The 132,500-nt window shown below is 56.6% G+C and overlaps 1 protein-coding gene and 1 long non-coding RNA gene across 3 annotated transcripts; both read right to left on the bottom strand.

Moving 5' to 3' along the window:
• Window positions 1–21,133: 21,133 nt before the first annotated feature.
• Window positions 21,134–44,310, bottom strand: LOC147110114 (uncharacterized). Its single transcript, XR_015080389.1, has 6 exons — window positions 44,222–44,310; window positions 38,327–38,422; window positions 37,857–37,901; window positions 34,443–34,517; window positions 21,417–21,462; window positions 21,134–21,328 (listed from the first exon to the last, which is right to left on the bottom strand). It is a non-coding gene; the product is annotated as an uncharacterized LOC147110114 (long non-coding RNA).
• A 1,860-nt stretch (window positions 44,311–46,170) lies between these two features.
• Window positions 46,171–81,072, bottom strand: LOC147110113 (uncharacterized). Of its 2 annotated transcripts, none has more exons than XM_086004248.1 (8): window positions 80,987–81,072; window positions 76,867–76,902; window positions 75,571–75,645; window positions 70,824–70,863; window positions 68,692–68,721; window positions 58,372–58,422; window positions 47,030–47,080; window positions 46,171–46,304 (listed from the first exon to the last, which is right to left on the bottom strand). In XM_086004248.1, exons 1-8 carry the CDS (start codon window positions 81,003–81,005, stop codon window positions 46,250–46,252), a joined length of 357 nt encoding a protein of 118 aa, XP_085860374.1. In that variant the 5' UTR covers window positions 81,006–81,072; the 3' UTR covers window positions 46,171–46,249. The 2 variants fall into 2 exon arrangements, with proteins under 2 accessions (XP_085860374.1, XP_085860373.1); XM_086004247.1 differs by lacking the exon at window positions 47,030–47,080 and adding an exon at window positions 54,762–54,812 and having other exon boundaries at window positions 46,172–46,304.
• Window positions 81,073–132,500: the final 51,428 nt, after the last annotated feature.

Below are 132,500 nucleotides of genomic sequence, written 5' to 3'. Positions count from 1 at the left end.
GGAACCCGTACCCCAGTGAGAGTCAGTGTGTGTGGAACCCGTACCCAGTGAGAGTCAGTGTGTGTGGAACCCCTACCCCAGTGAGAGTCAGTATGTGTGGAACCCGTACCCCAGTGAGAGTCAGTGTGTGTGGAACCCATACCCCAGTGAGAGTCAGTGTGTGTGGAACCCATACCCCAGTGACAGTCAGTGTGTGTGGAACCCCTACCCCAGTGAGAGTCAGTGTGTGTGGAAACTGTACCCCAGCGAGAGTCAGTGTGTGTGGAACCCGTAGCCCAGTGAGAGTCAGTGTGTGTGGAACCCGTACCCCAGTGAGAGTCAGTGTGTGTGGATCCCGTACCACAGTGAGAGTCAGTGTGTGTGGAACCCGTACCCCAGTGAGAGTCAGTGTGTGTGGAACCCGTACCCCAGTGAGACTCAGTGTGTGTGGAACCCGTACCCCAGTGAGAGTCAGTGTGTGTGGAACCCGTACCCCAGTGATACTCAGTGTGTGTGGAACCCGTACCCCAGTGAGAGTCAGTGTGTGTGGAACCCGTACCCCAGTGAGAGTCAGTGTCTGTGGAACCCGTACCCCAGTGAGAGTCAGTGTGTGTGGAACCCGTACCCCAGTGAGAGTCAGTGTCTGTGGAACCCGTACCCCAGTGAGAGTCAGTGGGTGTGGAACCCGTACCCCAGTGAGAGTCAGTGTGTGCGGTACCCGTACCCCAGTGAGAGCCAGTGTGTGTAGAACCCGTACCCCAGTGAGAGTCAGTGTGTGTGGAACCCGTACCCCAGTGAGAGTCAGTGTGTGTGGAACCCGTACCCCAGTGAGTGTCAGTGTGTGTGGAACCCGTACCCCAGTGAGAGTCAGTGTCTGTGGGACCCGTACCCCAGTGAGAGTCAGTGTGTGTGGAACCCATACCCCAGTGAGAGTCAGTGTGTGTGGAACCCGTACCCCAGTGAGAGTCAGTGTGTGTGGAACCCGTACCAAAGTGAGAGTCGGTGTGTGTGGAACCCGTACCCCAGTGAGAGTCAGTGTGTGTGGAACCCATACCCCAGTGAGAGTCAGTGTGTGTGGAACCCGTGCCCCAGTGAGAGACAGTGTGTGTGGAACCCGTACCCCAGTGAGAGTCAGTGTGTGGAACCCGTACCCCAGTGAGAGTCAGTGTGTGTGGAACCCGTACCCCAGTGAGAGTCAGTGTGTATGGAACCCGTACCCCAGTGAGAGTCAGTGTGTGTGGAACCCGTACCCCAGTGAGAGTCAGTGTGTGTGGAACCTTTACCCCAGTGAGAGTCAGTGTGTGTGGAACCCGTACCCCAGTGAGAGTCAGTGTGTGTGGAACCCGTACCCCAGTGAGAGTCAGTGTGTGTGGAACCCGTACCCCAGTGAGAGTCAGTGTGTGTGGAACCCGTACTCCAGTGAGAGTTAGTGTGTGTGGAACCTGTACCCCAGTGAGAGTCAGTGTGTTTGGAACCCATACCCCAGTAAGAGTCAGTTTGTGTGGAACCAGTACCCGGTGAGAGACAGTGTGTGTGGAACCCGTACCCCAGTGAGAGTCAGTGTGTGTGGAACCCGTACCCCAGTGAGAGTCAGTGTGTGTGGAACCCGTACCCCAGTGAGAGTCAGTGTGTGTGGAACCTGTACCCCAGTGAGAGTCAATGTGTGTGGAACCCGTACCCCAGTGAGAGTCAGTGTGTGTGGAACCCGTACCCCAGTGAGAGTCAGTGTGTGTGGAACCCGTACCCCAGTGAGAGTCAGTGTGTGTGGAACCCGTACCCCAGTGAGAGTCAGTGTGTGTGGAACCCGTACCCCAGTGAGAGTCAGTGTGTGTGGAACCCGTGCCCCAGTGAGAGTCAGTGTGCGTGGAACCCGTACCCCAGTGAGAGTCAGTGTGTGTGGAACTCGTACCCAAGTGAGAGTCAGTGTGCGTGGAACCCGTACCCCAGTGAGAGTCAGTGTATGTGGAACTCGTACCCAAGTGAGAGTCAGTGTGTGTGGAACCCGTACCCCAGTGAGAGTCAGTGTGTGTGGAACCCGTAACCCAGTGAGAGTCAGTGTCTGTGGAACCCGCACCCAGTGAGAGGCAGTGTGTGTGGCACCCGTACCCCAGTGAGAGACAGTGTGTGTGGAACCCGTACCCCAGTGAGAGTCAGTGTGTGTGGAACCCGTACCCCAGTGAGAGTCAGTGTGTGTGGAACCCGTACCCCAGTGAGAGTCAGTGTGTGTGGAACCCGTACCCCACTGAGAGTCAGTGTGTGTGCAACCCGTACCCCAGTGAGAGTCAGTGTGTATGGAACCCGTACCCCAGTGAGAGTTAGTGTGTGTGGAACCCGTACCCCAGTGAGAGTCAGTGTGTGTGGAACCTGTACCCCAGTGAGAGTCAGTGTGTGTGGAACCCGTACCCCAGTGAGAGTCAGTGTGTGTGGAACCCGTACCCCAGTGAGAGTAAGTGTGTGTGGAACCCGTACCCCAGTGAGAGTCAGTGTGTGTGGAACCCGTACCCCAGTGAGTGTCAGTGTGTATGGAACCCGTACCCCAGTGAGAGTCAGTGTGTGTGGAACCTGTACCCCAGTGAGAGTCAGTGTGTTTGGAACCCATACCCCAGTGAGAGTCAGTGTGTGTGGAACCAGTACCCGGTGAGAGACAGTGTGTGTGGAACCCGTACCCCAGTGAGAGTCAGTGTTTGTGGAACCTGTACCCCAGTGAGAGTCAGTGTGTGTGGAACCCGTACCCCAGTGAGAGTCAGTGTGTGTGGAACCCGTACCCCAGTGAGAGTCAGTGTGTGTGGAACCCTTACCCCAGTGAGAGACAGTGTGTGTGGAACCCGTACCCCAGTGAGAGTCAGTGTGTGTGGAACCCGTACCCCAGTGAGAGTCAGTGTGTGTGGAACCCGTACCCCAGTGAGAGTCAGTGTGTGTGGAACCCGTACCCCAGTGAGAGTCAATGTGTGTGGAACCCGTACCCCAGTGAGAGACAGTGTGTGTGGAACCCGTACCCCAGTGAGAGTCAGTGTGTGTGGAACCCGTACCCCAGTGAGAGTCAGTGTGTGTGGTACCCTTACCCCAGTGAGAGACAGTGTGTGTGGAACCCGTACCCCAGTGAGAGTCAGTGTGTGTGGAACACCTGCCCCAGTGAGAGTCAGTGTGTGTGGAACCCGTACCCCAGTGAGAGTCAATGTGTGTGGAACCCGTACCCCAGTGAGAGTCAGTGTCTGTGGAACCCGTACCCCAGTGAGAGTCAGTGTGTGTGGAACCCGTACCCCAGTGAGAGTGAGTGTGTGTGGAACCCGCACCCCAGTGAGAGTCAGTGTGTGTGGCACCCGTACCCCAGTGAGAGCCAGTGTGTGTGGAACCCGTACCCCAGTGAGAGTCAGTGTGTGTGGAACCCGTACCCCAGTGAGAGTCAGTGTGTGTGGAACCCGTACCCCAGTGAGAGTCAGTGTGTGTGGAACCCGTACCCCAGTGAGAGTCAGTGTGTGTGGAACCCGTAGCCCAGTGAGGGTCAGTGTGTGTGGAACCCGTACCCCAGTGAGAGTCAGTGTGTGTGGAACCCATGCCCCAGTGAGAGTCAGTGTGTGTGGAACCCATACCCCAGTGAGAGTCAGTGTGTGTGGAACCCGTAGCCCAGTGAGAGTCAGTGTGTGTGGAACCCGTACCCCAGTGAGAGTCAGTGTGTGTGGAACCCGTACCCCAGTGAGGGTCAGTGTGTGTGGAACCCGTACCCCAGTGAGAGTCAGTGTGTGTGGAACCCATGCCCCAGTGAGAGTCAGTGTGTGTGGAACCCATACCCCAGTGAGAGTCAGTGTGTGTGGAACCCGTACCCCAGTGAGAGTCCGTGTGTGTGTGGAACCCCTACCCCAGTGAGAGTCAGTGTGTGTGGAACCCGTACCCCAGTGAGAGTCCGTGTGTGTGGAACCCGTGCCCCAGTGAGAGTCAGTGTGTGTGGAACCCGTACCCCAGTGAGAGTCAGTGTGTGTGGAACCCGTACCACAGTGAGATTCAGTGTGTGGGACCCGTGCCCCAGTGAGAGTCAGTGTGTGTGGAACCCGTACCCCAGTGAGAGTCAGTGTGTGTGGAACCCGTACCCCAGTGAGAGTCAGTGTGTGTGGGACCCGTACCCCAGTGAGAGTCAGTGTGTGTGGAACCCGTACCCCAGTGAGAGTCAGTGTGTGTGGAACCCGTGCCCAAGTGAGAGTCAGTGTGTGTGGAACCCGTACCCCAGTGAAAGTCAGTATGTGTGGAACCCGTACCCCAGTGAGAGTTGTTGTGTGTGGAACCCGTACCCCAGTGAGAGTCAGTGTGTGTGGAACCCGTACCCCAGTGAGAGTCAGTGTGTTTGGAACCCGTACCGCAGTGAGAGTCATTGTGTGTGGAATCCGTACCCGAGTGAGAGTCAGTGTGTATGGAACCCGTACCCCAGTGAGAGTCAGTGTGTGTGGAACCCGTACCCCAGTGAGAGTCAGTGTGTGCGGAACCCGTACCCCAGTGAGAGTCAGTGTGTGTGCGTCCCGTACCCCAGTGAGAGTCGGTTTGTGTGGAGCCCGTACCCCAGTGAGAGTCAGTGTCTGTGGAACCCGTACCCCAGTGAGAGTCATTGTGTGTGGAACCCGTACCCCAGTGAGAGTCAGTGTGTGTGGAACCTGTGCACAAGTGGGTGTCAGTGTCTTTGGAACCCGTACCCCAGTGAGAGTCAGTGTGTGTGGAACCCGTACCCCAGTGAGAGCCAGTGTGTGTGGAACCCGTACCCGACTGAGAGTCAGTTTGTGTGGAACCCGTACCCCAGTGAGAGTCAGTGTGTGTGGAACCCGTACCCCAGTGAGAGTCAGTGTGTGTGGAACCCGTACCCCAGTGAGAGTCAGTATGTGTGGAACCCGTAACCCAGTGAGAGTCAGTGTGTGTGGGATCCATACCCCAGTGAGAGTCAGTGTGTGTGGAACCAGTACCCCAGTGAGAGTCAGTGTGTGTGGAACACGTACCCCAGTGAGAGTCAGTGTGTGAGGGACCCGTACCCGAGTGAGAGTCAGTGTGTGTGGAACCCGTACCCCAGTGAGAGTCAGTGTGTGTGGAACCCGTACCCCAGTGAGAGTCAGTGTGTGTGGGACCCATACCCCAGTGAGAGTCAGTGTGTGTGGAACCCGTACCCCAGTGAGAGTCAGTGTGTGTGGAACCCGTACCCCAGTGAGAGTCAGTGTGTGTGGAACCCGTACCCCAGTGAGAGTCACTGTTTGTCGAACCCATACCCCAGTGAGAGTCAGTGTGTGTGGAACCCGTACCCCAGTGAGAATCAGTGTATGTGGGACCCGTACCCCAGTGAGAGTCAGTGTTTGTGGAACCCGTAACCCATTGAGAGTCACTGTGTGTGGAACCCGTACCCCAGTGAGAGTCAGTGTGTGTGGAACCCGTACCCCAGTGAGAGTCACTGTGTGTGGAACCCGTACCCCAGTGAGAGTCAGTGTGTGTGGAACCCGTACCCCAGTGAGAGTCAGTGTGTGTGGAACCCGTACCCCAGTGAGAGTCAGTGTGTGTGGTACCCTTACCCCAGTGAGAGACAGTGTGTGTGGAACCCGTACCCCAGTGAGAGTCAGTGTGTGTGGAACACCTGCCCCAGTGAGAGTCAGTGTGTGTGGAACCCGTACCCCAGTGAGAGTCAATGTGTGTGGAACCCGTACCCCAGTGAGAGTCAGTGTCTGTGGAACCCGTACCCCAGTGAGAGTCAGTGTGTGTGGAACCCGTACCCCAGTGAGAGTGAGTGTGTGTGGAACCCGCACCCCAGTGAGAGTCAGTGTGTGTGGCACCCGTACCCCAGTGAGAGCCAGTGTGTGTGGAACCCGTACCCCAGTGAGAGTCAGTGTGTGTGGAACCCGTACCCCAGTGAGAGTCAGTGTGTGTGGAACCCGTACCCCAGTGAGAGTCAGTGTGTGTGGAACCCGTACCCCAGTGAGAGTCAGTGTGTGTGGAACCCGTAGCCCAGTGAGGGTCAGTGTGTGTGGAACCCGTACCCCAGTGAGAGTCAGTGTGTGTGGAACCCATGCCCCAGTGAGAGTCAGTGTGTGTGGAACCCATACCCCAGTGAGAGTCAGTGTGTGTGGAACCCGTAGCCCAGTGAGAGTCAGTGTGTGTGGAACCCGTACCCCAGTGAGAGTCAGTGTGTGTGGAACCCGTACCCCAGTGAGGGTCAGTGTGTGTGGAACCCGTACCCCAGTGAGAGTCAGTGTGTGTGGAACCCATGCCCCAGTGAGAGTCAGTGTGTGTGGAACCCATACCCCAGTGAGAGTCAGTGTGTGTGGAACCCGTACCCCAGTGAGAGTCCGTGTGTGTGTGGAACCCCTACCCCAGTGAGAGTCAGTGTGTGTGGAACCCGTACCCCAGTGAGAGTCCGTGTGTGTGGAACCCGTGCCCCAGTGAGAGTCAGTGTGTGTGGAACCCGTACCCCAGTGAGAGTCAGTGTGTGTGGAACCCGTACCACAGTGAGATTCAGTGTGTGGGACCCGTGCCCCAGTGAGAGTCAGTGTGTGTGGAACCCGTACCCCAGTGAGAGTCAGTGTGTGTGGAACCCGTACCCCAGTGAGAGTCAGTGTGTGTGGGACCCGTACCCCAGTGAGAGTCAGTGTGTGTGGAACCCGTACCCCAGTGAGAGTCAGTGTGTGTGGAACCCGTGCCCAAGTGAGAGTCAGTGTGTGTGGAACCCGTACCCCAGTGAAAGTCAGTATGTGTGGAACCCGTACCCCAGTGAGAGTTGTTGTGTGTGGAACCCGTACCCCAGTGAGAGTCAGTGTGTGTGGAACCCGTACCCCAGTGAGAGTCAGTGTGTTTGGAACCCGTACCGCAGTGAGAGTCATTGTGTGTGGAATCCGTACCCGAGTGAGAGTCAGTGTGTATGGAACCCGTACCCCAGTGAGAGTCAGTGTGTGTGGAACCCGTACCCCAGTGAGAGTCAGTGTGTGCGGAACCCGTACCCCAGTGAGAGTCAGTGTGTGTGCGTCCCGTACCCCAGTGAGAGTCGGTTTGTGTGGAGCCCGTACCCCAGTGAGAGTCAGTGTCTGTGGAACCCGTACCCCAGTGAGAGTCATTGTGTGTGGAACCCGTACCCCAGTGAGAGTCAGTGTGTGTGGAACCTGTGCACAAGTGGGTGTCAGTGTCTTTGGAACCCGTACCCCAGTGAGAGTCAGTGTGTGTGGAACCCGTACCCCAGTGAGAGCCAGTGTGTGTGGAACCCGTACCCGACTGAGAGTCAGTTTGTGTGGAACCCGTACCCCAGTGAGAGTCAGTGTGTGTGGAACCCGTACCCCAGTGAGAGTCAGTGTGTGTGGAACCCGTACCCCAGTGAGAGTCAGTATGTGTGGAACCCGTAACCCAGTGAGAGTCAGTGTGTGTGGGATCCATACCCCAGTGAGAGTCAGTGTGTGTGGAACCAGTACCCCAGTGAGAGTCAGTGTGTGTGGAACACGTACCCCAGTGAGAGTCAGTGTGTGAGGGACCCATACCCGAGTGAGAGTCAGTGTGTGTGGAACCCGTACCCCAGTGAGAGTCAGTGTGTGTGGAACCCGTACCCCAGTGAGAGTCAGTGTGTGTGGGACCCATACCCCAGTGAGAGTCAGTGTGTGTGGAACCCGTACCCCAGTGAGAGTCAGTGTGTGTGGAACCCGTACCCCAGTGAGAGTCAGTGTGTGTGGAACCCGTACCCCAGTGAGAGTCACTGTTTGTCGAACCCATACCCCAGTGAGAGTCAGTGTGTGTGGAACCCGTACCCCAGTGAGAATCAGTGTATGTGGGACCCGTACCCCAGTGAGAGTCAGTGTTTGTGGAACCCGTAACCCATTGAGAGTCACTGTGTGTGGAACCCGTACCCCAGTGAGAGTCAGTGTGTGTGGAACCCGTACCCCAGTGAGAGTCACTGTGTGTGGAACCCGTACCCCAGTGAGAGTCAGTGTGTGTGGAACCCGTACCCCAGTGAGAGTCAGTGTGTGTGGAACCCGTACCCCAGTGAGAGTCAGTGTGTGTGGAACCCGTACCCCAGTGAGAGTCAGTGTGTGTGGAACCCGTACCCCAGTGAGAGTCAGTGTGTGTGGAACCCGTACCCCAGTGAGAGTCAGTGTGTGTGGAACCCATACACCAGTGAGAGTCAGTGTGTGTGGTACCCGTACCCCAGTGAGAGTCAGTGTGTGTGGAACCCGTACCCCAGTGAGAGTCAGTGTGTGTGGAACCCGTACCCCAGTGAGAGTCAGTGTGTGTGGAACCTGTACCCCAGTGCGAGTCAGTGTGTGTGGAACCCGTACCCCAGTGAGTGTCAGTGTGTGTGGAACCCGTACCCCAGTGCGAGTCAGTGTGTGTGGAACCCGTACCCCAGTGAGTGTCAGTGTGTGTGGAACCCGTACCCCAGTGAGAGTCAGTGTGTGTGGAACCCGTACCCCAGTGAGAGTCAGTGTGTGTGGAACCCGTACCCCAGTGAGAGACAGTGTGTGTGGAACCCGTACCCCAGTGAGAGTCAGTGTGTGTGGAACCCGTACCCCAGTGAGAGTCAGTGTGTGTGGAACCAATACCCCAGTGAGAGTCAGTGTGTGTGGAACCCGTACACCAGTGAGAGTCAGTGTGTGTGGAACCCGTACCCCAGTGAGAGTCAGTGTGTGTGGAACCCGTACCCCAGTGAGAGTCAGTGTGTGTGGAACCTGTACCCCAGTGAGAGTCAGTGTGTGTGGAACCCATACCCCAGTGAGAGTCAGTGTGTGTGGAACCCGTACCCCAGTGAGAGTCAGTCTGTGGAACCCGTACCCCAGTGAGAGTCAGTGTGTGTGGAACCCGTACCCCAGTGAGAGTCAGTGTGTATGGAACCCGTACCCCAGTGAGAGTCAGTGTGTGTGGAACCCGTACCCCAGTGAGAGTCAGTGTGTGTGGAACCCGAACCCCAGTGAGAGTCAGTTTGTGGAACCCGTACCCCAGTGAGAGTCAGTGTGTGAGGAACCCGTACCCCAGTGAGAGTCAGTGTGTGTGGAACCCGTACCCCATTGAGAGTCAGTGTGTGTGGAACCCGTAACCCAGTGAGAGTCAGTGTGTGTGGGATCCGTACCCCAGTGAGAGTCAGTGTGTGTGGAACCAGTACCCCAGTGGGAGTCCGTGTGTGTGGAACCCGTACCCCAGTGAGAGTCAGTGTGTGAGGGACCCGTACCCGAGTGAGAGTCAGTGTGTGTGGAACCCGTACCCCAGTGAGAGTCAGTGTGTGTGGAACCCGTACCTCAATGAGAGTCAGTGTGTGGAACCCGTACCCCAGTGAGAGTCAGTGTGTGTGGAACCCGTACCCCAGTGAGAGTCAGTGTGTGTTTAGCCCGTACCCCAGTGAGAGTCAGTGTTTGTGGAACCCATACCCCAGTGAGAGTCAGTGTGTGTGGAACCCGTACCCCAGTGAGAGTCAGTGTATGTGGGACCCGTACCCCAGTGAGAGTCAGTGTGTGCGGAACCCGTACCCCAGTGAGAGTCAGTGTTTGTGGAACCCGTACCCCATTGAGAGTCAGTGTGTGTGGAACCCGTACCCCAGTGAGAGTCAGTGTGTGTGGAACCCATACCCCAGTGAGAGTTACTGTGTGTGGAACCCGTACCCCAGTGAGAGTCAGTGTGTGTGGAACCCGTACCCCAGTGAGAGTCAGTGTGTGTGGAACCCGTACCCCAGTGAAAGTCAGTGTGTGTTGAACCCGTACCCCAGTGAGAGTCAGTGTGTGTGGAACCCGTACCCGAGTGAGAGTCAGTGTGTGTGGAACCCATACCCCAGTGAGAGTCAGTGTGTGTGGAACCCATACACCAGTGAGAGTCAGTGTGTGTGGAACCCGTACCCCAGTGAGAGTCAGTGTGTGTGGAACCCGTACCCCAGTGAGAGTCAGTGTGTGTGGAACCCGTACCCCAGTGAGAGTCAGTGTGTGTGGAACCCGTACCCCAGTGAGTGTCAGTGTGTGTGGAACCCGTACCCCAGTGAGAGTCAGTGTGTGTGGAACCCGTACCCCAGTGAGAGTCAGTGTGTGTGGAACCCGTACCCCAGTGAGAGTCAGTGTCTGTGGAACCCCTACCCCAGTGAGGGTCAGTGTGTGTGGAACCCGTACCCCAGTGAGAGTCAGTGTGTGTGGAACCCGTACCCCAGTGAGAGTCAGTGTGTGTGGAACCTGTACCCCAGTGAGAGTCAGTGTGTGTGGAACCCGTACCCCAGTGAGTGTCAGTGTGTGTGGAACCCGTACCCCAGTGAGAGTCAGTGTGTGTGGAACCCGTACCCCAGTGAGAGTCAGTGTGTGTGGAACCCGTACCCCAGTGAGAGTCAGTGTGTGTGGGACCCGTACCCCAGTGAGAGTCAGTGTGTGTGGAACCCGTACCCCAGTGAGAGTCAGTGTGTGTGGAACCCGTACCCCAGTGAGAGTCAGTGTGTGTGGGACCCGCACCCCAGTGAGAGTCAGTGTTTGTGGAACCCGTACCCAGTGAGTGTCAGTGTGTGTGGAACCCGTACCCCAGTGAGAGTCAGTGTGTGTGGAACCCGAACCCCAGTGAGAGTCAGTGTGTGTGGAACCCGTACCCCAGTGAGAGTCAGTGTGTGTGGAACCCGTACCCCAGTGAGTGTCAGTGTGTGTGGAACCCGAACCACAGTGAGAGTCAGTGTGTGTGGAACCCGTACCACAGTGAGAGTCAGTGTGTGTGGAACCCGTACCCCAGTGAGAGTCAGTGTGTGTGGAACCCGTACCCCAGTGAGAGTCAGTGTGTGTGGAACCCGTACCCCAGTGAGAGTCAGTGTGTGTGGGACCCGTACCCCAGTGAGAGTCAGTGTGTGTGGGACCCGTACCCCAGTGAGAGTCAGTGTGTGTGGAACCCGTACCCCAGTGAGAGTCAGTGTGTGTGGAACCCGTACCCCAGTGAGAGTCAGTGTGTGTGGGACCCGTACCCCAGTGAGAGTCAGTGTGTGTGGAACCCGTACCCCAGTGAGAGTCAGTGTGTGTGGAACCCGTACCCCAGTGAGAGTCAGTGTGTGTGGAACCCGTACCCCAGTGAGAGTCAGTGTGTGTGGAACCCGTACCCCAGTGAGAGTCAGTGTGTGTGGAACCCGTGCCCCAGTGAGAGTCAGTCTGTGTGGAACCCGTACCCCAGTGAGAGTCAGTGTGTGTGGAACCCGTACCCCAGTGAGAGTCAGTGTGTGTGGAACCCGTACCGCAGTGAGAGTCAGTGTGTGTGGAACCCGTACCCCAGTGTGAGTCAGTGTGTGTGGGACCCGTACCCCAGTGAGAGTCAGTGTGTGTGGAACCCGTACCCCAGTGAGAGTCAGTGTGTGTGGAACCCGTACCCCAGTGTGAGTCAGTGTGTGTGGGACCCGTACCCCAGTGTGAGTCAGTGTGTGTGGGACCCGTACCCCAGTGAGAGTCAGTGTGTGTGGAACCCGTACCCCAGTGAGAGTCAGTGTGTGTGGAACCCGTACCCCAGTGAGAGTCAGTGTGTGTGGAACCCGTACCCCAGTGAGAGTCAGTGTGTGTGGAACCCATACACCAGTGAGAGTCAGTGTGTGTGGTACCCGTACCCCAGTGAGAGTCAGTGTGTGTGGAACCCGTACCCCAGTGAGAGTCAGTGTGTGTGGAACCCGTACCCCAGTGAGAGTCAGTGTGTGTGGAACCTGTACCCCAGTGCGAGTCAGTGTGTGTGGAACCCGTACCCCAGTGAGTGTCAGTGTGTGTGGAACCCGTACCCCAGTGCGAGTCAGTGTGTGTGGAACCCGTACCCCAGTGAGTGTCAGTGTGTGTGGAACCCGTACCCCAGTGAGAGTCAGTGTGTGTGGAACCCGTACCCCAGTGAGAGTCAGTGTGTGTGGAACCCGTACCCCAGTGAGAGACAGTGTGTGTGGAACCCGTACCCCAGTGAGAGTCAGTGTGTGTGGAACCCGTACCCCAGTGAGAGTCAGTGTGTGTGGAACCAATACCCCAGTGAGAGTCAGTGTGTGTGGAACCCGTACACCAGTGAGAGTCAGTGTGTGTGGAACCCGTACCCCAGTGAGAGTCAGTGTGTGTGGAACCCGTACCCCAGTGAGAGTCAGTGTGTGTGGAACCTGTACCCCAGTGAGAGTCAGTGTGTGTGGAACCCATACCCCAGTGAGAGTCAGTGTGTGTGGAACCCGTACCCCAGTGAGAGTCAGTGTGTGGAACCCGTACCCCAGTGAGAGTCAGTGTGTGTGGAACCCGTACCCCAGTGAGAGTCAGTGTGTATGGAACCCGTACCCCAGTGAGAGTCAGTGTGTGTGGAACCCGTACCCCAGTGAGAGTCAGTGTGTGTGGAACCCGAACCCCAGTGAGAGTCAGTTTGTGGAACCCGTACCCCAGTGAGAGTCAGTGTGTGAGGAACCCGTACCCCAGTGAGAGTCAGTGTGTGTGGAACCCGTACCCCATTGAGAGTCAGTGTGTGTGGAACCCGTAACCCAGTGAGAGTCAGTGTGTGTGGGATCCGTACCCCAGTGAGAGTCAGTGTGTGTGGAACCAGTACCCCAGTGGGAGTCAGTGTGTGTGGAACCCGTACCCCAGTGAGAGTCAGTGTGTGAGGGACCCGTACCCGAGTGAGAGTCAGTGTGTGTGGAACCCGTACCCCAGTGAGAGTCAGTGTGTGTGGAACCCGTACCTCAGTGAGAGTCAGTGTGTGGAACCCGTACCCCAGTGAGAGTCAGTGTGTGTGGAACCCGTACCCCAGTGAGAGTCAGTGTGTGTTTAGCCCGTACCCCAGTGAGAGTCAGTGTTTGTGGAACCCATACCCCAGTGAGAGTCAGTGTGTGTGGAACCCGTACCCCAGTGAGAGTCAGTGTATGTGGGACCCGTACCCCAGTGAGAGTCAGTGTGTGTGGAACCCGTACCCCAGTGAGAGTCAGTGTGTGTGGAACCCGTACCCCAGTGAGAGTCAGTGTGTGTGGAACCCGTACCCCAGTGAGAGTCAGTGTTTGTGGAACCCGTACCCCAGTGAGAGTCAGTGTGTGTGGAACCCGTACCCCAGTGAGAGTCAGTGTGTGTGGAACCCGTACCCCAGTGAGAGTCAGTGTTTGTGGAACCCGTACCCCAGTGAGAGTCAGTGTGTGTGGAACCCGTACCCCAGTGAGAGTCAGTGTGTGTGGAACCCGTACCCCAGTGAGAGTCAGTGTGTGTGGAACCCGTACCCCAGTGAGAGTCAGTGTGTGTGAACCCGTACCCCAGTGAGAGTCAGTGTGTGTTGAACCCGTACCCCAGTGAGAGTCAGTGTGTGTGGAACCCGTACCCGAGTGAGAGTCAGTGTGTGTGGAACCCGTACCCCAGTGAGAGTCAGTGTGTGTGGAACCCGTACCCCAGTGAGAGTCAGTGTGTGTGGGACCCGTACCCCAGTGAGAATCAGTGTGTGTGGAACCCGTACCCCAGTGAGAGTCAGTGTGTGTGGAACCCGTACCCCAGTGTGAGTCAGTGTGTGTGGGACCCGTACCCCAGTGAGAGTCAGTGTGTGTGGAACCCGTACCCCAGTGTGAGTCAGTGTGTGTGGGACCCGTACCCCAGTGAGAGTCAGTGTGTGTGGAACCCGTACCCCAGTGAGAGTCAGTGTGTGTGGAACCCGTACCCCAGTGTGAGTCAGTGTGTGTGGAAACCGTACCCCAGTGAGAGTCAGTGTGTGTGGGACCCGTACCCCAGTGAGAGTCAGTGTGTGTGGAACCCGTACCCCAGTGAGAGTCAGTGTGTGTGGAACCCGTACCCCAGTGAGATTCAGTGTGTGTGGGACCCGTACCCCAGTGAGAGTCAGTGTGTGTGGAACCCGTACCCCAGGGAGGGTCAGTGCGTGTGGAACCCATACCCCAGTGAGAGTCAGTGTGTGTGGAACCCGTACCCCAGTGAGAGTCAGTGTGTGTGGAACCCGTACCCCAGTGAGAGTCAGTGTGTGTGGAACCCGTACCCCAGTGAGAGTCAGTGTGTGTGGAACCCGTACCCCAGTGAGAGTCAGTGTGTGTGGAACCCGTACCCCAGTGAGAGTCAGTGTGTGTGGAACCCGTACCCCAGTGAGAGTCAGTGTGTGTGGAACCCGTACCCCAGTGAGAGTCAGTGTGTGTGGAACCCGTACCCCAGTGAGAGTCAGTGTGTGTGGAACCCGTACCCCAGTGAGAGTCAGTGTGTGTGGAACCCGTACCCCAGTGAGAGTCAGTGTGTGTGGAACCAGTACCCCAGTGAGAGTCGGTGTGTGTGGAACCCGTACCCCAGTGTGAGTCAGTGTGTGTGGAACCCGTACCCCAGTGAGAGTCAGTGTGTGTGGAACCCATACCCCAGTGAGAGTCAGTGTGTGTGGAACCCGTACCCCAATGAGAGTCAGTGTGTGTGGAACCCGTACCCCAGTGAGAGTCAGTGTGTGTGGAACCCGTACCCCAGTGAGAGTCAGTGTGTGTGGAACCCGTACCCCAGTGAGTGTCAGTGTGTGTGGAACCCGTACCCCAGTGAGAGTCCGTGTGTGTGGAACCCGTACCCCAGTGAGAGTCAGTGTGTGTGGAACCCGTACCCCAGTGAGAGTCAGTGTGTGTGGAACCCGTACCCCAGTGAGTGTCAGTGTGTGTGGAACCCGTACCCCAGTGAGAGTCCGTGTGTGTGGAAGTGAGCTTGTTGGAGGGTATAAGAAGCCTTATTTACTTTCCATTTCCTGCTCTCTGCTCCTTGTCCTCCACAATGTCCCAACACGGTGCATGATTATCGATTGTCCCTCAGTTGCCCCGGTGCAATCAAGCGCGCCAGGTCCCTTTAACTCCGTGTCCCGGTTTAGAAATCGTGTTTGACGGACAGGTTGGGCTTTGGGTGTGACTGCCCTTGTGTGTGCTGTGAATTGGAGGGAGGGAGCTCTTTAATATTTCAGCTTGTTAACCAAGGCCGGGGGTGTTCCGCTGGTAAATCCTACTCGGAGACAACAGAACTCAGTTGCTCCAGATCGTCCCTGGCCTGGCATTTTGTGTCTACATTTTTGGTTGTTATTCACAATAAAATAAATGTATTTACTATAAGAAGGCATTCTGCGTTTCTCACTCCTCACCCTCTCTCTCTCATAAGAACATAAGAAATAGGAGCAGGAGTAGGCCAATCGGCCCCTCGAGCCTGCTCCGCCATTCAATAAGATCATGGCTGATCTGATCCTAACCGCCAATCCACTATCACAGAACCATCTCCTGAATCTAACAGAATTAGACACACAAAATAGGAGCAGGATCAGGCTACACGGCCCCTGGGCCCGCTCCGCTACCCATAGGGCCATGACCGATCCGAACCTAGACTCATGTCCAAATTCCTGCCCGCTCCCCGTAACCCTTAATTCCCTTTACTTCTAGGAAACTGTCTATTTCTGTTTTAAATTTATGTAATGATGTAGCTTCTACAGCTTTTTGGGCAGCATATTCCATGGACCTACCACCCTCTGAGTGAAGTAGTTCCTCCTCATCTCAGTTTTGAAAGAGCAGCCCCTTATTCTAAGACTATGCCCCCTAGTTCTAGTTTCACCCATCATCGGGAACATCCTCCGCGCATCCACCCGATCCAACCCCTTCACAATCTTATATGTTTCAATAAGATCGCCTCTCATTCTTCTAAACTCCAATGAGTAGAGTCCCAATCTACTCAACCTCTCCTCATATGTCCATCCCCTCATCCCCGGGATTAACCGAGTGAACCTTCTTTGTACTGACTCGAGAGCAAGTATGTCTTTTCTTAAGTATGGACACCAAAACTGTACGCAGTATTCCAGGTGCGGTCTCTTTCACTCTCACTCTCTCTCTCTGTCGCTCTCTCTTCTTCCCTCTCTCTCTCTCCTCTCCCCTCTTTCTCACTCTCTCTCTCTCTTGCTCTCTCTCTCCTCCCCCTCTCTCTCGACCCACCCCTCTTTATCTCCATCGCTCTTTCCTCTTCCCTCTTTCCCTCTCTCTCTCTCCTCCCCTATCTCCCTCGACCCATCCCTCTTTCCCTCCATCGTTCTCTTCCCTCTCCCTCTCTCTGTCTCTCTCCTCATTCATTGTAGAAGCAATCACACCTCAGTACCATCGCTGACTCACTCACTCAAAGTCCCTCCTGATTTGGTACTCACAGAGAGACAGACTCGCATTTCTCCAGCGCCTTTCACCAACTCAGGTCGTCCCAAAGCGCTTCACAGCCAATGAAGGACTTTTTTTTGAAGTGTGGTCACTGTTGTAATGTAGGAAACGCGGCAGCCAATTTACGCACAGCAAGCTCCCACAAACAGCAGTGTGACAATGACCCAGATCACCTCTTTTTAGTGATGTTGGTTGAGGGATAAATATTGGCCCCAGGACACCGGGGAGAACTCCCCCCCGCTCTTCTTCCAATAGTGGCCATGGGATCTTTTACATCCACCCGAGAGGGCAGACGGGGCCTCGGTTTAATGTGTCGCTCCCTCAGTACTGCCCCTCCGACAGTGCGGCGCTCCCTCAGTACTGCCCCTCCGACAGTGCGGCGCTCCCTCAGTACTGCCCCTCCGACAGTGCGGCGCTCCCTCAGTACTGCCCCTCCGACAGTGCGGCGCTCCCTCAGTACTGCCCCTCCGACAGTGCGGCGCTCCCTCAGTACTGCCCCTCCGACAGTGCGGCGCTCCCTCAGTACTGCCCCTCCGACAGTGCGGCTCTCCCTCAGTACTGCCCCTCCGACAGTGCGGCGCTCCCTCAGTACTGCCCCTCCGACAGTGCGGCGCTCCCTCAGCACTGCCCCTCCAACAGTGCAGCGCTCCCTCAGTACTGCCCCTCCGACAGTGCGGCGCTCCCTCAGTACTGCCCCTCCGACAGTGCGGCGCTACCTCAGTGCTGCCCCTCCAACAGTGCGGCGCTCCCTCAGTGCTGCCCCTCCGACAGTGCGGCGCTCCCTCAGTACTGACCCTCCGACAATGTGGCGCTCCCTCAGTACTGCCCCTCCGACAGTGCGGCGCTCCCTTAGTACTGCCCCTCCAACAGTGCAGCGCTCCCTCAGTACTGCCCCTCCAATGGTGCAGCGCTCCCTCAGTACTGGCCCTCCGACAGTGCGGCGCTCCTTCAATACTGCCCCTCCGACAGTGCGGCGCTCCCTCAGTACTGCCCCTCCGACAGACCGGCTCTCCCTCAGTACTGCCTCTCCAACAGTGCGGAGCTCCCTCAGTACTGCCCCTCTGACAGTGTGGCGCTCTCTCAGTACTGCCCCTCCGACAGTGCGGTGCTCCCTCAGTACTGCCCCTCCGAGAGTGCGGCGCTCCCTCAGTACTGCCACACCGACAGTGCGGCTTTCCCTCAGTACTGCCCTGTAGTGTATGTACCTTCAAGGGGAGAACTACTTTTTACAGCTCCTGTATACTGTAGTACCGGCAGTGACCACACCTGTATATAAACCCGGAGTAGGGGTCTGTACTGTTAGTTTTAGAGTAACCCTCATCCAGTAAACACCTGTTGATTGTTCCTCTGCAGTCTCTGTCTATTTTTTGAAGGACACCATACATCAAGATTCACGGATTTAACATGCCCCTCCAACAGTGCGACGCTCCCTCAGTACTGACCCTCCGACAGTGCGGCGCTCCCTTAGTACTGCCCCTCCGACAGTGCGGCGCTCCCTCAGTACTGCCCCTCCGACAGTGCGGCGCTCCCTCAGTACTGCCACTCCGACAGTGCTGCACTCCTTCAGTACTGACCCTCCGACAGTGCGGCGCTCCCTTAGTACTGCCCCTCCGACAGTGCGGCGCTCCCTCAGTACTGACCCTCCGACAGTGCGGCGCTCCCTTAGTACTGCCCCTCCGACAGTGCGGCGCTCCCTCAGTACTGCCCATCCTACAGTGCAACGCTCCCTCAGTACCGCCCCTCCGACAGTGCTGCGCTCCCTCAGTACTGTCCGTCCTACAGTGCAACGCTTACTCAGTACTGCCCCTCCGAGAGTGCGGTGCTCCCTCAGTACTGACACGCCAAGAGGGCAGCATGGTGGCATAGTGGTTAGCACTGTTGCCTCACAGCGCCAGGGACCCAGGTTCGAATCCGGCCTCGGGTGACTGTCTGTGTGGAGTTTGCACATTCTCCCCGTGTTTGCGTGGGTTTCCTCCGGGTGCTCCGGTTTCCTCCCACAGTCCAAAGATGTGCGGGTTAGGTTGATTGGCTATGATAAAAATTGACCCTTAGTGTTAGGGAGATTAAATACGTGGGGTTACGGGGATAGGGTGGGCTATGTGTCACTGCAGGCTCGATGGGCCGAAATGGCCTCTATCTGTACTGTGAGGTTTCTGTGATTTCTGTGATCTGAGTGCGGCATTCCCTCAGTACTGTCCCTCCAACAGTGCGACGCTCCCTCAGTACTGTCCCTCCGACATAATCGCTCCCTCAGTACTGCCTCGCTGACAGTGCGGCACTCCTTCAGTACTGCCCCTCCAACAGTGCAGCGCTCCCTCAGTACTGCCCCTCCGATGGTGCAGCGCTCCCTCAGTACTGGCCCTCCGACAGTGCGGCGCTCCTTCAATACTGCCCCTCCGACAGTGCGGTGCTCCCTCAGTACTGCCCGTCCGACAGACCGGCTCTCCCTCAGTACTGCCTCTCCGACAGTGCGGAGCTCCCTCAGTACTGCCCCTCTGACAGTGCGGCGCTCTCTCAGTACTGCCCCTCCGACAGTGCGGTGCTCCCTCAGTACTGCCCCTCCGAGAGTGCGGCGCTCCCTCAGTACTGCCACACCGACAGTGCGGCTTTCCCTCAGTACTGCCCTGTAGTGTATGTACCTTTAAGGGGAGAACTACTTTTTACAGCTCCTGTATACTGTAGTACCGGCAGTGACCACACCTGTATATAAACCCGGAGTAGGGGTCTGTACTGTTAGTTTTAGAGTAACCCTCATCCAGTAAACACCTGTTGATTGTTCCTCTGCAGTCTCTGTCTATTTATTGAAGGACAAACAACATCAAGATTCACGGATTTAACATGCCCCTCCAACAGTGCGACGCTCCCTCAGTACTGCCACTCTGACAGTGCTGCACTCCTTCAGTACTGACCCTCCGACAGTGCGGCGCTCCCTTAGTACTGCCCCTCCGACAGTGCGGCGCTCCCTCAGTACTGCCCCTCCGACAGTGCTGCACGCCCTCAGTACTGACCCTCCGACAGTGCGGCGCTCCCTTAGTACTGCCCCTCCGACAGTGCGACGCTCCCTCAGTACTGTCCCTCCGACAGTGCTGCACTCCTTCAGTACTGCCCCTCCGACAGTGCGGCGCTCCCTCAGTACTGCACCTCCGACAGTGCGGCGCTCCCTTAGTAACGCCCCTCCAACAGTGCGACGCTCCCTCAGTACTGCCCCTCCGACAGTGCTGCACTCCTTCAGTACTGACCCTCCGACAGTGCGGCGCTCCCTTAGTACTGCCCCTCCAACAGTGCGGCGCTCCCTCAGTACTGCCCCTCCGACAATGCGGCGCTCCCTCAGTACCGCCCCTCCGACAGTGCGGCGCTCCCTCAGTTGTGCCCCTCCGAGAGTGTGGCGCTCCCTCAGTACTGTCCCTCCGGCAGTGCTGCACTCCTTCAGTACTGACCCTCCGACAGTGCGGCGCTCCCTCAGTACTGCCCCTCCGACAGTGCGGCGCTCCCTTAGTAACGCCCCTCCGACAGTGCGGCGCTCCCTCAGTACTGCCACACCGACAGTGCGGCGTTCCCTCAGTACTGCCCCTCCAACAGTGCAACGCTCCCTCAGTACTGCCCCTCCGACAGTGCGGCACTCCTTCAGTACTGACCCTCCGACAGTGTGGCGCTCCCTCAATACTGCCTGTCCGATAGTGCGGCGCTCCCTCAGTACAGCCCCTCCGACAATGCGGCGCTCCCTCAGTACCGCCCCTCCGACAGTACGGTGCTCCCTCAGTGCTGACCCTGCGACAGTGCGGCGCTCCCTCAGTACTGCCCCTCCGACAGTGCGGCGTTCCCTCAGTACTGCCCCTCCAACAGTGTGACGCTCCCTCAGTACTGCCCCCCCGACAGTGCAGCGCTCCCTCAGTACTGCCCCTCCGACAGTGCAGTGCTCCCTCAGCACTACCCCTCCGATGGTGCAGCGCTCCCTCGGTACTGCCCCTCCGACAGTGCGGCGCTCCCTCAGTACTGCCCCTCCAACAGTGCGGCGCTCCCTCAGTACTGCCCCTCCGACAGTGCGGCGCTCCCTCAGTACTGCCACACCGACAGTGTGGCGTTCCCTCAGTACTGCCCCTCCAACAGTGCGACGCACCCTCAGTACTGTCCCTCTGACATAATCGTTCCCTCAGTACTGCCCCTCCAACAGTGCGGCGCTCCCTCAGTACTGCCCCTCCGACAATGCGGCACTCCCTCAGTACTGCCCCTCCGACAGTGCGGCGCTCCCTCAGTACTGACCCTCCGAATGTGCAGCGCTCCCTCAGTACTGCCCCTCCGACAGTGCGGCGCTCCCTCAGTACTGCCACACCGACAGTGCGGCGTTCCCTCAGTACTGCCCCTCCGACAGTGCGGCACTCTTTCAGTATTGCTCCTCCGACAGTGCAGCACTCCCTCAGTACTGCCCCTCCGACAGTGCGGGGCTCCCTTAGTACTGCCCCTCCGACATAATCGCTGTGCACTGCTGTAATCATTTTCCATTTGGGAGGACTCGGGAAGTGGTTTAGACGGAGTCCGGGGTCAGTGGGAATCACCTTCACTCGATCAATCTTGCAAACATTCTGAGCCACAAACTCTTGCAGCCACACGAGCTGACTGAGCGTGCCTTTCTAGAGAGAGTGGGGGAGAGAGAGGGAGAGAGAGAGTGAATGAGAGAGAGAGAGAGAGAGAGAGAGACACAGAGAGAGAGAGAGACAGAGAGAGAGACAGAGAGAGAGAGAGAGAGAGACACACACAGAGAGACAGAGAGAGAGACAGAGAGAGAGAGAGACAGAGAGAGAGAGAGAGAGACAGAGAGAGAGAGAGAGAGAGAGGGGGGGAGAGAGAGAGAGACAGAGAGAGAGACAGAGAGAGAGAGAGAGAGACAGAGAGAGAGAGAGAGAGAGAGAGGGGGGAGAGAGAGAGAGACAGAGAGAGAGACAGAGAGAGAGAGAGAGAGAGAGACAGAGAGAGAGAGAGAGAGAGAGTGAGTGAGGGAGAGCAAGAGAGGGAATGAGAGAGAGCGAGAGAGAGAGTGAACGAGAGGGGGGGAGAGGAGGTGTGCAGACATAAGACCACCAGTGAAGATTCTCTTTCAGGGTTTATTGAGTTGGGACTGGGTGAGCCGCTGTTCGCTGCCCTGATTTCAGGGGTCAGAGTGAACCAGCGGCTCCAACAACTCAAGCACAAAACTCTCTTCCGAAGTTGCCAATGACGGAGCGATCATCAGTCCTTGTGCAGGCTGGGCTGGCGGGCTATGCCTCACCGTAGATGGTGTACTTTCTGTGGGAGAGAGAGAGAGCGGAGTTCAGAATGTGTCCGGGGCCCTGAAATATGGAACTTGAGTTTACAGTAACATCGTCAGACTCACCCTCCCTTCTTACACCAACAGCACCGAGGCAATCGCAGTCGGTCCGCTGCAAGAGAATCAATCGGGAGAGGTTAGGTTCAGTCACACAGTGCAGGCAAAGAGTGAGAGAGAGGGAAAGAGAGACAGAGAGAGTGACAGAGAGAGCGAGACAGAGAGACAGAGAGAGAGACAGAGACAGACAGAGACAGACAGAGAGAGAGACAGAGAGACAGAATGTTGGAAAACTGTAACTTTTTGCTATGTAAGCTTTGGCAATATGGTTCTCTGTAAACTTTCATGCCAATAAAGCATTTGAATTGAATTGGAATTGGAGAGAGAGAGAGACAGAGAGAGAGAGAGAGACAGAGAGAGAGAGACAGAGAGGGGGGGGTGGTTGTGGAGGTTGGAGGAGGTTACAGAGATAAAGAGGGTTGTAGGGGCTGGAGGAGGGTCCAGAGATAGGGAGGGTTGTAGGGGCTGGAGGAGGTTACAGATCTAGGGAGGTTTGTAGGGGCTGGAGGAGGTTACAGAGATAGGGAGTGGTGTAGGGGGCTGGAGGGGGTTACAGAGATAGGGAGGGGTGTAGGGGGCTGGAGGAGGTTACAGAGAGGGAGGGTTGTAGGGACTGGAGGAGGTTACAGAGATAGGAAGGGTTGTCAGGCCTGGAGGAGGTTACAGAGATAGGGAGGGTTGTAGGGGCTGGAGGAGGTTGCAGAGATAGGGAGGGGTGTAGGGGCTGGAGGAGGTTATAGAGATAGGGAGGGTTGTAGGGGCTGGAGGAGGTTGCAGAGATAGGGAGGGGTGTAGGGGCTGGAGGAGGTTACAGAGATAGGGAGGGTTGTAGGGGCTGGAGGAGGTTACAGAGATAGGGAGGGTTGTAGGGGGCTGGAGGAGGTTACAGAGATAGGGAGGGTTGTAGGGGCTGGAGGATGTTACAGAGATAGGGAGAGTTGTAGGGGCTGGAGGAGGTTACAGAGATAGGGCGGGTTGTAGGGGCTGGAGGAGGTTACAAAGATAGGGAGGGTTGTAGGGGGCAGGAGGAGGTTCCAGAGATGGGGGTGGGGGCGTTGTAGGAGGCTGGAAGAGGTTACAGTGATAGGGACGGTTATAGGGGCTGGAGGAGGTTACAGATAGGGAGGGTTGTAGGGGCTGGAGGAGGTTACAGAGATAGGGGTGGTTGTCGTGGGCTGGAGGAGTTTACAGAGATAGGGAGGGTTGTAAGGTCTGGTGGAGGTTACAGAGATAGGGAGGTTTGTAGGGGCTGGAGGAGGTTATAGATATAGGGAAGTTTTAGGGGCTGGAGGAGGTTGCAGAGATAGGGAGGGTTGTAGGAGGCTGGAGGAGGTTACAGAGATAGGGAGGGTTCTAGGGGCTGGAGGAGGTTACACAGGTAGGGAGGGTTGTAGGGGCTGGAGGAGGTTACAGAGATAGGGGTAGTTGTAGGGCTGGAGGAGGTTACAGCTATAGGGAGGGTTGTAGGGACTGGAGCAGCTTACAGAGATAGGGAGAGTTGTAGGGGCTGGAGGAGGTTACAGAGATAGTGAGGGTTGTAGGGCTGAAGGAGGTTACAGAGATTGGGAGGGTAGTAGGGGGCTGTAGGAAGTTACAGAGATAGGGAGAGTTGTAGGGGCTGGAGGAGGTTACAGAGATAGCGAAGGTTGTAGGGGGCTGGAGGAGGTTACAGAGGTAGGGAGGGTTGTAGGGGCTGGAGGGGACTACAGAGATAGGGATGGTTGTAGGGGCTGGAGGAGGTTACAGAGATAGGGAGGGGTGTAGGGGGCTGGAGGGGGTTACAGAGATAGGGAGGGGTGTAGGGGGCTGGAGGAGGTTACAGAGAGGGAGGGTTGTAGGGACTGGAGGAGGTTACAGAGATAGGTAGGGTTGTCAGGCCTGGAGGAGGTTACAGAGATAGGGAGGGTTGTAGGGGCTGGAGGAGGTTACAGAGATAGGGAGGGTTGTAGGGGGCTGGAGGAGGGTACAGAGATAGGGAGGGTTGTAGGGGGCTGGAGGAGGTTACCGAGATAGGGAGGGGTGTAGGGGGCTGTAGGAGGTTACAGAGATAGGGAGGGTTGTAGGGGCTGGAGGAGGTTACAGAGATAGGGAGGGTTGTAAGGGCTGAAAGAGGTTACAGAGATACGGAGTGTTGTAGGGGTGGAGGAGGTTACAGAGCTAGGGAGGGTTGTAGGGGCTGGAGGAGGTTACAGAGATAAGGAGGGTTGTAGGGGCTGGAGGAGGTTACAGAGATAGGGAGGGTTGTAGGGGGCTGGAGGAGGTTACAGAGATATGGAGGGTTGGATGGGGCTGGAGGAGGTTACAGAGATAGGGAGGGTTGTAGGGGCTGGAGGAGGTTACAGAGATAAGGAGGGTTCTAGGGGCTGGAGGAGGTTACAGAGATAGAGAGGGTTGTAGGGGCTGGAGGAGATTCCAGAGATAGGGAGGAAATAAGGGGCTGGAGGAGGTTACAGATATAGGGAGGTTTGTAGGTGCTGGAGGAGGTTACAGAGATAGGGTGGGTTGCAGGGGCTGGAGGAGGTTGCAGAGATGGGAGGGCTGTAGGGCTGAAGGAGGTTACAGAGATAAGGAGGGTTGTCGGGGGCTGGAGGAGGTTACAGAGATAGGGAGGGTTGTAGGGGCTGGAGGAGGTTACAGAGATAGGGAGGGTTGTAGGGGCTGGAGGAGGTTGCAGAGATGGGAGGGCTGTAGGGCTGAAGGAGGTTACAGAGATAAGGAGGGTTGTCGGGGGCTGGAGGAGGTTACAGAGATAGGGAGGGTTGTAGGGCTGGAGGGTGTTAAAGAGATAGGGAGGGGTGTAGGGGGCTGGAAATGATTACAGAGAGGGAGGGTTGTAGGGGCTGGAGGAGGTTACACAGATAGGTAAGTTTGTCAGGGCTGGAGGAGGTTACAGAGATAGGGAGGGTTGTAGGCCTGGAGGGGGTTACAGAGATAAGGAGGGGTGTATGGGGCTGGAGGAGGTTACAGAGAGGGAGTGTTGTAGGGGCTGGAGGAGGTTACAGAGATAGGGAGGGTTGTAGGAGGCTAGAAGAGGTTACAGAGATAGGGAGAGTTGCAGGGGCTGGAGAAGGTTACAGAGATAGGGAGGGTTGTAGGGGCTGGAGGAGGTTACAAAGATAGGGAGGGTTGTAGGGGGCAGGAGGAGGTTCCAGAGATGGGGGTGGGGGCGTTGTAGGAGGCTGGAATAGGTTACAGTGATAGGGACGGTTATAGGGGCTGGAGGAGGTTACAGATAGGGAGGGTTGTAGGGGCTGGAGGAGGTTACAGAGATAGGGGGGTTGTCGTGGGCTGGAGGAGTTTACACAGATAGGCAGGGTTGTACGGTCTGGTGGAGGTTACAGAGATAGGGAGGTTTGTAGGGGCTGGAGGAGGTTACAGATATAGGGAGGGTTGCAGGGGCTGGAGGAGGTTACAGAGATAGGGAGGGTTGTAGGAGGCTGGAGGAGGTTACAGAGATAGGGAGGGTTGTAGGGGCTGCAGGAGGTTACACAGGTAGGGAGGGTTGTAGGGGCTGGAGGAGGTTACAGAGATAGGTGTAGTTGTAGGGCTGGAGGAGGTTACAGCTATAGGGAGGGTTGTAGGGGCTGGAGCAGCTTGCAGATGTAGGGAGATTTGTAGGGGCTGGAGGATGTTACAGAGATAGTGAGGGTTGTAGGGGGCTGGAGGAGGTTACAGAGATAGGGAGGGTTGTAGGGGGCTGGAGGAGGTTACAGAGATAGGGAGGGTTGCAGGAGGCAGGAAGAGGTTACAGAGATAGGGAGGTTTGTGGGGGCTGGAGGAGGTTACAGAGAGTAGGAGGGAGGTAGGGGGCTGTAGGAGGTTCCAGAGATACGGGGGGGGGGCGTTGTCGGAGGCTGGAAATGTTACAGAGATAGAGAGGGTTATAGTGGCTGGAGGAGGTTACAGATAGGGAGAGTTGCAGGTGCTGGAGGAGGTTACAGTGATGGGGGGGCGGGGTTGTCGTGGGCTGGATGAGTTTACAGAGATAGGGAGGTTTGTAGGGACTGGAGGAGTTTATAGATATAGGGAGGGTTTTAGGGGCTGGAGGAGGTTACAGAGATAGGGAGGATTATAGGAGGCTGGAGGAGGTTACATAGATAGGGAGGGTTGTCGGGGCTGGAGGAGGTTACAGAGATAGGGAGGGTTATAGGTGCTGGAGGAGGTTACAGAGATAGGGAGGGGTGTATGGGCTGGAGGAGGTTACAGAGACAGCGAGATTTGTAGGGGCTGGAGATGGCTATAGATATAGGGAGGGTTGTAGGGGCTGGAGGAGATTACAGAGATAGGGAGGGTTGTAGGAGGCTGGAGGAGGTTACAGAGATAGGGAGGATTGTAGGGGCTGGAGGAGGTTACGGAGATAGGGGTGTTGTAGTGGCTGGAGGAGGTTACAGATCTAGGGAGGGTTGTAGGGGCTGGAGGAGGTTACAGAGATAGGGAGCGTTGTAGGGGCTGGAGGAGGTTACAGAGATAGGGAGGGGTGTAGGGGGCTGGAGGAGGTTACAGATCTAGGGAGGGTTGTAGGGGCTGGAGGAGGTTACAGAGATAGGGAGCGTTGTAGGGGCTGGAGGAGGTTACAGAGATAGCGAGGGTTGTAGGGGCTGGAGGAGGTTACAGAGATAGGGAGGGTTGTAGGGGCTGGAGGAGGTTACAGAGATAGGGAGGGTTGTAGGGGGCTGGAGGAGGTTACAGAGATAAGGATAGTTGTAGGGCTGGAGGAGGTTACAGAGATAGGGAGGGTTGTAGGGGCTGGAGGAGGTTACAGAGATAGGGAGGGTTGTAGGGGCTGGAGGAGGTTACAGAGATAGGGAGGGTTGCAGGAGCTGGAGAAGGTTACAGAGATAGGGAGGGTTGTAGGGGCTGGAGGAGGTTACAGAGATAGGGAGGGTTGTAGGGGCTGGAGGAGGTTACAGAGACAGGGAGGGTTGTAGGTGCTGGTGCAGGTTACAGAGATAGGGAGGGGTGTATGGGCTGGAGGAGGTTACAGAGATAGGGAGGGTTGTAGGGGCTGGAGGAGGTTACAGAGACAGGGAGGGTTGTAGGTGCTGGTGCAGGTTACAGAGATAGGGAGAGTTGTTGGGGCTGGAGGAGGTTACAGAGATAGTGAGGTTTGTAGGGCTGAAGGAGGTTACAGAGATAGGGAGGTTTGTAGGGGGCTGGAGGAGGTTACAGAGATAAGGAGGGTTGCAGGAGGCAGGAAGAGGTTACAGAGATAGGGAGGTTTGTGGGGGCTGGAGGAGGTTACAGAGAGTGGGAGGGAGGTAGGGGGTTGTCGGAGGTTCCAGAGATACTTGTGGGGGGGCGTTGTAGGAGGCTGGAATATGTTACAGAGATAGAGAGGGTTATAGGGGCTGGAGGAAGTTACAGATAGGGAGGGTTGAAGGGGCTGGAGGAGGTTACAGAGATAGGGGGGTTGTCGTGGGCTGGAGGAGTTTACAGAGACAGGGAGGGTTGTAAGGTCTGGTGGAGGTTACAGAGATAGGGAGGTTTGTAGGGGCTGGAGATGGTTATAGATATGGGGAGGGTTGTAGGGGCTGGAGGAGTTTACAAAGATTGGGAGAGTTGTAGGAGGCTGGAGGAGGTTACAGAGATAGGGAGGATTGTAGGTGCTGGAGGAGGTTACGGAGATAGGGGGTGTTGTAGTGGCTTGAGGAGGGTACAGAGATAGGGAGGGTTGTAGGGGCTGGAGGAGGTTACAGAGATAGGGAGGTTTGTAGGGTGCTGGAGGAGGTTACAGAGATAGGGAGTGTTGTATGAGCTGGAAGGTGTTACAGAGATAGGGAGGGTTGCAGGGACTGGAGGAGGTTACAGAGATCGGGGGCGTTGTAGGGACTGGAGTAGGTTACTGAGATATGGAGGGTTGTAGGGGGCTGGAGGATGTTACAGAGCTAGCGAGTGTTGTAGTTGCTTGAGGAAGTTACAGAAATAGGGAGGGTTGTAAGGGCTGGAGGAGGTTACAGAGATAGGAAGGGTTGTTGGGGGCTGGAAGAGGTTACAGAGATAGGGTGGTTTTTTGTGGCTGGAGGATGTTACAGAGATAGGAAGGGTTGTAGCGGCTGGAGGAGATTACAGAGATAGGGAGCGTTGTAGGGGGCTGGAGGAGGTTTCAGAGATAGGGAGGGGTGTAGGGGCTGGAGGAGGTTACAGAGATAGGGAGGATTGTAGGGGCTGGAGGAGTTTACAGAGATAGCGAGGGTTGTAGGGGCAGGAGAACGCTACAGAGATAGGGAGGGTTGTAGGGGCTGGAGGAGATTACAGAGATAGGGATAGTTGTAGGGCTGGAGGAGGTTACAGATATAGGGAGGGTTGTAGGGGCTGGAGGAGGTTACAGAGATAGGGAGAGTTGTAGGGGCTGGAGGAGGTTACAGAGATAGTGAGGATTGTATGGCTGAAGGAGATTACAGAGATTGGGAGGGTTGTAGGGGGCTGGAGGAGTTTACAGAGATAGGGAGATTTGTGAGGGCTGGAGGAGGTTACACAGATAGGGAGGGTTGTCGGGGGCTGGAGGAGGTTACAGAGATAAGGAGGGTTGTAGGGGGCTGGAGGAGGTTACAGAGATAGGGAGGGGTGTAGGGGGCTGGAGTAGGTTACAAAGATAGGGAGGATGTAGGGGGCAGGAGGAGGTTCCAGAGATGGGGGGTGGGTTGTAGGAGGCTGGAAGATGTTACAGAGATAGGGAGGGTTATAGGGGCTGAAGGAAGTTACAGATAGGGAGGGTTGAAGGGGCTGGAGGAGGTTACAGAGATAGGGGGGTTGTCGTGGGCTGGAGGAGTTTACAGAGACAGGGAGGGTTGTAAGGTCTGGTGGAGGTGACAGAGATAGGGAGGTTTGTAGGGGCTGGAGATGGTTATAGATATAGGGAGGGTTGTAGGGGCTGGAGGAGTTTACAGAGATTGGGAGAGTTGTAGGAGGCTGGAGGAGGTTACAGAGATAGGGAGGATTGTAGGTGCTGGAGGAGGTTACGGAGATAGGGGGTGTTGTAGTGGCTTGAGGAGGGTACAGAGATAGGGAGGTTTGTAGGGTGCTGGAGGAGGTTACAGAGATAGGGAGGGTTGTATGAGCTGGAAGGTGTTACAGAGATAGGGAGGGTTGCAGGGACTGGAGGAGGTTACAGAGATAGGGAGCGTTGTAGGGGCTGGAGGAGGTTACAGAGATAGCAAGGGTTGTAGGGGGCTGGAGGAGGTTACAGATCTAGGGAGGGTTGTAGGGGCTGGAGGAGGTTACAGAGATAGGGAGGGGTGTAGGGGGCTGGAGGAGGTTACAGAGAGGGAGGGTTGTAGGGACTGGAGGAGGTTACAGAGATAGGGATAGTTGTAGGGCTGGAGGAGATTACAGCTAAAGGGAGGGTTGTAGGGGCTGGAGGAGGTTACAGAGATAGGGAGGGTTGCAGGGGCTGGAGGAGGTTACAGAGATAGGGAGGGTTGTAGGGGCTGGAGGAGGTTACAGAGATAGGGAGGGTTGTAGGGGCTGGAGGAGGTTACAGAGACAGGGAGGGTTGTAGGTGCTGGAGCAGGTTACAGAGATAGGGAGAGTTGTAGGGGCTGGAGGAGGTTACAGAGAGAGTGAGGTTTGTAGGGCTGAAGGAGGTTACAGAGATTGGAAGAGTTGTAGGGGGCTGTAGGAGGTTACATTGATAGGTAGGGTTGGAGGGGCTGGAGGGGATTACAGAGATAGGGAGGGTTGTAGGGGCTGGAGGAGGTTACAGAGATAGAGAGGATCGTCGGAGTTGGAGGAGGTTACAGAGATATGGAGGGTTGTAGGGGCCTGGAGGAGGTTACAGAGATAGGGAGGGTTGTAGGGGGCTGGAGGAGGTTACAGAGATACGGATGGTTGTAGGGCTGGAGGGGGTTACGGAGATAGCGAGGTGTGTCGGGGGCTGGAGGAGGTTACAGAGAGGGACGGTTGTAGGAGCTGGAGGAGGTTACAGAGATAGGTAGGTTTGTCAGGGCTGGTGGAGGTTACAGAGATACGGAGTGTTGTACTGGCTTGAGGAGGTTACAGAGATAGGGAGGGTTGTAGGGGCTGGAGGAGGTTACAGAGATAGGGAGGGTTGTAGGGGGCTGGAAGAGGTTACAGAGATAGGGAGGTTTGTAGGGGCAGGAGGATGTTACAGAGATAGGGAGGCTTGTAGGGACTGGAGTAGGTTACTGATATATGGAGGGTTGTAGGGGGCTGGAGGAGGTTACAGAGACAGGGAGGGTTGTAGGTGCTGGAGCAGGTTACAGAGATAGGGAGAGTTGTAGGGGCTGGAGGAGGTTACAGAGATAGGGAGGGGTGTAGGGGCTGGAGGAGGTTACAGAGATAGGGACGGTTGTAGGGGCTGGAGGATGTTACAGAGATAGCGAGGTTTGTATGGGCAGGAGGAGCTTACAGCGATAGGGAGGGTTGTAGAGGCTGGAGGAGGTTACAGAGATAGGGTGGGTTGTAGGGGCTGGAGGAGGTTACAGAGATAGGGAGGGTTGTAGGGTCTGGAGGAGGTGACAGAGATAGGGAGGGTTGTAGGGGCTGGAGGAAGTTACAAAGATAGGGAGGGTTGCAGGGGCTGAAGGATGTTACAGAGACAGGGAGTGTTGTAGGGGCTGGAGGAGGTTACAGAGATAAGAAGGGTTCTAGGGACTGGAGGAGGTTACAGAGATAGAGAGGGTTGTAGGGGGCTGGAGGAGATTATCGAGATAGGGAGGATATAAAGGGCTGGAGGAGGTTACAGAGATAGGGAGGGTTGTAGGGGCTGGAGGAGGTTATAGAGATAGGGAGCGTTGTAGGGGCTGGAGAAGGTTACAGACATAGAGAGGGTTGTAGGGGCTGGAGGAGGTTACAGAGATAGGGAGGGTTGTAGGGGTTGGAGGAGGTTACAGAGATAGGGAGAGTTGTAGGGGCTGGAGGGGGTTACAGAGATAGGGAGTGTTGTAGGGGGCTGGAGGTGGTTACAGATATAGGGTGTGTTGTAGGGGCTGGAGGAGGTTACAGAGATAGGGAGAGTTGTAGGGGCTGGAGGAGGTTACCGAGAAAGTGACGGTTGTAGGGCTGAAGGAGATTATAGAGATTGGGAGGGTTGTAGGGGGCTGGAGGAGGTTACAGAGATAGGGAGGGTTGTAGAGTCTGGAGGAGATTACAGAGATAGGGAGGGTTGTAGGGGGCTGGAGGAGGTTACAGAAATTTGGAGGGTTGTAGGGGCTGGAGGGGGTTACAGAGATAGGGTGGCTTTAGGGGCTGGGGGAGGTTACAGAGATAGTGAGGGTTGTAGGGGCTGGAGGAGGTTACAGAGATAGGGAGAGTTGTAGAGTCTGGAGGAGGTTACAGAGATAGGGAGGGTTGTAGGGGGCTGGAGGAGGTTACAGAGATTTGGAGGGGCTGGAGGGGGTTACAGAGATAGGGTGGGCTTTAGGGGCTGGGGGAGGTTACAGAGATAGCGAGGGTTGTAGGGTCTGGAGGAGGTTACAGAGATAGGGAGGGTTGTAGGGGGCTGGAGGAGGTTACAGAGATAGGGAGGGTTGTAGGGGCTGGAGGAGGTTACAGTGATAGCGAGGGTTGTAGAGGCTGGAGGAGGTTACAGAGATAGGGAGAGTTGTAGGGGCTGGAGGAGGTTACAGAGATAGCGAGGGTTGTAGAGGCTGGAAGAGGTTACTGAGATAGGGAGGGTTTTAGGGGCTGGTGGAGGTTACAGAGATAGGGAGGGTTGTAGGGGCTGGAGGAGTTTACAGAGATAGGGAGGGTTGTAGGGGCTAGAGGGGGTTACAGAGATAGGGTGGGTTGTAGGGGCTGGAGGAGGTTGCAGAGATAGCGAGGGTTGTAGGGGCTGGAGGAGGTTACAGAGATAGGGAGGGTTGCAGAGGCTGGAGGAGGTTACAGAGATAGGGAGGGTTGTAGGGGCTAGAGGAGGTTACAGAGATAGGGAGGGTTGTAGGGGCTGGAGGAGCTTACAGAGATAGGGAGGGTTGTCGTGGGCTCGAGGAGGTTACAGAGATAGGGAGGGTTGTAGGGGCTGGAGGCGGTTACAGAGATAGAGAGGGTTGTAGGGGCTCGAGGAGGTTACAGTGTTATGGAGGGTTGTAGGGTGCTGGAGGAGGTTACAGAGATAGGGAGGGTTGTATGGGGCTGGAGGAGGTTACAGAGATTGGGAGGGTTGTAGGAGGCTGGAAGAGGTTACAGAGATAGGGAGGGTTGTAGGGGCTGGAGGAGTTTACAGAAACAGGGAGGGTTGTAGGGGGCTGGAGGTGTTTACAGAGATAGGGAGGGTTGTAGGGGCTGGAGGAGGTTACAGAGATAGCGAGGTTTGTAGAGGCTGGAGGAGGTTACAGAGATAGGGAGAGTTGTAGGGGCTGGAGGAGGTTACAGAGATAGCGAGGGTTGTAGATGCTGGAGGAGGTTACTGAGATAGGGAGGGTTGTAGGGGCTGGTGGAGGTTACAGAGATAGGGAGGGTTGTAGGGGCTGGAGGAGGTTACAGAGATGGGAGGGCTGTAGGGCTGAAGGTGGTTACAGAGATAGGGAGGTTTGTAGAGGCTGCTGGAGGTTACAGAGATAGGGAGGGTTGTAGGGGCTGGAGGAGGTTACAGAGATAAGGAGGGTTGTAGGGGGTTGGAGGAGGTTACAGAGGGAGGGTTGTAGGGGGCTGGAGGATGTTACAGAGATAGGGAGGGTTGTAATGGCTGGTGGAGCTTACAGAGATAGGGAGGGTTGTAGGGGCTGGTGGAGGTTACAGAGATAGGGAGGGTTGTAGGGGGCTGGAGGAGGTTACAGAGATAGCGAGGGTTGTAGGGGCTGGAGGAGGTTACAGAGATAGGGAGGGTTGCAGAGGCTGGAGGAGGTTACAGAGATATGGAGGGTTGTAATGGCTAGAGGAGGTTACAGAGATAGGGAGGGTTGTAGGGGCTGGAGGAGGTTACAGAGATAGGGAGGGTTGTAGGGGCTGGAGGAGCTTACAGAGATAGGGAGGGTTGTCGTGGGCTCGAGGAGGTTACAGAGATAGGGAGGGTTGTAGGGGCTGGAGGCGGTTACAGAGATAGAGTGGGTTGTAGGGGCTCGAGGAGGTTACAGTGTTATGGAGGGTTGTAGGGTGCTGGAGGAGGTTACAGAGATAGGGAGGGTTGTATGGTGCTGGAGGAGGTTACAGAGATTGGGAGGGTTGTTGGAGGCTGGAAGAGGTTACAGAGATAGGGAGGGTTGTAGGGGCTGGAGGAGGTTACAGAAATAGGGAGGGTTGTAGGGGCTGGAGGAGGTTACAGAGATAGGGAGGGTTGCAGAGGCTGGAGGAGGTTACAGAGATATGGAGGGTTGTAATGGCTAGAGGAGGTTACAGAGATAGGGAGGGTTGTAGGGGCTGGAGGAGGTTACAGAGATAGGGAGGGTTGTAGGGGCTGGAGGAGCTTACAGAGATAGGGAGGGTTGTCGTGGGCTCGAGGAGGTTACAGAGATAGGGAGGGTTGTAGCGGCTGGAGGCGGTTACAGAGATAGAGTGGGTTGTAGGGGCTCGAGGAGGTTACAGTGTTATGGAGGGTTGTAGGGTGCTGGAGGAGGTTACAGAGATAGGGAGGGTTGTATGGGGCTGGAGGAGGTTACAGAGATTGGGAGGGTTGTTGGAGGCTGGAAGAGGTTACAGAGATAGGGAGGGTTGTAGGGGCTGGAGGAGTTTACAGAAATAGGGAGGGTTGTAGGGACTGGAGGAGGTTACAGAGATAGTTAGCTTTGTAGGAGGCTGGAGGAAGTTACAGAGATAGGGAGGATTTAAGGGGCTGAAGGAGGTTACAGAGATAGGGAGGGTTGTCGGGGCTTGAGGATGTTACAGAGATAGGGAGGGTTGCAGGGGCTGGAGGAGGTTACAGAGATAGGGTGGGTTGTAGGGGCTGGAGGAGGTTACAGAGATAGAGAGGGTTGTAGGGGGCTGGAGGAGGTTACAGAGATAGGGAGGGTTGTAGGGGCTGGAGGAGGTTACAGAGATAGGGAGGGTTGTAGGGGCTGTAGGAGGTTACAGAGATAGGGTGAGTTGTAGGGGCTGGAGGATGTTACAGAGATAGGGAGGGGTGTAGGGGCTGGAGGAGGTTACAGAGATAGGGAGGGTTGTAGGGGCTGGAGGAGGTTACAGAGATAGGGAGGGTTATAGGGGCTGGAGGAGGTTACAGAGATAGGGTGGGTTGCAGGGGCTGGAGGAGGTTACAGAGATAGGGAGGGTTGTAGGGGCTGGAGGAGGTTACAGAGATAGGGTGAGTTGTAGGGGCTGGAGGAGGTTACAGAGATAGTGAGGGTTGCAGGGCTGAAGGAGGTTACAGAGATTGGGAGGGTTGTAGGGGGCTGGAGGAGGTTACAGAGATAGGGAGAGTTGTCGGGGCTGGAGGAGGTTACAGAGATAGGGAGGGTTGTCGGGGCTGTAGGAGGTTACAGAGATAGGGAGGGTTGTAGGGGCTGAAGGAGGTTACAGAGATAGGGAGGGTTGTAGGGGGCTGGAGGAGGTTACAGAGATAGGGAGGGTTGTAGGGGGCTGGAGGAGGTTACAGAGATAGGGAGGGTTGTTGGGGCTGGAGGAGATTACAGAGATAGGGAGGGTTGTAAGGGCTGGAGGAGGTTACAGAGATAGGGAGGGTTGTAGGGGCTGGAGGAGGTTACAGAGATAGGGAGGGTTGTTGGGGCAGGAGGAGGTTACAGAGATAGGGAGGGTTGTAGGGGGCTGGAGGAGGTTACAGAGATAGGGAGGGTTGTAGGGGCTGGAGGAGGTTACAGAGATAGGGAGGGTTGTAGGGGGCTGGAGGGGGTTACAGAGATAGGGAGGGTTGTAGGGGCTGGAGGAGGTTACAGAGATAGGGACGGTTGTTGGGGCTGGAGGAGGTTACAGAGATAGGGAGGATTGTAGGGGCTGGAGGAGGTTACAGAGATAGGGACGGTTGTTGGGGCTGGAGGAGGTTACAGAGATAGGGAAGGACAAGGAGGCCACGGAGGGATTTGAAAACAAGGATGAGAATTTTAAAATCGAGGCGTTGCTGGACCTGGAGCCCATGTAAAGGAGTTGAAAAGTTGGAGGGGGAGACTTTATAAGGATGACACTTACCAAAAAGCACCATTATTCCCATTATGAACAAGATAGCAGCCATCAGCAGACCCCATTTCCTGAGGGATAGATAGTCTAGGAGAGATTGACCAAAAACACATCATGTTAAGCAGAGAGAGATAGAGGGACTACTTCATCCAAACTCTCAAAGAAGCTTATATAATACCTTTTTCCCCCACCCTAAACTAGGCTGGCTGTTTGACTGTGCAGGGCATCACATTCTACAGCAGCAGCCACTGCCCCAATATCGTGAGCAAGTGCGCCTCCCCCGCACTTGCCCAATATAGGGGAGCTGATTTCATTTCTGCCGCCCCGTCACTGCCTCAGGACGTCCCAAAACGCTTTACAGCCAATGAAGTACTTATGAAGTGTGGTCACAGTTGTAATGTGGGAAACGCGGCAGCCAATTTGCGCGCAGCAAGCTCCCACAAACAGCAATGTGATAAACACCAGGTCATCTGTTTTTTAGTGATCTTGGTCAAGGGATCAATATTGGCCCCAGGACACCGGGGAGAACTCCCCCCACTGCTCTTCATCCAACAGTGGCCATGGGATCTTTTACGTCCACCTGAGAGATCAGACGGGGCCTCGGTTTAACGTCTCATCCGAAAGACGGCACCCTCGAAAGTGCAGCGCTCCCTCAGTGCTGCCCCTCCGACAGTGCGGCGCTCCCTCAGTGCTGCCCCTCCGACAGTGCAGCGCTCCCTCAGTACTGCCCCTCCGACAGTGCGGTGCTCCTTCAGTACTGCCCCTCCGACAGTGCGGCGCTCCCTCAGTACTGCCCCTCCAACAGTGCGGCACTCCCTCAGTACTGCCTCTCCGACAGTGCGGCGCTCCCTCAGTACTGCCCCTCCGACAGTGCAGCACTCCCTCAGTACTGCCCCTCCGACAGTGTGGCGCTCCCTCAGTACTGCCCCTCCGACAGTGCGGCGCTCCCTCAGTACTGCCCCTCCGACAGTGTGGCGCTCCCTCAGTACTGCCCCTCCGACAGTGCGGCGCTCCCTCAGTACTGCCCCTCTGACAGTGCAGCGCTCCCTCGGTACTGCCCCTCCGACAGTGCGGCGCTCCCTCAGTACTGCCCCTCCGACAGTGCGGCATTCCCTCAGTGCTGCCCCTCCGACAGTGCGGCGCTCCCTCAGTACTGCCCCTGCGACAGTGCAACGCTCCCTCAGTACTGCCGCTCCGACAGTGCGGCGCTCCCTCAATACTGCCCCTCCGACAGTGCGGCACTCCCTCAGTACTGCCCCTCTGACAGTGCGGCGCTCCCTCAGTACTGCCACTCCGACAGTGCGGTGCTCCCTCAGCACTGCCCCTCCGACAGTGCGGCGCTCCCACAGTACTGCCCCTCCGACAGTGCGGTGCTCCCTCAGTACCGCCCCTCCGACAGTGCGGCGCTCCTTCAGTACTGCCCCTCCGACAGTGCGGCGCTCCCTCAGTACTGCCCCTCCAACAGTGCGGCGCTCCCTCAGTACTGCCCCTCCGACAGTGCGGCGCTCCCTCAATACTGCCCCTCCGACAGTGCGGCGCTCCCTCAGTACTGCTCCTCCGACAGTGCGGCGCTCCCTCAGTACTGCCCCTCCGACAGTGCGGCGCTCCCTCAGTACTGCCCCTCCGACAGTGCGGCGCTCCCTCAGTACTGCCCCTCCGACAGTGCAGCACTCCCTCAGTACTGCCCCTCCGACAGTGCGGCGCTCCCTCAGTACTGCCCCTCCGAAAGTGCGACGTACCCTCAGTACTGCCCCTCTGACAGTGCGGTGCTCCCTCAGTACTGCCCCTCTGACAATGCGGCGCTCCCTCAGTACTGCACCTGTGACAGTGCGACGCTCCCTCAGTACTGCCCCTCCGACAGTGCGGTGCTCCATCAATAGTGCCCCTCGGACAGTGCGGCGCTGCCTCAGTACTGCCCCTCTGACAGTGCAGCGCTCCCTCAGTGCTGCCCCTCCGACAGTGCGGGGCTCCCTCAATACTGCCCCTCCGACAGTGCAGCGCTCCCTCAGTACCGCCCCTCCGACAGTGTGGGGCTCCCTCAGTACTGCCCCTCCGTCAGTGCGGCGCTCCCTCAGTACTGCCCCTCCGACAGTGCAGCGTTCCCTCAGTGCTGCCCCTCCGTCAGTGCGGCGCTCCCTCAGTACTGCCCCTCCGACAGTGCAGCGCTCCCTCTGTACGGCCCCTCCGACAGTGCGGCGCTCCCTCAGTACTGCCCCTGCGACAGTGCGACGCTCCCTCAGTACTGCCCCTCCGACAGTGCGGCACTCCCTCAGTACTGCCCCTCCGACAGTGCGGCGCTCCCTCAGTACTGCCCCTCCAACAGTGCGGCGCTCCCTCAGTACTGCCCCTCCGACAGTGCGGCGCTCCCTCAATACTGCCCCTCCGACAGTGCGGCGCTCCCTCAGTACTGCTCCTCCGACAGTGCGGCGCTCCCTCAGTACTGCCCCTCCGACAGTGCGGCGCTCCCTCAGTACTGCCCCTCCGACAGTGCGGCGCTCCCTCAGTACTGCCCCTCCGAAAGTGCGACGTACCCTCAGTACTGCCCCTCTGACAGTGCGGTGCTCCCTCAGTACTGCCCCTCCGACAATGCGGCGCTCCCTCTGTACGGCCCCTCCGACAGTGCGGCGCTCCCTCAGTACTGCACCTGTGACAGTGCGACGCTCCCTCAGTACTGCCCCTCCGACAGTGCGGCGCTCCATCAATAGTGCCCCTCGGACAGTGCGGCGCTGCCTCAGTACTGCCCCTCTGACAGTGCAGCGCTCCCTCAGTGCTGCCCCTCCGACAGTGCGGGGCTCCCTCAATACTGCCCCTCCGACAGTGCAGCGCTCCCTCAGTACCGCCCCTCCGACAGTGTGGGGCTCCCTCAGTACTGCCCCTCCGTCAGTGCGGCGCTCCCTCAGTACTGCCCCTCCGACAGTGCAGCGTTCCCTCAGTGCTGCCCCTCCGTCAGTGCGGCGCTCCCTCAGTACTGCCCCTCCGACAGTGCAGCGCTCCCTCTGTACGGCCCCTCCGACAGTGCGGCGCTCCCTCAGTACTGCCCCTGCGACAGTGCGACGCTCCCTCAGTACTGCCCCTCCGACAGTGCGGCACTCCCTCAGTACTGCCCCTCCGACAGTGCGGCGCTCCCTCAGTACTGCCCTCCCGACAGTGCGGCGCTCCCTCAGTACTGCCCCTCTGACAGTGCGGCGCTGCCTCAGTACTGCCCCTCCGACAGTGCGGCGCTGCCTCAGTACTGCCCCTCCGACAGTGCGGCGCTCCCTCAGTACTGCCCCTCCGACAGTGCGGCGCTGCCTCAGTACTGCCCCTCCGACAGTGCGGCGCTCACTCAGTACGGGCACCAGGAAGTGGCGGCCTGGATTATGGGCTCGAGCTTTGTTAGGAAATTTACATAATCATGCGAGGATGAAAAAGTTAACACTAACATACCGTATTCAAATTTCTCCGGCGCCTCAGGAGGACCCTCATGGTTTACTGTCAAAAGATGAAGAAATATGACATAACACAGACACTGAGAGAAGACTACCCTGTGTGTGAAGAAGTGCTTCCTGACATCACCCCTGAACGGCCTGGCTCTAATCTTAAGGTTCTGCCCCCTTGTTCTGGACTCCCCCCCACCAGAGGAAATAACCATCTACCGGTTCAGCTCCTTCAGTCATCTCAAACCCCTCGATTAGATCACCCCTTAATCTGCTAATCTCCAGGGAATACAAACCCAGTGTGGTGCAACCAGTCCTCGCGATTTAACAGTTTCAGCCGCCGGGGTGTCATTCTGGGGAAAGTTCCCTCGAGGCGGTGGGATGTGGCCAAGGGGGTCTCGGAGTCAGGGCGCTGGTGGGAACGAGGACACAGACCTCCCAAACTATTTCCTTCCCACCCACCCAGCCCAATCCCATTACCTTTGGTTGTCACAGCCTTCGTTGTCACCCGCCTCACGGGCCTTCTCGTTTCACTGACAGCTCTGGGGGTCCCTTGGGTGTCACGGTCACTCACACCTGTTCCAAGAAGAGACAACAAGTTTTATTCTCTCCCCCTTGCTTAAGACTTCTCCATGACGCGTGTGGGAATCGTCATGTGAGAGAGAATAGATCAATGCCAAGCGGGACAGTGTTACTGACGATGATAACAACTTCCCACAGACACAGAGCAATCACAACAATCCGGCATATTCAGAGCTCGTGTCAGGACACTCATGCTGTACCTGCCCTGGGAGTGTTTGATGGGGCAGTGTAGAGGGAACTTTACTCTGTTTCTAACCCTGTGCTGTACCTGCCCTGGGAGTGTTTGATTGGACAGTGTAGAGGGAGCTTTACTCTGTATCTAACCCGTGCTGTACCTGCCCTGGGAGTGTTTGATGGGACAGTGTAGAGGGAGCTTTACTCTGTATCTAACCCGTGCTGTACCTGCCCTGGGAGTGTTTGATGGGACAGTGTAGAGGGAGCTTTACTCTGTATCTAACCCGTGCTGTACCTGCCTTGGGAGTGTTTGATGGGACAGTGTAGAGGGAGCTTTACTCTGTATCTAACCCGTGCTGTACCTGCCCTGGGAGTGTTTGATGGGACAGTGTAGAGGGAACTTTACTCTGTTTCTAACCCTGTGCTGTACCTGCCCTGGGAGTGTTTGATTGGACAGTGTAGAGGGAGCTTTACTCTGTATCTAACCCGTGCTGTACCTGCCCTGGGAGTGTTTGATGGGACAGTGTAGAGGGAGCTTTACTCTGTATCTAACCCGTGCTGTACCTGCCCTGGGAGTGTTTGATGGGACAGTGTAGAGGGAGCTTTACTCTGTATCTAATCCGTGCTGTACCTGCCCTGGGAGTGTTTGATGGGACAGTGTAGAGGGAACTTTACTCTGTATCTAACCCCGTGCTGTACCTGCCCTGGGAGTGTTTGATGGGACAGTGTAGAGGGAACTTTACTTTGTATCTAACCCCGTGCTGTACCTGCCCTGGGAGTGTTTGATGGGACAGTGCAGAGGGAACTTTACTCTGTATCTAACCCTGTGCTGTACCTGCCCTGGGAGTGTTTGATGGGACAGTGTAGAGGGAGCTTTACTCTGTATCTCACCCGTGCTGTACCTGCCCTGGGAATGTTTGATGGGACAGTGTAGAGGGAGCTTTACTCTGTATCTAACCCCGTGCTGTACCTGCCCTGGGAGTGTTTGATGGGACAGTGTAGAGGGAACTTTACTCTGTATCTAACCCGTGCTGTACCTGCCCTGGGAGTGTTTGATGGGACAGTGTAGAGGGAGCTTTACTCTGTATCTAACCCATGCTGTACCTGCCCTGGGAGTGTTTGATGGGACAGTGTAGAGGGAGCTTTACTCTGTATCTAACCCGTGCTGTACCTGCCCTGGGAGTGTTTGATGGGACAGTGTAGAGGGGGCTTTACTCTGTATCTACCCCGTGCTGTACCTGCCCTGGGAGTGTTTGATGGGACAGTGTAGAGGGAGCTTTACTCTGCATCTAACCCGTGCTGTACCTGCCCTGGGAGTGTTTGATGGGGCAGTGTAGAGGGAACTTTACTCTGTATCTAACCCGTGCTGTACCTGCCCTGGGAGTGTTTGATGGGACAGTGTAGAGGGAGCTTTACTCTGTATCTAACCCGTGCTGTACCTGCCCTGGGAGTGTTTGATGGGGCAGTGTAGAGGGAACTTTACTCTGTACCTAACCCGTGCTGTACCTGCCCTGGGAGTGTTTGATGGGACAGTGTAGAGGGAGATTTACTCTGTATCTAACCCCGTGCTGTACCTGCCCTGGGAGTGTTTGATGGGACAGTGTAGAGGGAGCTTTACTCTGTATCTAACCCCATGCTGCACCTGCCCTGGGAGTGTTTGATGGGACAGTGTAGAGGGAGCTTTACTCTGTATCTAACCCATGCTGTACCTGCCCTGGGAGTGTTTGATGGGACAGTGTAGAGGGAGCTTTACTCTGTATTTAACCCGTGCTGTACCTGCCCTGGGAGTGTTTGATGGGACAGTGTAGAGGGAACTTTACTCTGTATCTAACCCCGTGCTGTACCTGCCCTGGGAGTGTTTGATGGGACAGTGTAGAGGGAGCTTTACTCTGTATCTAACCCGTGCTGTACCTGCCCTGGGAGTGTTTGATGGGACAGTGTAGAGGGAGCTTTACTCTGTATCTAACCCGTGCCGTACCTGCCCTGGGAGTGTCTGATGGGACAGTGTAGAGGGAGTTTTACTCTGTATCTAACCCGTGCTGTACCTGCCCTGGGAGTGTTTGATGGGACAGAGTAGAGGGAGCTTTACTCTGTAACTAACTCATGCTGTACCTGCCCTGGGAGTGTTTGATGGGACAGTGTAGAGGGAGATTTACTCTGTATCTAACCCGTGCTGTACCTGCCCTGGGAGCGTCTGATGGGACAGTGTAGAGGGAGTTTTACTCTGTATCTAACCCATGCTGTACCTGCCCTGGGAGTGTTTGACGGGACAGTGTCGAGGGAGCTTTACTCTGTATCTACCACCGTGCTGTACCTGCCCTGGGAGTGTTTGATGGGACAGTGTAGAGGAAGCTTTACTCTGTATCTAACCTGTGCTGTACCTGCCCTGGGAGTGTTTGATGGGACAGTGCAGAGGGAGCTTTACTCTGTATCTAACCCGTGCTGTACCTGCCCTGGGAGTGTTTGATGCGACAGTGTAGAGGGAGCTTTACTCTGTATCTAACCCATGCTGTACCTGCCCTGGGAGTGTTTGATGGGACAGTGTAGAGGGAGCTTTACTCTGTATCTAACCCGTGCTGTACCTGCCCTGGGAGTGTTTGATGGGACAGTGTAGAGGGAGCTTTACTTTGTATCTAACCCCGTGCTGTACCTGCCCTGGGAGTGTTTGATGGGACAGTGCAGAGAGAGCTTTACTCTGTATCTAATCAGTGCTGTTCCTGCCCTGGGAGTGTTTGATGGGACAGTGTAGAGGGAGCTTTACTCTGTATCTAACCCGTGCTGTACCTGCCCTGGGAGTGTTTGATGGGACAGTGTAGAGGGAGCTTTGCTCTGTATCTAACCCATGCTGTACCTGCCCTGGGAGTGTTTGATGGGACAGTGTAGAGGGAGCTTTACTCTGTATCTAACCCGTGCTGTACCTGCCCTGGGAGTGCTTGATGGGACAGTGTAGAGGGAGCTTTACTCTGTATCTAACCCGTGCTGTACCTGCCCTGGGAGTGTTTGATGGAACAGTGTAGAGGGAGCTTTACTCTGTATCTAACCTGTGCTGTACCTGCCCTGGGAGTGTTTGATGGGACAGTGTAGAGGGAGCTTTGCTCTGAATCTAACCCATGCTGTACCTGTCCTGGGAGTGTTTGATGGGACAGTGTAGAAGTAGCTTTACTCTGTATCTAACCCGTGCTGTACCTGCCCTGGGAGTGTTGATGGGACAGTGTCGACGGAGCTTTACTCTGTATCTAACCCGTGCTGTACCTGCCCTGGGAGTGTTTGATGGGACAGTGTAGAGGGAGCTTTACTCTGTATCTAACCCGTGCTGTACCTGCCCTGGGAGTGTTTGATGGGACAGTGTAGAGGGGGATTTACTCTGTATCTAACCCGTGCTGTACCTGCCCTGGGAGTGTTTGATGGGACAGTGTAGAGGGAGATTTACTCTGTATCTAACCCGTGCTGTACCTGCCCTGGGATTGTTGATGGGACAGTGTAGAGGGAGCTTTACTCTGTATCTAACCCGTGCTGTACCTGCCCTGGGAGTGTTTGACGGGACAGTGTAGAGGGAGCTTTACTCTGTATCTAACCCGTGCTGTACCTGCCCTGGGAGTGTTTGATGGGACAGTGTAGAGGGAGCTTTACTCTGTATCTAACCCCGTGCTGTACCTGCCCTGGGAGTGTTTGATGGGACAATGTAGAGAGAGCTTTACTCTGTATCTAACCCGTGCTGTACCTGCCCTGGGTGTGTTTGATGGGGCAGTGTAGAGGGAGCGTTGCTCTGTATCTAACCCGTGCTGCACCTGCCCTGGGAGTGTTTGATGGGACAGTGTAGAGGGAGCTTCACTCTGTGTCTAACCCGTGCTGTACCTGCCCTGGGAGTGATTGATGGGACAGTGTAGAGGGAGCTTTACTCTGTATCTAACCCGTGCTGTACCTGCCCTGGGAGTGTTGATGGGACAGTGTAGAGGGAGCGTTGCTCTGTATCTAACCCATGCTGTACCTGCCCTGGGAGTGTTTGATGGGACAGTGCAGAGGGAGCTTTACTCTGTATCTAACCCCGTGCTGTACCTGCCCTGGGAGTGTTTGATGGGACAGTGTAGAGGGAGCTTTACTCTGTATCTAACCCGTGCTGTACCTGCCCCGGGAGTGTTTGATGGGACAGTGTAGAGGGAGTTTTACTCTGTATCTAACCGTGCTGTACCTGCCCTGGGAGTGTTTGATGGGACAGTGTAGAGGGAGCTTTACTCTGTATCTAACCCGTGCTGTACCTGCCCTGGGAGTGTTTGATGGGACAGTGTAGAGGGAGCTCTACTCTGTATCTAACCCGTGCTGTACCTGCCCTGGGAGTGTTTGATGGGGACAGTGTAGTGGGAGCTTTACTCTGTATCTAACCCGTGCTGTACCTGCCCTGGGAGTGTTTGATGGGACAGTGTAGAGGGAGCTTTACTCTGGATCTAACCCATGCTGTACCTGCCCTGGGAGTGTTTGATGGGACAGTGTAGAGGGATCTTTACTCTGTATCTAACCCGTGCTGTACCTGCCCTGGGAGTGTTTGATGGGACAGTGTAGAGGGAGCTTTACTCTGTATCTAACCCCGTGCTGTACCTGCCCTGGGAGTGTTTGATGGGACAGTGTAGAGAGAGCTTTACTCTGTATCTAACCCGTGCTGTACCTGCCCTGGGTGTGTTTGATGGGGCAGTGTAGAGGGAGCGTTGCTCTGTATCTAACCCGTGCTGTACCTGCCCTGGGAGTGTTTGATGGGACAGTGTAGAGGGAGCTTTACTCTGTATCTAACCCGTGCTTTACCTTCCCTGGGAGTGTTTGATGGGACAGTGTAGAGGGAGCTTTACTCTGTATCTAACCCCGTGCTGTACCTGCCCTGGGAGTGTTTGATGGGACAGTGTAGACGGAGCTTTACTCTGTATCTAACCCATGCTGTACCTGCCCTGGGAGTGTTTGATGGGACAGTGTAGAGGGAGCTTTACTCTGTATCTAACCCGTGCTGTACCTGCCCTGGGAGTGTTTGATGGGACAGTGTAGAGGGAGCTTTACTCTGTATCTAACCCCGTGCTGTACCTGCCCTGGGAGTGTTTGATGGGACAGTGTAGAGGGAGCTTTACTCTGTATCTAACCCATGCTGTACCTGCCCTGGGTGTGTTTGATGGGACAGTGTAGAGGGATCTTTACTCTGTATCTAACCCGTGCTGTACCTGCCCTGGGAGTGTTTGATAGGACAGTGTAGAGGGAGAGTTACTCTGTATCTAACCCGTGCTGTACCTGCCCTGGGAGTGAGTGATGGGGATAGTGTAGAGGGAGCATTGCTCTGTATCTAACCCGTGCTGTACCTGCCCTGGGAGTGTTTGATAGGACAGTGTAGAGGGAGCGTTACTCTGTATCTAACCCGTGCTGTACCTGCCCTGGGAGTGAGTGATGGGGATAGTGTAGAGGGAGCATTGCTCTGTATCTAACCCGTGCTGTACCTGCCCTGGGAGTGTTTGATGGGACAGTGTGGAGGGAGCTTTACTCTGTATTTAACCCGTGTTGAATGGCCTCCTCCTGTTCCTGTGATACTGAGCGGAGTTGTGGTTCCCAACTCAACGAGGCCTGTTGTGAAGTGAGGATTGCAGTTACCTGTCAGTGCCGAGGTATTCTCTGTGTCAGTGATCGCGGTTGAGGTGGACGTGATGTTCTCGTCATCTGGTAAAGTAAAAATGCAGGTTAGACAGGAAGAAACAATCTTCAGAAATGTGTTCCTCCCTCACAGCTGTCTAGACCGCGTCCCATCACCGTGCGGGGGAATCGCAGACACAGACCCGCGTCCCGTCACCGTGCGGGGGAATCGCAGACACAGACCCGCGTCCCATCACCGTGCGGGGGAATCGTAGACACAGACCCGCGTCCCAACACCGTGCGGGGGAATCGCAGACACAGACCCGCGTCCCGTCACCGTGCGGGGGAATCGCAGACACAAACCCGCGTCCCATCACCGTGCGGGGGAATCGCAGACACAGACCCGCGTCCCAACACCGTGCGGGGGAATCGCAGACACAAACCCCCGTCCCATCACCGTGCGGGGGAATCGCAGACACAGACCCGCGTCCCAACACCGTGCGGAGAATCGCAGACACAGACCCGCGTCCCAACACCGTGCGGGGGAATCGCAGACACAGACCCGCGTCCCAACACCGTGTGGAGAATCGCAGACACAGACCCGCGTCCCATCACGGTGCGGGGGAATCGCAGACACAGACCCTCGTCCCATCACCGCGCGGGGGAATCGCAGACACAGACCGCCTCCCATCACCGTGCGGGGGAATCACAGACACAGACCCCCGTCCCATCACCGTGCGGGGGAATCGCAGACACAGACCCCCGTCCCGTCACCGTGCGGGGGAATCACAGACACAGACCCCCGTCCCATCACCGTGCGGGGGAATCACAGACACAGACCCCCGTCCCATCACCGTGCGGGGGAATCACAGACACAGACCCGCGTCCCATCACCGTGCGGGGGAATCGCAGACACAGACCCACGTCCCGTCACCGTGCGGGGGAATCACAGACACAGACCCCCGTCCCATCACCGTGCGGGGGAATCACAGACACAGACCCCCGTCCCATCACCGTGCGGGGGAATCACAGACACAGACCCGCATCCCATCACCGTGCGGGGGAATCCCAGACACAGACCCGCGTCCCATCACCGTGCGGGGGAATCGCAGACACAGACCCGCGTCCCATCAGAGTGCGGGGAATCGCAGACACAAACCCGCGTCCCGTCACCGTGCGGGGGAATCACAGACACAAACCCGCGTCCCGTCACCGTGCGGGGGAATCACAGACACAAACCCGCGTCCCGTCACCGTGTGGGGGAATCGCAGACACAGACCTGCGTCCCCTCACCGTGCGGGGGAACCGCAGACACAGACCCGCGTCCCATCAGCGTGCGGGGAATCACAGACACAGACCCGCGTCCCATCACTGTGCGGGGGAATCGCAGACACAGACCCACGTCCCATCACTGTGTGGGGGAATCGCAGACACAGACTCGCGTCCCATCACCGTGTGGGGGAATCGCAGACTCAGACCCGCGTCCCATCAGCTTGTGGGGGAATCGCAGACACAGACCCGCGTCCCATCACCGTGTGGGGGAATCGCAGACACAGACCCGCGTCCCATCAGCTTGTGGGGGAATCGCAGACACAGACCCGCGTCCCATCACCGTGCGGGGGAATCGCAGACACAGATCGCGTTCCATCAGCTTGTGGGGGAATCGCAGACACAGACCCACGTCCCGTCACCGTGCGAGGGAATCGCAGTCACAGACCCGCGTCCCATCACCGTGCAGAGGAATCACAGACACTAACTCCATCCCATCACCGTGAGGTAACATAGACACGGATGAAATGTACAGACCTGCTTAGGACCCTGATGTAAATGTCACCATGAGCTGGGTGGTCCCCCAATCTGATATGAGGAGCGAAGCACGTCCAGCACGGACTGAACATGGGCAGGATGCACACCATACCGGACCAACCACAAACTGCCCGCTTCAAGCCTGAAAATCAGGCACTATGCACTCAAATACCTCGTCCGTCATGTGTGAAACTCGTTGAGATGTTTGCGAGGGATGGGATCAGGAGTTACGTGAAGCTTTCCTTACCCTGACTCTTCCAATTTACTCTTGCTCGTCTTCGATTCATGCTGATCATGGCTGCAAAAATGGGAAAGTGTGGAGACATCATTTAGATTAACCTGCATCAAGATCAAAATAATCTAGAAAAACTCGCACCCTTAATGACTCCCACAGAAATAGGATTAAAATCAGGAGCCCACCGCTTCTGGGGGAATCGTAGAGACAGACCTGCGTCGCGTCACCGTGCGGGGGAATCGCAGACACAGACCCGCGTCCCGTCACCGTGCGGGGAATCGCAGGCACAGACCCCCGTCCCATCACCGTGCGGGGGAATCACAGACACAGACCCGCGTCCCAACACAGTGCAGGGGAATCGCAGACACAGACCCGCATCCCATCACCGTGCGGGGGAATCGCAGACACAGACCCGCGTCCCATCACCGTGCGGGGGAATCGCAGACACAGACCCGCGTCCCATCACCGTGCAGGAGAATCACAGACACTAACTCCATCCCATCACCGTGAGGTAACATAGCCATGGATGAAATGTACAGACCTGCTTAGGACCCTGATGTAAATGTCACCATGAGCTGGGTGGTCCCCCAGTCTGATATGAGGAGCGAAGCACGTCCAGCACGGACTGAACATGGGCAGGATGCACACCATACCGGACCAACCCCAAACTGCCAGCTTCAAGCCTGAAAATCAGGCACTATGCACTCAAATACCTCGTCCGTCATGTGTGAAACTCGTTGAGATGTTTGCGAGGGATGGGATCAGGAGTTACGTGAAGCTTTCCTTACCCTGACTCTTCCAATTTACTCTTGCTCGTCTTCGATTCATGCTGATCATGGCTGCAAAAATGGGAAAGTGTGGAGACATCATTTAGATTAACCTCCATCAAGATCAAAATAATCTAGAAAAACTCGCACCCTTAATGACTCCCACAGAAATAGGATTAAAATCAGGAGCCCACCGCTTCTGGGGGAATTGTAGAGACAGACCTGCGTCGCGTCACCGTGCGGGGGAATCGCAGGCACTGACCCGCGTCCCATCACCGTGCGGGGAATCACAGACACAGACCCGCGTCCCATCACCGTGCGGGGGAATCGCAGACACAGACCCCCGTCCCATCACCGTGCGGGGAATCGCAGACACAGACCCCCGTCCCATCACCGTGCAGGGGAATCACAGACACAGACCCGCGTCCCATCACCGTGCGGGGGAATCGCAGACACAGACCCGCGTCCCATCATCGTGCGGGGAATCACAGACACAGACCCGTGTCCCGTCACCGTGCGGGGGAATCACAGACACAGACCCGCGTCCCAACACAGTGCAGGGGAATCAAAGACACAGACCCGCATCCCATCACCGTGCGGGGGAATCGCAGACACAGACCCGCGTCCCATCATCGTGCGGGGGAATCGCAGACACAGACCCGCGTCCCATCATCGTGCGGGGAATCACAGACACAGACCCGTGTCCCAAGACCGTGCAGGGGAATCGCAGACACAGACCCGCGTCCCATCACCGTGCGGGTGAATCGCAGACACAGACCCGCGTCCCATCACCGTGCGGGGGAATCACAGACACAGACCCACGTCCCATCGCCGTGCGGGGGAATCGCAGACACAGACCCGCGTCCCATCACCGTGCGGGGGAATCGCAGACACAGACCCGCGTCCCATCACCGTGTGGGGGAATCGCAGACACAGACCCGCGTCCCATCAGCTTGTGGGGGAATCGCAGACACAGACCCGCGTCCCATCACCGTGCGGGGGAATCGCAGACACAGACCCGCGTCCCATCACCGTGCGCGGGAATCGCAGACACAGACCCGCGTCCCATCACCGTGCGGGGGAATCGCAGACACAGACCCGCGTCCCATCACCGTGCGGGGGAATCGCAGACACAGACCCGCGTCCCATCACCGTGCGGGGGAATCGCAGACACAGACCCGCGTCCCATCACCGTGCGGGGGAATCGCAGACACAGACCCGCGTCCCATCACCGTGCGGGGGAATCGCAGACACAGACCCGCGTCCCATCAGCTTGTGGGGGAATCGCAGACACAGACCCGCGTCCCATCACCGTGTGAGGGAGTCGCAGACACAGACCCGCGTCCCATCACCGTGTGGGGGAATCGCAGACACAGACCCACGTCCCGTCACCGTGTGAGGGAGTCGCAGACACAGACCCGCGTCCCATCACCGTGCAGGGGAATCACAGACACTAATTCCATCCCATCACCGTGAGGTAACATAGACACGGATGAAATGTACAGACCTGCTTAGGACCCTGATGTAAATGTCACCATGAGCTGGGTGGTCCCCCAGTCTGATATGAGGAGCGAAGCACGTCCAGCACGGACTGAACATGGGCAGGATGCACACCATACCGGACCAACCTCAAACTGCCCGCTTCAAGCCTGAAAATCAGGCACTGTGCACTCAAATACCTCGTCCGTCATGTGTGAAACTCGTTGAGATGTTTGCGAGGGATGGGATCAGGAGTTACGTGAAGCTTTCCTTACCCTGACTCTTCCAATTTACTCTTGCTCGTCTTCGATTCATGCTGATCATGGCTGCAATAATGGGAAAGTGTGGAGACATCATTTAGATTAACCTGCATCAAGATCAAAATAATCTAGAAAAACTCACACCCTTAATGACTCCCACAGAAATAGGATTAAAATCAGGAGCCCACCGCTTCTGGGGGAATCGTAGAGGCAGACCTGCGTCGCGTCACCGTGCGGGGGAATTGCAGGCACTGACCCGCGTCCCGTCACCGTGCGGGGGAATCGCAGACACAGACCCGCGTCCCATCACCGTGCGGGGGAATCGCAGACACAGACCCGCGCCCCATCACCATGCGGGGAATTGCAGACACAGACCCCGTCCCATCACCGTGCGGGGTAATCACAGACACAAACCCGCGTCCCATCACCGTGCGGGGGAATCGCAGACACAGACCAGCGTCCCATCATCGTGTGGGGAATCACAGACACAGACCCGCGTCCCAACACAGTGCAGGGGAATCACAGACACAGACCCGCATCCCATCACCGTGCGGGGGAATCGCAGACACAGACCCGCGTCCCATCACCGTGCGGGGGAATCACAGACACAGACCCGCGTCCCATCACCATGCGGGGGAATCGCAGACACAGACCCGCGTCCCATCACCATGCGGGGGAATCGCAGACACAGACCCGCGTCCCATCACCGTGCGGGGGAATCGCAGACACAGACCCGCGTCCCATCACCGTGCGGGGGAATCACAGACACAGACCTGCGTCCCATCACCGTGCGGGGGAATCGCAGACACAGACCCGCGCCCCATCACCGTGCGGGGGAATCGCAGACACAGACCCGCGTCCCATCACCGTGCGGGGGAATCGCAGACACAGACCCGCGTCCCATCACCGTGCGGGGGAATCACAGACACAGACCCGCGTCCCATCACCGTGCGGGGGAATCGCAGACACAGACCCGCGTCCCATCACTGTGCGGGGGAATCGCAGACACAGACCCGCGTCCCATCACCGTGCGGGGGAATCACAGACACAGACCCGCGTCCCATCACTGTGCGGGGGAATCGCAGACACAGACCCGCGTCCTATCACCGTGCGGGGGAATCGCAGACACAGACCCGCGTCCCATCAGCTTGTGGGGGAATCACAGACACAGACCTGCCTCCCGTCATCGTGCGGGGTAATCGCAGACACAGACCTGCGTCCCATCACCGTGCGGGGGAATCACAGACACAGACCCGTGTCCCATCACCGTGCGGGGGAATCGCAGACACAGACCCGCGTCCCATCACCGTGTGGGGGAATCGCAGACACAGACCCGCTTCACATCACGGTGCGGAGAATCGCAGACACAGACCCGCGTCCCATCACCGTGCAGGGGAATCACAGAAACAGACCCGCATCCCATCACCGTGTGGGGGAATCGCAGACACAGACCCGCGTCCCATCACTGTGCGGGGGAATCGCAGACACAGACCCGCGTCCCATCACCGTGCGGGGGAATCGCAGACACAGACCTGCGTCCCATCACCGTGCGGGGGAATCACAGACACAGACCCGTGTCCCGTCACCGTGCGAGGGAATCGCAGACACAGACCTGTGTCCCATCATCGTGCGGGGGAATCGCAGACACAGACCCGCGTCCCATCACCGTGCGGGGGAATCGCAGACACAGACCCCCGTCCCGTCACCGTGTGGGGGAATCGCAGACACAGACCCGCATCCCATCACCGTGCGAGGGAATCACAGCCACAGACCCGCGTCCCGTCACCGTGCAGAGGAATCGCAGACACAGACCCGCGTCCCATCACTGTGTGGGGGAATCGCAGAAACAGACGCTCGCCCCATCACCGTGCGGGGGAATCGCAGACACAGGCCCGCGTCCCGTCACCGTGCGGTGGAATCACAGACACAGACCTGTGTCCCATCACCGTGCGGGGGAATCACAGACAGAGACCCACGTCCCATCACCGTGCGGGGGAATCGCAGACACAGACCCGTCTCTCATCACCGTGCGGGGGAATCGCAGACACAGACTCGCGTCCCATCACCGTGTGGGGGAATCGCAGACACAGACCCGCGTCCCGTCACCGTGCGAGGGAATCGCAGTCACAGAACGGCGTCCCATCACCGTGTGGGGGAATCGCAGACACAGATCCGCGTCCCATCACCGTGCGGGGGAATCGCAGACACAGACTCGCGTACCGTCACCGTGCGGGGGAATCGCAGACACAGACCTGCGCCCCATCACCGTGCGGGGAATCGCAGACACAGATCCCCGTCCCATCACCGTGCGGGGGAATCACAGACACAGACCCGCGTCCCATCACCGTGCGGGGGAATCGCAGACACAGACCCGCGTCCCATCATCGTGCGGGGAATCACAGACACAGACCCGTGTCCCAACACCGTGCAGGGGAATCGCAGACACAGGCCCGCGTCCCATCACCGTGCGGGGGAATCGCAGACACAGACCCGCGTCCCATCACCGTGCAGGGGAATCACAGACACAGACCCACGTCCCATCGCCGTGCGGGGGAATCGCAGACACAGACCCGCGTCCCATCACTGTGCGGGGGAATCGCAGACACAGACCCGCATCCCATCACCGTGCGGGGGAATCGCAGACACAGGCCCGCGTCCCATCACCGTGCGGGGGAATCGCAGACACAGACCCGCGTCCCATCACCGTGCGGGGGAATCGCAGACACAGGCCCGCGTCCCATCACCGTGCGGGGGAATCGCAGACACAGACCCACGTCCCATCGCCGTGCGGGGGAATCGCAGACACAGACCCGCGTCCCGTCACTGTGCGGGGGAATCGCAGACACAGACCCGCGTCCCAACACCGTGCGGGGGAATCGCAGACACAGAACCGCGTCCCATCACCGCGCGGGGGAATCGCAGACACAGACCCGCGTCCCATCAGCTTGTGGGGGAATCGCAGACACAGACCCGCGTCCCATCAGCTTGTGGGGGAATCGCAGACACAGACCCGCGTCCCATCACCGTGCGGGGGAATCGCAGACACAGACCCGCGTCCCATCAGCTTGTGGGGGAATCGCAGACACAGACCCGCGTCCCATCACCGTGTGGGGGAATCGCAGACACAGACCCGCGTCCCATCACCGTGCGGGGGAATCGCAGACACAGATCGCGTCCCATCACCGTGCGGGGGAATCGCAGACACAGACCCGCGTCCCATCACCGTGCGGGGGAATCGCAGACACAGACCCGCGTCCCATCACCGTGTGGGGGAATCGCAGACACAGACCCGCGTCCCATCACCGTGCAGGAGAATCACAGACACTAACTCCATCCCATCACCGTGCGGTAACATAGACACGGATGAAATGTACAGACCTGCTTAGGACCCTGATGTAAATGTCACCATGAGCTGGGTGGTCCCCCAATCTGATATGAGGAGCGAAGCACGTCCAGCACGGACTGAACATGGGCAGGATGCACACCATACCGGACCAACCCCAAACTGCCCGCTTCAAGCCTGAAAATCAGGCACTGTGCACTCAAATACCTCGTCCGTCATGTGTGAAACTCGTTGAGATGTTTGCGAGGGATGGGATCAGGAGTTACGTGAAGCTTTCCTTACCCTGACTCTTCCAATTTACTCTTGCTCGTCTTCGATTCATGCTGATCATGGCTGCAATAATGGGAAAGTGTGGAGACATCATTTAGATTAACCTGCATCAAGATCAAAATAATCTAGAAAAACTCACACCCTTAACGACTCCCACAGAAATAGGATTAAAATCAGGAGCCCACCGCTTCTGGGGGAATCGTAGAGACAGACCTGCGTCGCGTCACCGTGCGGGGGAATCGCAGACACAGACCCGCGTCCCGTCACCGTGCGGGGAATCGCAGGCACAGACCCCCGTCCCATCACCGTGCGGGGGAATCACAGACACAGACCCGCGTCCCAACACAGTGCAGGGGAATCGCAGACACAGACCCGCATCCCATCACCGTGCGGGGGAATCGCAGACACAGACCCGCGTCCCATCACCGTGCGGGGGAATCGCAGACACAGACCCGCGTCCCATCACCGTGCAGGAGAATCACAGACACTAACTCCATCCCATCACCGTGAGGTAACATAGCCATGGATGAAATGTACAGACCTGCTTAGGACCCTGATGTAAATGTCACCATGAGCTGGGTGGTCCCCCAGTCTGATATGAGGAGCGAAGCACGTCCAGCACGGACTGAACATGGGCAGGATGCACACCATACCGGACCAACCCCAAACTGCCAGCTTCAAGCCTGAAAATCAGGCACTATGCACTCAAATACCTCGTCCGTCATGTGTGAAACTCGTTGAGATGTTTGCGAGGGATGGGATCAGGAGTTACGTGAAGCTTTCCTTACCCTGACTCTTCCAATTTACTCTTGCTCGTCTTCGATTCATGCTGATCATGGCTGCAAAAATGGGAAAGTGTGGAGACATCATTTAGATTAACCTCCATCAAGATCAAAATAATCTAGAAAAACTCGCACCCTTAATGACTCCCACAGAAATAGGATTAAAATCAGGAGCCCACCGCTTCTGGGGGAATTGTAGAGACAGACCTGCGTCGCGTCACCGTGCGGGGGAATCGCAGGCACTGACCCGCGTCCCATCACCGTGCGGGGAATCGCAGACACAGACCCCCGTCCCATCACCGTGCGGGGAATCGCAGACACAGACCCCCGTCCCATCACCGTGCAGGGGAATCACAGACACAGACCCGCGTCCCATCACCGTGCGGGGGAATCGCAGACACAGACCCGCGTCCCATCATCGTGCGGGGAATCACAGACACAGACCCGTGTCCCGTCACCGTGCGGGGGAATCACAGACACAGACCCGCGTCCCAACACAGTGCAGGGGAATCAAAGACACAGACCCGCATCCCATCACCGTGCGGGGGAATCGCAGACACAGACCCGCGTCCCATCATCGTGCGGGGGAATCGCAGACACAGACCCGCGTCCCATCATCGTGCGGGGAATCACAGACACAGACCCGTGTCCCAAGACCGTGCAGGGGAATCGCAGACACAGACCCGCGTCCCATCACCGTGCGGGTGAATCGCAGACACAGACCCGCGTCCCATCACCGTGCGGGGGAATCACAGACACAGACCCACGTCCCATCGCCGTGCGGGGGAATCGCAGACACAGACCCGCGTCCCATCACCGTGCGGGGGAATCGCAGACACAGACCCGCGTCCCATCACCGTGTGGGGGAATCGCAGACACAGACCCGCGTCCCATCAGCTTGTGGGGGAATCGCAGACACAGACCCGCGTCCCATCACCGTGCGGGGGAATCGCAGACACAGACCCGCGTCCCATCACCGTGCGCGGGAATCGCAGACACAGACCCGCGTCCCATCACCGTGCGGGGGAATCGCAGACACAGACCCGCGTCCCATCACCGTGCGGGGGAATCGCAGACACAGACCCGCGTCCCATCACCGTGCGGGGGAATCGCAGACACAGACCCGCGTCCCATCACCGTGCGGGGGAATCGCAGACACAGACCCGCGTCCCATCACCGTGCGGGGGAATCGCAGACACAGACCCGCGTCCCATCAGCTTGTGGGGGAATCGCAGACACAGACCCACGTCCCGTCACCGTGTGAGGGAGTCGCAGACACAGACCCGCGTCCCATCACCGTGCAGGGGAATCACAGACACTAATTCCATCCCATCACCGTGAGGTAACATAGACACGGATGAAATGTACAGACCTGCTTAGGACCCTGATGTAAATGTCACCATGAGCTGGGTGGTCCCCCAGTCTGATATGAGGAGCGAAGCACGTCCAGCACGGACTGAACATGGGCAGGATGCACACCATACCGGACCAACCTCAAACTGCCCGCTTCAAGCCTGAAAATCAGGCACTGTGCACTCAAATACCTCGTCCGTCATGTGTGAAACTCGTTGAGATGTTTGCGAGGGATGGGATCAGGAGTTACGTGAAGCTTTCCTTACCCTGACTCTTCCAATTTACTCTTGCTCGTCTTCGATTCATGCTGATCATGGCTGCAATAATGGGAAAGTGTGGAGACATCATTTAGATTAACCTGCATCAAGATCAAAATAATCTAGAAAAACTCACACCCTTAATGACTCCCACAGAAATAGGATTAAAATCAGGAGCCCACCGCTTCTGGGGGAATCGTAGAGGCAGACCTGCGTCGCGTCACCGTGCGGGGGAATTGCAGGCACTGACCCGCGTCCCGTCACCGTGCGGGGGAATCGCAGACACAGACCCGCGTCCCATCACCGTGCGGGGGAATCGCAGACACAGACCCGCGCCCCATCACCATGCGGGGAATTGCAGACACAGACCCCGTCCCATCACCGTGCGGGGTAATCACAGACACAAACCCGCGTCCCATCACCGTGCGGGGGAATCGCAGACACAGACCAGCGTCCCATCATCGTGTGGGGAATCACAGACACAGACCCGCGTCCCAACACAGTGCAGGGGAATCACAGACACAGACCCGCATCCCATCACCGTGCGGGGGAATCGCAGACACAGACCCGCGTCCCATCACCGTGCGGGGGAATCACAGACACAGACCCGCGTCCCATCACCATGCGGGGGAATCGCAGACACAGACCCGCGTCCCATCACCATGCGGGGGAATCGCAGACACAGACCCGCGTCCCATCACCGTGCGGGGGAATCGCAGACACAGACCCGCGTCCCATCACCGTGCGGGGGAATCACAGACACAGACCTGCGTCCCATCACCGTGCGGGGGAATCGCAGACACAGACCCGCGCCCCATCACCGTGCGGGGGAATCGCAGACACAGACCCGCGTCCCATCACCGTGCGGGGGAATCGCAGACACAGACCCGCGTCCCATCACCGTGCGGGGGAATCACAGACACAGACCCGCGTCCCATCACCGTGCGGGGGAATCGCAGACACAGACCCGCGTCCCATCACTGTGCGGGGGAATCGCAGACACAGACCCGCGTCCCATCACCGTGCGGGGGAATCACAGACACAGACCCGCGTCCCATCACTGTGCGGGGGAATCGCAGACACAGACCCGCGTCCTATCACCGTGCGGGGGAATCGCAGACACAGACCCGCGTCCCATCAGCTTGTGGGGGAATCACAGACACAGACCTGCCTCCCGTCATCGTGCGGGGTAATCGCAGACACAGACCTGCGTCCCATCACCGTGCGGGGGAATCACAGACACAGACCCGTGTCCCATCACCGTGCGGGGGAATCGCAGACACAGACCCGCGTCCCATCACCGTGTGGGGGAATCGCAGACACAGACCCGCTTCACATCACGGTGCGGAGAATCGCAGACACAGACCCGCGTCCCATCACCGTGCAGGGGAATCACAGAAACAGACCCGCATCCCATCACCGTGTGGGGGAATCGCAGACACAGACCCGCGTCCCATCACTGTGCGGGGGAATCGCAGACACAGACCCGCGTCCCATCACCGTGCGGGGGAATCGCAGACACAGACCTGCGTCCCATCACCGTGCGGGGGAATCACAGACACAGACCCGTGTCCCGTCACCGTGCGAGGGAATCGCAGACACAGACCTGTGTCCCATCATCGTGCGGGGGAATCGCAGACACAGACCCGCGTCCCATCACCGTGCGGGGGAATCGCAGACACAGACCCCCGTCCCGTCACCGTGTGGGGGAATCGCAGACACAGACCCGCATCCCATCACCGTGCGAGGGAATCACAGCCACAGACCCGCGTCCCGTCACCGTGCAGAGGAATCGCAGACACAGACCCGCGTCCCATCACTGTGTGGGGGAATCGCAGAAACAGACGCTCGCCCCATCACCGTGCGGGGGAATCGCAGACACAGGCCCGCGTCCCGTCACCGTGCGGTGGAATCACAGACACAGACCTGTGTCCCATCACCGTGCGGGGGAATCACAGACAGAGACCCACGTCCCATCACCGTGCGGGGGAATCGCAGACACAGACCCGTCTCTCATCACCGTGCGGGGGAATCGCAGACACAGACTCGCGTCCCATCACCGTGTGGGGGAATCGCAGACACAGACCCGCGTCCCGTCACCGTGCGAGGGAATCGCAGTCACAGAACGGCGTCCCATCACCGTGTGGGGGAATCGCAGACACAGATCCGCGTCCCATCACCGTGCGGGGGAATCGCAGACACAGACTCGCGTACCGTCACCGTGCGGGGGAATCGCAGACACAGACCTGCGCCCCATCACCGTGCGGGGAATCGCAGACACAGATCCCCGTCCCATCACCGTGCGGGGGAATCACAGACACAGACCCGCGTCCCATCACCGTGCGGGGGAATCGCAGACACAGACCCGCGTCCCATCATCGTGCGGGGAATCACAGACACAGACCCGTGTCCCAACACCGTGCAGGGGAATCGCAGACACAGGCCCGCGTCCCATCACCGTGCGGGGGAATCGCAGACACAGACCCGCGTCCCATCACCGTGCAGGGGAATCACAGACACAGACCCACGTCCCATCGCCGTGCGGGGGAATCGCAGACACAGACCCGCGTCCCATCACTGTGCGGGGGAATCGCAGACACAGACCCGCATCCCATCACCGTGCGGGGGAATCGCAGACACAGGCCCGCGTCCCATCACCGTGCGGGGGAATCGCAGACACAGACCCGCGTCCCATCACCGTGCGGGGGAATCGCAGACACAGGCCCGCGTCCCATCACCGTGCGGGGGAATCGCAGACACAGACCCACGTCCCATCGCCGTGCGGGGGAATCGCAGACACAGACCCGCGTCCCGTCACTGTGCGGGGGAATCGCAGACACAGACCCGCGTCCCAACACCGTGCGGGGGAATCGCAGACACAGAACCGCGTCCCATCACCGCGCGGGGGAATCGCAGACACAGACCCGCGTCCCATCAGCTTGTGGGGGAATCGCAGACACAGACCCGCGTCCCATCAGCTTGTGGGGGAATCGCAGACACAGACCCGCGTCCCATCACCGTGCGGGGGAATCGCAGACACAGACCCGCGTCCCATCAGCTTGTGGGGGAATCGCAGACACAGACCCGCGTCCCATCACCGTGTGGGGGAATCGCAGACACAGACCCGCGTCCCATCACCGTGCGGGGGAATCGCAGACACAGATCGCGTCCCATCACCGTGCGGGGGAATCGCAGACACAGACCCGCGTCCCATCACCGTGCGGGGGAATCGCAGACACAGACCCGCGTCCCATCACCGTGTGGGGGAATCGCAGACACAGACCCGCGTCCCATCACCGTGCAGGAGAATCACAGACACTAACTCCATCCCATCACCGTGCGGTAACATAGACACGGATGAAATGTACAGACCTGCTTAGGACCCTGATGTAAATGTCACCATGAGCTGGGTGGTCCCCCAATCTGATATGAGGAGCGAAGCACGTCCAGCACGGACTGAACATGGGCAGGATGCACACCATACCGGACCAACCCCAAACTGCCCGCTTCAAGCCTGAAAATCAGGCACTGTGCACTCAAATACCTCGTCCGTCATGTGTGAAACTCGTTGAGATGTTTGCGAGGGATGGGATCAGGAGTTACGTGAAGCTTTCCTTACCCTGACTCTTCCAATTTACTCTTGCTCGTCTTCGATTCATGCTGATCATGGCTGCAATAATGGGAAAGTGTGGAGACATCATTTAGATTAACCTGCATCAAGATCAAAATAATCTAGAAAAACTCACACCCTTAACGACTCCCACAGAAATAGGATTAAAATCAGGAGCCCACCGCTTCTGGGGGAATCGTAGAGACAGACCTGCGTCGCGTCACCGTGCGGGGGAATCGCAGGCACTGACCCGCGTCCCATCACCGTGCGGGGAATCACAGACACAGACCCGCGTCCCAACACCGTGCGGGGGAATCACAGCCACAGACCCGCGTCCCGTCACCGTGCAGAGGAATCGCAGACACAGACCCGCGTCCCATCACTGTGTGGGGGAATCGCAGAAACAGACCCTCGTCCCATCACCGTGCGGGGGAATCGCAGACACAGACCCTCGTCCCATCACCGTGCGGGGGAATCGCAGACACAGACCCGCGTCCCCTCACCGTGCGGGGAATCGCAGACACAGACCCTCGTCCCATCACCGTGCGGGGGAATCGCAGACACAGACCCTCGTCCCATCACCGTGCGGGGGAATCGCAGACACAGACCCGCGTCCCATCGCCGTGCGGGGGAATCACAGACACAGACCCGCGTCCCATCACCGTGCGGGGGGATCGCAGACACAGACCCGCGTCCCATCACCGTGCGGGGGAATCGCAGACACAGACCCCCGTCCCATCTCCGTGCGGGGGAATCGCAGACACAGACCCGCGTCCCATCACCGTGCGGGGGAATCACAGACACAGACCCGCGTCCCATCACCGTGCGGGGGAATCGCAGACACAGACCCGCGTCCCCTCACCGTGCGGGGGAATCGCAGACACAGACCCTCGTCCCATCACCGTGCGGGGGAATCGCAGACACAGACCCTCGTCCCATCACCGTGCGGGGGAATCGCAGACACAGACCCTCGTCCCATCACCGTGCGGGGGAATCGCAGACACAGACCCGCGTCCCCTCACCGTGCGGGGAATCGCAGACACAGACCCTCGTCCCATCACCGTGCGGGGGAATCGCAGACACAGACCCTCGTCCCATCACCGTGCGGGGGAATCGCAGACACAGACCTGCGTCCCAACATCGTGCGGGGGAATCACAGACACAGACCCGCGTCCCCTCACCGTGCGGGGGAATCGCAGACACAGACCCGCGTCCCATCACCGTGCGGGGGAATCGCAGACACAGACCCGCGTCCCATCACCGTGCGGGGAATCGCAGACACAGACCCGCGTCCCAACATCGTGCGGGGGAATCGCAGACACAGACCCCCGTCCCATCACCGTGCGGGGAATCGCAGACACAGACCCACGTCCCATCACCGTGCGGGGGAATCGCAGACACAGACCCGCGTCCCATCACCGTGCGGGGGAATCGCAGACACTCACCCGCGTCCCATCACCGTGCGGGGGAATCACAGACACAGACCCGCGTCCCAACATCGTGCGGGGGAATCGCAGACACAGACCCGCGTCCCATCACCGTGCGGGGGAATCGCAGACACAGACCCGCGTCCCATCACCGTGTGGGGGAATCACAGACACAGACCCACGTCCCATCACCGTGCGGGGGAATCGCAGACACAGTCCCGCGTTCCCTCACTGTGCGGGGGAATCGCAGACACAGACCCGCGTCCCGTCACCGTGCGGGGGAATCGCAGACACAGAGCCGCGTCCCATCACCGTGCGGGGAATCGCAGACACAGACCCGCGTCCCATCACCGTGTGGGGGAATCGCAGACACAGAGCCGCGTCCCATCACCGTGCGGGGAATCGCAGACACAGACCCGCGTCCCATCACCGTGCGGGGGAATCGCAGACACAGACCCCCGTCCCATCACCGTGCGGGGAATCGCAGACACAGACCCGCGTCCCATCACCGTGCGGGGAATCGCAGACACAGACCCGCGTCCCCTCACCGTGCGGGGGAATCGCAGACACAGACCCCCGTCCCATCACCGTGCGGGGGAATCACAGACACAGACCCGCGTCCCATCACCGTGTGGGGGAATCACAGACACAGACCCACGTCCCATCACCGTGCGGGGAATCGCAGACACAGACCCGCGTCCCATCACCGTGCGGGGGAATCGCAGACACAGACCCGCGTCCCATCACCGTGTGGGGGAATCACAGACACAGACCCACGTCCCATCACCGTGCGGGGAATCGCAGACACAGACCCGCGTCCCATCACCGTGCGGGGAATCGCAGACACAGACCGCGTCCCATCACCGTGCGGGGGAATCGCAGACACAGACCGCGTCCCATCACCGTGCGGGGGAATCACAGACACTGACCCGCGTCCCATCACCGTGCGGGGGAATCGCAGACACAGACCTGCGTCCCATCACCGTGCGGGGGAATCACAGACACAGACCCGCGTCCCATCACCGTGCGGGGGAATCGCAGACACAGACCTGCGTCCCATCACCGTGCGGGGGAATCACAGACACTGACCCGCGTCCCATCACCGTGCGGGGGAATCGCAGACACAGACCCGCGTCCCATCACCGTGCGGGGGAATCGCAGACACAGACCTGCGTCCCATCACCGTGCGGGGGAATCACAGACACTGACCCGCGTCCCATCACCGTGCGGGGGAATCGCAGACACAGACCTGCGTCCCATCACGGTGTGGGGGAATCGCAGACACAGACCCGCGTCCCATCACCGTGCGGGGGAATCACAGACACAGACCCGCGTCCCATCACCGTGCGTGGGAATCGCAGACACAGACCCGCGTCCCCTCACCGTGCAGGGGAATCACAGACACAGACCCGCGTCCCATCACCGTGCGGGGGAATCACAGACACAGACCCCCGTCCCATCACCGTGCGGGGGAATCACAGACACAGACCCGCGTCCCATCACCGTGCGGGGGAATCGCAGACACAGACCCGCGTCCCGTCACCGTGCGGGGGAATCGCAGACACAGACCCGCGTCCCATCACGGTGCGGGGGGAATCACAGACACAGACCCGCGTCCCATCACCGTGCGGTGGAATCACAGACACAGACCCGCGTCCCATCACGGTGCGGGGGAATCACAGACACAGACCCGCGTCCCATCACCGTGCAGGGGAATCACAGCCACAGGCCCGCGTCCCATCGCCGTGCGGGGGAATCACAGACACAGACCCCCGTCCCATCACCGTGCAGGAGAATCGCAGACACAGACCCTCGTCCCATCGCCGTGCGGGGGAATCACAGACACAGACCCGCGTCCCCTCACCGTGCGGGGGAATCACAGACACAGACCCGCGTCCCATCACCGTGCGGGGGAATCACAGACACAGACCCGCGTCCCATCACCGTGCGGGGGAATCACAGACACAGACCCGCGTCCCATCACCGTGCGGGGGAATCGCAGACACAGACCCGCGTCCCGTCACCGTGCGGGGGAATCACAGACACAGACCCGCGTCCCGTCACCGTGCGGGGGAATCACAGACACAGACCCCCGTCCCATCACCGTGCGGGGGAATCACAGACACAGACCCGCGTCCCGTCACCGTGCGGGGGAATCACAGACACAGACCCGCGTCCCGTCACCGTGCGGGGGAATCACAGACACAGACCCGCGTCCCATCACCGTGCGGGGGACTCGCAGACACAGACCCTCGTCCCATCACCGTGCGGGGGAATCGCAGACACAGACCCTCGTCCCATCACCGTGCGGGGGAATCGCAGACACAGACCCTCGTCCCATCACCGTGCGGGGGAATCACAGACACAGACCCGTGTCCCATCACCGTGCGGGGGAATCACAGACACAGACCCGCGTCCCATCACCGTGCAGGGGAATCGCAGACACAGACCCTCGTCCCATCGCCGTGCGGGGGAATCACAGACACAGACCCGCGTCCCCTCACCGTGCGGGGGAATCACAGACACAGACCCGCGTCCCATCACGGTGCGGGGGAATCACAGACACAGACCCGCGTCCCATCACGGTGCGGGGGAATCGCAGACACAGACCCGCGTCCCCTCACCGTGCGGGGGAATCGCAGACACAGACCCGCGTCCCATCACCGTGCGGGTGAATCGCAGACACAGACCTGCGTCCCATCACCGTGCGGGGGAATCGCAGACACAGACCTGCGTCCCATCACCGTGCGGGGGAATCGCAGACACAGACCCGCGTCCCATCACCGTGTGGGAGAATCACAGACACAGACCCGCGTCCCATCACCGTGCGGGGGAATCGCAGACACAGACCCGCGTCCCGTCACCGTGCGGGGGAATCGCAGACACAGACCTGCGTCCCATCGCCGTGCGGGGGAATCGCAGACACAGACCCGCGTCCCATCACCGTGCGGGGGAATCGCAGACACAGACCTGCGTCCCATCACCGTGCGGGGGAATCACAGACACAGACCCGCGTCCCATCACCGTGCGGGGGAATCACAGACACAGACCCGCGTCCCATCACCGTGCGGGGGAATCGCAGACACAGACCCGCGTCCCGTCACCGTGCGGGGGAATCGCAGACACAGACCTGCGTCCCATCACCGTGCGGGGGAATCACAGACACAGACCCGCGTCCCGTCACCGTGCGGGGGAATCACAGACACAGACCCGCGTCCCGTCACCGTGCAGGGGAATCACAGACACAGACCCACGTCCCATCACCGTGCGGGGGAATCACAGACACAGACCCGCGTCCCATCACCGTGCGGGGGAATCGCAGACACAGACCCGCGTCCCATCACGGTGCGGGGGAATCACAGACACAGACCCGCGTCCCATCACGGTGTGGGGGAATCACAGACACAGACCCGCGTCCCATCACCGTGTGGGGGAATCACAGTCACAGACCCGCGTCCCATCGCCGTGTGGGGGAATCACAGACACAGACCGCGTCCCAACACCGTGCGGGGGAATCGCAGACACAGACCCCCGTCCCATCGCCGTGTGGGGGAATCACAGACACAGACCCCCGTCCCATCGCCGTGTGGGGGAATCACAGACACAGACACATGTCCCATCACCGTGCGGGGGAATCACAGACACAGACCCCCGTCCCATCGCCGTGTGGGGGAATCACAGACACAGACACATGTCCCAACACCGTGCGGGGGAATCGCAGACACAGACCAACGTCCCATCACCGTGCGGGGGAATCACAGACACAGACCCGCGTCCCATCACCGTGCGGGGGAATCGCAGACACAGACCCGCGTCCCGTCACCGTGTGGGGGAATCACAGACACAGACCCGTGTCCCATCACCGTGTGGGGGAATCGCAGACACAGACCCGCGTCCCATCACCGTGTGGGGGAATCGCAGACACAGACCCGCGTCCCATCGCCGTGCAGGGGAATCGCAGACACAGACCCGCGTCCCGTCACCGTGCGGGGGAATCGCAGACACAGACCCGCGTCCCGTCACCGTGTGGGGGAATCACAGACACAGACCCGCGTCCCATCACCGTGTGGGGGAATCACAGACACAGACCCGCGTCCCATCACCGTGCGGGGGAATCGCAGACACAGACACGCGTCCCATCACCGTGCGGGGGAATCACAGACACAGACCCGCGTCCCATCACCGTGCGGGGGAATCACAGACACAGACCCGCGTCCCCTCACCGTGCGGGGGAATCGCAGACACAGACCCGCGTCCCATCACCGTGCGGGGGAATCACAGACACAGACCCGCGTCCCATCACGGTGCGGGGGAATCGCAGACACAGACCCGCGTCCCCGCACCGTGCGGGGGAATCGCAGACACAGACCCGCGTCCCATCACCGTGCGGGTGAATCGCAGACACAGACCTGCGTCCCATCACCGTGCGGGGGAATCGCAGACACAGACCTGCGTCCCATCACCGTGCGGGGGAATCGCAGACACAGACCCGCGTCCCATCACCGTGTGGGAGAATCACAGACACAGACCCGCGTCCCATCACCGTGCGGGGGAATCGCAGACACAGACCCGCGTCCCGTCACCGTACAGGGGAATCGCAGACACAGACCTGCGTCCCATCACCGTGCGGGGGAATCGCAGACACAGACCCGCGTCCCATCGCCGTGCGGGGGAATCGCAGACACAGACCTGCGTCCCATCACCGTGCGGGGGAATCACAGACACAGACCCGCGTCCCATCACCGTGCGGGGGAATCACAGACACAGACCCGCGTCCCATCACCGTGCGGGGGAATCGCAGCCACAGACCCGCGTCCCGTCACCGTGCGGGGGAATCGCAGACACAGACCTGCGTCCCATCACCGTGCGGGGGAATCACAGACACAGACCCGCGTCCCGTCACCGTGCGGGGGAATCACAGACACAGACCCGCGTCCCGTCACCGTGCAGGGGAATCACAGACACAGACCCACGTCCCATCACCGTGCGGGGGAATCACAGACACAGACCCGCGTCCCATCACCGTGCGGGGGAATCGCAGACACAGACCCGCGTCCCATCACGGTGCGGGGGAATCACAGACACAGACCCGCGTCCCATCACGGTGCGGGGGAATCACAGACACAGACCCGCGTCCCATCACCGTGTGGGGGAATCACAGACACAGACCCGCGTCCCATCGCCGTGTGGGGGAATCACAGACACAGACACATGTCCCAACACCGTGCGGGGGAATCGCAGACACAGACCCCCGTCCCATCGCCGTGTGGGGGAATCACAGACACAGACCCCCGTCCCATCGCCGTGTGGGGGAATCACAGACACAGACACATGTCCCATCACCGTGCGGGGGAATCACAGACACAGACCCCCGTCCCATCGCCGTGTGGGGGAATCACAGACACAGACACATGTCCCAACACCGTGCGGGGGAATCGCAGACACAGACCAACGTCCCATCACCGTGCGGGGGAATCACAGACACAGACCCGCGTCCCATCACCGTGCGGGGGAATCGCAGACACAGACCCGCGTCCCGTCACCGTGTGGGGGAATCACAGACACAGACCCGTGTCCCATCACCGTGTGGGGGAATCGCAGACACAGACCCGCGTCCCATCACCGTGTGGGGGAATCGCAGACACAGACCCGCGTCCCATCGCCGTGCGGGGGAATCGCAGACACAGACCCGCGTCCCGTCACCGTGCGGGGGAATCGCAGACACAGACCCGCGTCCCGTCACCGTGTGGGGGAATCACAGACACAGACCCGCGTCCCATCACCGTGTGGGGGAATCGCAGACACAGACCCGTGTCCCATCACCGTGTGGGGGAATCACAGACACAGACCCGCGTCCCATCACCGTGCGGGGGAATCACAGACACAGACCCGCGTCCCCTCACCGTGCGGGGGAATCGCAGACACAGACCCGCGTCCCATCACCGTGCGGGGGAATCGCAGACACAGACCCGCGTCCCATCACCATGCGGGGAATCGCAGACACAGACCCGCGTCCCATCACCGTGCGGGGGAATCGCAGACACAGACCCGCGTCCCATCACCGTGCGGGGGAATCGCAGACACAGACCCCCGTCCCATCACCGTGCGGGGAATCACAGACACAGACCCGCGTCCCATCACCGTGCGGGGGAATCGCAGACACAGACCCCCGTCCCGTCACCGTGCGGGGGAATCGCAGTCACAGACCCGCGTCCCATCACCGCGCGGGGGAATCGCAGACACAGACCCGCGTCCCGTCACTGTGCGGGGGAATCGCAGACACAGACCCGCGTCCCATCACCGTGCGGGGGAATCGCAGACACAGACCCCCGTCCCATCACCGTGCGGGGAATCACAGACACAGACCCACGTCCCATCACCGTGCTGGGGAATCGCAGACACAGACCCGCGTCCCATCACCGTGCGGGGGAATCACAGACACAGACCCGCGTCCCATCACCGTGCGGGGGAATCGCAGACACAGACCCGCGTCCCATCACCGTGCGGGGGAATCGCAGACACAGACCCGCGTCCCATCACGGTGCGGGGGAATCACAGACACAGACCCGCGTCCCATCACCGTGCGGGGGAATCGCAGACACAGACCCGCGTCCCCTCACCGTGCGGGGGAATCACAGGCACAGACCCGCGTCCCATCACCGTGCGGGGGAATCGCAGACACAGACCCGCGTCCCCTCACCGTGCGGGGGAATCGCAGACACAGACCCGCGTCCCATCACCGTGCGGGGGAATCGCAGACACAGACCCGCGTCCCCTCACCGTGCAGGGGAATCACAGACACAGACCCGCGTCCCATCATCGTGCGGGGGAATCACAGACACAGACCCGCGTCCCATCACCGTGCGGGGGAATCGCAGACACAGACCCCCGTCCCATCACCGTGCGGGGGAATCGCAGACACAGACCCGCGTCCCATCACCGTGCGTGGGAATCGCAGACACAGACCCGCGTCCCATCACCGTGCGGGGGAATCGCAGACACAGACCCACCTCCCATCACCGTGCGGGGGGAATCGCAGACACAGACCCGCGTCCCGTCACAGCTAACCCCTGTCCTAAGATCTCATTTGACATCTTTCTGGATGAGTGCATGAAATTGTGGGTTAGAATCTGGGATCAGGCTGCTTTCACATGAGCTCCCCTTGACCAGCGTAGAACCACAGCTCTGGGCACCACACCTGAGGAAGGATATACCGGCCTTGGATGGAGGGCAGCGTAGATTTACCAGAATGTTATCCGGACTCCAAGGGTTAGATTACGAGGAGAGATTACACAATCTAGGGGTGTATTCCCTGGAATTTAGCAGGTTAAGGGGTGATCTGATCGAAGTTTTGATGATATTAAGGGGAACTGATGGGGTAGAGAGAGATAAACTATTTCCGCTGGTTGGGGATTCTAGGACTAGGGGGCAGAGTCTAAAAATTAGAGCCAGACCTTTCAGGAGTGAAGTTAGGAAACACTTCGACACACAAAGGGTGGTAGAAGTTTGGAACTCTCTTCCGCAATCGGCAATCGATGCTAGGCCAATTGTTCATTTAAACCTGAGATTGATAGATTTCTGTTAACCAGAGGTATTGAGGGATACGGGGCAAAGGCGGGTAGATGGAGTTAGGTCACAGATCAGCCCCGATCTCATTGAATGGCGGAACAGGCTCGAGGGGCTGAATGGGCCTCCTCCTGTTCCTGTGTAACAGGCTCGAGGGGGCTGAATGGGCCTCCTCCTGTTCCTGTGTAACAGGCTTGAGGGGCTGAATGGGCCTCCTCCTGTTCCTATGTAACAGGCTCGAGGAGCTGAATGGGCCTCCTCCTGTTCCTGTGTAACAGGCTCGAGGGGGCTGAATGGGCCTCCTCCTGTTTCTGTGTAACAGGCTCGAGGGGCTGAATGGGCCTCCTCCTGTTCCTGTGTAACAGGCTCGAGGGGCATGAATGGGCCTCCTCCTGTTCCTGTGTAACAGACTCGAGGAGCTGAATGGGCCTCCTCCTGTTCCTGTGTAACAGGCTCGAGGGGCTGAATGGGCCTCCTCCTGTTCCTGTGTAACAGGCTCGAGGGGCTGAATGGGCCTCCTCCTGTTCCTGTGTAACAGGCTCGAGGGGCATGAATGGGCCTCCTCCTGTTCCTGTGTAACAGGCTCGAGGGGGCTGAATAGGCCTCCTCCTGTTCCTGTGTAACAGGCTCGAGGGGCTGAATGGGCCTCCTCCTGTTCCTGTGTAACAGGCTCGAGGGGCTGAATGGGCCTCCTCCTGTTCCTGTGTAACAGGCTCGAGGGGCTGAATGGGCCTCCTCCTGTTCCTGTGTAACAGGCTCGAGGGGCTGAATGGGCCTCCTCCTGTTCCTGTGTAACAGGCTCGAGGGGCTGAATGGGCCTCCTCCTGTTCCTGTGTAACAGGCTCGAGGGGCTGAATGGGCCTCCTCCTGTTCCTGTGTAACAGACTCGAGGGGCTGAATGGGCCTCCTCCTGTTCCTGTGTAACAGGCTCGAGGGGGCTGAATAGGCCTCCTCCTGTTCCTGTGTAACAGGCTCGAGGGGCTGAATGGGCCACCTCCTGTTCCTGTGTAACAGGCTCGAGGGGCTGAATGGGCCGCCTCCTGTTCCTGTGTAACAGGCTCGAGGGTCTGAATGGGCCTCCTCCTGTTCCTGTGTAACAGGCTCGAGGGGGCTGAATGGGCCTCCTTCTGTTCCTGTGCTCCTATGAAATATTACAGCGCGCAGGGCACTTGTTCAAGGTGGACTCTCGGTCCGATATGGGGTGCAACGAACAAACCGCACGCAAGACACACGTCATATTGGAAGCATTAGCCTCCTGTTTCAGGCCGGTGGGATGTTGGTTGAAGGGGTTGCGAGGGATGTGGTCAGCCCTTATGTAAATCTTTGTTCACCTCACCATGTTACTGAATCGTCTGTGCATCTGCGCCTGAAACGGAAAGTCCGACGTTAGTTATTGTGAATTCAGATTAAAGAGCATCAGTGAGAGGAGAAACCGGAGCCTCTATCAGACCCGCGCAGTGACAGGATTGAAATCTACAGCCCACACCGTGCGGGGGAATCGCAGACACAGACCCGCGTCCCATCACCGTGTGGGGAAATCGCAGACACAGACCCGCGTCCCGTCACCGTGCGGGGAAATCGCAGACACAGACCCGCGTCCCGTCACCGTGCGGGGAAATCGCAGACACAGACCCGCGTCCCATCACCGTGGCACTATCCTGCCTTCAATTACCTCAGTCAGGACAGTCTGGTAATGGGACGTGTTATCCAGGTCTTAAGTATACTTGTGTTCAAAAAATATTTTCACTGAGCCGGCAGGGAAGGAACATCTATGACAACATACATTAAGCATCAGCTGTGGCTCAGTGGGCAGCTCCCTCTCTCTCACTCTCGCCTTGGAGCCAGAAGGTTGTCGGTTCAAGTCCCCACTCCAGAGGCTTCAGCCCCATAATCTAGGCAGACACTCCCCAGTGCCGGTACTGAGGGAGCGCCGCACTGTCGGAGGGGCAGTACTGAGGGAGCGCCGCACTGTCGGAGGGGCAGTACTGAGGGAGCGCCGCACTGTCGGAGGGGCAGTACTGAGGGAGCACCGCACTGTCGGAGGGGCAGTACTGAGGGAGCGCCGCACAGTCGGAGGGGCAGTACTGAGGGAGCGCCGCACTGTCGGAGGGGCAGTACTGAGGGAGCGCCGCACTGTCGGAGGGGCAGTACTGAGGGAGCGCCGCACTGTCGGAGGGGCAGTACTGAGGGAGCGCCGCACTGTCGGAGGGGCAGTACTGAGGAAGCGCTGCACTGTCGGAGGGGCAGTACTGAGGGAGCGCCACACTGTCGGAGGGGCAGTACTGAGGGAGCGCCGCACTGTCGGAGGGGCAGTACTGAGGGAGCGCCGCACTGTCGGAGGGGCAGTACTGAGGGAGCGCCGCACTGTCGGAGGGGCAGTACTGAGGGAGTGCCGCACTGTCGGAGGGGCAGTACTGAGGGAGCGCCGCACTGTCGGAGGGGCAGTACTGAGGGAGCGCCGCACTGTCGGAGGGGCAGTACTGAGGGAGCGCCGCACTGTCGGAGGGGCAGTACTGAGGGAGTGCCGCACTTGTCGGACGGGCAGTACTGAGGGAGCGCCGCACTGTCGGAGGGGCAGTACTGAGGGAGTGCCGCACTGTCGGAGGGGCAGTACTGAGGGAGCGCCGCACTGTCGGAGGGGCAGTACTGAGGGAGCGCCGCACTGTCGGAGGGGCAGTACTGAGGGAGCGCCGCACTGTCGGAGGGGCAGTACTGAGGGAGCGCCGCACTGTCGGAGGGGCAGTACTGAGGAAGCGCTGCACTGTCGGAGGGGCAGTACTGAGGGAGCGCCACACTGTCGGAGGGGCAGTACTGAGGGAGCGCCGCACTGTCGGAGGGGCAGTACTGAGGGAGCGCCGCACTGTCGGAGGGGCAGTACTGAGGGAGCGCCGCACTGTCGGAGGGGCAGTACTGAGGGAGCGCCGCACTGTCGGAGGGGCAGTACTGAGGGAGCGCCGCACTGTCGGAGGGGCAGTACTGAGGGAGCGCCGCACTGTCGGAGGGGCAGTACTGAGGGAGCGCCGCACTGTCGGAGGGGCAGTACTGAGGGAGCGCCGCACTGTCGGAGGGGCAGTACTGAGGGAGCGCCGCACTGTCGGAGGGGCAGTACTGAGGGTGAGACATTAGACCGAGGCTCTCTCAGGCGGATGTAAAAGATCCCACGGCCACTATTGGAAGAAGAGCGGGGGGGGGGTTCTCCCTGGTGGCCTGGGGCCAATATTTATCCCTCAACTAACATCACTAAAAGCAGATGATCTGGTCATTGTCACAGTGCTGTTTGTGGGAGCTTGCTGTGCGCAAATTGGCTGCCGCGTTTCCCACATTACAACAGTGAACACACTTCAAAAAAAGTACTTCATTGGCTGTGAAGTGCTTCGGGACGTCCTGAGGTTGGTGAAAGGCGCTGGGGAGGTGCAGGTCTGTCTTTATATATGTAAACTTGTTAATTTTATTTCACTCAGTACTCACGGGGAGCCCCTATTGGAGAGCCGACAGTTCAAATAATGCGCTGTAAAGAAAGATCAAACAAGATATTGAAAGACATCCACAAAGGCAGTCAAATTTTTCTTTAGAAAAGAGAAGGCTGAGGGGTGACCTGATCGAGGTCTTTAAGATTATGAAGGGGTTCGATAGGGTAGACGTAGAGAAGATGTTTCCACTTGTGGGGGAGACCAGAACTAGGGGCCATCAATATAAGAGAGTCACTGATAAATCCAATAGGGAATTCAGGAGAAACTTCTTTACCCAGAGAGTGGGGAGAATGGGGAACTCGCTACCACAGGGAGTGGTCGAGGCGAAGAGCAGAGATACATTTAAGGGGAAGCTGGATAAACACATGAGGGAGAAAGGAATAGAAGGATATGGTGATGGGGTGAGATGAAGAGGGGTGGGAGGGGGCTGGTGTTGATGGGGTGAGATGAAGAGGGGTGGGAGGAGGCTGGTGTTGATGGGGTGAGATGAAAAGGGGTGGGAGGAGGCTGGTGTTGATGGGGTGAGATGAAGAGGGGTGGGAGGAGGCTGGTGTTGACGGGGTGAGATGAAGAGGGATGGGAGGCGCCTGGTGTTGATGGGGTGAGATGAAGCGGGGTGGGATGAGGCTGGTGTTGATGGGGTGAGATGAAGACTGGTGGGAGGAGGCTGGTGTTGATGGGGTGAGGTGAGGAGGGGTGGGAGGAGGCTGGTGTTGATGGGGTGAGATGAAGAGGGGTGGGAGGAGGCTGGTGTTGATGGGGTGAGATGAAGAGGGGTGGGAGGAGGCTGGTGTTGATGGGGTGAGATGAAGAGGGGTGGGAGGAGGCTGGTGTTGATGGGGTGAGATGAAGAGGGGTGGGAGGAGGCTGGTGTTGATGGGGTGAGATGAGGAGGGGTGGGAGGAGGCTGGTGTTGACGGGGTGAGACGAAGAGGAGTGGGAGGGGGCTGGTGTTGATGGGGTGAGATGAAGAGGGGTGGGAGGAGGCTGGTGTTGATGGGGTGAGATGAGGAGGGGTGGGAGGAGGCTGGTGTTGACGGGGTGAGACGAAGAGGAGTGGGAGGGGGCTGGTGTTGATGGGGTGAGATGAAGAGGGGTGGGAGGAGGCTAGTGTTGATGGGATGAGATGAAGACTGGTGGGAGGAGGCTGGTGTTGATGGGGTGAGATGAGGAGGGGTGGGAGGAGGCTGGTGTTGATTGGGTGAGAAGAAGAGGGGTGGGAGGAGGCTGGTGTTGATGGGGTGAGATGAGGAGGGGTGGGAGGAGGCTGGTGTTGACGGGGTGAGTTGAAGACGGGTGGGAGGGGGCTGGTGTTGATGGGGTGAGATGAAGAGGGGTGGGAGTAGGCTAGTGTTGATGGGGTGAGATGAAGAGGGGTGGGAGGAGGCTGGTGTTGATGGGGTGAGATGAAGAGGGGTGGGAGGAGTCTGGTGTTGATGGGGTGAGATGAAGAGGGGTGGGAGGAGGCTGGTGTTGACGGGGTGAGATGAAGTGGGGTGGGAGGGGGCTGGTGTTGATGGGGTGAGATGAAGAGGGGTGGGAGGAAGCTAGTGTTGATGGGGTGAGATGAAGAGGGGTGGGAGGAGGCTGGTGTTGATGGGGTGAGATGAAGAGGGGTGGGAGGAGGCTGGTGTTGATGGGGTGAGATGAAGAGGGGTGGGAGGAGACTGGTGTTGATGGGGTGAGATGAAGAGGGGTGGGAGGAGGCTGGTGTTGATGGGGTGAGATGAAGAGGGGTGGGAGGAGACTGGTGTTGATGGGGTGAGATGAAGAGGGGTGGGAGGAGGCTAATGTTGGCGGGGTGAGATGAAGAGGGGTGGGAGGAGGCTGATGTTGACGGGGTGAGATGAAGAGGGGTGGGAGGAGGCTGGTGTTGACGGGGTGAGATGAAGAGGGGTGGGAGGAGGCTGGTGTTGACGGGGTGAGATGAAGAAGGGTGGGAGGAGGCTGGTGTTGATGGGGTGAGAAGAAGAGGGGTGAGAGGAGGCTGGTGTTGATGTGGTGAGATGAAGAGGGATGGGAGGAGGCTGGTGTTGATGGGGTGAGATGAAGAGGGGTGGGAGGAGGCTGATGTTGATGGGGGAGATGAAGAGGGGTGGGAGGAGGCTGGTGTTGATGGGGTGAGATGAAGAGGGGTGGGAGGAGGCTGGTGTTGATGGGGTGAGATGAAGAGGGGTGAGAGGAGGCTGGTGTTGTTGGGGTGAGATGAAGAGGGGTGGGAAGAGGCTGGTGTTGATGGGGTGAAATGAAGAGGGGTGGGAGGAGGCTGGTGTTGATGGGGTAAGATGAAGAGGGGTGTGAGGAGGCTGGTGTTGATGGGATGAGATGAAGAGGGGTGGGTGGAGACTGGTGTTGATGGGGTGAGATGAAGAGGGGTGGGAGGAGGCTGGTGTTGATGGGGTGAGATGAAGAGGGGTGGGAGGAGGCTGTTGGTGATGGGGTGAGATGAAGAGGGGTGGGAGGAGGCTGGTGTTGATGGGGTGGGTTGAAGAGGGATGGGAGGAGGCTGGTGTTGACGGGGTGAGATGAAGAGGGGTGGGAGGAGGCTGGTGTTGATGGGGTGAGATGAAGAGGGCCGGGAGGGGGCTCGTGTTGATGGTGTGAGATGAAGAGGGGTGGGAGGAGGCTGGTGTTGATGGGGTGAGATGAAGAGGGGTGGGAGGAGGCTGGTGTTGATGGGGTGAGATGAAGAGGGGTGGGAGGAGGCTGGTGTTGACGGGGTGAGATGAAGAGGGGTGGGAGGAGGCTGGTGTTGATGGGGTGAGATGAAGAGGGGTGGGTGGAGGCTGGTGTTGATGGTTGAGATGAAGAGGTGTGGGAGGAGGCTGGTGTGGAGCACAAACGCCGGCACGGACCAGTGGGGCCAAATGGCCTGTTTCTGTGCTGTAGATTCCATGTTATTCTGTGATGGCAGTGGGAATTTCAAGAACATGTTTTTATAATCAGTGGCACCGAGTATAAAAGCAGGGAAGTTCTGCTAAACCCTTTATAAATCACTGGGTAGACCCCAGCTGGAGTATTGTGTCCAATTCTGGGCCCCACACACACTTTAGGAAGGATGTCAATGCCTTGGAGAGGGTGAGGAGGAGATTGACCAGAATGGTTCCAGGGATGAGGGACTTCAGTGATGTGGAGAGACAGGAGAAGCTGCGATTTTTCTCCTTAGAGCAGAGAAGGTTAAGGGGAGATTGACCAGAATGGTCCCAGGGATGAGGGACTTCAGTGATGTGGAGAGACTGGAGAAGCTGGGATTGTTCTCCTTAGAGCAGAGAAGGTTAAGGGGAGATTGACCAGAATGGTCCCAGGGATGAGGGGCTTCAGTGACGTGGAGAGACTGGAGAAGCTGGGATTGTTCTCCTTATAGCAGAGAAGGTTAAGGGGAGATTGACCAGAATGGTCCCAGGGGATGAGGGACGTCAGTGATGTGGAGCGACTGGAGAAGCTGGGGTTGTTCTCCTTATAGCAGAGAAGGTTAAGGGGAGATTGACCAGAATGGTTCCAGGGATGAGGGGCTTCAGTGACGTGGAGAGACTGGAGAAGCTGGGATTGTTCTCCTTAGAGCAGAGAAGGTTAAGAGGAGATTTAATAGAGGCGTTCAAAATCATGAGGGGTTTTGATGGAGTAAATAAGGAGAAACTGTTTCCAGTGACAGGAGGGTCGGTAACCAGAGGACACAGATTGAAGATAATCGGTAAAAGAACCAGAGGGGGAGATGAGGAGAATTGTTTTTACGCAGCGATTTGTTGTGATCTGGAATGCGCTGCCTGAAAGGGTGGTGGGAGTGTAAGATTGTAAAAACTGTAATAAAACTGCTGCTACCGTGTGGAGATCGGAGTTCAGAACGAATCGTGAATTGGTTACAGACTGATTCAAAATGTAGGAGGTCTGCATGTGTTCTGTGTTTGTGAAGACACCGAATGGCGGAAGTCAGCAGGTGGTCCCTTTGTCTGGTGGTCAGTATGGTCCTTTGTTTGTAAGACCACATGAACAGGAAGAAGAAACACCGGGTGAAGAGGAAGTCCCGCCCCCCACACACATCTCACAGGAACATGAACATGTCATGTGGAAGGATCGCCAATCAGGGAAGGTTTGGAGTGAAACTGAGCTATCAGAGGGTTGGCAGACAGTGATCAACGAGGGAGGCCGGCAGAAAGGCGCTAGAAAGAGTGACCCAGAGGCCGGGGAAATTCAGAACACAGAGGAACAAGAAGACAGAATGCTGGCCAGACTTACAATTCTCCCTGGACCAATCACCCAGAGAGAAAGGAGTACGCATGAAAGTCGGACACAGAGCTTAGATATTGTTGAAAGGGGGACTTTTATGTGTGGTTGACTTGGAATATAAATCGCCCGGAGGTAGCGTGCAAATCGCTGGGAAGTACTTTTATGTACGGGTAAATTGGGTGCATATTGATTGCGATTGTACACTTGAATTCTGAACTGTACTGTGAATAAAGACCAATTTTATTGATCACATACTTGTCTGTCATTGTTACGCTTATTCGTAATTCTCGAGGTCCGAACAGTAGTAAGAGAAAGGCTTACAGCAGATTCAATAGTAACTTTCAAAAGAGGAATTGGAGAAATACTTGAAGGGGAGAAATTCACAGGGCTGTGGGGAAAGAGCGAGGGGGGAGTGGGACTAATTGGAGAGCTCGTTCAAAGAGATGGCACAGGCACGACGGGCCGAATGGCCTCCTCCTGCGCGGTAAGATTCTACGACAGCTGTGATTTTGAAAGCTTACACAACAAGATGCAGATCCCAGTCACAGTGAAGAGCGCTGCGAAGATTAAACCATATCCCCGGATCGTGAAGTAATCTGCATTCATTAGAGAAACAGGGAAACAGTTAGCAGGCAGGTGGCTGTGAAATATTATACATCTAACATCTCTGTGCTCTCCCATTTCGGCAGTCTCCGTGGGTATATTGGGAATATATTATGTAAACAGGTAACGCTGTAATCAATCCCTCTCACCAGCGGTGGCACTGTGGCGCCTAAAATCTTTCCACTCCCTGGCCTTTGGGCTGTACACAAGGCTCCAAACAGCCCTACTTGACTATGAAGCTCTCCATCCCATCATCTAAGTCATTAATAAATATGGTGAATAGTTGAGGCCCCAACACAGATCCCTGTAGGACGGCATTAGTCACATCCTGCCAACTAGAGTACCTGCCCATTACCTAACTCAGGGGAAACTCAAGCTAATTGAAAGTCGCCTACCGCCTCCCCCCATCCAACCTTCATCTCCTGTGTTGGTGTCAACGAATAAATCAAAGACAGACTCATAACTGGGCCAGCCACATAAATACTGTGGCAATAAGAGCAGGTCAGAGGCTGGGTATTCTGCGGCGAGTGTCTCACCTCCTGACTCCCCAAAGCCTTTCCACCATCTACAAGGCACAAGTCAGGAGTGTGATGGAATACTCTCCACTTGCCTGGATAAGTGCAGCTCCCAACAACACTCGAGAAGCTCGACACCATCCAGGACAAAGCAGCCCCGCTTGATCGGCACCCCATCCACCACCTTAAACATTCACTCCCTCCCCCACCAGCGCACCGTGGCTGCAGTGTGTACCAGCTACAAGATGCACTGCAGCAACTCGCCAAGGCTTCTTCGGCAGCACCTCCCAAACCCGCGACCTCTTCCACCTAGAAGGACAAGGGCAGCAGGCGCACGGGAGCACCACCACCTCCAAGTTCCCCTCCAAGTCACACAACATCCTGACTTGGAAATATATCGGCCGATCCTTCATCGTCGCTGGGTCAACATCCTGGAACTCCCTCCCTAACAGCACTGTGGGAGCACCTTCACCACACGGACTGCAGCGGTTCAAGAAGGCGGCTCACCACCACCTTCTCAAGGGGCAACTAAGGATGGGCAATAAATTCCGGCCTTGCCAGCAACGCCCACATCCCGAAAATGAAGGGGGAAGGGGGAATTGAACCCTGGATCTCTCGGCAATGTGTAGGCACAACCGCTACCACGAAGGTCATCGACAGAGCCATGTCTTAGAATAGAGACACTTCCTCCAAACTCACCATAATAGAATTTCGACTGGTCCAGCATTGTAGCAGCTATTTCAGAAAAACACAGGGATTAGACAACAACAACAGCAGTCTGCATTTATGAAGCGACTTCAAAGTAGTAAAACGTCCCAAGGTGCTTCACAGGAGCGATTATCAAACAAAATTTGACCCCGAGCCACATCAGGAGATATTAGGACCGGCGACCAAAAGCTGGGTCAAAGAGGTCAGTTTTAAGGAGTGTCTTAAAGGAGGAGAGAGAGGCGGAGAGGTTTAGGGAGGGAATTCCAGAGCTCGGGGCCCAGGCGGCTGAAGGCACGGCCGCCAATGGTGGAGCGATGGAAATCGGGGGATGCTCAAGAGGCCGGAATTGGAGAAGCGCAGAGATCTGGGAGGGTTGTAGGGGCTGAAGGGAGTTACAGAGATAGGGAATGTTGTAGGGGCTGGAGGACGTTACAGAGATAGGGAGGGTTGTAGGGGCTGGAGGAGGTTACAGAGATAGGGAGGTTTGTAGGGGCTGGAGGAGGTTACAGAGATAGGGAGGGTTGTAGGGACTGGAGGAGGTTACAGAGATAGGGAGGGTTGTAGGGGCTGGAGGAGGTTACAGAGATAGGGAGGGTTGTAGGGGCTGGAGGAGGTTACAGAGATAGGGAGGGTTGTAGGGGCTGTAGGAGGTTACAGAGATAGGGAGGGTTGTAGGGGCTGGAGGAGGTTACAAAGATAGGGAGGGTTGTAGAGGGCTGGAGGAGGTTAAAGAGATAGGGAGGGTTGTAGGGGCTGGAGGAGGTTACAGAGATAGGGAGGGTTGTACGGGCTGGAGGAGGTTACAGAGATAAGGAGGGTTGTAGGGGCTGTAGGAGGTTACAAAGATAGTGAGGGCTGTAGCGCCTGTAGGAGGTTACAGAGATAGGGAGGGTTGTAGCGGCTGTAGGAGGTTACAGAGATAGGGAGGGTTGTAGGGGCTGGAGGAGGTTACAGAGATAAGGAGGGTTGTAGGGGCTGTAGGAGGTTACAAAGATAGTGAGGGCTGTAGCGCCTGTAGGAGGTTACAGAGATAGGGAGGGTTGTAGGGGGCTGGAGGAGGTTACAGAGATAGGGAGAGTTGTAGGGGGCTGGAGGAGGTTACAAAGATAGGGAGGGTTGTAGGGGCTGTAGGAGGTTACAGAGATAGGGAGGGTTGTAGGGGCTGGAGGAGGTTACAGAGATAGGGAGGGGTGTAGGGGCTGGAGGAGGTTACAGAGATCGGGAGGTTTGTAGGGGCTGTAGGAGGTTACAAAGATAGGGAGGGCTGTAGGGGCTGTAGGAGGTTACAGAGATAGGGAGGGTTGTAGGGGGCTGGAGGAGGTTACAGAGATAGGGAGGGTTGTAGGGGGCTGGAGGAGGTTACAGAGATAGGGAGGGTTGTAGGGGGCTGGAGGAGGTTACAGAGATAGGGAGGGTTGTAGGGGGCTGGAGGGGGTTACAGAGATGGGGAGGGTTGTAGGGGGCTGGAGGAGGTTACAGAGATGGGGAGGGTTGTAGGGGGCTGGAGGAGGTTACAGTGATAGGGAGGGTTGTAGGGGCTGGAGGAGGTTACAGAGATAGGGAGGGTTGTAGGGGCTGGAGGAGGTTACAGAGATAGGGAAGGTTGTAGAGGCTGAAGGAGGTTACAGAGAAAGGGAGGATTGTAGGGTCTGGAGGAGGTTACAGAGATAGGGAGGGTTGTAGGGGGCTGGAGGAGGTTACAGAGATAGGGAGGGTTGTCGGGGGCTGGAGGAGAGTAAATTGCTGGATCAAAATCATAGAACAGGTACAATGGTCGAATGGTCTCCTTGTGTGCTGAACCATTCTATGAATTCGAAGGGCACTGCGGGATCACCCTCACCACACGGACTGCAGCGGTTCAAGAAGGCAGCTCACAAATTCCAAAAATGATTTTTTTTTAAATGTCTCCTTACCCAAGGAAGGATATACTTGGCTTGGAGGCGATGCAACGAAGGTTCACCAGACTGGTTCCTGGGATGGGGGATTGTCCTATGATGAGAGATTGAGTAGACTAGGCCTATATTCTCTAGAGTTCAGAAGAATGAGAAGTGATCTCATTGAAACATACAAAATTCTTACAGGGCTTGACAGGGTAGATGCAGGGAGGATGTTTCCCCTGGCTGGGGAATCTAGAACCAGGGGTCACAGTCTCAGGATAAGGGGTCGGCCATTGAGGACTGAGATGAGGAGGAATTTCTTCACTCAGAGGGCGGTGAATCTTTGGAATTCTCTGCCCCAGAGGGCTGTGGAGGCTCAGTCGTTGAGTATATTCAAGGCGGCGATCGAGAGATTTTTGGACTCTCGGGGAATCGAGCGATATGGAGATGGGGCGGCAAAGTGGAGTTGAGGTCGAAGATCAGCCGTGATCTCATTGAATGGCGGAGCAGGCTCGAGGGGCCGAATGGCCGACTCCTGCTCCTAATTCTAATGTTCTTATCCCGTAGCCCAGTAAGAGTCAGTGTGTGTGGAACCCGTACCCCAGTGAGAGTCAGTGTGTGTGGAACCCGTACCTCCGTGAGAGTCAGTGTGTGTGGAACCCGTACCCCAGTGAGAGTCAGTGTGTGTGGAACCCGTACCTCCGTGAGAGTCAGTGTGTGTGGAACCCGTACCCCAGTGAGAGTCAGTGTGTGTGGAACCCGTACCTCCGTGAGAGTCAGTGTGTGTGGAACCCTTACCCCAGTGAGGGTCAGTGTGTGTGGAACCCATACCCCAGTGAGAGTCAGTGTGTGTGGAACCCGTACCCCAGTGAGAGTCGGTGTGTGGGAACCCGTACCCCAGAGAGAGTCAGTGTGTGTGGGACCCGTACCCCAGTGAGAGTCAGTGTGTGTGGAACCCGTACCCCAGTGAGAGTCAGTGTGTGTGGAACCTGTACCCCAGTGAGAGTCAGTGTGTCTGAAACCCATACCCCAGTGAGAGTCAGTGTGTGTGGGGCCCCTACCCCAGTGAGAGTCAGTGTGTGTGGAACCCGTACCCCAGTGAGGGTCAGTGTGTGTGGAACCCATACCCCAGTGAGAATCAGTGTGTGTGGAACCCGTACCCCAGTGAGAGTCAGTGTGTGTGGAACCTGTACCCCAGTGAGAGTCAGTGTGTGTGGGACCCGTACCCCAGTGAGAGTCAGTGTGTCTGAAACCCATACCCCAGTGAGAGTCAGTGTGTGTGGAACCCGTACCCCAGTGATATTCAGCGTGTGTGGAACCCGTACCCCAGTGAGAGTCAGTGTGTGTGGAACCTGTACCCCAGTGAGAGTCAGTGTGTGTGGAACCCGTACTCCAGTGAGAGTCAGTGTCTGTGGAACCCGTACCCCAGTGAGAGTCAGTGTGTGTGGAACCCGTACCCCAGTGAGAGTCAGTGTGTGTGGAACCCGTACCCCAGTGAGAGTCAGTGTGTGTGGAACCCGTACCCCAGTGAGAGTCAGTGTGTGTGGAACCCATACCCCAGTGAGAGTCAGTGTGTATGGAACCTGTACCCCATACAGAGTCAGTGTGTGAGGAACCCGTACCCCAGTGAGAGTCAGTGTGTGTGGAACCCGTACCCCAGTGATATTCAGCGTGTGTGGAACCCGTACCCCAGTGAGAGTCAGTGTGTGTGGAACCTGTACCCCAGTGAGAGTCAGTGTGTGTGGAACCCGTACTCCAGTGAGAGTCAGTGTCTGTGGAACCCGTACCCCAGTGAGAGTCAGTGTGTGTGGAACCCGTACCCCAGTGAGAGTCAGTGTGTGTGGAACCCGTACCCCAGTGAGAGTCAGTGTGTGTGGAACCCGTACCCCAGTGAGAGTCAGTGTGTGTGGAACCCATACCCCAGTGAGAGTCAGTGTGTGTGGAACCTGTACCCCATACAGAGTCAGTGTGTGGGGAACCCGTACCCCAGTGAGAGTCAGTGTGTGTGGAACCCGTACCCCAGTGAGAGTCATTGTGTGTGGAACCAGTACCCCAGTGAGAGTCAGTGTGTGTGGAACCAGTACCCCAGTGAGAGTCAGTGTGTGTGGAACCCGTACCCCAGTGAGAGTCAGTGTGTGTGGAACCCGTACCCCAGTGAGAGTCAGTGTGTGTTGAAATTGAGAGGGTATCTGTCCCTATTTCCACAGGTTTGAAGGTACCATTGTGTTTCGTACCTGTAGTAACGTTATCCATCTTTCTCTCTTGGGTTAAGGAGTCGTGTGAGATCCTTCCAACGATACTTTAGCTGAGGCGCGTTGAAGCTGTGTCAGAGAGCGAGAAATCTTTATGAACAGACGGTAATGACGGGGGCCGGACAAGATCAGGACATCAGTCAAGCAAAGAAGGAACTTGCATCACCATAAAAACAGATGATCTGGGTCATTTATCACATTGCTATTTGTGGGAGCTTGCTGTGCGCAAATTGTCTGCCGCGCTTCCTACATTACAACAGTGACCACACTTCAAAAAAATACCTTCATTGGCTGTGAAGCGCTTTGGGACGTCCTGAGGTGGTGAAAGGCGCTGGAGAAATGCAACCTCCATCCATCCCTCTCTCTTCTCTACCTCCCCACCTTCTGACATCTCACTCTCTCCCTTTTCTACCCTCTCCATTTGGTATTCCGGGAGACGGCAGCCAATATTCAGGCAGCTTGGCACCGACCCAGTGTCCGGGTGGAGGGAATCGCGGGTACCCGTCCAACCTAAGGAACCGTCAGCCCCTGGCTGACCCAGATTGGGCGACCGCTTTGCGGAACACCTCCGTCAGTCCGTAAGGGAGACCCCGAGCTCCCGGTGGCCTCTCACTTTAATTCTCCGCTCCATTCCCACTCGGACCTCACCGCCCTCGGCCTCTTGCATTGTTCCACGGAAGCTCAGCGTAAACTCGAGGAACAGCACCTCATCTTCCGATTAGGCACTTTACAGCCTTCCGGACTCAATATCGAGTTCAACAACTTCAGATCATAACCTCGGCCCCAATCACATATTATATAATCATTTTTTGTTTAATCCGCACTTTTTGTTTGTGCCTCCTGTTCTACTCTCCCACACGGCAGCTGTCTTTCATTCTGCCAGCGCATTTCACACTTCATCTCGAGCCATCCTTTGTCTCTTTACCTGTCCCATTACCATCTCCGCTCGCCTTCAATATCTCTTAATGTCTCTTAACCTCTCCTGCCTTCTATCCTGTCACTGACCTTCCATTTTGTTCTTTCATCCCCTCCCCCTTTTCCCAGCCCCTAAACTTGCTTCACAATCTGTTCCTTTTCCTGCTTATTTCCAGTTCTGAGGAAAGGTCTTCGACCTGAAACGACTGTGTGGCTGTTCATGGTTCCAACACCATCATCAAGTTTGCGGATGACACCACGGTAGTAGGCCAGATCACCAACAACGATGAGTCAGCCTACAGGGAGGAGGTCCAGCATCTCGTGAAGTGGTGCGCCGATAACAACCTGGCCCTTAACATCAAGAAAACCAAAGAAATCATTGTGGACTTCAGGAAGTCTAAAGGCGGAAGTCACACCCCCATCCACATCCATGGGGCTGTGGTGGAAAGGGTGGACAGCTTTAAGTTCCTCGGAGTCCACATCACGGAAGACCTCTCCTGGTCCCTCAATACCTCCTCTCTGGTGAAGAAGGCCCAGCAGCGCCTATATTTCCTAAGGAGGCTGAAGGAATGTAACCTGTCACCCCTGATCCTCTCTAACTTTTACCGCTGCACAATAGAGAGCATCCTGACGAACTGTATCACAGTATGGTATGGCAGCTGTAGCTACTATGACCGGAAAGCCCTGCAGCGGGTAGTCAAAACTGCCCAACGCATTACCGGCACCCGGCTACCGACCATAGAGCACATATACCAGAAACGCTGTTGACGGAGGTCGCGGTCCATCATCAAAGACCCCACCCACCCCAGCCACAGTCTGTTCGCCCTCCTGCCATCTGGGAGACGCTACAGATGCATTCGCACCCGAACGACCAGATTTAGGAACAGTTTCTTTCCCAGGGCTGTCATCCTACTGAACTCCACAAATAAACTCTAAAGCCTGCACATCTGCCAATGCACTTTATTATGGTTATGTTTATGTTAATGTATTACAAGCCAAATGAATGTTGAATGTTTAAATGTCTTAATCTAAATGTACACTCTCGGGAGCCGCAAGCCTACATTTCGTTGGACTGCACTTGTGCACTAACAATGACAATAAAAGTTGATTTGATTTGACTTGATTCTAACTCTGTTTCTCTCTCCACGGATGCTGCCCTGACCTGCTGAGTATCTCCAGCGTTGTCTGTTGTTATTTCAGATTTCCAGCGTCCGCAGTATTTTGCGATCGTGTTGTGGGAGAGGGTGAATTAGATCAACGCCTCCGTTCTGTCTGTAAGCCTCACCACGACGTTCCCGGGTCGCCTGTTATTTTAATTCTCAACCCCACTCCCACTCTGACCTCTCTGTCCTCGGCCTCCTTCGCTGTTCCAATAAAGCTCAACGGAAGATCATAAGAAACAGGAGTGGGAGTCGGCCATTCGGCCCCTCCAGCCAGCTCCGACATCCAATAAGATCGCGGCTGATCTTCGACCTCAACTCCACTTTCCCGCCCGATCCCCATATCCCTCGATTCCCCGAGAGTCCCAAAATCTCTCGATCTCAGCCTTGAATATACTCAACGATTGAGCCTCCACAGCCCTCTGGGGCCGAGAATAGAAACATAGAAGCATAGAAGATAGGAGCAGGAGTAGGCCATTCGGCCCCTCGAGCCTGCTCCGTCATTCAATGAGATCATGGCTGATCATCCAAACTCAGTACCCTGTCCCTGCCTTCTCCCCATATCCCTTGATCCCTTTAGCCTTAAGAAATATATCTAACTCCTTCTTGAATATATTTAATGAATTGTCCTCAACTGCCTTCTGTGGTAGAGAATTCCACAGGTTCACCACTCTCTGGGTGAAGAAATTCCTCCTCATCTCTGTCCTAAATGGCTTACCCCTTATCCTTAGACTGTGACCCCTGGTTCTGGACTCCCCGACCATCGGGAACATCCTTCCTGCGTCTAGTCTGTCTAGTCCTGTTAGAATTTTATAAGTTTCAATGCAATCCCCTCTCATTCTTCTAAACTCCAGCGAGTATAAGCCCAATCGACCCAATCTCTCTTCATACGTCATTCCTGCCATCCCAGGTATCAGTCTGGTGAATCTTCGCTGCACTCCCTCCACGGCAAGAACATCCTTCCTCAGATAAGGCGACCAAAACTGCACACAATACTCAAGGTGTGGTCTCACCAAGGCCCTGTGCAACTGCAGCAAGACATCCTTGTTCCTGTACTCGAATCTGGTTATGGGCTCCGTGGGGTCTTACTGTGCACGAGACGGCCGCCAGGCCTGCCGTGGGCACAGACCAGACCCTCCCCTCGTTGATAAAAATCACTATAACCTTGCAGGCCGTCGAGATGCTTGGCTCGGGTGAGGTGATGAATACGACGCTGGTTCCCCGCCTTAATTACAGTTCCCTCTGGGCCTAGTTTAGGCCTCTTTCGGGGACGGAGTGTCAAAGGGGGAAGCCAGTTTTCACACAATGTGAAGCAGAATTAGCCGCGGCGTACCGCCAGCAGGTTGCTTACCTGTGAAGGGGCTGCGAAATGCAGAGATTGGTCAGGACTAGGGGCATTTTCGAACGGTTGCCAGGGGCAGCCTATTGTGAGGCAGGGATTGCCATTGTGTCTCACGAGGCCCTGTCTCAGGGGCATTGCTTTGCCAGTTTAAAACTAAAGCCAGTACAGCCAGCAAATTCGCATCTCTCCGCCGCCTTTCCCCACCTCAGGACGTCCCAAAGCGCTTCACAGCCAATGAAGTACTTTTTTCTCAAGTCTGGGCCCTGTTGTATTGTAGGAGTCGTGGCAGCCAATTTTTGCACACAGCAAGCTCCCACAAACAGCACTGTGATAATGACCGGATCATCTGTCTCTTAGTGAAGCTGGTTGAGGGATAAATATTGGCGCCAGTGCTCCAGGGAGAACTTCCTCCCTGTTCATCCTGCAATAGTGGCCGTGGGATATTTCCGCCCACCTGGGAGAGCAGACAGGGTCTCGGTTCAACATCTCACAAAAGACGGCAACTTTAAAAGTGCGGCGCTCCCTCAGTAATGCCCCTCCGACAGTGCGGCGCTCCCTCAGTACTGCCCCTCCGACAGTGCGGCGCTGGTGCACGAAACTCAAAAGGTTAGTATGCAGGTGCAGCAAGTGATTAAGAAGGCCAATGGAATGTTGGCTTTCATTGCTAGGGGGATAGAATATAAAAATAGGGAGGTATTGCTTCAGTTGTACAAGGTATTGGTGAGACCGCACCTGGAATACTGCATACAGTTTTGGTGTCCATACTTAAGAGAAGACATACTTGCTCTTGAGTCAGTACAAAGAAGGTTCACTCGGTTAATCCCGGGGATGAGGGGATGGACATATGAGGAGAGGTTGAGTAGATTGGGACTCTACTCATTGGAGTTCAGAAGAATGAGAGGCGATCTTATTGAAACATATAAGATTGTGAAGGGGTTGGATGGGGTGGGTGGGGGGAGGATGTTCCCGATGATGGGTGAAACTAGAACGAGGGGGCATAGTCTTAGAATAAGGGGCTGCTCTTTCAAGACTGAGATGAGGAGGAACTACTTCACTCAGAGGGTGGTAGGTCCATGGAATATGCTGCCCCAAAAAGCTGTAGAAGCTACATCATTACATAAATTTAAAACAGAAATAGAGAGTTTCCTAGAAGTAAAGGGAATTAAGGGTTATGGGGAGCGGGCAGGAATTTGGACATGAGTCGAGGTTCGGATCGGTCATGGCCCTGTGGGTAGTGGAGCGGGCCCAGGGGCCGTGCAGCCTGATCCTGCTCCTATTTCGTGTGTCTAATTCTGTTAGATTCAGGAGATGGTTCTGTGATAGTGGATTGGCGGTTAGGATCAGGTCAGCCATGATCTTATTGAATGGCGGAGCACGCTCGAGGGGCCGATTGGCCTACTCCTGCTCCTATTTCTTATGTTCTTATGTTCTTATGTACTGCACCTCCGACAGTGCGGCGCTCCCTCAGTACTGCCCCTCCGACAGTGCGGCGCTGCCTCAGTACTGCCCCTCCGACAGTGCGGCGCTCCTTAGTACTGCCCCTCCGACAGTACGGCGCTCCCTCAGTACTGCCCCTCCGACAGTGCGGCGCTCCCGCAGTACTGCCCCTCCGACAGTGCGGCGCTCCCTCAGTACAGCCCCTCCGACAGTGCGGCACTCCCTCAGTACTGCCCCTCCGAAAGTGCGGAGCTCCATCAGCACTGCCCCTCCGACAGTGCGGCGCTCCCTCAGTGCTGCCCCTCAGACAGTGCAGCGCTCCCTCAGTTCTGCCCATCCGACAGTGTGGTGCTCCCTCTGTACTGCCCCTCCGACAGTGCGGCGCTCCCTCAGTACTGCCCCTCCGACATTGCGGCGCTCCCTCAGTACTGCCCCACCGACAGTGCGGTGCTCCCTCAGTACCACCCCTCCGACAGTGCGGGGCTCCCTCAGTACTGCCCCTTCAACAGTGCAGCGCTCCCTCAGTACTGCCCCTCCGACAGTGCGGCGCTCCCTCAGTACTGACCCTCCGACAGTGCGGTGCTCCCTCAGTACTGCCCCTCCGACAGTGCAACACTTCCTCAGTGAGAGTCAGTGTCTGTGGAAACCGTACCCCAGTGAGAGTCAGTGAGTGTGGAACCCGTACCCCAGTGAGAGTCAGTGTGTGTGGAACCCGTACCCCAGTGAGAGTCAGTGTCTGTGGAACCCGTACCCCAGTGAGAGTCAGTGTGTGTGGAACCCGTACCCCAGTGAGAGTCAGTGTCTGTGGAAACCGTACCCCAGTGAGAGTCAGTGTCTGTGGAAACCGTACCCCAGTGAGAGTCAGTGTGTGTGGAACCTGTACCGCATACAGAGTCAGTGTGTGTGGAACCCGTACCCCAGTGAGAGTCAGTGTGTGTGGAACCCGTGCTCCATTGAGAGTCAGTGTGTGGATCCCGTACCCCAGTGAGAGTCAGTGTGTGTGGAACCCGTACCCCAGTGAGAGTCAGTGTGTGTGGAAACCATACCCGAGTGAGAGTCAGTGTCTGTGGAAACCGTACACCAGTGAGAGTCATTTTGGGTGGAGCCCGTACCCCAGTGAGAGCCAGTGTCTGTGGAAACCGTACCCCAGTGAGAGTCAGTGTGTGTGGAACCCGTACCCCAGTGAGAGTCAGTGTCTGTGGAAACCGTACCCCAGTGAGAGTCAGTGTCTGTGGAACCCGTACCCCAGTGTGAGTCAGTGTGTGTGGAACCCGTACCCCAGTGAGAGTCATTTTGTGTGGAGCCCGTACCCCAGTGAGAGTCAGTGTGTGTGGAACCCGTACCCCAGTGAGAGCCAGTGTCTGTGGAAACCGTACCCCAGTGAGAGCCAGTGTCTGTGGAAACCGTACCCCAGTGAGAGTCATTTTGTGTGGAGCCCGTCCCCCAGTGAGAGTCAGTGTGTGTGGAACTCGTACCCTAGTGAGAGCCAGTGTCTGTGGAAACCGTACCCCGGTGAGAGCCAGTTTCTGTGGAAACCGTACCCCAGTGAGAGCCAGTTTCTGTGGAAACCGTACCCCAGTGAGAGTCATTTTGTTTGGAGCCCGTACCCCAGTGAGAGCCAGTGTCTGTGGAAACCGTACCCCAGTGAGAGCCAGTGTCTGTGTAAACCGTACCCCAGTGAGAGCCAGTGTCTGTGGAAACCGTACCGCAGTGAGAGCCATTTTGTGTGGAGCCCGTACCCCAGTGAGAGTCAGTGTGTGTGGGTCCCGTACCCCAGTGAGAGTCAGTGTGTGTGGAAACCGTACCCCAGTGAGAGTCAGTGTGTGTGGGACCCGTACCCCAGTGAGAGTCAGTGTGTGTGGAACCCGTACCCCAGTCAGAGTCAGTGTCTGTGGAAACCGTACTCCAGTGAGAGTCAGTGTGTGTGGAAACCGTACCCCAGTGAGAGTCAGTGTGTGTGGAACCCGTACCCCAGTGAGAGTCAGTGTGTGTGGAAACCGTACCCCAGTCAGAGTCAGTGTCTGTGGAAACCGTACTCCAGTGAGAGTCAGTGTGTGTGGAACCCGTACCCCAGTGAGAGTCAGTGTGTGTGGAACCCGTACCCCAGTGAGAGTCAGTGTGTGTGGAAACCGTACCCCAGTCAGAGTCAGTGTCTGTGGAAACCGTACCCCAGTGAGAGTCAGTGTTGTAAGAATTCGCAAAGATTTACAGTTCTGAAGATTCATTTTTTTGATTAAAGGATCCCTGAGCGATGTGCTTTTAAATTTCCAGGGATAAAAATGGCAGTCACCACATGGCCGAAGACAAGGACAATGCTTTGTTTACAAAGCAATTGAATGCTATTAGCATTTGTTTGTATATCGAGTGGATACAAAGGACATCTATACTGCAGAAGAGACTTTTTGTATCTTAAATGGGAAGCGTTAACATTTGAAAGGATTTTAAATCACCCAGTATCTCCCTTTTGTTTCAGCTCAGGGAGCTCTAAAAATCACATTAACTCAATCTAACCACTTTGAGTTAGCCTATCACAGCTTTGGGGTTAATTTTGCACACAGCCCTTGCAAGGCAGGATGTGAGGGGTAACCTAGCAGAAGTTAAGGGGGGGATGGTGATTTAAGGGAATTGCTAAGATTGTTTAAATAACATTGTAGCCATTGTATCCCTCGTTTTTACCATCTGCAAACCCCCTGCTGTATAGTTTTACAATTTTACTGTGTTCGTGTGGGATAGTTTGATATTTTGATTGTAGTTTCTTTTAGTTAATAAAGCTTGATTTTTTTGCTCTCATCCAAACCACTTGTTCCGTTTCAATATCATTAATTATAAGTTCCTCCGCTCAGAACTAAAGGAGGGGTAGCGATTCAAAACCGCTGTTTGTAAATTGGTTTAGAGTGCAGCAGCAAAAAGAATGCTGGCCAGGTAGATTACCTTAAACCAGTTTAAAGGAAGCCCCCCGGAATCCTTACAGCGTCTGTGGAAACCGTACCCCAGTGAGAGTCATTTTGTGTGGAACCCGTGCCCCAGTGAGAGTCAGTGTGTGTGGAACCCGTACCCCAGTGAGAGTCAGTGTGTGTGGGACCCGTACCCCAGTGAGAGACAGTGTGTGTGGGACCCGTACCCCAGTGAGAGTCAGTGTGTGTGGAACCCGTACCCCAGTGAGAGTCAGTGTGTGTGGGACCCGTACCCCAGTGAGAGTCAGTGTGTGTGGAACCCGTACCCCAGTGAGAGTCAGTGTCTGTGGAAACCGTACACCAGTGAGAGTCATTTTGTGTGGAGCCCGTACCCCAGTGAGAGCCAGTGTCTGTGGAAACCGTACCCCAGTGAGAGCCAGTGTCTGTGGAAACCGTACCCCAGTGAGAGTCATTTTGTGTGGAGCCCATACCCCAGTGAGAGTCAGTGTGTGTGGAACCCGTACCCCAGTGAGAGTCAGTGTCTGTGGAAACCGTACCCCAGTGAGAGTCAGTGTCTGTGGAACCCGTACCCCAGTGAGAGTCAGTGTCTGTGGAAACCGTACCCCAGTGAGAGTCAGTGTGTGTGGAACCCGTAACCCAGTGAGAGTCAGTGTGTGTGGAAACCGTACCCCAGTGAGAGTCATTTTGTGTGGAGCCCGTACCCCAGTGAGAGTCAGTGTGTGTGGAACCCGTACCCCAGTGAGAGCCAGTGTCTGTGGAAACCGTACCCCGGTGAGAGCCAGTGTCTGTGGAAACCGTACCCCAGTGAGAGTCATTTTGTGTGGAACCCGTACCCCAGTGAGAGTCAGTGTCTGTGGAAACCGTACCCCAGTGAGAGAAAGTGTCTGTGGAAACCGTACCCCAGTGAGAGCCAGTTTCTGTGGAAACCGTACCCCAGTGAGAGTCAGTGTGTGTGGAACCCGTACCCCAGTGAGAGTCAGTGTGTGTGGAACCCGTACCCCAGTGAGAGTCATTTTGTGTGGAGCCCGTACCCGAGTGAGAGCCACTGTCTGTGGAAACCGTACCCCAGTGAGAGTCATTTTGTGTGGAGCCCGTACCCCAGTGAGAGTCAGTGTCTGTGGAAACCGTACCCCAGTGAGAGCCAGTGTGTGTGGAACCCGTACACCAGTGAGAGTCAGTGTGTGTGGAACCCGTACACCAGTGAGAGTCAGTGTCTGTGGAAACCGTACCCCAGTGAGAGTCAGTGTGTGTGGCGCCCGTACCCCAGTGAGAGTCAGTGTCTGTGGAAACCGTACCCCAGTGAGAGTCAGTGTGTGTGGAACCCGTACCCCAGTGAGAGTCAGTGTGTGTGGAACCCGTACCCCAGTGAGAGTCATTTTGTGTGGAGCCCGTACCCGAGTGAGAGCCACTGTCTGTGGAAACCGTACCCCAGTGAGAGCCAGTGTCTGTGGAAACCGTACCCCAGTGAGAGCCAGTGTGTGTGGAACCCGTACACCAGTGAGAGTCAGTGTGTGTGGAACCCGTACACCAGTGAGAGTCAGTGTCTTTGGGACCCGTACCCCAGTGAGAGTCAGTGTGTGTGGAACCCCGACCCCAGTGAGAGTCAGTGTGTGTGGAACCCATACCCCAGTGAGAGCCAGTGTGTGTGGAACCCGTACACCAGTGAGAGTCAGTGTGTGTGGAACCCGTACACCAGTGAGAGTCAGTGTCTTTGGGACCCGTACCCCAGTGACAGTCAGTGTGTGTGGAACCCCTACCCCAGTGAGAGTCAGTGTGTGTGGAACCCATACCCCAGTGAGAGCCAGTGTGTGGATCCCGTACCCCAGTGAGAGTCAGTGTGTGTGGAACCCGTACCCCAGTGAGAGTCAGTGTGTGTGGAAACCATACCCGAGTGAGAGTCAGTGTCTGTGGAAACCGTACACCAGTGAGAGTCATTTTGGGTGGAGCCCGTACCCCAGTGAGAGCCAGTGTCTGTGGAAACCGTACCCCAGTGAGAGCCAGTGTCTGTGGAGACCGTACCCCAGTGAGAGTCATTTTGTGTGGAGCCCATACCCCAGTGAGAGTCAGTGTGTGTGGAACCCATACCCCAGTGAGAGTCAGTGTCTGTGGAAACCGTACCCCAGTGAGAGTCAGTGTCTGTGGAACCCGTACCCCAGTGTGAGTCAGTGTGTGTGGAACCCGTACCCCAGTGAGAGTCAGTGTGTGTGGAAACCGTACCCCAGTGAGAGTCATTTTGTGTGGAGCCCGTACCCCAGTGAGAGTCAGTGTGCGTGGAACCCGTACCCCAGTGAGAGCCAGTGTCTGTGGAAACCGTACCCCAGTGAGAGCCAGTGTCTGTGGAAACCGTACCCCAGTGAGAGTCAGTGTGTGTGGAACTCGTACCCCAGTGAGAGCCAGTGTCTGTGGAAACCGTACCCCGGTGAGAGCCAGTGTCTGTGGAAACCGTACCCCAGTGAGAGTCATTTTGTGTGGAGCCCGTACCCCAGTGAGAGCCAGTGTCTGTGGAAACCGTACCCCAGTGAGAGCCAGTGTCTGTGGAAACCGTACCCCAGTGAGAGCCAGTTTCTGTGGAAACCGTACCCCAGTGAGAGTCATTTTGTTTGGAGCCCGTACCCCAGTGAGAGCCAGTGTCTGTGGAAACCGTACCCCAGTGAGAGCCAGTGTCTGTGGAAACCGTACCCCAGTGAGAGCCAGTGTCTGTGGAAACCGTACCCCAGTGAGAGCCATTTTGTGTGGAGCCCGTACCCCAGTGAGAGTCAGTGTGTGTGGGTCCCGTACCCCAGTGAGAGTCAGTGTGTGTGGAAACCGTACCCCAGTGAGAGTCAGTGTGTGTGGGACCCGTACCCCAGTGAGAGTCAGTGTGTGTGGAACCCGTACCCCAGTGAGAGTCAGTGCGTGTGGAACCCGTACCCAAGTGAGAGTCAGTGTGTGTGGAACCCGTACTCCAGTGAGAGTCAGTGTGTGTGGAACCCGTACCCCAGTGAGAGTCAGTGTCTGTGGAACCCGTACCCCAGTGAGAGTCAGTGTGTGTGGAACCCGTACCCCAGTGAGAGTCAGTGTGTGTGGAATCCGCACCCCAGTGAGAGTCAGTGTGTGTGGAACCCGTACCCCAGAGAGAGTCAGTGTGTGTGGAACCCGTACCCCAGTGAGAGTCAGTGTGCGTGGAACCCGTACCTCAGTGAGAGTCAGTGTGTGTGGAACCCGTACCCCAGTGAGAGTCAGTCTGTGTGGAACCCGTACCCCAGTGAGAGTCAGTGTGTATGGAACCCGTACCCCAGTGAGAGTCAGTGTCTGTGGAAACCGTACCCCAGTGAGAGTCAGTGTGTGTGGAACCCGTACCCCAGTGAGAGTCATTTTGTGTGGAGCCCGTACCCGAGTGAGAGCCACTGTCTGTGGAAACCGTACCCCAGTGAGAGTCATTTTGTGTGGAGCCCGTACCCCAGTGAGAGCCAGTGTCTGTGGAAACCGTACCCCAGTGAGAGCCAGTGTCTGTGGAAACCGTACCCCAGTGAGAGCCAGTGTGTGTGGAACCCGTACACCAGTGAGAGTCAGTGTGTGTGGAACCCGTACACCAGTGAGAGTCAGTGTCTTTGGGACCCGTACCCCAGTGAGAGTCAGTGTGTGTGGAACCCCTACCCCAGTGAGAGTCAGTGTGTGTGGAACCCATACCCCAGTGAGAGCCAGTGTGTGTGGAACCCATACCACAGTGAGAGTCAGTGTGTGAGGAACCTGTACCCAGTGACAGTCAGTGTGTGTGGAACCCGTACCCCAGTGACAGTCAGTGTGTGTGGAACCAGTACCCCAGTGAGAGTCAGTGTCTTTGGGGCCCGTACCCCAGTGAGATTCAGTGTGTTCGGAACCCGTACCCCAGAGAGAGTCAGTGTGTGTGGAACCCGTACCCCAGTGAGAGTCAGTGTGTGTGGAACCCGTACCCCAGTGAGAGCCAGTGTCTGTGGAACCCGTACACCAGTGAGAGTCAGTGTGTGTGGAACCCGTACCCCAGTGAGAGTCAGTGTGTGTGGAACCCGTACCCCAGTGAGAGTCAGTGTGTGTGGAACCCGTACCCCAGTGAGAGTCAGTGTGTGTGGAACCCGTACCCCAGTGAGAGTCAGTGTATGTGGAACCCGTACCCCAGTGAGAGACAGTGTGTGTGTAACCCGTTCCCCAGTGAGAGTCAGTGTGTGTGGAACCCGTACCCCAGTGAGAGTCAGTGTGTGTGGAACCCGTACCCCAGTGAGAGTCAGTGTGTGTGGAACCCGTACCCCAGTGAGAGTCAGTGTGTGTGGAACCCGTACCCCAGTGAGAGTCAGTGTGTGTGGAACCCGTACCCCAGTTAGAGTCAGTGTGTGTGGAACCCGTACCCCAGTGAGAGTCAGTGTGTGTGGAACCCGTACCCCAGTGAGAGTCAGTGTGTGTGGAACCCGTACCCCAGTGAGAGTCAGTGTGTGTGGAACCCGTACCCCAGTGAGAGTCAGTGTGTGTGGAACCCGTACCCCAGTCAGAGTCAGTGTCTGTGGAAACCGTACTCCAGTGAGAGTCAGTGTGTGTGGAACCCGTACCCCAGTGAGAGTCAGTGTGTGTGGAACCCGTACCCCAGTGAGAGTCAGTGTGTGTGGAAACCGTACCCCAGTCAGAGTCAGTGTCTGTGGAAACCGTACCCCAGTGAGAGTCAGTGTTGTAAGAATTCGCAAAGATTTACAGTTCTGAAGATTCATTTTTTTGATTAAAGGATCCCTGAGCGATGTGCTTTTAAATTTCCAGGGATAAAAATGGCAGTCACCACATGGCCGAAGACAAGGACAATGCTTTGTTTACAAAGCAATTGAATGCTATTAGCATTTGTTTGTATATCGAGTGGATACAAAGGACATCTATACTGCAGAAGAGACTTTTTGTATCTTAAATGGGAAGCGTTAACATTTGAAAGGATTTTAAATCACCCAGTATCTCCCTTTTGTTTCAGCTCAGGGAGCTCTAAAAATCACATTAACTCAATCTAACCACTTTGAGTTTGCCTATCACAGCTTTGGGGTTAATTTTGCACACAGCCCTTGCAAGGCAGGATGTGAGGGGTAACCTAGCAGGAGTTAAGGGGGGGATGGTGATTTAAGGGAATTGCTAAGATTGTTTAAATAACATTGTAGCCATTGTATCCCTCGTTTTTACCGTCTGCAAACCCCCTGCTGTATAGTTTTACAATTTTACTGTGTTCGTGTGGGATAGTTTGATATTTTGATTGTAGTTTCTTTTAGTTAATAAAGCTTGATTTTTTTGCTCTCATCCAAACCACTTGTTCCGTTTCAATATCATTAATTATAAGTTCCTCCACTCAGAACTAAAGGAGGGGTAGCGATTCAAAACCGCTGTTTGTAAATTGGTTTAGAGTGCAGCAGCAAAAAGAATGCTGGCCAGGTAGATTACCTTAAACCAGTTTAAAGGAAGCCCCCCGGAATCCTTACAGCGTCTGTGGAAACCGTACCCCAGTGAGAGTCATTTTGTGTGGAACCCGTACCCCAGTGAGAGTCAGTGTGTGTGGAAACCATACCCCAGTGAGAGTCAGTGTGTGTGGGACCCGTACCCCAGTGAGAGTCAGAGTGTGTGGAACCCGTACCCCAGTGAGAGTCAGTGTGTGTGGGACCCGTACCCCAGTGAGAGTCAGTGTGTGTGGAACCCGTACCCCAGTGAGAGTCAGTGTCTGTGGAAACCGTACACCAGTGAGAGTCATTTTGTGTGGAGCCCGTACCCCAGTGAGAGCCAGTGTCTGTGGAAACCGTACCCCAGTGAGAGCCAGTGTCTGTGGAAACCGTACCCCAGTGAGAGTCATTTTGTGTGGAGCCCATACCCCAGTGAGAGTCAGTGTGTGTGGAACCCGTACCCCAGTGAGAGTCAGTGTCTGTGGAAACCGTACCCCAGTGAGAGTCAGTGTCTGTGGAACCCGTACCCCAGTGTGAGTCAGTGTGTGTGGAACCCGTACCCCAGTGAGAGTCAGTGTGTGTGGAAACCGTACCCCAGTGAGAGTCATTTTGTGTGGAGCCCGTACCCCAGTGAGAGTCAGTGTGTGTGGAACCCGTACCCCAGTGAGAGCCAGTGTCTGTGGAAACCGTACCCCAGTGAGAGTCATTTTGTGTGGAGCCCGTCCCCCAGTGAGAGTCAGTGTCTGTGGAAACCGTACCCCAGTGAGAGTCAGTTTCTGTGGAAACCGTACCCCAGTGAGAGCCAGTTTCTGTGGAAACCGTACCCCAGTGAGAGTCAGTGTGTGTGGAACCCGTACCCCAGTGAGAGTCAGTGTGTGTGGAACCCGTACCCCAGTGAGAGTCATTTTGTGTGGAGCCCGTACCCCAGTGAGAGTCAGTGTCTGTGGAAAACGTACCCCAGTGAGAGTCAGTGTGTGTGGAACACGTACACCAGTGAGAGTCAGTGTCTGTGGAAAACGTACCCCAGTGAGAGTCAGTGTGTGTGGCGCCCGTACCCCAGTGAGAGTCAGTGTCTGTGGAAACTGTACCCCAGTGAGAGTCAGTGTGTGTGGAACCCGTACCCCAGTGAGAGTCAGTGTGTGTGGATCCCGTACCCCAGTGAGAGTCATGTTGTGTGGAGCCCGTACCCGAGTGAGAGCCACTGTCTGTGGAAACCGTACCCCAGTGAGAGCCAGTGTCTGTGGAAACCGTACCCCAGTGAGAGCCAGTGTGTGTGGAACCCGTACACCAGTGAGAGTCAGTGTGTGTGGAACCCGTACACCAGTGAGAGTCAGTGTCTTTGGGACCCGTACCCCAGTGAGAGTCAGTGTGTGTGGAACCCCTACCCCAGTGAGAGTCAGTGTGTGTGGAACCCATACCCCAGTGAGAGCCAGTGTGTGTGGAACCCGTACACCAGTGAGAGTCAGTGTGTGTGGAACCCGTACACCAGTGAGAGTCAGTGTCTTTGGGACCCGTACCCCAGTGAGAGTCAGTGTTTGTGGAACCCCTACCCCAGTGAGAGTCAGTGTGTGTGGAACCCATACCCCAGTGAGAGCCAGTGTGTGTCGAACCCATACCACAGTGAGAGTCAGTGTGTGAGAAACCTGTACCCAGTGACAGTCAGTGTGTGTGGAACCCGTACCCCAGTGAGAGTCAGTGTGTGTGGAACCCGTACCCCAGTGAGAGCCAGTGTCTGTGGAAACCGTACCTCAGTGAGAGTCAGTGTGTGGAACCCATACACCAGTGAGAGTCAGTGTGTGTGGAACCCGTACCCCAGTGAGAGTCAGTGTGTGTGGAACCCGTACCCCAGTGAGTGTCAGTGTGTGTGGAACCCGTACCCCAGTGAGAGCCAGTGTCTGTGGAAACCGTACCCCAGTGAGAGTCAGTGTGTGTGGAACCCGTACCCCAGTGAGAGTCCGTGTGTGTGGAACCCGTACCCCAGTGAGAGTCAGTGTGTGTGGAACCCGTACCCCAGTGAGAGTCAGTGTGTGTGGAACCCGTACCCCAGTGAGAGTCAGTGTATGTGGAACCCGTACCCCAGTGAGAGTCAGTGTGTGTGGAACCCGTACCCCATTGAGAGTCAGTGTGTGTGGAAACCGTACCCCAGTCAGAGTCAGTGTCTGTGGAAACCGTACCCCAGTGAGAGTCAGTGTTGTAAGAATTCGCAAAGATTTACAGTTCTGAAGATTCATTTTTTTGATTAAAGGATCCCTGAGCGATGTGCTTTTAAATTTCCAGGGATAAAAATGGCAGTCACCACATGGCCGAAGACAAGGACAATGCTTTGTTTACAAAGCAATTGAATGCTATTAGCATTTGTTTGTATATTGAGTGGATACAAAGGACATCTATACTGCAGAAGAGACTTTTTGTATCTTAAATGGGAAGCGTTAACATTTGAAAGGATTTTAAATCACCCAGTATCTCCCTTTTGTTTCAGCTCAGGGAGCTCTAAAAATCACATTAACTCAATCTAACCACTTTGAGTTAGCCTATCACAGCTTTGGGGTTAATTTTGCACACAGCCCTTGCAAGGCAGGATGTGAGGGGTAACCTAGCAGGAGTTAAGGGGGGGATGGTGATTTAAGGGAATTGCTAAGATTGTTTAAATAACATTGTAGCCATTGTATCCCTCGTTTTTACCGTCTGCAAACCCCCTGCTGTATAGTTTTACAATTTTACTGTGTTCGTGTGGGATAGTTTGATATTTTGATTGTAGTTTCTTTTAGTTAATAAAGCTTGATTTTTTTGCTCTCATCCAAACCACTTGTTCCGTTTCAATATCATTAATTATAAGTTCCTCCACTCAGAACTAAAGGAGGGGTAGCGATTCAAAACCGCTGTTTGTAAATTGGTTTAGAGTGCAGCAGCAAAAAGAATGCTGGCCAGGTAGATTACCTTAAACCAGTTTAAAGGAAGCCCCCCGGAATCCTTACAGCGTCTGTGGAAACCGTACCCCAGTGAGAGTCATTTTGTGTGGAACCCGTACCCCAGTGAGAGTCAGTGTGTGTGGAAACCATACCCCAGTGAGAGTCAGTGTGTGTGGGACCCGTACCCAGTGAGAGTCAGTGTGTGTGGAACCCGTACCCCAGTGAGAGTCAGTGTGTGTGGGACCCGTACCCCAGTGAGAGTCAGTGTGTGTGGAACCCGTACCCCAGTGAGAGACATTTTGTGTGGAGCCCGTACCCCAGTGAGAGTCAGTGTGTGTGGAACCCATACCCCAGTGAGAGTCAGTGTATGTGGAACCCTTACCCCAGTGAGAGTCAGTGTGTGTGGAACCCGTACCCCAGTGAGAGCCAGTGTCTGTGGAACCCATACCCCAGTGAGAGTCATTTTGTGTGGAGCCCGTACCCCAGTGAGAGTCAGTATATGTGGAACCCATTCCCCAGTGAGAGTCATTTTGTGTGGAGCTCGTACCCCAGTGAGAGCCAGTGTCTGTGGAAACCGTACCCCAGTGAGACTCATTTTGAGTGGAGCCCGTGCCCCAGTGAGAGCCAGTGTCTGTGGAAACCGTACCCCTGTGAGACCCAGTGTCTGTGGAAACCGTACCCCAGTGAGAGTCATTTTGTGTGGAGCCCGTACCCCAGTGAGAGCCAGTGTCTGTGGAAAACGTACCCCAGTGAGAGCCAGTGTCTGTGGAAACTGTACCCCAGTGAGAGCCAGTGTCTGTGGAAACCGTACCCCAGTGAGAGTCAGTGTGTGTGGAACCCGTACCCCAGTCAGAGTCATTTTGTGTGGAGCCCGTACCCCAGTGAGAGCCAGTGACTGTGGAAACCATACCCCAGTGAGAGTCATTTTGTGTGGAGCCCGTACCCCAGTGAGAGTCAGTGTCTGTGGGACCCGTACCCCAGTGAGGGTCAGTGTGTGTGGAGCCCGTACCCCAGTGAGAGTCAGTGTCTGTGCAACCGTACCCCAGTGAGAGTCAGTGTGTGTGGAACCCGTACCCCAGTGAGAGTCAGTGTGTGTGGAACCCGTACCCCAGTGAGAGTCAGTGTGTGTGGAACCCGTACCCCAGTGAGAGTCAGCGTGTGAGGAACCCGTACCCCAGTGAGAGTCTGTGTGTGTGGAACCCGTACCCCAGTGAGAGTCAGTGTCTGTGGAAACCGTACCCCAGTGAGAGCCAGTGTCTGTGGAAACCGTACCCCAGTGAGAGTCAGTGTGTGTGGAACCCGTATCCCAGTGAGAGACAGTGTGTGTGTAACCCGTACCTCAATGAGAGTCCGTGTGTGTGTAACCCGTACTCCAGTGAGAGTCAGTGTGTGTGGAACCCGTACCCCAGTGAGAGTCAGTGTGTGTGGAACCCGTACCCCAGTGAGAGTCAGTGTGTGTGGAACCCGTACCCCAGTGAGAGTCAGTGTGTGTGGAACCCGTACCCCGGTGAGAGTCAGTGTGTGTGGAACCCGCACCACAGTGAGAGTCAGTGTGTGTGGAACCCGTACCCCAGTGAGAGTCAGTGTGTGTGGAACCCGTACCCCAGTGAGAGTCAGTGTGTCTGGAACCAGTACCCCAGTGAGAGTCAGTGTGTGTGGAACCCGTACCCCAGTGTGAGTCAGTGTGTGTGGGACCGTACCCCAGTGAGAGTAAGTGTGTTTGGAACCAGTACCCCAGTGAGAGTCAGTGTGTGTGGAACCCGTACCCCAGTGAGAGTCAGTGTCTTTGGGACCCGTACCGCAGTGAGAGTCAGTGTGTTTGGAACCCGTACCCCAGTGAGAGTCAGTGTGTGTGGAACCCGTACCCCAGTGAGAGTCAGTGTGTGTGGAACACGTACCCCAGTGAGAGTCAGTGTGTGTGGAACCCGTACCCCAGTGAGAGTCAGTGAGTGTGGAACCCGTACCCCAGTGAGAGTCAGTGTGTGTGGAACCCGTACCCCAGTGAGAGTCCGTGTGTGTGGAACCCATACCCCAGTGAGAGTCAGTGTGGGTGGAACCCGTACCCCAGTGAGAGACCGTGTGTGTGGAACCCATACCCCAGTGAGAGCCAGTGTGTGTGGAACCCATACCACAGTGAGAGTCAGTGTGTGAGGAACCTGTACCCAGTGACAGTCAGTGTGTGTGGAACCCGTACCCCAGTGACAGTCAGTGTGTGTGGAACCCGTACCCCAGTGAGAGTCAGCGTGTGTGGAACCCGTGCCCCAGTGAGAGTCAGTGTGTGTGGAACCCGTACCCCAGTGAGAGTAAGTGTGTGTGGAACCCGTACCCCAGTGAGAGTCAGTGTGTGTGGAACACGTACCCCAGTGAGAGTCAGTGTGTGTGGAACCCATACCCCAGTGAGAGTCAGTGTGTGCGGAACCCGTACCCCAGTGAGAGTCAGTGTGTGTGGAACCCGTACCCCAGTGAGAGTCAGTGTCTGTGGAAACCGTACCCCAGTGAGAGTCAGTGTGTGTGGAACCCGTACCCCAGTGAGAGTCCGTGTGTGTGGAACCCGTACCCCAGTGAGAGTCAGTGTGTGTGGAACCCGTACCCCAGTGAGAGTCAGTGTGTGTGGAACCCGTACCCCAGTGAGAGTCAGTGTATGTGGAACCCGTACCCCAGTGAGAGTCAGTGTGTGTGGAACCCGTACCCCATTGAGAGTCAGTGTGTGTGGAAACCGTACCCCAGTCAGAGTCAGTGTCTGTGGAAACCGTACCCCAGTGAGAGTCAGTGTTGTAAGAATTCGCAAAGATTTACAGTTCTGAAGATTCATTTTTTTGATTAAAGGATCCCTGAGCGATGTGCTTTTAAATTTCCAGGGATAAAAATGGCAGTCACCACATGGCCGAAGACAAGGACAATGCTTTGTTTACAAAGCAATTGAATGCTATTAGCATTTGTTTGTATATTGAGTGGATACAAAGGACATCTATACTGCAGAAGAGACTTTTTGTATCTTAAATGGGAAGCGTTAACATTTGAAAGGATTTTAAATCACCCAGTATCTCCCTTTTGTTTCAGCTCAGGGAGCTCTAAAAATCACATTAACTCAATCTAACCACTTTGAGTTAGCCTATCACAGCTTTGGGGTTAATTTTGCACACAGCCCTTGCAAGGCAGGATGTGAGGGGTAACCTAGCAGGAGTTAAGGGGGGGATGGTGATTTAAGGGAATTGCTAAGATTGTTTAAATAACATTGTAGCCATTGTATCCCTCGTTTTTACCGTCTGCAAACCCCCTGCTGTATAGTTTTACAATTTTACTGTGTTCGTGTGGGATAGTTTGATATTTTGATTGTAGTTTCTTTTAGTTAATAAAGCTTGATTTTTTTGCTCTCATCCAAACCACTTGTTCCGTTTCAATATCATTAATTATAAGTTCCTCCACTCAGAACTAAAGGAGGGGTAGCGATTCAAAACCGCTGTTTGTAAATTGGTTTAGAGTGCAGCAGCAAAAAGAATGCTGGCCAGGTAGATTACCTTAAACCAGTTTAAAGGAAGCCCCCCGGAATCCTTACAGCGTCTGTGGAAACCGTACCCCAGTGAGAGTCATTTTGTGTGGAACCCGTACCCCAGTGAGAGTCAGTGTGTGTGGAAACCATACCCCAGTGAGAGTCAGTGTGTGTGGGACCCGTACCCAGTGAGAGTCAGTGTGTGTGGAACCCGTACCCCAGTGAGAGTCAGTGTGTGTGGGACCCGTACCCCAGTGAGAGTCAGTGTGTGTGGAACCCGTACCCCAGTGAGAGACATTTTGTGTGGAGCCCGTACCCCAGTGAGAGTCAGTGTGTGTGGAACCCATACCCCAGTGAGAGTCAGTGTATGTGGAACCCTTACCCCAGTGAGAGTCAGTGTGTGTGGAACCCGTACCCCAGTGAGAGCCAGTGTCTGTGGAACCCATACCCCAGTGAGAGTCATTTTGTGTGGAGCCCGTACCCCAGTGAGAGTCAGTATATGTGGAACCCATTCCCCAGTGAGAGTCATTTTGTGTGGAGCTCGTACCCCAGTGAGAGCCAGTGTCTGTGGAAACCGTACCCCAGTGAGACTCATTTTGAGTGGAGCCCGTGCCCCAGTGAGAGCCAGTGTCTGTGGAAACCGTACCCCTGTGAGACCCAGTGTCTGTGGAAACCGTACCCCAGTGAGAGTCATTTTGTGTGGAGCCCGTACCCCAGTGAGAGCCAGTGTCTGTGGAAAACGTACCCCAGTGAGAGCCAGTGTCTGTGGAAACTGTACCCCAGTGAGAGCCAGTGTCTGTGGAAACCGTACCCCAGTGAGAGTCAGTGTGTGTGGAACCCGTACCCCAGTCAGAGTCATTTTGTGTGGAGCCCGTACCCCAGTGAGAGCCAGTGACTGTGGAAACCATACCCCAGTGAGAGTCATTTTGTGTGGAGCCCGTACCCCAGTGAGAGTCAGTGTCTGTGGGACCCGTACCCCAGTGAGGGTCAGTGTGTGTGGAGCCCGTACCCCAGTGAGAGTCAGTGTCTGTGCAACCGTACCCCAGTGAGAGTCAGTGTGTGTGGAACCCGTACCCCAGTGAGAGTCAGTGTGTGTGGAACCCGTACCCCAGTGAGAGTCAGTGTGTGTGGAACCCGTACCCCAGTGAGAGTCAGCGTGTGAGGAACCCGTACCCCAGTGAGAGTCTGTGTGTGTGGAACCCGTACCCCAGTGAGAGTCAGTGTCTGTGGAAACCGTACCCCAGTGAGAGCCAGTGTCTGTGGAAACCGTACCCCAGTGAGAGTCAGTGTGTGTGGAACCCGTATCCCAGTGAGAGACAGTGTGTGTGTAACCCGTACCTCAATGAGAGTCCGTGTGTGTGTAACCCGTACTCCAGTGAGAGTCAGTGTGTGTGGAACCCGTACCCCAGTGAGAGTCAGTGTGTGTGGAACCCGTACCCCAGTGAGAGTCAGTGTGTGTGGAACCCGTACCCCAGTGAGAGTCAGTGTGTGTGGAACCCGTACCCCGGTGAGAGTCAGTGTGTGTGGAACCCGCACCACAGTGAGAGTCAGTGTGTGTGGAACCCGTACCCCAGTGAGAGTCAGTGTGTGTGGAACCCGTACCCCAGTGAGAGTCAGTGTGTCTGGAACCAGTACCCCAGTGAGAGTCAGTGTGTGTGGAACCCGTACCCCAGTGTGAGTCAGTGTGTGTGGGACCGTACCCCAGTGAGAGTAAGTGTGTTTGGAACCAGTACCCCAGTGAGAGTCAGTGTGTGTGGAACCCGTACCCCAGTGAGAGTCAGTGTCTTTGGGACCCGTACCGCAGTGAGAGTCAGTGTGTTTGGAACCCGTACCCCAGTGAGAGTCAGTGTGTGTGGAACCCGTACCCCAGTGAGAGTCAGTGTGTGTGGAACACGTACCCCAGTGAGAGTCAGTGTGTGTGGAACCCGTACCCCAGTGAGAGTCAGTGAGTGTGGAACCCGTACCCCAGTGAGAGTCAGTGTGTGTGGAACCCGTACCCCAGTGAGAGTCCGTGTGTGTGGAACCCATACCCCAGTGAGAGTCAGTGTGGGTGGAACCCGTACCCCAGTGAGAGACCGTGTGTGTGGAACCCATACCCCAGTGAGAGCCAGTGTGTGTGGAACCCATACCACAGTGAGAGTCAGTGTGTGAGGAACCTGTACCCAGTGACAGTCAGTGTGTGTGGAACCCGTACCCCAGTGACAGTCAGTGTGTGTGGAACCCGTACCCCAGTGAGAGTCAGCGTGTGTGGAACCCGTGCCCCAGTGAGAGTCAGTGTGTGTGGAACCCGTACCCCAGTGAGAGTAAGTGTGTGTGGAACCCGTACCCCAGTGAGAGTCAGTGTGTGTGGAACACGTACCCCAGTGAGAGTCAGTGTGTGTGGAACCCATACCCCAGTGAGAGTCAGTGTGTGCGGAACCCGTACCCCAGTGAGAGTCAGTGTGTGTGGAACCCGTACCCCAGTGAGAGTCAGTGTGTGTGGAACCGTACCCAAGTGAGAGTCAGTGTGTGTGGAACCCGTACACCAGTGAGAGTCAGTGTGTGTGGAACCCGTACCCCAGTGAGAGTCAGTGTGTGTGGGACCAGTACCCCAATGAGAGTCAGTGTGTTGTGGAACATGTACCCCAGCGAGAGTCAGTGTGTGTGGAACCCATACCCCAGTGAGAGTAAGTGTGTGTGGAACCCGTACCCCAGTGAGAGTCAGTGTGTGTGGGACCCGTACCCCAGTGAGAGTCAGTGTGTGTGAGATCCGTACCCCAGTGAGAGTCAGTGTGTGTGGAACCCATACCCCAGTGAGAGTCACTGTGTGAGGAACCCGTACCCCAGTGAGAGTCAGTGTGTTTGGAACCCGTACCCCAGTGAGAGTCAGTGTGTGTGGAACCCATACCCCAGTGAGAGTCACTGTGTGAGGAACCCGTACCCCAGTGAGAGTCAGTGTGTGTATAACCCATACTACAGTGAGAGTAAGTGTGTGTGGAACCCATACCCGTGTGTGAGTCAGTGTGTGTTGAATCCGTACCCCAGTGAGAGTCAGTGTGTGTGGAACCCGTACCCCAGTGAGAGTCAGTGTGTGTGGAACCCGTACCCCAGTGAGAGTCAGTGTGTGTGGAACCCGTACCCCAGTGAGAGTCAGTGTGTGAGGAACCCGTACCCCAGTGAGAGTCACTGTGTGTGGAACCCGTACCCCTGTGAGAGTCAGTGTGTGTGGAACCAGTACCCCAGTGAGAGTCAGTAGGTGTGGATACCGTACACCAGTGAGAGTCAGTTTCTTTGGGACCCGTACCCCAGTGAGAGTCAGTGTGTGTGGAACCCGTACCCCAGTGTGAGTCAGTGTGTGTGGGACCCGTACCCCAGTGAGAGTCAGTGTGTGTGGAACCCGTACCCCAGTGAGAGTCAGTGTGTGTGGAACCCATACCCCAGTGAGAGCCAGTGTGTGTGGAACCCATACCACAGTGAGAGTCAGTGTGCGAGGAACCTGTACCCAGTGACAGTCAGTGTGTGTGGAACCCGTACCCCAGTGACAGTCAGTGTGTGTGGAACCCGTACCCCAGTGAGAGTCAGTGTCTTTGGGACCCGTACCCCAGTGAGAGTCAGTGTGTGTGGAACCCATACCCCAGTGAGAGTCAGTGTGTGTGGAACCCGTACCACAGTGAGAGTCAGTGTGTGTGGAACCCGTACCCCAGTGAGAGTCAGTTTGTGTGCAACCCGTACCCCAGTGAGAGTCAGTGTGTGTGGAACCCGTACCCCAGTGAGAGTCAGTGTGTGTGGAACCCGTACCCCAGTGAGAGTCAGTGTGAGTGGAACCCGTACCCCAGTGAGAGTCAGTGTGTGTGGAACCCGTACCCCAGTGAGAGTCAGTGTGTGTGGAACCCATACCCCAGTGGGAGTCAGTGTGTGCGGAACCCGTACCCCAGTGAGAGTCAGTGTGTGTGGAACCCGTACCCCAGTGAGAGTCAGTGTGTGTGGGACCAGTACCCCAGTGAGAATCAGTGTGTTGTGGAACCTGTACCCCAGTGAGAGTCAGTGTGTGTGGAACCCATACCCCAGTGAGAGTAAGTGTGTGTGGAACCCGTACCCCAGTGAGAGTCAGTGTGTGTTGGACCCGTACCCCAGTGAGAGTCAGTGTGTGTGTGATCCGTACCCCAGTGAGAGTCAGTGTGTGTGGAACCCGTACCCCAGTGAGAGTTATTGTGTGTGGAACCCACACCCCAGTGAGAGTCACTGTGTGAGGAACCCGTACCCCAGTGAGAGTCAGTGTTTGTGGTACCCGTACCCAAGTGAGAGTCAGTGTGTGTGGAACCCATACCGCAGTGAGAGTCAGTGTGTATGGAACCCGTACCCCAGTGAGAGTCAGTGTGTGTGGAACCCATACCACAGTGAGAGTCAGTGTGTGTGGAACCTGTACCCAGTGACAGACAGTGTGTGTGGAACCCGTACCCCAGTGACAGTCAGTGTGTGAGGAACCCGCACCCCAGTGAGAGTCAGTGTGTGTGTAACCCGTACCCCAGTGAGAGTCAGTATATGTGAAACCCATACCCCAGTGAGAGTCAATGTGTGTGGAACCCGTACCCACTGAGAGTCAGTGTGTGTGGAACCCGTACCCCAGTGAGAGTCAGTGTGTGTGGAACCCGTGCCCCAGTGAGAGTCAGTGTGTGTGGAACCCGTACCCCAGTGAGAGTCAGTGTGTGTGGAACCCGTACCCCAGTGAGAGTCAGTGTGTGTGGAACCCGTACCCCAGTGAGAGTCAGTGTATGTGGAACCTGTACCCCAGTGAGAGTCAGTGTGTGTGGAACCCGTACCCCAGTGAGAGTCAGTGTGTGTGGAACCCGCACCCCAGTGAGAGTCAGTGTGCGTGGAACCCGTACCCCAGTGAGAGTCAGTGTGTGTGGAACCCGTACCCCAGTGAGAGTCAGTGTGTGTGGAACCCGTACCCAGTGAGAGTCAGTGTGTGTGGAACCCGTACCCCAGTGAGAGTCAGTGTGTGTGGAACCCGTACCCCAGTGAGAGTCAGTGTGTGTGGAACCCGTACCCCAGTTAGAGTCAGTGTGTGTGGAACCCATACACCAGTGAGAGCCAGTGTGTGTGGAACCCCTGCCACAGTGAGAGTCAGTGTGTGAGGAACCTGTACCCAGTGACAGTCAGTGTGTGTGGAACCCGTACCCCAGTGACAGTCAGTGTGTGAGGAACCCGCACCCCAGTGAGAGTCAGTGTGTGTTTAACCCGTACCCCAGTGAGAGTCAGTATCTGTGAAACCCATACCCCAGTGAGAGTCAGTGTGTGTGGAACCCGTACCCAGTGAGAGTCAGTGTGTGTGGAACCCGTAACCCAGTGAGAGTCAGTGTGTGTGGAACCCGTACCCCAGTGAGAGTCAGTGTGTGTGGGACCAGCACCCCAGTGAGAGTCAGTGTGTGTGGAACCTGTACCCCATACAGAGTCAGTGTGTGTGGAACCCGTACACCAGTGAGAGTCAGTGTGTGTGGAACCCGTACCCCAGTGAGAGTCAGTGTGTGTGGAACCCATACCCCAGTGAGAGTCAGTGTGTGTGGAACCCGTACCCCAGTGAGAGTCAGCGTGTGTGGAACCCGTACCCCAGTGAGAGTCAGTCTGTATGGAACCCGTACCCCAGTGAGAGTCATTGTGTGTGGAACCCGTACCGCAGTGAGAGTCTGTGTGTGTGGAACCCGTACCCCAGTGACAGTCAGTGTGTGTGGAACCCGCACCCCAGTGAGAGTCAGTGTATGTGGAACCCGTACCCCAGTGAGAGTCAGGGTGTGAGGAACCCGTACCCCAGTGAGTGTCAGTGTGTGTGGATCCCGTACCCCAGTGAGAGTCAGAGTGTATGGAACCCGTACCCCAGTGAGAGTCAGTGTGTGTGGAAACCGTACCCCAGTGACAGTCAGTGTGTGTGGAACACGCACCCCAGTGAAAGTCAGTGTGTGTGGAACGCGTACCCCAGTGAGAGTCAGTGTCTGTGGAACCCTTACCCCAGTGAGAGTCAGTGTGTGTGGAACCCGTACCCCAGTGAGAGTCAGTGTGTGTGGAACCCGTACCCCAGTGAGAGTCAGTGTGTTTGGAACCCGTACCCCAGTGAGAATCAGTGTGTGTGGAACCCGTACCCCAGTGAGAGTCAGTGTGTGTGGAACCCGTACCCCATTAAGAGTCAGTGTGTTTGGAACCCGTACCCCAGTGAGAGTCAGTGTGTTTGGAACCCGTACCCCAGTGAGAGTCAGTGTGTGTGACACCCATACCCGAGTGAGAGTCAGTGTGTGTGGAACCCATACCCCAGTGAGTGTCAGTGTGTGTGGTACTCATACCCCAGTGAGAGTCAGTGTGTTTGGAACCCGTACCCCAGAGAGATCCATTGTGTGTGGAACCCGTACCCCAGTGAGAGTCAGTGTCTGTGAAACACATACCCCAGTGAGAGTCAGTGTGTGTGGAACCCGTACCCCAGTGAGAGTCAGTGTCTGTGAAACCCGTATCCCAGTGAGAGTCAGTGTGTGTGGAACCAGTACCCCAGTGAGAGTCACTGTGTGTGGAACCCGTACCCCAGTGACAGTCAGTATGTGTGAGACCCGTACCCCAGTGAGAGTCAGTGTATGTGGAACCCGTACCCCAGTGAGAGTCAGTGTGGGTGGGACCCGTACCCCAGTGAGAGTCAGTGTGTTTGGAACCCGTACCCCAGTGAGAGCCAGTGTGTGTGGAACCCGTACCCCAGTGAGAGTCAGTGGGTTGTGGAACCTGTACCCCGGTGAGAGTCTGTGTTTGAGGAACCTGTACCCCATACAGAGTCAGTGTGAGTGGAACCCGTACCCCAGTGAGAGTCAGTGAGTGTGGAACCGGTACCCCAGTGAGAGTCGGTGTGTGGGGAACCCGTACCCCAATGAGAGTCAGTATGTGTGGAACCCGTACCCCAGTGAGAGTCAGTGTGTGAGGAACCCGTACCCCAGTGAGAATCAATGAGTGTGGAACCCATACCCCAGTGAGAGTCAGTGTGTATTGAACCCGTACCCCAGTGAGAGTCAATGTGTATGGAGCCCGTACCCCAGTGAGAGTCAGTGTGTGTGGAACCCGTACCCCAGTGACAGTCAGTGTGTGTGGAACCCGTAACCAAGTGAGAGTCAGTGTGTGTGGAATCCGTACCCCAATGAGAGTCAGTGTGTGTGGAACCCGTACCCCAGTGACAATCAGTGTGTGTGGACCCGTACCCCAGTGAGAGTCAGTGTGTGTGGAACCCGTACCCCAGTGAGAGTCAGTGTGTGTGGGACCCGTAACCCAGTGAGAGTCAGTGTGTGTGGAACCCGTACCCCAGTGAGAGTCAGTGTGTGTGGAACCCGTACCCCAGTGAGAGTCAGTGTGGGTGGGACCCATACCCCAGTGAGAGTCAATGTGTGTAGAACCCGTACCCCAGTGAGAGTCAGTGTGTGTGGAACCCATACCCCAGTGAGGCTCAGTGTGTGTGGAACCCGTACCCCAGTGAGAGTCAGTGTGTGTGGAACCCATACCCCAGTGAGAGTCAGTGTCTTTGGGACCCGTACCCTAGTGAGAGTCAGTGTGTGTGGAAGCCGTACCCCAGTGAGAGTCAGTGTGTGTGGAACCCGTACCCCAGGGAGAGTCAGTTTGTGTGGAACCCGTACCCCAGTGAGAGTCAGTGTGTGTGGAACCCGTACCCCAGTGAGAGTCAGTGTGTGTGGAACCCGTACCCCAGTGAGAGTCAGTGTGAGTGGAACCCGTACCCCAGTGAGAGTCAGTGTGTGTGGAACCCGTACCTCAGTGAGAGTCAGTACGTGTGGAACCCGTACCCCAGTGAGAGTCAGTGTGAGTGGAACCCGTACCCCAGTGAGAGTCAGTGTGTGTGGAACCCGTACCCCAGTGAGAGTCAGTGTGTGTGGAACCCGTACCCCAGTGAGAGTCAGTGTGTGTGTGATCCGTACCCCAGTGAGAGTCAGTGTGTGTGGAACCCGTACCCCAGTGAGAGTCATTGTGTGTGGAACCCACACCCCAGTGAGAGTCACTGTGTGTGGAACCCGTACCCCAGTGAGAGTCAGTGTCTGTGGAACACGTACCCCAGTGAGAGTCAGTGTGTGTGGTACCCGTACCCAAGTGAGAGTCAGTGTGTGTGGAACCCGTACCCCAGTGAGAGTCAGTGTGTATGGAACCCGTACCCCAGTGAGAGTCAGTGTGTGTGGAACCCATACCACAGTGAGAGTCAGTGTGTGAGGAACCTGTACCCAGTGACAGACAGTGTGTGTGGAACCCGTACCCCAGTGACAATCAGTGTGTGTGGTACCCGTACCCCAGTGACAGTCAGTGTGTGAGGAACCCGCACCCCAGTGAGAGTCAGTGTGTGTGTAACCCGTACCCCAGTGAGAGTCAGTATATGTGAAACCCATACCGCAGTGAGACTCAGTGTGTGTGGAACCCGTACCCACTGAGAGTCAGTGTGTGTGGAACCCGTACCCCAGTGAGAGTCAGTGTGTGTGGAACCCGTGCCCCAGTGAGAGTCAGTGTGTGTGGAACCCGCACCCCAGTGAGAGTCAGTGTGCGTGGAACCCGTACCCCAGTGAGAGTCAGTGTGTGTGGAACCCGTACCCCAGTGAGAGTCAGTGTGTGTGGAACCCGTATCCCAGTGAGAGTCAGTGTGTGTGGAACCAGTACCCCAGTGAGAGTCACTGTGTGTGGAACCCGTACCCCAGTGACAGTCAGTATGTGTGAGACCCGTACCCCAGTGAGAGTCAGTGTATGTGGAACCCGTACCCCAGTGAGAGTCAGTGTGGGTGGGACCCGTACCCCAGTGAGAGTCAGTGTGTTTGGAACCCGTACCCCAGTGAGAGCCAGTGTGTGTGGAACCCGTACCCCAGTGAGAGTCAGTGGGTTGTGGAACCTGTACCCCGGTGAGAGTCTGTGTTTGAGGAACCTGTACCCCATACAGAGTCAGTGTGAGTGGAACCCGTACCCCAGTGAGAGTCAGTGAGTGTGGAACCGGTACCCCAGTGAGAGTCGGTGTGTGGGGAACCCGTACCCCAATGAGAGTCAGTATGTGTGGAACCCGTACCCCAGTGAGAGTCAGTGTGTGAGGAACCCGTACCCCAGTGAGAATCAATGAGTGTGGAACCCATACCCCAGTGAGAGTCAGTGTGTATTGAACCCGTACCCCAGTGAGAGTCAATGTGTATGGAGCCCGTACCCCAGTGAGAGTCAGTGTGTGTGGAACCCGTACCCCAGTGACAGTCAGTGTGTGTGGAACCCGTAACCAAGTGAGAGTCAGTGTGTGTGGAATCCGTACCCCAATGAGAGTCAGTGTGTGTGGAACCCGTACCCCAGTGACAATCAGTGTGTGTGGACCCGTACCCCAGTGAGAGTCAGTGTGTGTGGAACCCGTACCCCAGTGAGAGTCAGTGTGTGTGGGACCCGTAACCCAGTGAGAGTCAGTGTGTGTGGAACCCGTACCCCAGTGAGAGTCAGTGTGTGTGGAACCCGTACCCCAGTGAGAGTCAGTGTGGGTGGGACCCATACCCCAGTGAGAGTCAATGTGTGTAGAACCCGTACCCCAGTGAGAGTCAGTGTGTGTGGAACCCATACCCCAGTGAGGCTCAGTGTGTGTGGAACCCGTACCCCAGTGAGAGTCAGTGTGTGTGGAACCCATACCCCAGTGAGAGTCAGTGTCTTTGGGACCCGTACCCTAGTGAGAGTCAGTGTGTGTGGAAGCCGTACCCCAGTGAGAGTCAGTGTGTGTGGAACCCGTACCCCAGGGAGAGTCAGTTTGTGTGGAACCCGTACCCCAGTGAGAGTCAGTGTGTGTGGAACCCGTACCCCAGTGAGAGTCAGTGTGTGTGGAACCCGTACCCCAGTGAGAGTCAGTGTGAGTGGAACCCGTACCCCAGTGAGAGTCAGTGTGTGTGGAACCCGTACCTCAGTGAGAGTCAGTACGTGTGGAACCCGTACCCCAGTGAGAGTCAGTGTGAGTGGAACCCGTACCCCAGTGAGAGTCAGTGTGTGTGGAACCCGTACCCCAGTGAGAGTCAGTGTGTGTGGAACCCGTACCCCAGTGAGAGTCAGTGTGTGTGTGATCCGTACCCCAGTGAGAGTCAGTGTGTGTGGAACCCGTACCCCAGTGAGAGTCATTGTGTGTGGAACCCACACCCCAGTGAGAGTCACTGTGTGTGGAACCCGTACCCCAGTGAGAGTCAGTGTCTGTGGAACACGTACCCCAGTGAGAGTCAGTGTGTGTGGTACCCGTACCCAAGTGAGAGTCAGTGTGTGTGGAACCCGTACCCCAGTGAGAGTCAGTGTGTATGGAACCCGTACCCCAGTGAGAGTCAGTGTGTGTGGAACCCATACCACAGTGAGAGTCAGTGTGTGAGGAACCTGTACCCAGTGACAGACAGTGTGTGTGGAACCCGTACCCCAGTGACAATCAGTGTGTGTGGTACCCGTACCCCAGTGACAGTCAGTGTGTGAGGAACCCGCACCCCAGTGAGAGTCAGTGTGTGTGTAACCCGTACCCCAGTGAGAGTCAGTATATGTGAAACCCATACCGCAGTGAGACTCAGTGTGTGTGGAACCCGTACCCACTGAGAGTCAGTGTGTGTGGAACCCGTACCCCAGTGAGAGTCAGTGTGTGTGGAACCCGTGCCCCAGTGAGAGTCAGTGTGTGTGGAACCCGCACCCCAGTGAGAGTCAGTGTGCGTGGAACCCGTACCCCAGTGAGAGTCAGTGTGTGTGGAACCCGTACCCCAGTGAGAGTCAGTGTGTGTGGAACCCGTACCCCAGTGAGAGTCAGTGTGTGTGGAACCCGTACCCCAGTGAGAGTCAGTGTGTGTGGAACCCGTACCCCAGTGAGAGTCAGTTTGTGTGTAACCCGTACCCCAGTGAGTGTCAGTGTGTGTGGAACCCGTACCCCAGTGAGAGTCAGTTTGTGTGTAACCCGTACCCCATTGAGAGTCAATGTGTGTGGAACCCATTCCCAGTGAGAGTTAGTTTGTGTGGAACCCGTACCCCAGTGAGAGTCAGTGTGTGTGGAACCCGTACCCCAGTGAGAGTCAGTGTGTGTGGAACCCGTACCCCAGTGAGAGTCAGTGTGTATGGAACCCGTACCCCAGTGAGAGTCAGTGTGTGTGGGACCCGTACCCCAGTGAGAGTCAGTGTGTGTGGAACCCGTACCCCAGTGAGAATCAGTGTGTGTGGAACCCGTACCCCAGTGAGAGTCAGTGTGTGTGGAACCCGTACCCCAGTGAGAGTCAGTGTGTGTGGGACCCGTACCCCAGTGAGAGTCAGTGTGTGTGGAACCCGTGCCCCACTGAGTGTCATTGTGTTTGGAACCCGTACCCCAGTGAGAGTCAATGTGTCTGGAACCCGTACCCCAGTGAGAGTCAGTGTGTCTGGAACCCATACCCCAGTGAGAGTCAGTGTGTGTGGAACCCGTACCCCACTGAGAGTCATTCTGTTTGGAACCCGTACCCCAGTGAGAGTCAATGTATCTGGAACCCGTACCCCAGTGAGAGACAGTGTGTGTGGAACCCGTACCCCAGTGAGAGTCAGTGTGTGTGGAATCCGTACCCCAGTGAGAGTCAGTGTGTGTGGAACCCGTACCCCAGTGAGAGTCAGTGTGTGTGGGACCCGTACCCAGTGAGAGTCAGTGTGTGTGGAACCTGTACACCAGTGAGAGTCAGTGTGTGTGGAACCCGTACCCCAGTGAGAGTCAGAGTGTGTGGGACCCGTACCCCAGTGAGAGTCGGTGTGTGTGGAACCCGTACCCCAGTGAGAGTCAGAGTGTGTGGGACCCGTACCCCAGTGAGAGTCAGTGTGTGTGGAACCCGTATCCCAGTGAGAGTCAGTGTGTGTGGAACCCGTACCCCAGTGAGAGTCAGTGTGTGTGGAACCCGTACCCCAGTGAGAGTCAGTGTGTGTGGAACCCGTACCCCAGTGAGAGTCAGTGTGTGTGGAACCCGTACCCCAGTGAGAGTCAGTGTGTGTGGAACCCGTACCCCAGTGAGAGTCAGTGTGTGTGGAACCCGTACCCCAGTGTGAGTCAGTGTGTGTGGAACCCGTACCCCAGTGAGAGTCAGTGTGTGTGGAACCCGTACCCCAGTGAGAGTCAGTGTGTGTGGGACCCGTACCCCAGTGAGAGTCAGTGTGTGTGGAACCCATACCCCAGTGAGAGTCAGTGTGTGTGGAACCCGTACTCCAGTGAGAGTCAGTGTGTGTGGAACCCGTACCCCAGTGAGAGTCAGCGTGTGTGGAACCCGTACCCCAGTGAGAGTCAGTCTGTATGGAAACCGTACCCCAGTGAGAGTCATTGTGTGTGGAACCCGTACCGCAGTGAGAGTCTGTGTGTGTGGAACCCGTACCCCAGTGACAGTCAGTGTGTGTGGAACCCGCACCCCAGTGAGAGTCAGTGTATGTGGAACCCGTACCCCAGTGAGAGTCAGGGTGTGAGGAACCCGTACCCCAGTGAGTGTCAGTGTGTGTGGATCCCGTACCCCAGTGAGAGTCAGAGTGTATGGAACCCGTACCCCAGTGAGAGTCAGTGTGTGTGGAACCCGTACCCCAGTGACAGTCAGTGTGTGTGGAACACGCACCCCAGTGAAAGTCAGTGTGTGTGGAACGCGTACCCCAGTGAGAGTCAGTGTCTGTGGAACCCTTACCCCAGTGAGAGTCAGTGTGTGTGGAACCCGTACCCCAGTGAGAGTCAGTGTGTGTGGAACCCGTACCCCAGTGAGAGTCAGTGTGTTTGGAACCCGTACCCCAGTGAGAGTCAGTGTGTTTGGAACCCGTACCCCATTGAGAGTCAGTGTGTGTGGAACCCGTACCCCAGTGAGAGTCAGTGTGTGTGGAACCCGTACCCCATTGAGAGTCAGTGTGTTTGGAACCCGTACCCCAGTGAGAGTCAGTGTGTTTGGAACCCGTACCCCAGTGAGAGTCAGTGTGTGTGACACCCATACCCGAGTGAGAGTCAGTGTGTGTGGAACTCATACCCCAGTGAGAGTCAGTGTGTTTGTAACCCGTACCCCAGAGAGATCCATTGTGTGTGGAACCCGTACCCCAGTGAGAGTCAGTGTCTGTGAAACACATACCCCAGTGAGAGTCAGTGTGTGTGGAAACCGTACCCCAGTGAGAGTCAGTGTCTGTGAAACCCGTATCCCAGTGAGAGTCAGTGTGTGTGGAACCAGTACCCCAGTGAGAGTCAATGTGTGTGGAACCCATTCCCAGTGAGAGTTAGTTTGTGTGGAACCCGTACCCCAGTGAGAGTCAGTGTGTGTGGAACCCGTACCCCAGTGAGAGTCAGTGTGGGTGGGACCCGTACCCCAGTGAGAGTCAGTGTGTTTGGAACCCGTACCCCAGTGAGAGCCAATGTGTGTGGAACCCGTACCCCAGTGAGAGTCAGTGTGTTGTGGAACCTGTACTCCGGTGAGAGTCTGTGTTTGAGGAACCTGTACCCCATACAGAGTCAGTGTGAGTGGAAACCGTACCCCAGTGAGAGTCAGTGAGTGTGGAACCGGTACCCCAGTGAGAGTCGGTGTGTGGGGAACCCGTACCCCAATGAGAGTCAGTGTGTGTGGAACCCGTACCCCAGTGAGAGTCAGTGTGTGAGGAACACGTATCCCAGTGAGAATCAATGAGTGTGGAACCCATACCCCAGTGAGAGTCAGTGTGTATTGAACCCGTACCCCAGTGAGAGTCAGTGTGTGTGGAACCCGTACCCCAGTGACAGTCAGTGTGTGTGGAACCCGTAACCAAGTGAGAGTCAGTGTGTGTGGAATCCGTACCCCAATGAGAGTCAGTGTGTGTGGAACCCGTACCCCAGTGACAATCAGTGTGTGTGGACCCGTACCCCAGTGAGAGTCAGTGTGTGTGGAACCCGTACCCCAGTGAGAGTCAGTGTGTGTGGGACCCGTAACCCAGTGAGAGTCAGTGTGTGTGGAACCCGTACCCCAGTGAGAGTCAGTGTGTGTGGAACCCGTACCCCAGTGAGAGTCAGTGTGGGTGGGACCCATACCCCAGTGAGAGTCAACGTGTGTAGAACCCGTACCCCAGTGAGAGTCAGTGTGTGTGGAACCCATACCCCAGTGAGGCTCAGTGTGTGTGGAACCCGTACCCCAGTGAGAGTCAGTGTGTGTGGAACCCGTACCCCAGTGAGAGTCAGTGTGTGTGGAACCCATACCCCAGTGAGAGTCAGTGTCTTTGGGACCCGTACCCTAGTGAGAGTCAGTGTGTGTGGAACCCGTACCCCAGTGAGAGTCAGTGTGTGTGGAACCCGTACCCCAGGGAGAGTCAGTTTGTGTGGAACCCGTACCCCAGTGAGAGTCAGTGTGTGTGGAACCCGTACCCCAGTGAGAGTCAGTGTGTGTGGAACCCGTACCCCAGTGAGAGTCAGTGTGAGTGGAACCCGTACCCCAGTGAGAGTCAGTGTGTGTGGAACCCGTACCTCAGTGAGAGTCAGTACGTGTGGAACCCGTACCCCAGTGAGAGTCAGTGTGAGTGGAACCCGTACCCCAGTGAGAGTCAGTGTGTGTGGAACCCGTACCCCAGTGAGAGACAGTGTGTGTGGAAGCCGTACCCCAGTGAGAGTCAGTGTGTGTGGAACCCGTACCCCAGTGAGAGTCATTGTGTGTGGAACCCACACCCCAGTGAGAGTCACTGTGTGTGGAACCCGTACCCCAGTGAGAGTCAGTGTCTGTGGAACCCGTACCCCAGTGAGAGTCAGTGTGTGTGGTACCCGTACCCAAGTGAGAGTCAGTGTGTGTGGAACCCGTACCCCAGTGAGAGTCAATGTGTATGGAACCCGTACCCCAGTGAGAGTCAGTGTGTGTGGAACCCATACCACAGTGAGAGTCAGTGTGTGAGGAACCTGTACCCAGTGACAGACAGTGTGTGTGGTACCCGTACCCCAGTGACAGTCAGTGTGTGAGGAACCCGCACCCCAGTGAGAGTCAGTGTGTGTGTAACCCGTACCCCAGTGAGAGTCAGTATATGTGAAACCCATACCCCAGTGAGAGTCAGTGTGTGTGGAACCCGTACCCACTGAGAGTCAGTGTGTGTGGAACCCGTACCCCAGTGAGAGTCAGTGTGTGTGGAACCCGTACCCCAGTGAGAGTCAGTGTGTGTGGAACCCGTACCCCAGTGAGAGTCAGTGTGTGTGGAACCCGTACCCCAGTGAGAGTCAGTGTGTGTGGAACCCGTACCCCAGTGAGAGTCAGTGTGTGTGGAACCCGTACCCCAGTGAGAGTCAGTGTGTGTGGAACCCGTGCCCCAGTGAGAGTCAGTGTGTGTGGAACCCGCACCCCAGTGAGAGTCAGTGTGCGTGGAACCCGTACCCCAGTGAGAGTCAGTGTGTGTGGAACCCGTACCCCAGTGAGAGTCAGTGTGTGTGGAACCCGTACCCCAGTGAGAGTCAGTGTGTGTGGAACCCGTACCCCAGTGAGAGTCAGTGTGTGTGGAACCCGTACCCCAGTGAGAGTCAGTTTGTGTGTAACCCGTACCCCAGTGAGTGTCAGTGTGTGTGGAACCCGTACCCCAGTGAGAGTCAGTTTGTGTGTAACCCGTACCCCATTGAGAGTCAATGTGTGTGGAACCCATTCCCAGTGAGAGTTAGTTTGTGTGGAACCCGTACCCCAGTGAGAGTCAGTGTGTGTGGAACCCGTACCCCAGTGAGAGTCAGTGTGTGTGGAACCCGTACCCCAGTGAGAGTCAGTGTGTATGGAACCCGTACCCCAGTGAGAGTCAGTGTGTGTGGGACCCGTACCCCAGTGAGAGTCAGTGTGTGTGGAACCCGTACCCCAGTGAGAATCAGTGTGTGTGGAACCCGTACCCCAGTGAGAGTCAGTGTGTGTGGAACCCGTACCCCAGTGAGAGTCAGTGTGTGTGGGACCCGTACCCCAGTGAGAGTCAGTGTGTGTGGTACCCGTACCCCAGTGAGAGTCAGTGTGTGTGGAACCCGTACCCCAGTGAGAGTCAGTGTGTGTGGAACCCGTACCCCAGTGAGAGTCATTGTGTGTGGAACCCACACCCCAGTGAGAGTCACTGTGTGTGGAACCCGTACCCCAGTGAGAGTCAGTGTCTGTGGAACCCGTACCCCAGTGAGAGTCAGTGTGTGTGGTACCCGTACCCCAGTGAGAGTCAGTGTGTATGGAACCCGTACCCCAGTGAGAGTCAGTGTGTGTGGAACCCATACCACAGTGAGAGTCAGTGTGTGAGGAACCTGTACCCAGTGACAGACAGTGTGTGTGGAACCCGTACCCCAGTGACAATCAGTGTGTGTGGTACCCGTACCCCAGTGACAGTCAGTGTGTGAGGAACCCGCACCCCAGTGAGAGTCAGTGTGTGTGTAACCCGTACCCCAGTGAGAGTCAGTATATGTGAAACCCATACCCCAGTGAGAGTCAGTGTGTGTGGAACCCGTACCCCAGTGAGAGTCAGTGTGTGTGGAACCCGTGCCCCAGTGAGAGTCAGTGTGTGTGGAACCCGCTCCCCAGTGAGAGTCAGTGTGCGTGGAACCCGTACCCCAGTGAGAGTCAGTGTGTGTGGAACCCGTACCCCAGTGAGAGTCAGTGTGTGTGGAACCCGTACCCCAGTGAGAGTCAGTGTGTGTGGAACCCGTACCCCAGTGAGAGTCAGTGTGTGTGGAACCCGTACCCCAGTGAGAGTCAGTTTGTGTGTAACCCGTACCCCAGTGAGTGTCAGTGTGTGTGGAACCCGTACCCCAGTGAGAGTCAGTGTGTGTGGAACCCGTACCCCAGTGAGAGTCAGTGTGTGTGGAACCCGTGCCCCAGTGAGAGTCAGTGTGTGTGGAACCCGCTCCCCAGTGAGAGTCAGTGTGCGTGGAACCCGTACCCCAGTGAGAGTCAGTGTGTGTGGAACCCGTACCCCAGTGAGAGTCAGTGTGTGTGGAACCCGTACCCCAGTGAGAGTCAGTGTGTGTGGAACCCGTACCCCAGTGAGAGTCAGTGTGTGTGGAACCCGTACCCCAGTGAGAGTCAGTTTGTGTGTAACCCGTACCCCATTGAGAGTCAATGTGTGTGGAACCCATTCCCAGTGAGAGTTAGTTTGTGTGGAACCCGTACCCCAGTGAGAGTCAGTGTGTGTGGAACCCGTACCCCAATGAGAGTCAGTGTGTGTGGAACCCGTACCCCAGTGAGAGTCAGTGTGTATGGAACCCGTACCCCAGTGAGAGTCAGTGTGTGTGGGACCCGTACCCCAGTGAGAGTCAGTGTGTGTGGAACCCGTACCCCAGTGAGAGTCAGTGTGTGTGGAACCCGTACCCCAGTGAGAGTCAGTGTGTGTGGGACCCGTACCCCAGTGAGAGTCAGTGTGTGTGGAACCCGTGCCCCACTGAGTGTCATTGTGTTTGGAACCCGTACCCCAGTGAGAGTCAATGTGTCTGGAACCCGTACCCCAGTGAGAGTCAGTGTGTCTGGAACCCATACCCCAGTGAGAGTCAGTGTGTGTGGAACCCGTACCCCACTGAGAGTCATTCTGTTTGGAACCCGTACCCCAGTGAGAGTCAATGTATCTGGAACCCGTACCCCAGTGAGAGTCAGTGTGTGTGGAACCCATACCCCAGTGAGAGTCAGTGTGTGTGGAACCCGTACCCCAGTGAGAGTCAGTGTGTGTGGAACCCGTACCCCAGTGAGAGTCAGTGTGTGTGGGACCCGTACCTAGTGAGAGTCAGTGTGTGTGGAACCCGTACCCCAGTGAGAGTCAGTGTGTGTGGGACCCGTACCCCAGTGAGAATCAGTGTGTGTGGAACCCGTACCCCAGTGAGAGTCAGTGTGTGTGGAACCCGTACCCCAGTGAGAGTCAGTGTGTGTGGGACCCGTACCCCAGTGAGAGTCAGTGTGTGTGGAACCCGTGCCCCACTGAGTGTCATTGTGTTTGGAACCCGTACCCCAGTGAGAGTCAATGTGTCTGGAACCCGTACCCCAGTGAGAGTCAGTGTGTCTGGAACCCATACCCCAGTGAGAGTCAGTGTGTGTGGAACCCGTACCCCACTGAGAGTCATTCTGTTTGGAACCCGTACCCCAGTGAGAGTCAATGTATCTGGAACCCGTACCCCAGTGAGAGTCAGTGTGTGTGGAACCCGTACCCCAGTGAGAGTCAGTGTGTGTGGAACCCGTACCCCAGTGAGAGTCAGTGTGTGTGGAACCCGTACCCCAGTGAGAGTCAGTGTGTGTGGGACCCGTACCCAGTGAGAGTCAGTGTGTGTGGAACCTGTACACCAGTGAGAGTCAGTGTGTGTGGAACCCGTACCCCAGTGAGAGTCAGAGTGTGTGGGACCCGTACGCCAGTGAGAGTCGGTGTGTGTGGAACCCGTACCCCAGTGAGAGTCAGAGTGTGTGGGACCCGTACCCCAGTGAGAGTCAGTGTGTGTGGAACCCGTATCCCAGTGAGAGTCAGTGTGTGTGGAACCCGTACCCCAGTGAGAGTCAGTGTGTGTGGAACCCGTACCCCAGTGAGAGTCAGTGTGTGTGGAACCCGTACCCCAGTGAGAGTCAGTGTGTGTGGCACCCGTACCCCAGTGAGAGTCAGTGTGTGTGGCACCCGTACCCCAGTGAGAGACAGTGTGTGTGGAACCCGTACCCCAGTGAGAGTCAGTGTGTGTGGCACCCGTACCCCAGTGAGAGACAGTGTGTGTGGAACCCGTACCCCAGTGAGAGTCAGTGTGTGTGGAACCCGTACCCCAGTGAGAGTCAGTGTGTGTGGAACCCGTACCCCAGTGAGAGTCAGTGTGTGTGGAACCCGTACCCCAGTGAGAGTCAGTGTGTGTGGAACCCGTACCCCAGTGAGAGTCAGTGTGTGTGGAACCCGTACCCCAGTGTGAGTCAGTGTGTGTGGAACCCGTACCCCAGTGAGAGTCAGTGTGTGTGGAAAACATACCCCAGTGAGAGTCAGTGTGTGTGGGACCCGTACCCCAGTGAGAGTCAGTGTGTGTGGAACCCATACCCCAGTGAGAGTCAGTGTGTGTGGAACCCGTACTCCAGTGAGAGTCAGTGTGTGTGGAACCCGTACCCCAGTGAGAGTCAGTGTGTGTGGAACCCGTACCCCAGTGAGAGTCAGTGTGTGTGGAACCCATACCCCAGTGAGAGTCAGTGTCTTTGGGACCCGTACCCTAGTGAGAGTCAGTGTGTGTGGAACCCGTACCCCAGTGAGAGTCAGTGTGTGTGGAACCCGTACCCCAGGGAGAGTCAGTTTGTGTGGAACCCGTACCCCAGTGAGAGTCAGTGTGTGTGGAACCCGTACCCCAGTGAGAGTCAGTGTGTGTGGAACCCGTACCCCAGTGAGAGTCAGTGTGAGTGGAACCCGTACCCCAGTGAGAGTCAGTGTGTGTGGAACCCGTACCCCAGTGAGAGTCAGTGTGTGTGGAACCCGTACCCCAGTGAGAGTCAGTGTGTGTGGAACCCGTACCCCAGTGAGAGTCAGTGTGTGTGGAACCCGTACCTCAGTGAGAGTCAGTACGTGTGGAACCCGTACCCCAGTGAGAGTCAGTGTGAGTGGAACCCGTACCCCAGTGAGAGTCAGTGTGTGTGGAACCCGTACCCCAGTGAGAGTCAGTGTGTGTGGAAGCCGTACCCCAGTGAGAGTCAGTGTGTGTGTGATCCGTACCCCAGTGAGAGTCAGTGTGTGTGGACCCGTACCCCAGTGAGAGTCAATGTGTGTGGAACCCACACCCCAGTGAGAGTCACTGTGTGTGGAACCCACACCCCAGTGAGAGTCACTGTGTGTGGAACCCGTACCCCAGTGAGAGTCAGTGTGTGTGGAACCCGTACCCCAGTGAGAGTCAGTGTCTGTGGAACCCGTACCCCAGTGAGAGTCAGTGTGTGTGGTACCCGTACCCAAGTGAGAGTCAGTGTGTGTGGAACCCGTACCCCCGTGAGAGTCAGTGTGTATGGAACCCGTACCCCAGTGAGAGTCAGTGTGTGTGGAACCCATACCACAGTGAGAGTCAGTGTGTGAGGAACCTGTACCCAGTGACAGACAGTGTGTGTGGAACCCGTACCCCAGTGACAATCAGTGTGTGTGGTACCCGTACCCCAGTGACAGTCAGTGTGTGAGGAACCCGCACCCCAGTGAGAGTCAGTGTGTGTGTAACCCGTACCCCAGTGAGAGTCAGTATATGTGAAACCCGTACCCCAGTGAGAGTCAGTGTGTGTGGAACCCGTACCCCAGTGAGAGTCAGTGTGTGTGGAACCCGTACCCCAGTGAGAGTCAGTGTGTGTGGAACCCGTACCCCAGTGAGAGTCAGTGTGTGTGGAACCCGTACCCCAGTGAGAGTCAGTGTGTGTGGAACCCGTACCCCAGTGAGAGTCAGTGTGTGTGGAACCCGTACCCCAGTGAGAGTCAGTGTGTGTGGAACCCGTGCCCCAGTGAGAGTCAGTGTGCGTGGAACCCGTACCCCAGTGAGAGTCAGTGTGTGTGGAACCCGTACCCCAGTGAGAGTCATTGTGTGTGGAACCCGTACCCCAGTGAGAGTCAGTTTGTGTGTAACCCGTACCCCAGTGAGAGTCAGTGCGTGTGGAACCCGTACCCCAGTGAGAGTCAGTGTGTGTGGAACCCGTACCCCAGTGAGAGTCAGTTTGTGTGTAACCCGTACCCCATTGAGAGTCAATGTGTGTGGAACCCATTCCCAGTGAGAGTTAGTTTGTGTGGAACCCGTACCCCAGTGAGAGTCAGTGTGTGTGGAACCCGTACCCCAGTCAGAGTCAGTGTGTGTGGAACCCGTACCCCAGTGAGAGTCAGTGTGTATGGAACCCGTACCCCAGTGAGAGTCAGTGTGTGTGGAACCCGTACCCCAGTGAGAATCAGTGTGTGTGGAACCCGTACCCCAGTGAGAGTCAGTGTGTGTGGGACCCGTACCCCAGTGAGAGTCAGTGTGTGTGGAACCCGTACCCCAGTGAGAATCAGTGTGTGTGGAACCCGTACCCCAGTGAGAGTCAGTGTGTGTGGAACCCGTACCCCAGTGAGAGTCAGTGTGTGTGGGACCCGTACCCCAGTGAGAGTCAGTGTGTGTGGTACCCGTACCCCAGTGAGAGTCAGTGTGTGTGGAACCCGTACCCCAGTGAGAGTCAGTGTGTGTGGAACCCGTACCCCAGTGAGAGTCAGTGTGTGTGGAACCTGTACCCCAGTGAGAGTCAGTGTGTGTGGAACCCGTACCCCAGTGAGAGTCAGTGTGTGTGGAACCCGTGCCCCAGTGAGAGTCAGTGTGCGTGGAACCCGTACCCCAGTGAGAGTCAGTGTGTGTGGAACCCGTACCCCAGTGAGAGTCAGTGTGTGTGGAACCCGTACCCCAGTGAGAGTCAGTTTGTGTGTAACCCGTACCCCAGTGAGAGTCAGTGCGTGTGGAACCCGTACCCCAGTGAGAGTCAGTGTGTGTGGGACCCGTACCCCTGTGAGAGTCAGTGTGTGTGGTACCCGTACCCCAGTGAGAGTCAGTGTGTGTGGAACCCGTACCCCAGTGAGAGTCAGTGTGTGTGGGACCCGTACCCCAGTGAGAGTCAGTGTGTGTGGAACCCGTACCCCAGTGAGAATCAGTGTGTGTGGAACCCGTACCCCAGTGAGAGTCAGTGTGTGTGGAACCCGTACCCCAGTGAGAGTCAGTGTGTGTGGGACCCGTACCCCAGTGAGAGTCAGTGTGTGTGGAACCCGTACCCCAGTGAGAGTCAGTGTCTGTGGAACCCGTACCCCAGTGAGAGTCAGTGTGTGTGGTACCCGTACCCCAGTGAGAGTCAGTGTGTATGGAACCCGTACCCCAGTGAGAGTCAGTGTGTGTGGAACCCATACCACAGTGAGAGTCAGTGTGTGAGGAACCTGTACCCAGTGACAGACAGTGTGTGTGGAACCCGCACCCCAGTGACAATCAGTGTGTGTGGTACCCGTACCCCAGTGACAGTCAGTGTGTGAGGAACCCGCACCCCAGTGAGAGTCAGTGTGTGTGTAACCCGTACCCCAGTGAGAGTCAGTATATGTGAAACCCATACCCCAGTGAGAGTCAGTGTGTGTGGAACCCGTACCCCAGTGAGAGTCAGTGTGTGTGGAACCCGTGCCCCAGTGAGAGTCAGTGTGTGTGGAACCCGCTCCCCAGTGAGAGTCAGTGTGCGTGGAACCCGTACCCCAGTGAGAGTCAGTGTGTGTGGAACCCGTACCCCAGTGAGAGTCAGTGTGTGTGGAACCCGTACCCCAGTGAGAGTCAGTGTGTGTGGAACCCGTACCCCAGTGAGAGTCAGTGTGTGTGGAACCCGTACCCCAGTGAGAGTCAGTTTGTGTGTAACCCGTACCCCAGTGAGTGTCAGTGTGTGTGGAACCCGTACCCCAGTGATAGTCAGTGTGTGTGGAACCCGTACCCCAGTGAGAGTCAGTGTGTGTGGAACCCGTGCCCCAGTGAGAGTCAGTGTGTGTGGAACCCGCTCCCCAGCGAGAGTCAGTGTGCGTGGAACCCGTACCCCAGTGAGAGTCAGTGTGTGTGGAACCCGTACCCCAGTGAGAGTCAGTGTGTGTGGAACCCGTACCCCAGTGAGAGTCAGTGTGTGTGGAACCCGTACCCCAGTGAGAGTCAGTGTGTGTGGAACCCGTACCCCAGTGAGAGTCAGTTTGTGTGTAACCCGTACCCCATTGAGAGTCAATGTGTGTGGAACCCATTCCCAGTGAGAGTTAGTTTGTGTGGAACCCGTACCCCAGTGAGAGTCAGTGTGTGTGGAACCCGTACCCCAATGAGAGTCAGTGTGTGTGGAACCCGTACCCCAGTGAGAGTCAGTGTGTATGGAACCCGTACCCCAGTGAGAGTCAGTGTGTGTGGGACCCGTACCCCAGTGAGAGTCAGTGTGTGTGGAACCCGTACCCCAGTGAGAGTCAGTGTGTGTGGAACCCGTACCCCAGTGAGAGTCAGTGTGTGTGGGACCCGTACCCCAGTGAGAGTCAGTGTGTGTGGAACCCGTGCCCCACTGAGTGTCATTGTGTTTGGAACCCGTACCCCAGTGAGAGTCAATGTGTCTGGAACCCGTACCCCAGTGAGAGTCAGTGTGTCTGGAACCCATACCCCAGTGAGAGTCAGTGTGTGTGGAACCCGTACCCCACTGAGAGTCATTCTGTTTGGAACCCGTACCCCAGTGAGAGTCAATGTATCTGGAACCCGTACCCCAGTGAGAGTCAGTGTGTGTGGAACCCATACCCCAGTGAGAGTCAGTGTGTGTGGAACCCGTACCCCAGTGAGAGTCAGTGTGTGTGGAACCCGTACCCCAGTGAGAGTCAGTGTGTGTGGGACCCGTACCCAGTGAGAGTCAGTGTGTGTGGAACCCGTACCCCAGTGAGAGTCAGTGTGTGTGGGACCCGTACCCCAGTGAGAATCAGTGTGTGTGGAACCCGTACCCCAGTGAGAGTCAGTGTGTGTGGAACCCGTACCCCAGTGAGAGTCAGTGTGTGTGGGACCCGTACCCCAGTGAGAGTCAGTGTGTGTGGAACCCGTGCCCCACTGAGTGTCATTGTGTTTGGAACCCGTACCCCAGTGAGAGTCAATGTGTCTGGAACCCGTACCCCAGTGAGAGTCAGTGTGTCTGGAACCCATACCCCAGTGAGAGTCAGTGTGTGTGGAACCCGTACCCCACTGAGAGTCATTCTGTTTGGAACCCGTACCCCAGTGAGAGTCAATGTATCTGGAACCCGTACCCCAGTGAGAGTCAGTGTGTGTGGAACCCGTACCCCAGTGAGAGTCAGTGTGTGTGGAACCCGTACCCCAGTGAGAGTCAGTGTGTGTGGAACCCGTACCCCAGTGAGAGTCAGTGTGTGTGGGACCCGTACCCAGTGAGAGTCAGTGTGTGTGGAACCTGTACACCAGTGAGAGTCAGTGTGTGTGGAACCCGTACCCCAGTGAGAGTCAGAGTGTGTGGGACCCGTACCCCAGTGAGAGTCGGTGTGTGTGGAACCCGTACCCCAGTGAGAGTCAGAGTGTGTGGGACCCGTACCCCAGTGAGAGTCAGTGTGTGTGGAACCCGTATCCCAGTGAGAGTCAGTGTGTGTGGAACCCGTACCCCAGTGAGAGTCAGTGTGTGTGGAACCCGTACCCCAGTGAGAGTCAGTGTGTGTGGAACCCGTACCCCAGTGAGAGTCAGTGTGTGTGGCACCCGTACCCCAGTGAGAGTCAGTGTGTGTGGCACCCGTACCCCAGTGAGAGACAGTGTGTGTGGAACCCGTACCCCAGTGAGAGTCAGTGTGTGTGGCACCCGTACCCCAGTGAGAGACAGTGTGTGTGGAACCCGTACCCCAGTGAGAGTCAGTGTGTGTGGAACCCGTACCCCAGTGAGAGTCAGTGTGTGTGGAACCCGTACCCCAGTGAGAGTCAGTGTGTGTGGAACCCGTACCCCAGTGAGAGTCAGTGTGTGTGGAACCCGTACCCCAGTGAGAGTCAGTGTGTGTGGAACCCGTACCCCAGTGTGAGTCAGTGTGTGTGGAACCCGTACCCCAGTGAGAGTCAGTGTGTGTGGAAAACATACCCCAGTGAGAGTCAGTGTGTGTGGGACCCGTACCCCAGTGAGAGTCAGTGTGTGTGGAACCCATACCCCAGTGAGAGTCAGTGTGTGTGGAACCCGTACTCCAGTGAGAGTCAGTGTGTGTGGAACCCGTACCCCAGTGAGAGTCAGTGTGTGTGGAACCCGTACCCCAGTGAGAGTCAGTGTGTGTGGAACCCATACCCCAGTGAGAGTCAGTGTCTTTGGGACCCGTACCCTAGTGAGAGTCAGTGTGTGTGGAACCCGTACCCCAGTGAGAGTCAGTGTGTGTGGAACCCGTACCCCAGGGAGAGTCAGTTTGTGTGGAACCCGTACCCCAGTGAGAGTCAGTGTGTGTGGAACCCGTACCCCAGTGAGAGTCAGTGTGTGTGGAACCCGTACCCCAGTGAGAGTCAGTGTGAGTGGAACCCGTACCCCAGTGAGAGTCAGTGTGTGTGGAACCCGTACCCCAGTGAGAGTCAGTGTGTGTGGAACCCGTACCCCAGTGAGAGTCAGTGTGTGTGGAACCCGTACCCCAGTGAGAGTCAGTGTGTGTGGAACCCGTACCTCAGTGAGAGTCAGTACGTGTGGAACCCGTACCCCAGTGAGAGTCAGTGTGAGTGGAACCCGTACCCCAGTGAGAGTCAGTGTGTGTGGAACCCGTACCCCAGTGAGAGTCAGTGTGTGTGGAAGCCGTACCCCAGTGAGAGTCAGTGTGTGTGTGATCCGTACCCCAGTGAGAGTCAGTGTGTGTGGACCCGTACCCCAGTGAGAGTCAATGTGTGTGGAACCCACACCCCAGTGAGAGTCACTGTGTGTGGAACCCACACCCCAGTGAGAGTCACTGTGTGTGGAACCCGTACCCCAGTGAGAGTCAGTGTGTGTGGAACCCGTACCCCAGTGAGAGTCAGTGTCTGTGGAACCCGTACCCCAGTGAGAGTCAGTGTGTGTGGTACCCGTACCCAAGTGAGAGTCAGTGTGTGTGGAACCCGTACCCCCGTGAGAGTCAGTGTGTATGGAACCCGTACCCCAGTGAGAGTCAGTGTGTGTGGAACCCATACCACAGTGAGAGTCAGTGTGTGAGGAACCTGTACCCAGTGACAGACAGTGTGTGTGGAACCCGTACCCCAGTGACAATCAGTGTGTGTGGTACCCGTACCCCAGTGACAGTCAGTGTGTGAGGAACCCGCACCCCAGTGAGAGTCAGTGTGTGTGTAACCCGTACCCCAGTGAGAGTCAGTATATGTGAAACCCGTACCCCAGTGAGAGTCAGTGTGTGTGGAACCCGTACCCCAGTGAGAGTCAGTGTGTGTGGAACCCGTACCCCAGTGAGAGTCAGTGTGTGTGGAACCCGTACCCCAGTGAGAGTCAGTGTGTGTGGAACCCGTACCCCAGTGAGAGTCAGTGTGTGTGGAACCCGTACCCCAGTGAGAGTCAGTGTGTGTGGAACCCGTACCCCAGTGAGAGTCAGTGTGTGTGGAACCCGTGCCCCAGTGAGAGTCAGTGTGCGTGGAACCCGTACCCCAGTGAGAGTCAGTGTGTGTGGAACCCGTACCCCAGTGAGAGTCAGTGTGTGTGGAACCCGTACCCCAGTGAGAGTCAGTTTGTGTGTAACCCGTACCCCAGTGAGAGTCAGTGCGTGTGGAACCCGTACCCCAGTGAGAGTCAGTGTGTGTGGAACCCGTACCCCAGTGAGAGTCAGTTTGTGTGTAACCCGTACCCCATTGAGAGTCAATGTGTGTGGAACCCATTCCCAGTGAGAGTTAGTTTGTGTGGAACCCGTACCCCAGTGAGAGTCAGTGTGTGTGGAACCCGTACCCCAGTCAGAGTCAGTGTGTGTGGAACCCGTACCCCAGTGAGAGTCAGTGTGTATGGAACCCGTACCCCAGTGAGAGTCAGTGTGTGTGGAACCCGTACCCCAGTGAGAATCAGTGTGTGTGGAACCCGTACCCCAGTGAGAGTCAGTGTGTGTGGGACCCGTACCCCAGTGAGAGTCAGTGTGTGTGGAACCCGTACCCCAGTGAGAATCAGTGTGTGTGGAACCCGTACCCCAGTGAGAGTCAGTGTGTGTGGAACCCGTACCCCAGTGAGAGTCAGTGTGTGTGGGACCCGTACCCCAGTGAGAGTCAGTGTGTGTGGTACCCGTACCCCAGTGAGAGTCAGTGTGTGTGGAACCCGTACCCCAGTGAGAGTCATTGTGTGTGGAACCCACACCCCAGTGAGAGTCACTGTGTGTGGAACCCGTACCCCAGTGAGAGTCAGTGTGTGTGGAACCCATACCACAGTGAGAGTCAGTGTGTGAGGAACCTGTACCCAGTGACAGACAGTGTGTGTGGAACCCGTACCCCAGTGACAATCAGTGTGTGTGGTACCCGTACCCCAGTGACAGTCAGTGTGTGAGGAACCCGCACCCCAGTGAGAGTCAGTGTGTGTGTAACCCGTACCCCAGTGAGAGTCAGTATATGTGAAACCCATACCCCAGTGAGAGTCAGTGTGTGTGGAACCCGTACCCCAGTGAGAGTCAGTGTGTGTGGAACCCGTACCCCAGTGAGAGTCAGTGTGTGTGGAACCCGTACCCCAGTGAGAGTCAGTGTGTGTGGAACCCGTACCCCAGTGAGAGTCAGTGTGTGTGGAACCTGTACCCCAGTGAGAGTCAGTGTGTGTGGAACCCGTACCCCAGTGAGAGTCAGTGTGTGTGGAACCCGTGCCCCAGTGAGAGTCAGTGTGCGTGGAACCCGTACCCCAGTGAGAGTCAGTGTGTGTGGAACCCGTACCCCAGTGAGAGTCAGTGTGTGTGGAACCCGTACCCCAGTGAGAGTCAGTTTGTGTGTAACCCGTACCCCAGTGAGAGTCAGTGCGTGTGGAACCCGTACCCCAGTGAGAGTCAGTGTGTGTGGAACCCGTACCCCAGTGAGAGTCAGTTTGTGTGTAACCCGTACCCCATTGAGAGTCAATGTGTGTGGAACCCATTCCCAGTGAGAGTTAGTTTGTGTGGAACCCGTACCCCAGTGAGAGTCAGTGTGTGTGGAACCCGTACCCCAGTGTGAGTCAGTGTGTGTGGAAAACATACCCCAGTGAGAGTCAGTGTGTGTGGGACCCGTACCCCAGTGAGAGTCAGTGTGTGTGGAACCCATACCCCAGTGAGAGTCAGTGTGTGTGGAACCCGTACTCCAGTGAGAGTCAGTGTGTGTGGAACCCGTACCCCAGTGAGAGTCAGTGTGTGTGGAACCCGTACCCCAGTGAGAGTCAGTGTGTGTGGAACCCATACCCCAGTGAGAGTCAGTGTCTTTGGGACCCGTACCCTAGTGAGAGTCAGTGTGTGTGGAACCCGTACCCCAGTGAGAGTCAGTGTGTGTGGAACCCGTACCCCAGGGAGAGTCAGTTTGTGTGGAACCCGTACCCCAGTGAGAGTCAGTGTGTGTGGAACCCGTACCCCAGTGAGAGTCAGTGTGTGTGGAACCCGTACCCCAGTGAGAGTCAGTGTGAGTGGAACCCGTACCCCAGTGAGAGTCAGTGTGTGTGGAACCCGTACCCCAGTGAGAGTCAGTGTGTGTGGAACCCGTACCCCAGTGAGAGTCAGTGTGTGTGGAACCCGTACCCCAGTGAGAGTCAGTGTGTGTGGAACCCGTACCTCAGTGAGAGTCAGTACGTGTGGAACCCGTACCCCAGTGAGAGTCAGTGTGAGTGGAACCCGTACCCCAGTGAGAGTCAGTGTGTGTGGAACCCGTACCCCAGTGAGAGTCAGTGTGTGTGGAAGCCGTACCCCAGTGAGAGTCAGTGTGTGTGTGATCCGTACCCCAGTGAGAGTCAGTGTGTGTGGACCCGTACCCCAGTGAGAGTCAATGTGTGTGGAACCCACACCCCAGTGAGAGTCACTGTGTGTGGAACCCACACCCCAGTGAGAGTCACTGTGTGTGGAACCCGTACCCCAGTGAGAGTCAGTGTGTGTGGAACCCGTACCCCAGTGAGAGTCAGTGTCTGTGGAACCCGTACCCCAGTGAGAGTCAGTGTGTGTGGTACCCGTACCCAAGTGAGAGTCAGTGTGTGTGGAACCCGTACCCCCGTGAGAGTCAGTGTGTATGGAACCCGTACCCCAGTGAGAGTCAGTGTGTGTGGAACCCATACCACAGTGAGAGTCAGTGTGTGTGGAACCTGTACCCAGTGACAGACAGTGTGTGTGGAACCCGTACCCCAGTGACAATCAGTGTGTGTGGTACCCGTACCCCAGTGACAGTCAGTGTGTGAGGAACCCGCACCCCAGTGAGAGTCAGTGTGTGTGTAACCCGTACCCCAGTGAGAGTCAGTATATGTGAAACCCGTACCCCAGTGAGAGTCAGTGTGTGTGGAACCCGTACCCCAGTGAGAGTCAGTGTGTGTGGAACCCGTACCCCAGTGAGAGTCAGTGTGTGTGGAACCCGTACCCCAGTGAGAGTCAGTGTGTGTGGAACCCGTACCCCAGTGAGAGTCAGTGTGTGTGGAACCCGTACCCCAGTGAGAGTCAGTGTGTGTGGAACCCGTACCCCAGTGAGAGTCAGTGTGTGTGGAACCCGTGCCCCAGTGAGAGTCAGTGTGCGTGGAACCCGTACCCCAGTGAGAGTCAGTGTGTGTGGAACCCGTACCCCAGTGAGAGTCAGTGTGTGTGGAACCCGTACCCCAGTGAGAGTCAGTTTGTGTGGAACCCGTACCCCAGTGAGAGTCAGTGTGTGTGGAACCCGTACCCCAGTGAGAGTCAGTGTGTGTGGAACCCGTACCCCAGTCAGAGTCAGTGTGTGTGGAACCCGTACCCCAGTGAGAGTCAGTGTGTGTGTAACCCGTACCCCAGTGAGAGTCAGTGTGTGTGGAACCCGTACCCCAGTGAGAGTCAGTGTGTGTGGAACCCGTACCCCAGTGAGAGTCAGTGTGTGTGGAACCCGTACCCCAGTCAGAGTCAGTGTGTGTGGAACCCGTACCCCAGTGAGAGTCAGTGTGTGTGTAACCCGTACCCCAGTGAGAGTCAGTGTGTGTGGAACCCGTACCCCAGTGAGAGTCAGTGTGTGTGGAACCCGTACCCCAGTGAGAGTCAGTGTGTGTGGAACCCGTACCCCAGTCAGAGTCAGTGTGTGTGGAACCCGTACCCCAGTGAGAGTCAGTGTGTGTGTAACCCGTACCCCAGTGAGAGTCAGTGCGTGTGGAACCCGTACCCCAGTGAGAGTCAGTGTGTGTGGAACCCGTACCCCAGTGAGAGTCAGTGTGTGTGGAACCCGTACCCCAGTGAGAGTCAGTTTGTGTGGAACCCGTACCCCAGTGAGAGTCAGTGTGTGTGGAACCCGTACCCCAGTGAGAGTCAGTGTGTGTGGAACCCGTACCCCAGTCAGAGTCAGTGTGTGTGGAACCCGTACCCCAGTGAGAGTCAGTGTGTGTGTAACCCGTACCCCAGTGAGAGTCAGTTTGTGTGGAACCCGTACCCCAGTGAGAGTCAGTGTGTGTGGAACCCGTACCCCAGTGAGAGTCAGTGTGTGTGGAACCCGTACCCCAGTCAGAGTCAGTGTGTGTGGAACCCGTACCCCAGTGAGAGTCAGTGTGTGTGTAACCCGTACCCCAGTGAGAGTCAGTGTGTGTGGAACCCGTACCCCAGTGAGAGTCAGTGTGTGTGGAACCCGTACCCCAGTGAGAGTCAGTGTGTGTGGAACCCGTACCCCAGTCAGAGTCAGTGTGTGTGGAACCCGTACCCCAGTGAGAGTCAGTGTGTGTGTAACCCGTACCCCAGTGAGAGTCAGTGCGTGTGGAACCCGTACCCCAGTGAGAGTCAGTGTGTGTGGAACCCGTACCCCAGTGAGAGTCAGTTTGTGTGTAACCCGTACCCCATTGAGAGTCAATGTGTGTGGAACCCATTCCCAGTGAGAGTTAGTTTGTGTGGAACCCGTACCCCAGTGAGAGTCAGTGTGTGTGGAACCCGTACCCCAGTCAGAGTCAGTGTGTGTGGAACCCGTACCCCAGTGAGAGTCAGTGTGTATGGAACCCGTACCCCAGTGAGAGTCAGTGTGTGTGGAACCCGTACCCCAGTGAGAATCAGTGTGTGTGGAACCCGTACCCCAGTGAGAGTCAGTGTGTGTGGGACCCGTACCCCAGTGAGAGTCAGTGTGTGTGGAACCCGTACCCCAGTGAGAATCAGTGTGTGTGGAACCCGTACCCCAGTGAGAGTCAGTGTGTGTGGAACCCGTACCCCAGTGAGAGTCAGTGTGTGTGGGACCCGTACCCCAGTGAGAGTCAGTGTGTGTGGAACCCGTACCCCAGTGAGAGTCATTGTGTGTGGAACCCACACCCCAGTGAGAGTCACTGTGTGTGGAACCCGTACCCCAGTGAGAGTCAGTGTGTGTGGAACCCATACCACAGTGAGAGTCAGTGTGTGAGGAACCTGTACCCAGTGACAGACAGTGTGTGTGGAACCCGTACCCCAGTGACAATCAGTGTGTGTGGTACCCGTACCCCAGTGACAGTCAGTGTGTGAGGAACCCGCACCCCAGTGAGAGTCAGTGTGTGTGTAACCCGTACCCCAGTGAGAGTCAGTATATGTGAAACCCGTACCCCAGTGAGAGTCAGTGTGTGTGGAACCCGTACCCCAGTGAGAGTCAGTGTGTGTGGAACCCGTACCCCAGTGAGAGTCAGTGTGTGTGGAACCCGTACCCCAGTGAGAGTCAGTGTGTGTGGAACCCGTACCCCAGTGAGAGTCAGTGTGTGTGGAACCTGTACCCCAGTGAGAGTCAGTGTGTGTGGAACCCGTACCCCAGTGAGAGTCAGTGTGTGTGGAACCCGTGCCCCAGTGAGAGTCAGTGTGCGTGGAACCCGTACCCCAGTGAGAGTCAGTGTGTGTGGAACCCGTACCCCAGTGAGAGTCAGTGTGTGTGGAACCCGTACCCCAGTGAGAGTCAGTTTGTGTGTAACCCGTACCCCAGTGAGAGTCAGTGCGTGTGGAACCCGTACCCCAGTGAGAGTCAGTGTGTGTGGAACCCGTACCCCAGTGAGAGTCAGTTTGTGTGTAACCCGTACCCCATTGAGAGTCAATGTGTGTGGAACCCATTCCCAGTGAGAGTTAGTTTGTGTGGAACCCGTACCCCAGTGAGAGTCAGTGTGTGTGGAACCCGTACCCCAGTCAGAGTCAGTGTGTGTGGAACCCGTACCCCAGTGAGAGTCAGTGTGTATGGAACCCGTACCCCAGTGAGAGTCAGTGTGTGTGGAACCCGTACCCCAGTGAGAATCAGTGTGTGTGGAACCCGTACCCCAGTGAGAGTCAGTGTGTGTGGGACCCGTACCCCAGTGAGAGTCAGTGTGTGTGGAACCCGTACCCCAGTGAGAATCAGTGTGTGTGGAACCCGTACCCCAGTGAGAGTCAGTGTGTGTGGAACCCGTACCCCAGTGAGAGTCAGTGTGTGTGGGACCCGTACCCCAGTGAGAGTCAGTGTGTGTG

Source organism: Somniosus microcephalus, chromosome 12 (genome assembly GCF_052327205.1).
Source record: "Somniosus microcephalus isolate GS21.2 chromosome 12, FLI_Smic_1.0, whole genome shotgun sequence".
In the NCBI taxonomy this organism is placed as follows: Eukaryota; Metazoa; Chordata; class Chondrichthyes; order Squaliformes; family Somniosidae; genus Somniosus; species Somniosus microcephalus.
Note: the sequence above shows the minus strand (reverse complement) of the source record. Positions and strands in the feature narration are given on the sequence as shown.

Bases quoted from the DNA above. Each gene is read 5' to 3' on its own strand.
- LOC147110113 (XM_086004248.1), bottom strand. The intron at 70,864-75,570 runs GTAAGCTTTCAA...CTTTCTTTACAG, and splicing joins TGGGATCTGCATCTTGTTGT to CGCATTATTTGAACTGTCGG. The intron at 46,305-47,029 runs GTAAGGAAAGCT...CCATTTTTGCAG, and splicing joins AGTAAATTGGAAGAGTCAGG to CCATGATCAGCATGAATCGA.